Source organism: Carcharhinus amblyrhynchos, chromosome 22 (genome assembly GCF_965287045.1).
Source record: "Carcharhinus amblyrhynchos chromosome 22, sCarAmb.v2.hapA, whole genome shotgun sequence".
Classification (NCBI taxonomy): Eukaryota; Metazoa; Chordata; class Chondrichthyes; order Carcharhiniformes; family Carcharhinidae; genus Carcharhinus; species Carcharhinus amblyrhynchos.
Window position 1 is genome coordinate 38,183,924 of NC_137345.1, and position 137,676 is coordinate 38,321,599.

The window sequence follows — 137,676 nt, forward strand, 5'->3', positions numbered from 1 at the left end:
GCCTGCGTCCAGGTGTCTGGGATGTTTCCATGGCACCCTCTTCATCCCGCTGATCCTGAGATGCCTGGTGCTGGGAGGGGAGGGGGATGAAATCAGAAGGTGTAGCCACAGCCTCAGTCTCCTAGCTGGAGGCCCCAGCATGGGCTCAAGCCCTTACTCCTCCCTGGGGGTTCTTGTGGGCCCTTGGGTCACTCCATGGGACGGAGGTGCACCTGTGATGTCCAAAAGTTCTGGTGTCATCTGGCACTGCCAATTCTGGAGGACCGCATGTATCTTACCCATGGTAGTCGAGTCCTCTGCGATGGCTACTTGAGTCGGGGGCCACACCTGTCATTGGCCACAGCAAGTGCCCTCTGAGACTGGGCCATGCTCAGCAACCCCTTAGCCGTGGCCCTCGGAGACTGGACCATGCTCTGTAACCCCTCAGTCATGACTCTCTGCAACTGGGCCATGTTCTCAAGGACTGTTGCCGTAGCCCACTGGGTCTCAGCGCTGTGCCGCTGGGTCTCCTGCAGGCTGTCGAGCCTCTCAGCCATGGGCTGCAAAATCTTGTGGATCATGTTCGGTCCCTAGCTGTGGCCCACTGTGGCTCGGCTGTGACCCTCTGGGACTCTGCTGTCGCCTGCTGGGGCTCGGCCATCGCTTGGAGCCTGCCACTCATGGTGAGGATCCCCTCCGCCAGGCTTTCCACTGCAGACATCACCTTTGCAGTTTTGGCCTGGGAAGCACACAAGACAGCAATAGCTGATCTGCCTGAAAGATTTGGGGAGGCTCCTCCCAACAGTCTCACAGTTGGTCCAGTGTGGCCGTCAGCCCCTCCCACATTCCCTGGCACTGTGGCTGCATCTCCAGCAGCTGAGGACGAAGTGATCTCAGAGGCCCAGCATGTAGCCTCAGTCCAGCTGAGTCCTCACCTCCAGCAGGCCCCCAGGTTCCAGAGGCCTCAGACATTCCCTCTCCACCCAATGTACATTATCAGATGTGTCATGTTCACCAGAGAGTGACCCAGAAGCCTCACCACTAATTGGACCCAGTGATGTGTCAGTATCTGGGATGGTGAGTTGTGAGGTGGCAGCCGATGTCAAAACAGTGCAACTTTTGGAGGTCCCTTCACCCACATCTCGAGGACTCGTCCCAGTTGTCTGGACCAGGGGGGGCTGGGGCTGCAGTCGGGGCCTGGAGTCCAGAAGGCCCCGGGTGCCCGGATCTGTCCCTGCAACACGGGACACAAGGTTAAGTGCAAGAGAGGGAGTGGAATCTGGGATGCATAATTTCTCCATTGAAGATAGAACAGAGCATCAAGAAAATTACAATCACAGGAACAGGTCCTTTGGCCCTCCAACCTGTAGTGACCAGGCTGCCCATCTGATTTGTAATCCTTCATCCTTCCAGGGACCATATCCCCCTATTCCCATCCCATTCATATCGCTGTAGAGCTGCCCCTTAAAGGTCCTCCCCAGGCAGTGAATTCCAGGCACCTACTACCCATGTAATTAAACATGCCTCGTATATCTCCTTTAAACCTTGCCCCTTGCACCTGAAACCCGCGTCCCCGAGGAGGTGCCTCAAAGTAATTGAAGAAAGGACAGGTGCTCATGTCTGGAAGGACATTCTCTCCTTCTCTGGAGAGTTCTAGTTCTCGCTCCTCGAAGTGTGAGGACCCAGAGGTTTGGCTCACCACCCCCTTGTCTTCGCCCTCTCATGAGTGTTGTGCTCAGTCTTCTCCCGTGGAGACAGAAAGAGCCATGAAAGAAATGATGGCACGACTCTTGCAGAGTATCAGGTGGTGACTCTTAGGTCACCCTTAGAGGGCAAGCACAGTGGGGATTATTAGGGGAGAAAGGAAGGAGGTGCTTGGGTCAGGAGCTGGAAGCATGCAGGGTGCTGGGGATAGAAGGATCTGGGGGAAATATAGGATAAGATGCAAAAAGGGGTTCAGCACTCACCCTTGCTGCATGGATGACATCATTGACTATTTTCCAGTCCTGAAACTGAGATGATTGACCTCCAACCACGACAGCCATCTTCCTTTGTGCCAGGTTTGATTCCAGCTTCCCCCTCATTCCCATTGACTCCAGTTTTGCTGGAGTTCCTTGATGCCAGACTTGGTCAAATGCTGCCTTAATCTCAAGGGCAGCCACCCTCAGCTCACCTCTGACATTCAGCTCTTTTGTTCATGTTTGAATCAAGGTTGGAATGAGTTAAGGAACTGAGTGACTGGTGGAAAATGCTGCAAGTATTCAGCAGGTCTGGCAGCATCTGTGGACGGAGAGAAGCAGAGTTAATGGCAGAATCTTCTGGCTCTGTGACGATGCTGTAAAATGTAAGTTGCCTTCAGGGAAAGTGGAAAATGCCATTGACAGCAGGGGGGCCACAAAATTCCACCCAATATTTCAGGCCAATGAACTATCAGGAGATATTCCAATAGGGAATGAAGCATGTTCATGAAATCTGAGCATCTGGTATAAAAGATCAGAAATTCAGTACGGTGAGTTAGCACAAATACTTTGTATAGTCACCAACTTGGCTACCTGAGCAAAGAAATGTGCAACAGTTCAGTGCTGACTCATGATTTCAGCTTCCAAGCCCAGAGTGACTGAATTTTTCCAATATCTTTAATAAGATAAAAGGCTCTTTGAGCTTCTTACAATTGCTGACTTGTGTGGCTGCAGCAGTGAGGACAAAGAATGTTCACTGTGAGAAACAGGATAATTGGTAATGGCATCATGCTTCCAAATGAACCCTCACCAACACCTTTCACAGCTTCCCATATACAAAATGCCAAGTCTTTTGTCACCAATTGGATGAGGTGCTATAGGTTTATGACGGACTGTTCTGGGTCAGTGCAATCTCCTGGTCTATGAGTTGAACGCATTCAGAAGGTGTTGGTGAGGGTTCATTTGGAAGCATGATGCCATTACCAATTATCCTGTTTCTCACAGTGAACATTCTTTGTCCTCACTGCTGCAGCCACACAAGTCAGCAATTGTAAGAAGCACAAAGAGCCTTTTATCTCATTAAAGATATTGGAAAAATTCAGTCACTCTGGGCTTGGAAGCTGAAATCATGAGTCAGCACTGAACTGTTGCACATTTCTTTGCTCAGGTAGCCAAGTTGGTGACTATACAAAGTATTTGTGCTAACTCACCGTACTGAATTTCTGATCTTTTATACCAGATGCTCAGATTTCATGAACATGCTTCATTCCCTATTGGAATATCTCCTGATAGTTCATTGGCCTGAAATATTGGGTGGAATTTTGTGGCCCCCCTGCTGTCAATGGCATTTTCCACTTTCCCTGAAGGCAACTTACATTTTACAGCATCGTCGCAGAGCCAGAAGATTCTGCCATTAACTCTGCTTCTCTCCGTCCACAGATGCTGCCAGACCTGCTGAATACTTGCAGCATTTTCCACCAGTCACTCAGTTCCTTAATTCATTCCAACCTTGATTCAAACATGAACAAAAGAGCTGAATGTCAGAGGTGAGCTGAGGGTGGCTGCCCTTGAGATTAAGGCAGCATTTGACCAAGTCTGGCATCAAGGAACTCCAGCAAAACTGGAGTCAATGGGAATGAGGGGGAAGCTGGAATCAAACCTGGCACAAAGGAAGATGGCTGTCGTGGTTGGAGGTCAATCATCTCAGTTTCAGGACATTACCACAGGAATTTCTCAGGGTAGTGCCTAGGCCCAAAGATCTTCAGCTGCTTCATCAATGATTTTCATGAGGCTATTTGCTGATGACTGCACGATGTTCAGCACCATTCATCACTCGTCAGATACTGTACCAGTCTGGTTGTGTGGGAAATACACTATAAGAATGCCTCTATCAGTTTACCTAGGTGCTCTTATTTTACAAGGCAGGAGAAGGACAGCAGTTTGAACTTCTCTTTATTCAAAAGAACTTACAAGTTAAAGAAGCAGCTCTTACACTACAAATTAAGTTAATTTTTCCCCAAACTAGGTTGATTGCCTGAAAAACAGACAGTACCCATTCTGATGAAGTCGATTGGGTGTTGGTTTCAATTCACTGAACTCGCATTGACAGATCAACTCAGGGTTTTCTTGGTACAAAGGTGGATCTCGTATGCCATCTGACCCACTCCCCCTCCCTCCCCCACCCCCCCCCCCCCCGAGACCCATCTGACCCACTCCCCCCCCCACCAGAGACCCATCTGACCCACTCCCCCCTCCCCCCACCCCCCCCAGAGACCCATCTGACCCACTCCCCCCCACCAGAGACCCATCTGACCCACTCCCCCCCACCAGAGACCCATCTGACCCACTCCCCCCTCCCTCCCCCCCCCTCCAGAGACCCATCTGACCCACTCCCCCCCCACCCCCCACCCCCCCACCAGAGACCTATCTGACCCACTCCCCCCCCCCAACCAGAGACCCATCTGACCCACTCCCCCCCCACCAGAGACCCATCTGACCCACTGCCCCCCTCCCCCACCCTCCCCAGAGACCCATCTGACCCACTCCCCCCCGACCAGAGAGCTATCTGACCCACTCCCCCCCCACCAGAGAGCCATCTGACCCACTCCCCCCCCACCAGAGACCCATCTGACCCACTCCCCCCTCCCCCCACCCCCCACCAGAGACCCATCTGACCCACTCCCCCCCCCACCAGAGAGCCATCTGACCCGCCTCCCTCACCCCCCCCCACCAGAGAGGCACCTGACCCACCTCCCAGAACCACCGATCTGAGTCAGAGAGCTGCCTGAAGCTCTGAACTTACTTCCTCAGAAGCTGGAGTGCTGAATCTGGGAGGGCAAATGCGCTGGTAAAAGGGGAAATGCCGGTAAAGTTGGTTGTGCAGTCCATTAAGTCAATTTAAATGTACGCAAATATATTTAAATTGAAGTCACGCCCGTTTTGGGCACAGTGCTGATAGTGGCCATTTTAGGCCCTTGGATAAAGAGGAAACAGATGCGGAGGGGGTCACTGATTGCACTACTCGCCTGATGCCCGACTTTACCAAGTTTTCATGCCTGAAAAAGGGCGCAACTTGATGGTGAAATTTGGCTCAAAGTGTACAATTTTATGTCAGGCCTAGTTGCTTCGGCTTTGGCCACCTGGTCACAATCTGGGTAGGATTTAACGGTCTTGCACGTCCTGGAAAGGACTTTCCATGGTCTGCCCCTTGCCACTCCGATTCCCGTGGAAGGGTAAAATTCCATTCTCTGTATCTATAAACAGCAGACCTGGACAATATTCAGGCTTGGATTGACAAGGGGCAAATAACATTCATATCACACAAGTTCCAGACAATGACCATCTCCAACAGGAGAGAATTTTCCCTTGTTATTCAATGGTGATTCCAAAACTGAACACCTCATTATTGTAAGAAGTCTCACAACACCAAGTTAAAGTCCAACAGGTTTATTTGGTTGCAATTGTGCACTTGTGCTACCAAATAAACCTGTTGGACTTTAACTTGGTGTTGTGAGACTTCTTACTGGGCTTACCAACGCTGGGATCTCCACATCACCTTATTATCAACATCCTGGGGATTATCATGAATCAGAATCTGAGCTGGACTAGTCATATAAATACTGTGGCTACAAGAGTGGGCCAGAAATTGGAAATTCTGTGGTGAGTAACTCACCTTTTGATTCCTCTGTCCAGCATCTACAAGGTTCAAGTCAGGTGTATGATGGAAAACTCTTCCTTTGCCCAGATGAGTACACCACACTGGGCAAAGCAGCATATTATCCCATCACTTCCACATTCTCCACCATCGGGCACGGTGGCAGCAGTGTGTACCATCCACCGTGTGTAATCAGATACTGGAAAGGTATGGAAAAGGCAGGATAATTGTGGTGGATGACTTTAACTTCCCCTAAATTGACTAGGATTCCTTTTCAGCCAGGGGCTTGGATGTAGACCAATTTGTTAGATGTGTCCAAGAGGGCTTTTACAGTATGTTAACAATCCAACCAGCGATGGGCTATACTAGAATTTGTACTGGGGAATGAGGCAGGCCAGGTGATTGATGTTTCAATGGGGCAGCACCTTGAGCTTCGCGACCGTAATTCTATAAGATTTCAGGTCGTCATGGATCAGGAACCTTGGGTGAGGGTGCTTAATTGGGCAAGGGCCAAACATGTCCAAATTAGACAGGAATTGGGGAATGTGGATTGGGAGTGGCTAATTGAGGGCAAACCCATGTCTGGCATGTGGGAGGCTTTTAAAAGCCAGTTGATTGAAGTGCAGGACAAGCATGTTCTTGCAAAAATGAAGGATAGTAATGGTAAGATTTAGGAATCATGGATGACAAGAGAAATTGTAAACTTAGTCAAATCTGAGTGCCCCTTTTATGGGTGGCACAGTGGCACAATGGTTAGCACTGCTGGTTCACAGCACCAGGGACCTGGGTTCGATTCCAGCCTTGGGTGACTGTCTGTGTGGAGTTTGTACATTCTCCATGTATCTGCATGGGTTTCCTCCCACAGTCCGAAGATTAAGTTGATTGGCCATGCTAAATTGCCTCTTAATGTCAGGAAGATTAGCAGAGTTAATATGTGGGGTTATGGGGATAGGGCCTGGGTGGGATTGTTGTTGGAACGAGTCAATGGGTTAAATGGCTTCCTCTGCACTGTAGGGATTCTATGATTCTGTGAAAAGGTAAAAGGAAGCATATGATAGGTCTCGGTAACTAAAAACTGACAAAACCCCTGAGGAGTATAGTGAAAGTAGGAACTTAAATTAGGCTTTTTATGCATATATTAGGGGCAAAAGGGTAGCAAGAGAAAGAGTAGGTCCGCCCAAGGACAATGGACGGAGGTTATACATGGAGCCACAGGAAGTGGGTGAGATCCTTAATGAATACTTTGTATTGGTATTAATGAGTACTTTGTATCGAAAGTGTTAGGTCACATAAATTGCATTAAGGTAGACAAGTCCCCAGGCCAGATGGGATCTATCCCAGGTTACTGCGGGAGGCAAGGGAAGAAGTAGCTGGGACCTTAACAGATATCTTCACATCCTCTTTGACCACAGGCGAGGTTCCAGAGGACTGGAGAATAGCCAATGTTGTTCCCTTGCTAAAGAAAGGAAACAGGGATAATCCAGGAAATTATAGACCGCTGAGTCGGACGTCAGTGGTGGGAAGCTTTTGGAGAAGATACTGAGGGACAGGGCATGTGCACATTTGGAAGAAAATGGACCAGTTAATGACAGGCAGCAGGTTTTTTACAGGGAAAATCATGTTTTTTGAAAAGATGGCAAAGATAATTGATGAGTCCACTTTCCTATCTTCTCTCCATAACTTTTAGTTCCCAAACTTTCGATCTCAGCCTCGAAAATGTTCAAGGACTCAGCCTCCACAGCTTCCTGGGGTATTCCAAAGATTCACCACTCTGAGAGAAAAAACTCTTCCTCAAATCGTTCTAAAACGAGTACCTCCTTATTCTGTGACAATGCCCTCTGGTCCTACATTTGCTATGAGTGGAAGGATCCTCCCAACAGTTAACCTGCCTAACCCCTGAAGAATCTTATATGTTTCAGTCACATATCTCCAGGGATCCATCACCCATTACAGACAATAAGGCGTGGCAGACAGAAGGCTGCCTCCACCTCTGTTATGGATCCTGTCAGGGACTAAGATGCAGAGGGAGGTTTAGAAAGGTAAAAAAAGTTTAATTGCACCAAGTGGGCACCAGTGTTGTTAGGTAATTGTAGATAGCGAACACTTATGTTGGGATTGAACTACCTTGGTCAATATTTCAACAGCAAGGGCAGGGGATAGTTTTCTACAGATCCCTTCCCAATATGTAAACACATGATTTGAAAGAGGAACCCCACCACACCCACCACCATTGGAAGGCTCTTTTTATTCATTCGCGGGACACGGGCTGGCCAACACTGATTGTCCACCCCTAGTTACCCTTGAGAAGGTGGTGATGAGGTGCCTTCTTGAAATGTTGCAGTCCACGTGTTGTGAGTTGACCCACAATGCTGTTAGGGAGTGAATTCCAGGATTTTGACCCAGTGATAGTGAAGGAGCAGTGATATATTTCCAAGTCAGGACGGTGAGTGGCTTGGAGGGGAACTTGCAGGTGGTGGTCCCATGTATCTGCTGCCCTTGCCCTTCTAGTTGGAAGTGGTCGTGTGTTTGGAAGGTGCTGTCTAAGGATTTTTGGTAAGTTTCTGTAGCGCATCTTGTAGATGGTACACACTGCTGCTATGAGCGTCTGTGGTGGAGGGAGTGCAGCAGCAGAGGAGATGGCTGAAAGCAAAACCCGTAGGATTTGCCTCGTGGCCTCCTCAGCTGGTGAGTCCTCTGCCCATTTTTGGTTGAATACCAGCTACGTTAGGATGGCGCTTTTAAGTGGCTTTCTTGACCTGGACTTAACCAGAGGGAAGTGGGAAGAGTGGGTTCCTCACCCTGCACCTTCTTGCCCGATCACACTCCATACTACTCCCTACACCCCTCCTCCACTTCCCCATCTCTGAACTAGCCTCCAATGGATTACCATAGATTACTGGTCTGTGCAGTTAGATGGGTTTTTGGGGTACTGTGGAACGGGGCTGATAGAATCATAGAATCATATAGAACAGAAGAGGCCCCTCGGCTATCGAGAATGCAATGACACATTAGAAACATCTGAACTCCCATTTAATCCTATCTGCCAGCATTTGGCCCATTGCCCTGAATGTTATGATGTACCAAGTACGCTCCAAATGCTTCTAAAAGGTGTGAGGCAACCCGCCTCTACCACCCTTCCAGGCAGTGCATTCCAGGCCGTCACACCCTCTGGGTGAAACGGTTTTTCCTCACAAGCCCCTTACATCTCCTGCTCCTCACCTTGAACCTATGACCCTTCGTGACAGACATTTCAAAAAGAGGAACAGCTGCTCCTTATCCACTCTGCCCATGTCCCTCATAATCTTGTACACCTTGATCAGTTTGTCCCCTCAATCTTCTCTGCTCCAACGAAAACAACCCAAGCTATCCAACCTTAACTTAAATGTTCCATCCCAGGCCACATCCTGGTGAACCTCCTCTGCACCCCCTCCACTGCAATCACACCCTTCTGATAATGTGGTGACCAGAACTGCACACAGTCCTCCAGCTCTGGCCTCACTAAAGCTCTGTACAATTCTAAAATAACTTCTCTGCTTTTGTAATTGATGCTTTGACTGATAAAGACAAATGTACCATATGCCTTTTTTATCATCCTACTAACATGCCCTTCGCCTTCAGAGATCTGTGGACAAACATACAAATGTCCCTTTGTTCCTTCCTAATGTCTTACCATTTATTGATTACTGCCTTGTCAAATTACTCCTTCCAAAGTGTATAACCTCATTTTTCAGGATTAAATTCCATCTGCCACTTATCTGCCCATTTGATCATTCCTTCTATATCTTCTTGTGGTCCAAGACACTCCACCTTACTGTTAACCACCCGTCCAATCTTTGTGTCATCCTCAAACTTACTAATCCTATCCCCCATGCAGTCATCGATGTCATTTATATAAGTGATGAATAATAGGGGGCCCAGTGGTACGCCACTTGGGCACGGCTTCCGACCATTAAAGCAGCCTCCTGTCATCACCTCTGTCTCCTACAATTGAGCCAATTTAGAATCAGTGGAGTGAGATCTGTAACTAACATCACCAACTTCAGTAGAAGTGAGGAAGGAATGGGGGCAGGAAACCTCAGACTGCTCGGCAACCATTCATAGGAATCTGTTGTGCGAGGCTGTCAAAGTTCAAAGGACAAATCACCAGTAAGGAACGTGTTGGCCAACAGTAAGTGTAAAGTCCTACACATTTATATTGTGATTCCAGTGCCAAATGTTTACATTAAAAGTTTTGAATTCAGCAAGTCTATAGTTCCGGTCTAAATATAAATACAATTTGTGATGATTAAATGTTGAGTTAGGAGATGATATCAATTGGAGGTAATAATAAATTCATATTAAGTCAGTTGTTTCTTTATGAATAATCCTGATCTGAGGTAAGGTAATTAATTTGTCATTCAATCCGTCAGGTGTGGCACAAAGGTTTTCTTTGAACCATGTTGTGGGAATGGCTTAGAGCTAGTGTGTGGGTTGAGCTGTTTCTCTGCCCCTGGCTCTGACTAGCACATAACTGCTCGTACTCTCTGCTCCTATACCTGTTATAAAGTCCTGATATCATTTTGCAACTTCACTGAAGGCACTGAAAATTTTAACAAAGCTCCTTTATTGGCATTTTTGGATTTTATTCTATCATTCCTGGTAAGAGATGTTTAGAAGGACGTGAGGTTTTGTTTGTGTTGATAATTTTGCTTTGATAATTAATACTTTTGGCAGTTTATTGTTAACCTTTTCTTTTAAAGGACACTTTCTTCACTGAAGTGGTCAACTCCCGCTTTTCTCCTGCTTGGAAATGTTCATCTTTAGCGGCTCTGTGGGTCAGTTCACTGTGTGGGATTATGTGGTGTTCGTGGTCATGCTTCTCATTTCTGCATTCATTGGAATCTATCATGCAATTAAAGCCAGGGGCCAACAATCCAACAGACAGTTTCTTTTGGGGGGAAGGCGGCTGAGGGCAGTGCCCGTGGCCGTATCCCTTTCTGCCAGTTTTATGTCTGCAATCACAGTGATCGGGACTCCAGCGGAGGTTTATCGCTATGGGGCCATCTTCTTGATCTTCTGCTTTACCTATGCTGTAGTGACCATCATCAGCGCAGAAATCTTCCTGCCTATATTCTACAATCTCAACATCACCAGTGCTTACGAGGTAAGAATGAAAGTATCATTTGCAAATCTTTCTGGACAGATTTTGCTTGTCCAACATCTAGATGAGCAAGGGATCCTTCAACTGTATATTAGGAAGACTGAACTCTTTGACCCTCACCATGAATTCCATTCCCTAACCATTGACTCCATCCCTTTCCCTGGTAACTGTATAGGGTTGAATTTGACCATCCATAATTTTGGCATCCTATTTGACCCTGAGTTCACCTCTGATTGCATAATTGTCTATATTTCCAGTTATTACCTCCTCTGTAACATTGTTCATCTCTACTCCCACCTTAACTCATTGGCTGATGAACCCTCATCCAGGCCTTTGGTTATCTCCAGTGATCTCCTTGTCAGTCTCCTATCTTGCATCCTTCATAAACTTGAGGTTTTCCAAAACTCTGTCATCCATATCTTAACTCACACCAAGTCCCATTCACCCATCATTCTCATGCTTGCTGACCTGCATCTGTTCCTGGTACTGCGACTCCTCAATTTCACAAATTGTCAGAATTGTTTTTAAATTCTTCCATGACATCACACTTCCCTATCTCTGGAATACGCTTTAGTATAATAACCAGCCATAGCCTCCGTTCCCTCCAGTTCTGCTTTTTTGTTCATCTTGATTTTGAACAGTTCATTGTTAGTGGCGGTGCTTTCAGCTATTTGGATGCTAATCTTGGATTTTCTCCCTAAACCCAAGTATTCGCTCCTTCTTTATGACAGTGTTTAAATCTACCTGTTTGACCAAGAATTTGGAAACCTGTCCTAATATCACTTTAAACTTGTGCTAAACTCTTGTCTGATTAAACTCCTATGCTGTGCCTTGGTACATCTTGTTACGTTACAGGTGATATATAAACACAAGCAGGAATCCTTATATTTTGAAAGAACAGTCCCCTCCAGGATCTCAGGTTGTTCCAAAGTCCAATTTGCAGCTTGTGTAATACTTTTAAAAGTCATTGTTGTAACATAAACTTGGTAGCCAAATTGCACAAAGTTCCCACAAATAACAGTGGCACAGAAGATCAAATAATTAAAGCTTTGATTGGGTAGTTAGAGAGAAACTATTTGCTTTGGTGGGGGAGTCCAGAACAAAGCAGCAAAAACTATTATTAATACCAGGCTGTTCAGTGGTGATGTCAGAAAGAACAATATCTAGTGGAAATGTGGAACTTTCTCCTCTAAAAGTTAAATATTTCAAAACTAAGATTGATAGACCTTTGTTAGGCATAGGTATTAAGGATAATGGAGCCAAGGTGAGTAGATGGTGTTAAGATACAGATCAGCTATGACCTGGTTGAATGGCAATCCAGGTTAAAGGGATAGTGGGGGCTATTTTCTGATGTCACTTCATCTGGTGCAGATTTCACTGATCCTGTAAAATAGTGTCAGGGCCTCAAAATTGGTTCTGTGCCTGTTGCCAAACAGTTTGCAATCGTCCCAGTCCCTTTCTTATGGCATGAACCGGATCGCACTCAGAAAGGGTTATGAGGCCAATTAGCATATTTAGAATTGCATTTAAATATGCTTAGCCCGTTTGACACCGGCTTCTCCCAGCTTCCGGGATCTTCGAACCTTCAGGTGTAGTGTGAGACAGGCAAGAGTCACTACTGGTCTCCACCAGTGATGGCCACTCTCAGCTAGTCCCGGGTGGTCAGGGGCATGACTGGGCAGTGCCCACATGACAGTGCCCACCTGGCACACTGGCAGTGCCCTCCAGACGCTCTGGCAGTAACCACTGGAATTGCTAGTTGGAAACTGCCAGTGTGCAAGGGGCAGTGTTAAGGGATTGGGGCCTGAGTGGGGTAGGGTCATGAGTGGGGGCTACGTCAGGGAAGGCTATGCAGGAAGAGTATGCAAGGGGTTTGTGCAGGGGAGTCATGCAGGGTTGAAGCATGAAATGGGGCACAATGGTAGGGACATGTTGAGGCTCATGATAGGAGGGGAAAACATCAGAGGGGCCTCGATGCCGCCAGTCCATGTTGTGGAGGGGGTGGGGGACCATGCCACCAACAAGTGGGGTCCCAATGGGGAGAGGGTTCCCCACTGCATTCTGAGATTGGGGGCATCCTTGCAAAACGGTGCCCTGGCCTTCTGCAGCTAGTATGTTTAACACATTCCTCCCCACAACCTCCAGTACTGGTGCACAACTCTCGAAAGTGGCTGAGTGTGGGGGCATTGTGCTCTGCAATATGATCCAACAGGCATTGCTCCAGTTTCTTGCCACTATGTTACTTAGCTTTTTGGGGTGAAAATTCCATCCTGTTGTCTTACTCCTGTTTTAGTGACTATTTTAATAATGTTGGTTAAGGGTTAAATATTGGCTGAAACAGGGGTGAACTCCCCTGATTTACTTCGGAACAGCATACTGGGGTCTTTTGCATTCAGCAGAGAGGACAACTAAGGTTTCAGTTTAACATCTCATTTAATAAACTGTATCTCCAACACTGCAGCGATACCATAGCACTGCACTGAAACATCAATCTAAATATTGTACTCAAGTCTCTAAGGTGGAACATTGTCATGCAGAGGTAAGAAAACATGAAGGAACCATGACACCGCCTGTGGTTTCAAAAGACTGTGAGCCACTGTTTTTTCAACCTGGATCTGTGCTAACTCACTGATCTCAGTGGGGATGTGGTCTGGCTTGTTGCCTCTTACCTGTATGTTGTCTGGCTTAGCTTTGGAATGATTTGGAGATATCAGTATTTAGTTTTTCTTAAAGTATTTATTGACGCTATTTATATTGATTACCTCCCGGTCAGTACATTGTTCTCTGGACAAAGAGCTCTCTGTTTTGCTCCTTTGGAGCCTCTTGGTTATCAAACCTATGCTTACATCATCATCACGTGGAGATGCCAGTGTTGGACTGGGGTAAACACAGTAAGAAGTCTCACAACACCAGGTTAAAGTCCAACAGGTTTATTTGGAAGTAAAAGCCACTTGTTTTTGGAATGCTGCTCCTTTGCCAGTTAAGTGGGAATTCTGTTCACAAACAGGCCATATAAAGACACAAACTCAATTTACAAAATAATGGTTGGAATGCGAATCTTTACAGGTAATCGAGTCTTAAAGATACAGACAATGTGATTGGAGAGAGGGTTAAGCACAGGTTAAAGAGATGTGTATTGTCTCCAGACAAGACAATTAGTTAGATTTTGCAAGCCCAGGCAAGTCGTGGGGGTTACAGATAGTGTGACCTGAACCTAAGATCTCAGTTGAGGCCATTCTCATGTGTGCGGAACTTGGCTATCAGTTTCTGCTCAGCGACTCTGTGTTGTCGTGTGTCGTGAAGGCCGCCTTAGAGAACGCTTACCCAAAGGTCCAAGGCCGAATGCCCATGACTGCTGAAGTGTTTCTCAACAGGAAGAGAACTTCCTTGCCTGGTGATTGTCGAGAAGTGTTCATTCATCCGTTGTCACAGCGTCTGCATGGTCTCCCCAGTGTACCATGCCTCAGGACATCCTTTCTTGCGCTACATCAGGTAGACAGTGTTGGCTGAGTTGCAGGAGCATGTACCATGTACCTGGTGGATGATGTTCTCATGTGAGATAATGGCATCCTTGTCGATGATCCGGCACATCTTGCAGAAGTTGCAGTGGCAGGGTTGTGTGGTGTCATGGTCACTGTTCTCCTGAAGCTGGGTAGTTTGCTGTGGACAATGATCTGTTTGAGGTTGTGCGGTTGTTTGAAGGCAAGAAGTGGGGGCCTCCACTCACATTGTCTGTATCTTTAAGATTTGATTACCTGTAAAGACTCGCATTCCAACCATTATTTTGTAAATTGAGTTTGTGTCTTTATATACCCTGTTTGTGAATAGAACTCCCACTTACCTGATGAAGGAGCAGTGCTCCGAAAGCTGGTAGGTTTTGCTACCAAATAAACCTGTTGGACTTTAACCTGGTGTTGTGAGACTTCTTACTGTACATCATCATCAACATGATTACCTCAGTGCAGGTTAGTGATGAGGCAAAAAGCAAACTACTACAGATGCTGGAATCTGAAACCAAAAGAGAAAATGCTGGAAAATCTCATTAGGTCTGGCAGCATCTGTAAGGAGAGAAAAGAGCTGACATTTCGAGTCAAAGCTTTGACAAAGGTCATCATTTCTTGAAACGTCAGCTCTTTTCTCTCCTTACTGATGCTGCCAGACCTGCTGAGATTTTCCAGCATTTTCTCTTTTGGTTAGTGGTGAGGCTTTTGAGTCACTGTCTGGTGCACACGACACAGTCACTGATGTAAATCGGGTGGAGAGAGGAATGTCTGAGGCCTTGAGCATGCAGAGGTCTGCCAGAGGCAAGAATTCAGCTGGTCCCAAGCCACTGGGATTACATTATCGAAGATGCAGAAGCAGAGCCAAGGAATGCAGGAGGGGGCATCAGCAAGACTGCAGGAGATGTGAGGCTGTGGGGCGGAGTTCCACAGACTGCAAGTGCAGGAGATATTGCTGGCATTGCATGTACCCAGGCCAACACTGCAAGGGTGGCATCCCCAGTGGAAAGTCTGGCTTAAGAAATGGTGGCTATGGGTGGCAGAGTCCAAGGCATGGCCACATCAAGGTGTACCATGGCCGAGACACAGTGAGCCATGGCCGAGGCACAGTGGACCATGGCCGAGGCACAGTGGACCATGGCCGAGACACAGCGAGCCATGGCCGAGACACAGCGAGCCATGGCCGAGACACAGCGAGCCATGGCCGAGACACAGTGGACCATGGCCGAGACACAGTGAGCCATGGCCGAGACACAGCGAGCCATGGCCGAGACACAGTGAGCCATGGCCAAGACACAGTGACACAGTGAGCCATGGCCGAGGCACAGTGGACCATGGCCGAGACACAGTGACCCATGGCCAAGACACAGTGACACAGTGAGCCATGGCCGAGGCACAGTGACCCATGGCCAAGACACAGTGACACAGTGAGCCATGGCCGAGGCACAGTGGACCATGGCCGAGACACAGTGGACCATGGCCGAGACACAGCGAGCCATGGCCGAGACACAGTGAGCCATGGCCGAGACACAGTGACCCATGGCCAAGACACAGTGGACCATGGCCGAGTCACAGCGAGCCATGGCCGAGTCACAGCGAGCCATGGCCGAGACACAGCGAGCCATGGCCGAGACACAGCGGGCCATGGCCGAGACACAGCGGGCCATGGCCGAGACACAGCGAGCCATGGCCGAGACACAGCGAGCCATGGCCGAGACACAGCGGGCCATGGCCGAGACACAGCGAGCCATGGCCGAGACACAGTGGACCATGGCCGAGACACAGCGAGCCATGGCCGAGACACAGCGGACCATGGCCGAGACACAGTGGACCATGGCCGAGACACAGTGAGCCATGGCCGAGACACAGCGAGCCATGGCCAAGACACAGTGAGCCATGGCTGAGACACAGCGAGCCATGGCCGAGACACAGCGAGACATGGCCGAGACACAGCGAGCCATGGCCGAGACACAGCGAGACATGGCCGAGACACAGCGAGCCATGGCCGAGACACAGCGAGCCATGGCCGAGACACAGTGAGCCATGGCCGAGACACAGCGAGCCATGGCCGAGACACAGCGGACCATGGCCGAGACACAGTGAGCCATGGCCGAGACACAGCGAGACATGGCCGAGACACAGCGAGCCATGGCCGAGACACAGCGAGACATGGCCGAGACACAGCGAGACATGGCCGAGACACAGCGAGACATGGCCGAGACACAGTGGACCATGGCCGAGACACAGTGGACCATGGCCGAGACACAGCGGACCATGGCCGAGACACAGTGGACCATGGCCGAGACACAGCGAGCCATGGCCGAGACACAGCGAGCCATGGCCGAGACACAGCGAGCCATGGCCGAGACACAGCGAGACATGGCCGAGACACAGTGGACCATGGCCGGGACACAGTGAGCCATGGCCGAGACACAGTGGACCATGGCCGAGACACAGCGAGACATGGCCGAGACACAGTGAGCCATGGCCGAGACACAGTGAGCCATGGCCGAGACACAGTGGACCATGGCCGAGACACAGCGAGCCATGGCCGAGACACAGTGAGCCATGGCCGAGAAACAGTGAGCCATGGCCGATACACAGTGGACCATGGCCGAGACACAGTGAGCCATGGCCGAGACACAGTGGACCATGGCCGAGACACAGTGAGCCGTGGCCGAGACACAGTGGACCATGGCCGAGACACAGTGGACCATGGCCGAGACACAGCGAGACATGGCCGAGACACAGCGAGCCATGGCCGAGACACAGTGAGCCATGGCTGAGACACAGTGAGCCATGGCCGAGACACAGTGGACCATGGCCGAGACACAGCGAGACATGGCCGAGACACAGCGAGCCATGGCCGAGACACAGCGAGCCATGGCCGAGACACAGTGGACCATGGCCGAGACATAGTGAGCCATGGCTGAGACACAGTGAGCCATGGCCGAGACACAGTGGACCATGGCCGAGACACAGCGAGCCATGGCCGAGACACAGCGAGACATGGCCGAGACACAGTGGACCATGGCCGAGACACAGCGAGACATGGCCGAGACACAGCGAGACATGGCCGAGACACAGCGAGCCATGGCCGAGACACAGTGAGCCATGGCCGAGACACAGCAAGCCATGGCCGAGACACAGCGAGCCATGGCCGAGACACAGCGAGCCATGGCCGAGACACAGCGAGACATGGCCGAGACACAGCGAGCCATGGCCGAGACACAGCGAGCCATGGCCGAGACACAGCGATCCATGGCCGAGACACAGCGAGACATGGCCGAGACATAGTGAGCCATGGCCGAGACACAGTGAGCCATGGCCGAGACATAGTGAGCCATGGCCGAGACACAGTGAGCCATGGCTGAGACACAGTGAGCCATGGCCGAGACACAGTGGACCATGGCCGAGACACAGCGAGCCATGGCCGAGACACAGCGAGACATGGCCGAGACACAGTGGACCATGGCCGAGACACAGCGAGACATGGCCGAGACACAGCGAGACATGGCCGAGACACAGCGAGCCATGGCCGAGACACAGTGGACCATGGCCGAGACACAGTGGACCATGGCCGAGACACAGTGGACCATGGCCGAGACACAGCGAGCCATGGCCAAGACACAGTGGACCATGGCCGAGACACAGCGAGCCATGGCCGAGACACAGCGGACCATGGCCGAGACACAGTGGACCATGGCCGAGACACAGTGGACCATGGCCGAGACACAGTGAGCCATGGCCGAGACACAGTGGACCATGGCCGAGACACAGTGAGCCATGGCCGAGACACAGCGGACCATGGCCGAGACACAGCGAGCCATGGCCAAGACACAGCGAGCCATGGCCAAGACACAGCGAGCCATGGCCAAGACACAGTGGACCATGGCCGAGACACAGTGGACCATGGCCGAGACACAGTGGACCATGGCCGAGACACAGTGGACCATGGCCGAGACACAGCGGACCATGGCCGAGACACAGTGAGCCATGGCCGAGACACAGCGGACCATGGCCGAGACACAGTGGACCATGGCCGAGACACAGTGGACCATGGCCGAGACACAGTGGACCATGGCCGAGACACAGTGAGCCATGGCCGAGACACAGCGGACCATGGCCGAGACACAGTGAGCCATGGCTGAGACACAGTGAGCCATGGCCGAGACACAGTGAGCCATGGCCGAGACACAGTGGACCATGGCCGAGACACAGTGGACCATGGCCGAGACACAGTGGACCATGGCCGAGACACAGTGAGCCATGGCCGAGACACAGTGGACCATGGCCGAGACACAGTGGACCATGGCCGAGACACAGCGAGCCATGGCCAAGACACAGTGGACCATGGCCGAGACACAGCGAGCCATGGCCAAGACACAGTGGACCATGGCCGAGACACAGTGAGCCATGGCCGAGACACAGCGGACCATGGCCGAGACACAGCGAGCCATGGCCGAGACACAGTGGACCATGGCCGAGACACAGTGAGCCATGGCCGAGACACAGCGGACCATGGCCGAGACACAGTGGACCATGGCCGAGACACAGTGGACCATGGCCGAGACACAGTGAGCCATGGCCGAGACACAGCGGACCATGGCCGAGACACAGTGGACCATGGCCGAGACACAGTGGACCATGGCCGAGACACAGTGAGCCATGGCCGAGACACAGTGGACCATGGCCGAGACACAGTGAGCCATGGCCGAGACACAGTGGACCATGGCCGAGACACAGTGGACCATGGCCGAGACACAGTGAGCCATGGCCGGGACACAGTGGACCATGGCCGAGACACAGTGAGCCATGGCCGAGACACAGTGATCCATGGCCGAGACACAGTGGACCATGGCCGAGACACAGTGAGCCATGGCCGAGACACAGTGATCCATGGCCGAGACACAGTGAGCCATGGCTGAGACACAGTGAGCCGTGGCCGAGACACAGCGAGCCATGGCCGAGACATAGTGAGCCATGGCCGAGACACAGTGACACAGCGAGCCATGGCCGAGACACAGTGGACCATGGCCGAGACACAGCGAGCCATGGCCGAGACACAGTGGACCATGGCCGAGACACAGCGAGCCATGGCCGAGACACAGTGAGCCATGGCCGAGACACAGTGAGCCGTGGCCGAGACACAGTGAGCCATGGCCGAGACACAGTGAGCCGTGGCCGAGACACAGCGAGCCATGGCCGAGACATAGTGAGCCATGGCCAAGACACAGCAGGTCATGGCCGTGGGCTTCGAGAGCATGACGCAGTCACAGCGGACCATCGCTGAGGGGCTCTAGAAACTGACCCAGTCTGAGCGACCACTTGCTGTGGGCATCAAGAACTTGACCCTGACTCAGAGGACCATCGCTGAGAGATCGCACACCATCGGGCAAACACAGTTGGGCCTCCAGGACTGGGAGGATTAGGTGACACTAGGCCTCCTGGAGCTCAGTCCAGTTGCTCCAACATTCCATGGAATGACATAGGGGCCCATTGTCACCCCAAGGGAGGAAAGTGGCTGGTGTGTGTGCCTAGGAGACTCCAGCCATTGCTAAGCCTTCCAAATCCCTCCTTCCTGACACAAGTGTATTTCATGGGCAGCAGGATGAATCAGGTGGCTTGGAGACATCAGTGACAAAGAACAAAGAATTACCCAGCACGGGAAACAGGCCCTTCGGCCCAACGAGCCCGCACCGCCATCTTAACAAAACATTTTCCTACACCTACCTTGTCCCGTGTGTATACGAATGGTACCCCTATTGTAACCAGATTCAGGGGAGAATAGTGTAGGGACAATTTGGTACACCAATCAGCCTAAAAACACATCTTTGGGGTGTGGGAGGAAACCGGAGCACCCGGAGGAAACCCATGCAACCACAGGGAGAATGCGCAAACTCCCACAGACACAGGCCCAAATCCATGTATCTGCACAGCCAGCAGTGCTAGTCACTGGGCTGTTGTGGTGCCCACCTGCTGGTCCAGGTTTAAGCACACACAACGACGCAAAGTACTAGGCCACTCTTGAAACACCTAAGAGCAGCCCACGCACGACCCACCGTGTGTATGCCCCTTATTAGACAATAAGGCGGACCAGCAATTCGGATGGGGCCCTCGAGAACCCGGCCTTCGAGAGATGTCCACCAAGGGCATCACAGGCCATGGGGTGCAGAACACAGCTGACCACTTCCATCCCCGATATACATCCTGGAGGCACACATCGATGTAGCAGTAGGCTATGTAGGATTAACAAGCGGTGGAGTCAGCAAGAAGACACGTGAGGGTCTGCACTAGTTAGGTTTAGGACAATAGACACTGTTTATAATTACACACACACATTTTATTGCACTGTTAAGTATCAGCACTTCATGTTATTGCGCTGTTAGTTTCAGCAATAAATATTATTGCACCCTCAGCTAATCTGTCTGTGATTCACCTCCCACAGGGATAATAGCACGCACACGGGCTCTGAGCATCATTCTGCATGGGAGAGACCATTTGGCCCACCAAATATGTGATCCCCATTTCCCAAAACCTGTGCCAGACCCCCGACTGGCGTCGGATCCAAAGTTTTCAGTGGGACCTGTAGGCCCACTGTGCCACACAACCTGGCATGGCATCCCCAGCATCCGCCAGACCCTGGGAATGCCCTCCCCAAACCAGCCCACACCCAGGGCTTTGAACTGGACAGTTGAGGGCCTCACCTGCACTCAGATGTGGGCCCAGGTGCCAGTGTGTGGTCCCAAGGCTGCATCACAATATGTCACACAATGGGCCTGGGTTGGTTGTGTTAACGAGTTACTGGTCCAGGTAAGTCATCGCCACCATCTTGCCTGGGCCAGTTCCTCGCTAACACGACAAACCCAGGTCCATTATCCTGGTGTGATGTCAATGGGACCCACGGCAGTGAGGACAATAAAGGTTGAGGGGGGTTGCAGGGGTCGAGGGGGGGTTGCAGGGGTTGAGGAGGGTTGAAGGGATTGAGGGGACTTGCAGAGGTTGAGGGGGGTTGCAGGTTCCATGGGGTGAGAATAGGAGATTGTGGATCACACATCCCCTAGCCATTGAACCTTGTGGCAATGAGGGGCTCCCTCTCTACCCTGCCAAACCCTTCTGTCACTGACTCCTCCTTGGCCTCCTCCTTCTCTATATCCTCATGGGCACCTTCCCCCTCAGGGGCATCCACCAAGTTGCCCTCCTCCTTGTTCTCCAGGAATCCTCCCTGTCAGACTGTGGAGCACACAGCAGCCTATGGTGATGCAGGAAATCCTGAGGAGACTGTACCGGAGAGATCCAGACAGCGAAACTGCATCTTCAACAGCCTGATGCACTGCTCATATCCATTTTAAATGAGCAATTCCTTATATTTAGAAGTGACTCTTGGATCTAGATTCTGTGGAAGGAGGAACATTCACTTCATATTCACCCTGCCAATAACACTCAGCGCTTAAAAGTTTCACTCGATTCACCTTTTATTTGCGAAACTTTAGTGGATACAAACCTAACCTGTCTAACATTTCCTCAGAAGACAACCCACTCATTCCTGGTATTAGTCTGGTAAACATTCTCTAAACTGTTTCCAATGTACTTACATGTTTCCTTTGATAAGGAGACTGATATTGTACACAATGCTCTAGATCTGATCTCTCTAATGCCCTAAACTACTGAAGTGTAATCAATTCCCTCACAATGTATAAGAACATTATATTAGCTTTCCTAATTACCTGCTGTGCCTGTATATTGGCCTTTTGTGATTCATGGACACCCATATTGCTCTGATCCTCAGAGCTCTGTATTCTCTCACATTTAGATAAGCTTCTCTTTCATTCTTCCTGCCAAAATAGACAATTTCACATTTTTCAACATGATACTCCATTTGCCAGATTTTTGCTCACTTATTTAACCTACCTTGTCCCTTTGTCACCTCCTTATGCCCTCATCACAATTTACTTTCCTACTTACATTTGTCATCAGCAAATTTAGCAACCATTCGCTCATTCCCTTTATCCAAGGCATTTATTTAATTGTATAAGGTTGAGGGCCCAGCACTGATCCCTGTGGCACAACACTTGTTGCATCCAGCCAACCAGAAAAAGACCCATTTATGCCAACTCTGTTTCCTATGTGATGGTACATGTGCAATTAATATACGTATATATATTATTGTTTTTTCCTGTTTAATGGAAATGTTTAAAAATCATTTTTTTCTGCTGGCAATCAGTGTGGCTGGAGAACAATTGGCTCAGATGCTGGAAGAGCAGGATAATTGCTCATTTTAGCCATGTTGTGTTTACATGGGAGAGAGCTAATGGATTTCTGTTTATAAATGGAGATTTTCCTGGGGTTTTGATTCAGGGAATGAAATGGGGGTTTAGGTAGACAGGGTTATGTGAAAATGTGGTTACTTGGAGGTGCTAGGCCTGTAGCAGAGACACAGCTTTTCAGTTCTGGTTGGGATTTGTCTGAAGACAGAGGTTTTCTCCAAGCTGCTCTTTCTCCACAATATCTCACCAAAAGCTTCGAGATTATCAACACTCGTTACAGCAAGTATATTTATTGTTGCTAACTGTGTTTAAAGTGGCTTTTGAGTCTGTAAGAGGAACGTTTCCTATCTGGAACTAAAACAGTATTAACTTGGAAATTAAAGTAGTTTCTTTTCATTTTTAAATATTATTCAATCACTAATAGTTAACTTGCTTCATTTGTTAGAGTTATAGTTACATTATTAAATAAATTCTGTTTTACCACAAAAGATCCCTAATTTGTCAGTGGAATTATTCCTGGAGTAAAAATCCTATCCTTACATTTATGCCAAAATAGAAAAGTTGTTGGAATTAAGACTGGTTCTATAATGTACCTTGGGGTTCAGGTCCAGAATCCTAACACCTGTTAACCAGCCAATCTTTCAATCTGTGCAAAATATGTTACCCACCCCTGACCCCCACTATTACCTGATGTAGCACCTTATCAAGTGTCTTCTGGAAGTCTAAGTACAGTACATCCACCATTTTATCCGCAGAACATGTCACTTCTTCAAAGAACTCCAGTAAACTGGTTAAACATGATTCCCCTTTTACAAAACAGTGTTGAATTGGACTGATTGCCTTGAAATTTTCCAAGTGCCCTGCTATAACATCTTGATGTAACAAGTTCTGATATTTTCCCTTAGACAGATGTTAGAGTAATTGGCTCTAGTTTCCTGCTTTCTGTCTCTCTTCCTTCTTGTATAAAAAGTTATATTTGCTATCTTCTAATCTGATAGGGTCTTCCCAAGATCTGGGAAATTTTGGAAAATTAAAAACATTGCATGAACTATCTCATTGGTTACTTCTTTCAAGATATTTGAATGAAGTCCATCCAGATCTAGGGATCTGTCAGCACACAGAACCAACAATTTGCTTATACCACTTTCCCAGTGACTATAATTTTCCTGATTTCCTGTCTTTCACTTCCTGATTTACAGCTATTTCTGGGATGTTACTTGTGTCCTCCAAAATGAAGATTGATGCAAAATATCAGTTTAGTTTATCTGCCATAGTCCTACTTTCAATTACTAATTCCCCAGACACACTTTCTATAAGACCAATGCTCAATTTGTTAACAATTTTCTTATTTTATCTACAGAATCTCTTACTAACCATCTTTATATAAATAGCTAACTTTCTCTTGTACTCTAGAATTTCCTCTCATCAATCTTTCTGTCATTTTTTGATTTTTTAAATATTTTGCTCAATCTTCTGATCTGCCCACTTAACTTTGCGCAAATGTACGCATTTTCTTTAAGTTTAATATTGTGTTTAACTTTTTTAGTTAACCACGGAGATGGGTCCTTCCCTTTGCATTTTCCTTTTTTACTGGAATATATTTATTTTGTGTGTTCTGAAACATGACTATGAAGATAGATCTTTCCTCTGAAGTCAAACAAATGCATTCCTTGCCTTCTCCAAGACTAGATAGAAAGGCCACAAGGAACTACAAACAGTCGTGAATATAGCCCAATCCATCACGCAAACCAGCCTCCCATCCATTGACTCTGTCTACATTTCCCACTGCTCCGGCAAAGCAGCCAGCATAATTAAACACCCCACACATTCTCTTTTCCATCTTCTTCCATCGGGAAAAAGATACAAAAGTCTGAGGTCATGTATGAACCGACTCAAGAACAGCTTCTTCCCTGCTGCTGTCAGACTTTTGAATGGACTTATGCTGCATTAAGTTGATCTTCCTCTACACCCTAGCTACGACTGTAACACTACATTCTGCACTCTCTCATTTCGTCCTCTATGAACGGAATGATTTGTCTGTATAGCGCACAAGGAATAATACTTTTCACTGTATGTTAATACATGTGACAATAATAAATCAAATCAAATTCAAAATGTGCAATTTAATCCAAAGAGACAAGCAACTCTTTAACCAGGCAAAGGTCTTCTTCTGCTTAACCCTTTAGTACCACTGCTGACCTCTTTACACCAACTCTCTTGAAAGTTTATAGATGACAGTCAGATTTAGTATTAATTTTCTCACCTGCTTGATCATGCTTAAACCACCACCCCTTAACATTCAATGATGTTACCTTCAATGAATCTCCCACTATCAATATCCTTGAGCTTACCATTGACCAGCAACTCAACTTGACTCATCACATAAACACAGTGGCTACAAGAGCAGGCCAAAGCCTCGCAATACTGCAACGTGTAACTCACCTCCTGACTCCCCAAAGCCTGTCCACCATCTACAAGGCACAAGTCAGGAGTGTGATAGAATATTCCCCACTTGCCTGGATGGGTTCAGCTCCAACAACACTCAAGAAGCTTGACATCATCCAGGACAAAACAGCCCGCTTGAATGGCATTCCATCCACAAATATCTACTTCCTCCACCACCGACACTCAATAGCAGCTGTGTGTACTGTCTACAAGATGCATTGCAGCAATTCACCAAAGATCCTTACATCTTCCAAATCCACTACCAGTTCCATCTAGACGGGCAGCAGATATATGGGAACATCGCCAACTGCAAATTCCCCTCCAAGCCACTCACCATCCTGACTCGGAAATATATTGCCATTCCTTCACAGTCACTAGGTCAAAATCCTAGAATTCCCTCCCTAACGGCATTGTGGGTCAATGCCCAGCATTTCAAAGAGGCAGCTCACCACCACCTTTTCTAGGGCAACTAGGGATGGGCAATAAATGCTGGCCAGCCAGTGATGCTCATATCCCATGAATGAATAAAAAAGATCTGTATGTCACCAACAGACTGAAGCTGTGGAAAGTCCTTAATCACTTTGGTCTTTTGAAGACCTATTGTTTTGGTGTATAATTTGATCTAAAAGTTTGATAGTGGCTTTCCCAAACTTGCACTTTGCATTCAGAGTGAAGCCTGTTTGTTCAAGCACTTTTCAAACCTCCCAACCTCTATAATTATTCCCATTTTTGTTACCCATGTGGCAAATAATTCCTTCTTTGCCTTCAAGCATGTAAGGACATAATGCATTGAAGGGTTTCTTGTGCAGAGGATATGCCAAAGTGAAGGTGATTGATGCAAAAGCAACCATTAACAGTGGTAAATATTGTTAACAGCCTTGATTCTTGGTCAAGGAAAATCTGCCAAAAACCCACTATTGGCATCCAGCTTTGTAAAAATAATTCTTTTGAGCAGCTTTGCCAGGCTGTCATCAATGGGAAATGTTTGAAGGATGGGATTCTCTGGCCACACTTGCCTCAAAACTGGAGCAGTCCACCCGAGTCAATGGATCTTTGCATGACATCTATGTCTCAGTATCCACCAAACTCCTCCCCACTCTGTCCCCTCACCTACATACTATAACCCTGGGAACAATTCCCTCAGGTCTTTGGCTGCAGTCTTCTGCTATCAGAAAGGCTCTTCCTCTGCACTGTTCTGTGATAATACATCAGACAGCCGGAACTAATACTTTTTTGATTTAGTTTATTATTGTCACGTGTACTGGGATACAGTAAAAAGTGTTGGTTTCTTGCGCTCTATACAGGCAAAACATACCATTCATAAAGTACACTGGGGAGAAGGAAAAGATAGGGTGCAGAATACAGTGTTGCAGTAGGGTGAAGAGAAGGATCAACTTAATATATGACGGGACTATTCAAAAGTCTGATGGCAGCAGGGAAGAAGCTGTTCTTGAGTCGGTTGATATGTAATCTCAGATTTTTGTATCTTTTTCCCAATAGAAGAAGGTGGAAGAGAGTATGTCTGGGGTGCATGGGGTCCTTGATTATGCTGGCTGCTTTGCCAAGGCAGCGGGAAGTGTAGATAGACTCAATGGATAGGAACTGGTTTAAGTGATGGACTGGGCTACATTCACAAGCTTTTATAGTTTCTTATGGCCTTGGTCAGAGCATATACCAAGCTGTGGTATATCTAGGTAGGATGCTTTCTATGGTGCATCTGTAAAAATTGGTAAGAATCATAGTGGACATGCTGAATTTCCTTAGCTTCTGAGAAAGTAGAGGCTTTGGTAAACTTTCTTTACTATAGCATCAGTGTAAAGGGTCCAGGACAGATTGTTGGTGATCTCAACACCTGGAAAGTTGAAGCTATCGACCATCTTTACTTCATCACTGTTGATGTAGACAGGGGCATATCCTCCAATATGTTTCCTGAAGTCGATGACTGTCTCTTTTATTTTGTTGATATTGAGGGAGAGATTATTGTTGCCGCACCAGTTCATCAGATTCTCTGTCTCATTCCCGTACTCCATCTCACCATTGTTTGAGGTCTAACCCACTACGGTGGTGTTGTCAGCAAACTTGAAAATGGAGTTATCCTACTGAGGGGGAAATAAGAAATTTTGAACAAGAAAGAGAACAATTCAACCTATAATACCTGTCTTCCCCAGTATATTGATGAGTACTTTAGAATAATTCATAGAATTCATAGAATCCCTACAATGCAGAAGGAGGCCATTCAGCCCATCAAGCTTGCACCAACATCAATCCCACCCAGGCCCTAACCCCATAACCCCACCCTTCTAATCCCCCTGACTCTAAGGGACAATATAGCATGACCAATCAACTTAATTCACACATTTTTGGACAGCGGAAGGAAACAGAGCACCTGGAGGAAACCCATGCAGACATGAGGAGAACATACAAACCCCACACAGTCACCTGAGGTCAGAATTGAATCTGGGTCATTAGTTTTGTGATGAGGCAGCAATGCTAACCATGGTCACCATGCCCTGTTTATGTGTATATATATATATATATATATATATTATATATATATACACACAACACAATGACCCTGTTCAAATCCAATCTAACCTTCAGAGCAATAAAACCATCAGGGCAAGTCACTTCATGCAACCCATTGTAATTAATCACCTTCCTGCCCTATCTCCTCACTGAGCAAAATTTAATAAAAACAGGTTAAAGATGAATAGAGATTGGACTAACATAAACTGATAGATGTAGCAATATTGATAATATTTATATGGAACAAAGGGTGAATTATTCAGTATCAACAAAGACTTTGTAGTCAGCGCTTTAAATAGAGAAGTACAACAGTCAGACTAACTGGTCAGCACTTGTTGTTTGTGTACTTGGGTGAGTAATAACCACTTGGATGAGGGACAAATGAGTCTGAGCTCTTGTTTAACTGCATTCCATTGAATGCTACATTTGTCAGTGAGGAAAGGCAAGATTATATGGAAATTGAGAGGGAGGGAATGATGAAACTGAACTCTAATCAACTTAAGCCTCTGTTTATTCATGAATTCCGTCATGCCAATGTGCCAGTAAAGAGCATTAACTCTACACAGATATTAAAATAGACACAATTCACAACTTCATAGAATTCATGACCATGATTTAGCACTTTTTCTATGCAGTAAAAGTTTCAGGGTTTTTCAGTGAGTGTATCAAGCAAAATTGAACACTGAATTTAGGAGGAGCTATAAGGTCAAAGGAACAGGTTTTCACAAGAAAGAGGTGAGAGGTGTAGGGAATTTTTGCCATCCTCCCAACCTTATGCCCCTCTCGGCCCTCCCCATGGACCCACCAACCTTCCCTGAAAGTCTACAACCCAACTCTCTTGCACACACTCTTCTTCTGCCCACTCCCTCACAATTTCCCCCCCATCCCTCATACTCTCCCATTCTCACAATCCCACTCACCTCACTTGCCTGGGGTCTTCCAAGGCAGCCTGCCTCACTCCTTGTGGCTTTCACTTCTCCCCTTCAGTGGAGGTCCTTGGCAGTGAGGATAAGTATCTTCCTTAACAATGGGGAACAGACATGATGGCTTCCCTGGTGGGACCGGAAGCAATAGAAGCCCCTGGGTAGTCAGGAGCTGGGCTGGGCAGTGCCCCTTGGCCAGTGGCAGACTGGCACCTTGGTAATGCCCACTGGGCACAGGGCAGTGTCAAGGGGGCAGGGCTTAAAGAGAGGGAGTGGACCTGAAGGATTGGGGCCTGAAGAGGCAGGCCAATGATGGGGGGTGTAGCTCTGTGGGGGGCACTCTGCATTGGGGGGGGGGGGTGGGGATCGGCCGGGGCGATAACCAGGCAGCGGGGGGGGGGGGGGGGGAGTGGGGGGAGCAAACGGTGGAATCAGATACAGCGATTGGCTGAGGAGGGTGAAATCAAGTGCACTGATTGGTCAGGGCATCAAATAGGTATGTATGAACTCTACCCCTCCTTCTGCTGGCAAGAATCACATTTTGCCTATTTCTTTTCTAAGTGCCGAATGATTGTGCTTAGGATCTCAGTCAAAATATGGGCATAATTCTCTCCCATTTTTAAGCTCGTCCAGCACTTTGAATTTTTTTGGTTAGCTCGCCTCCAGAGCATTGTTACCGATGTGTAAACCAGCATTTCCTCTCCAGGAAAATAGGTTAGTTTTCGCTGGGATCTTATGCACTCTGCCAAACAAAATCAAGTACATCTGGCAGCTACACTTATGCCCCAGGGAAGTCCCCACAACAGGCTCGTGTCTGGACAGTGTCAATTAACGATGGAGGGTCAATATCTGGTTGGGGGGAAGAAGTCAATAACATTTAAATATATTCAAATGAATGTGAAGCAGGTTCCCTCTCATTCCTCCCATCTGTGGTGTGGGTTACAAGAGAAGACTCATCATTAGCATGAGTCTGGATTTTATTGCATTTATCAGAAAAGGGAGGTCTATACACAGGTCAAATTTTCTGATATTACCTCGATGAAAACCAAAAGTGGACAAAAAAAATCATTAAATCAAAAAGCTTACTATTCCTGAATCACATACGTGGTCATTATAAGTCTAAGTTACTGACACTAACTGTTTTTATGTCCCTCCAGTATTTAAATATGAGGTTCAACAAAACAGCTCGTTATGTTGGGACTTCTTTATACATCATTCAAACAGTAAGTAACCTATCAGAGTTTACTCCACAGTTCATAGGCATAGACCCTGGCTCACCTTTCAATCAGTCTGTTAGTGGGTTAGTGAGAGACAAACCAATCAAGGTTCCAAAGGGGAGGTGATGGCCTAGTGGACTATTAATCACTGGACTACTAATCTAGAAACTCAGCTAATGTTCTGGAGACACGGGTTCGAATCCCACCGTGGTGGATGGTGGAATTTGAATTCAATAAAAACTGTCTGGAAAATTTGAAACCATTGTTGATTGTCGGAAAAAGCCATCTGGTTCACTAATGTCCTTTAGGAAAGAAAATCTGCTGTCCTTACCTGGGCTGGCCTACATGTGACTCCAGAGCCACAGTGATGTGGTTGACTCTCAACTGCCCTCAGGCAACTAGGGATGGGCAATAAATGCTGGCCAGCCAGCGATGTCCATGTCCCACAAATGAATAAAAAAAAGCTCGCTATCCCAGTCTAATAACCTGTTGGCATTATCTAAGTTCATTCACAAGGACTGAGATACCAGGAGATGAGTAAGTTGAGTGATCATCTGCCAGAAAGCAGCTGAAGAGAAAAATGAAGGAGTGTAACTATGTCTTCAGGTGCAATCCTCTCATCTGTCCATGATGGGTGGGAGGCGGAGTAGGAAATTTAGTGGGAGCTGAAAAGTCTAAAACCCACTGGCATAAGTTCACATTGCAATTCTCCCATGGCATGTTAATGGTGGATTCTTCCTCCCGCTGGCTGGTGCCATGAATGCCATTTACATTCATTCACATCTCATGAATGCTGATTTAAAACACTGCCCATTGGCATCCCATCAGGCCTTCCACACCAGTGTGAAAATAGAAAAGCCTAAAATCCATTTTCTGAAGAGTGATAAGCACAAGATGGTCCTCAGTTCACAAGAGTCTTCGGGATCATTGCAACGACTATTCTAGTGCTACGCTGATCCTGATGTGCTGGTCATCATTCTGCTGGGAAAGACTTGCTCCTGCTTCCTTCCCCATGCCGAGTTGGTCTTCATGGATAGGACTCTCCTGCTGGGTCTTTGGACCCTCATGTCCTCATCTCGGAACAGTACAGTGCCTGAGCTGGGGAGTACAGGAGCCTCCTTGTCCCCTCAGTACCACATACAAGTATTTATCTGAAAAGGATTCTGCTGTGGGGTTCATGCAGTTATTGCAACAAAGGTCCAAAGTTCAACTGGAGGTGGAGTGCGAGGTGAGGCTGGGGGGTGGGGGAGGGCAAGAACTCATGATGGCAGGCAGAGGGGCAAGGAGGTGGATGAAGGAGATGAACAATGGAAGGTAGAAGGAAGATTGAAGGGAGGGAACATGCACCCTGACAAGACTGCATGAAAAGCTCATAAACAGGGATATCAAAGAGGAGATGCTCAAAGACTCCAGATGTGGGGGAGAGGCAGGAGTAAAGCATGAGCTCAGGGGAGTGTGCTTGAAGTGAGGGGCAGATCTCTTTCAGAGACTGCAGATCTTTTCCATCTGCGTTTCTGACATTTGGAGAACTCTGGTGGGCGGGGGAATAGTCCGAATGATTAGAATTGAAATGTAGCGTCAGCTGACAACTCAGTGCATGTAGGGAGGGGAACCTACCTGGGCTTAATGAATGAGATTCCAAGCTCCAAATCTGGCACAAGATCTCGCCACTCTGGCCAAGTGGAAAGATACTACAGAGCCACCCACCACCGTGCTGTGGGTACAATCTTACAGAAAGAATTGGGAGTGCTGCACAAGTAAGAAAATGAGAATGAATGGCACTGGCCTTACTGCTAATCCATGAGGCACAACCTAATAGCAGTTACTGTAATAAAAGAGCCTCAATGTGATTGTCTCTGGATTGGAGCCGCCTGGCATGTGACCCACACAAAGTGACTGTGCCGTTAACAACAGAGAGTTGCATCAGTGCTAACAATGGGCGCAGGGAACCAGGAAGATGGCACCCAGAAGAACTGCCCTAAGATTCACAGAGCGGGAGATAGACCATCTGATGGATACAATGGAGGAGATGAGGGGCATTTCCTTCACCCAGGCTTGCGCCACCAATGAGACATGGGAGGCGGTGATGGTGACAGTCAATGTCCGTGCACTGGCACAGGGGACCAGCCATCAGTACAGGAAGAAACTAAACAATCTTGTTTGGGCAGAAAGACTGAGTGTCCATCTCGTCCTGCCATCAGTCCTGTCTGCAATGTTAATCCACCCCCTGAAGTCCTGCCACCTCTTAATATCCAGCCCCTGGTGCCTGCCTCAAATCCCTCTGGCAACCCCCATCACAACCTCTGTCCGCTGAGGAAAAGCCTTGACATGTGCCACCCAATTGACTCCACAGCCAACACATCAGTGACCCTGTGCCCTTCTGGCCATCAGGTTTTCAATCCCTCCTTCTATCCCTAGAGAAGAAGCTGGCCCATAACAGGAGGGAGTAGGAGAAAACAGGAGATGGGGTCTCCGACCTGCAAATCTTCACTTCCTTTGAGGAGAGAGCCCTTGCTCTGGTGGGGGAGGAGGGGGACAGGATCTTGAACAAAGCCAGGACGGAGTGTGACCAGGAAGTAAGCATCTGCCAAACTTTCTTTCATATCACAAGTAAGTGACATGCTTCCCAGATACTTGTCCCACCCTTGCCCTGAACTTTGTGTACTTTGTTGGAAGAGCCTGACCTGTACAGTGTTGCTGCCTGTGCTTCTGCTCCTACTGAGAAGCCCCAGAACAGCTTGGAAGTAACGTCAGATGAAGCCCACACAAAAATCTCGGAGGCCAACACCAATCAATCGAAACAGGCTTCCACTATACAATCCATCAGCGCAGGTACTATCACCACGGTGGACCAAGTTAGTGGTCAGGCTTCTGGGTCACTCTCTGGTGACACAGCCTTTGATGTACATCGGGTGGAGATGGGAATGTCCGAGGCCTTGGGCACATGGTGGCCTGCCAGAGGCAGGTGCCTGGCTACTGGGATTAGTTCTTTCTAAACTGCAGCAGCAGAGCCAAGGTGTGCAGGAGGGGCTGACAGGTACAGAAGATATGGCCAGCGTTGTATACTATCCTGGCCAACACTGCAAGGGGGGCATCCACAGTGAAAAGTCAGGCTCAGGAAATGGTTGCCATGGGTTGCAAAGCCCAAGGCATGACTGAGGTGGACAGAGTGGTGAAGAAGGCATTTGGCACGCTTGGCTTCATCGGTCAGAACATTGAATACAGGAATTGGGACGTCTTGTTGAAGTTGTAAGGCCACAGTTGGAATACTGGGCCCGATTTTACCAAACATTCACACACGTTTTTGGGCATGAAGTGGTGGTAAATTTAGGCATCGGACTTTTAACATGATCTGCACCCGAATCTGAGCAGATTGTGGCTTTACTAATCCGGTCCGCGCCCGAATTGGGCGGTCAGACAATTTAAATGTATTAGCACGCATTTAAATTGATTTAATGAACCGTGCGCCCAACTCTCCCACCAAATCCCACTTTACCTTCTTCTGGTCCGTTTCGAATCCGCGCTGTAAGCAGCCTGCAAAATAAAAATCCGAAGCCAATTTTTATTTTGCAGGGGAACCTCCGAAGCTGCTTCAAAGCCTGCAACAGGTCTCTGACCCAGATCATTCTCTGGCGGGGTGGGGGGGAGGTGGGGGAGGTGGAGGGGGAGAGGTGGGTCAGAGCATCCTCTGGAGGGGCGGGGCAGGAGGAGGAGGCGGGTCAGAGCATCCTCTGGAGGGGCGGGGCAGGAGGAGGAGGCGGGTCAGAGCATCCTCTGGAGGGGCGGGGCAGGAGGAGGAGGCGGGTGAGAGCATCCTCTGGAGGGGCGGGGCAGGAGGAGGAGGCGGGTCAGAGCATCCTCTGGAGGGGCGGGGCAGGAGGAGGAGGCGGGTCAGAGCATCCTCTGGAGGGGCGGGGCAGGAGGAGGAGGCGGGTGAGAGCATCCTCTGGAGGGGCGGGGCAGGAGGAGGAGGCGGGTCAGAGCATCCTCTGGAGGGGCGGGGCAGGAGGAGGAGGCGGGTCAGAGCATCCTCTGGAGGGGCGGGGCAGGAGGAGGAGGCGGGTCAGAGCATCCTCTGGAGGGGCGGGGCAGGAGGAGGAGGCGGGTCAGAGCATCCTCTGGAGGGGCGGGGCAGGAGGAGGAGGCGGGTCAGAGCATCCTCTGGAGGGGCGGGGCAGGAGGAGGAGGCGGGTGAGAGCATCCTCTGGAGGGGCGGGGCAGGAGGAGGAGGCGGGTGAGAGCATCCTCTGGAGGGGCGGGGCAGGAGGAGGAGGCGGGTCAGATCATCCTCTGGAGGGGCGGGGCAGGAGGAGGAGGCGGGTCAGAGCATCCTCTGGAGGGGCGGGGCAGGAGGAGGAGGCGGGTCAGAGCATCCTCTGGAGGGGCGGGGCAGGAGGAGGAGGCGGGTCAGAGCATCCTCTGGAGGGGCGGGGCAGGAGGAGGAGGCGGGTCAGGGCATCCTCTGGAGCGGCAGGGCAGGAGGAGGAGGCGGGACAGAGCATCCTCTGGAGGGGCGGGGCAGGAGGAGGAGGCGGGTCAGGGCATCCTCTGGAGGGGCGGGGCAGGAGGAGGAGGCGGGTCAGGGCATCCTCTGGAGCGGCAGGGCAGGAGGAGGAGGCGGGTCAGAGCATCCTCTGGAGGGGCGGGGCAAGAGGAGGAGGCGGGTCAGGGCATCCTCTGGAGGGGTGGGGCAGGAGGAGGAGGCGGGTCAGGGCATCCTCTGGAGGGGCGGGGCAGGAGGAGGAGGCGGGTCAGGGCATCCTCTGGAGGGGTGGGGCAGGAGGAGGAGGTGGGTCTTCCCGACCTGGGCGCACCTTTTCAAATTTCTTTCGAACTGTGCATGCGCGGTTCAGAGCTCCGATCATTCCGGCAGCGCTAAGCCCCGCCCACAGCGCGAATGGGACCGGAGCCAGCTGAAAGCGTATGGGCACGCTCCAAAGAGGCTTCCGGGCTCGGATCTTTGTTACACCCAGATCCAGTCCTTAGACACCAAATGGTAAAATCAGGCCCACTGTGTGCAATTCTGGTCACCCTATTATAGAAAGAATATTATTAAACTAGAAAGAGTGCAGAAGAGATTTACTAAGATGCTACGGGGACTTGACGGTTTGAGTTATAAGGAGGGGCTGGATATATTGGGACTTTTTTCTCTGGAGTGTAGGAGGCTGAGCGGTGATCTTATAGAGGTCTATAAAATATTGAGGGGCACAGATCAGCTAGATAGTTAATATCTTTTCCCAAAGGTAGAGGAGTCTCTCACTAGAGGGCACAGATTTAAGGTGAGAGGGGAGAGATACAATAGTGTTCAGAGGGACAATTTTTTCACACAGAGGATGGGAAGTGTCTGGAACAAGATGCTAGATGTTGTAGTGGAGGTGGGTACAATTTTGAAAAGCATTTAATTAGATAGTTACATGGGTACGATGGGTATAGAGGGGTATGGGTCAAATGTGGGCAATTGGGATTAGCTCAGTGGTTTTTAAAAAAGGGCAGCATGGACAAGTTGGGCTGAAGGGCCTGTTTCCATGCTGTAAACCTCTGTGGCTTTATGAGTCACAGTGGGCCATGGCGGAGACACAGCGAGTCATGGCTGCAGACTTCGAGAGCATGACCCAGTCACAGTGGGCACTTGTTGCAGGCATCAAGATCTTGGTCCAGATTCAGAGGGCTATTGCTGAGGATTCCCATACCATGGGGCAAATGCAGTTGGACCTCCGGGGCTGGCAGGGTCAGGTGATGCCAGGGCTTCTGGAGCTCAGTCCAGCTGCTCCACCGTCCCACGGAGTGACCCAGGGGACAATGGGCACCCTGGAAAGGAAGGGCTGGAAGCTGTGCCGGGGTCTTGTATCCAGGAGATTCCAGCCATCACTACGTCTTGTGACTTGTCGCTAGAGCGGCACGATGGCACAGTGGTTAGCACTGCTGCCTCACAGCACCAGGTGCCTGGTTTCCATTCCTAGATTGGGTCACTGTCTGTGCAGAGTCTGCACGTTCTCCCTGTGGGTTTCCTCTGGGTGCTCCACTTTCCTCCCACAACCTGAAAGACATGCTGGTTAGGTGCTAAATTCTCCCTCAGTGCGTCCGAACAAGCGCCAGACTGTGGCTACTAGATTTTCACAGTAACTTCATTGCCATGTTAATGTGAACCTTCTTGTGACTAATAGAAATAAACTTTACTTTAAACTTTACTTTGAATCACCCCTTCCTGACACTGGTGCTTCTCATGGGCAATGGGTTGAGCAGGGTAGCCCGAGTATGGTTGTGACACAAGAAAGTGAGCCGGGGCCCTCTGGGAGTGATAGGCCCCAGGGTGCGGAATGCAGCCAACCAGCTCTGCCTCCGACGTACATCCTGGGGAAACACCTTGACATATTGGATGTAGCAATAGGCCTCAATAGATTAAGAAGTTGTAGGGTCACCAAAAGGGCACGGATGAAGATCTGCACTAGTGAGGTTAAGGACAAAGTGTACCATTTATAATTACACACACACATGTTTTACTGCATTGTTAAATATCAGCAGTTCATGTTATTGCGCTGTTAGTTTCACTAATAAATGTTTTTGTATGCACGGCTAATCTGTCTGTGATTCGTCCCTCCACAGGGATGATAGCACGCACAGGGGCTCTGACATCATTCTGCATGGGAGAGGCCCTTCGGCCCACTAAGTATGTGATCCCCATTTCCCAACACCTGTGCCAGACCCCTGACTGGCGTCGGACCCAAAGCTTTCATCCCGAACTTTTCCCAGCAGTGGGTGTCCTATAGGCCCACTGTATCACACAGCCTGGCATGGCATCCCCAGCTCCCACCTTACCCTGGGAATGCCGACCCCCACCCGGAACTTTGAACCATATTGTTGAGCCCCCAGTCCTCACCCAAACATGGATCCAGGCGCCAGTGTGCAATCATAGAACGGGTAGGAGTCAGATTTGTGTGGCATCAGGGCAGCATCACCCCCCCCCCCCCCCCCCCCCCCCCGGCCTGGACCAATACCTTGCTAACATGGCCAATTGAAGCCACGACCCTGGAGGAGACCAGTTGCGATTCTCGCTGGCATGAGGTCTGACCAGCAAATGTAAGTATGGGTGAGCCCATAAAGAGCTGTGCCAAATGCATTAACATTAATATGCAAATTGGGCATTTTTGGACATGAAGGCAGTACCCCCTGCAAAACATTGCTGGAGCATTGCAAGCGGCATTAAAATGTGCACGAACTCGACTTTTCACTCTGCCAGCCAGAGAGATCACAGTTTCCAAATGGGGGAATTCCACCTTTATTGCTCATTGCAGCTTTCCCACCCTGCTGCCCTGAGTCTGTGACACAATCAAGTGAGATGAATTTAATCAAATGGGCAAAATTATTGATTTAATATCAGATATGGTTCCAGTTGAGATTATTGATTCATTATATTGGGTTTTTTTTACAGGTGTTATACACTGGGATTGTTATTTATGCCCCCGCTTTAGCACTAAGTCAGGGTAAGTACAAGTTTACTGGTAAAGAATGTCAGCATTCCATAGATATTGATTGATTACTATACAATCAAATGCCACTTTTACTCTATTCATTTACTATTGTTCCTGCCTTTGGAATCAATATCCTGACTGGGGATGAGGAGTATGTCAACACTTGTGACAGCATAACTGCAAACCTCTTCACCCCTGTATAAAATAGTGCAAAACTGGATTCTGTCTGTCCACAGAAACAGGGAAATATTGAATCTACAGTCAGAGTCAAGGCAATCCTCAGCTGATATGGATATAGGGTTATAGCATTATTATCTCAATTCTGCGGCCTGTTCCTCTCTGTTGCTGCCCTCTGCCAGGTCAGAGTTGAAACCAATGGTTGTCCTTCCTCTATATGAAGTCTCGGATACCAGACATTGGTAATTCCTCCCCCAGCACCTCCCATTCTTATATTTAGCATTTCTTTATAATTACACAGGCAATCAACATTTCTTTATACTCTCCCTGATGTGAGAATATTCTGTTACTTCCAAATCTGTGCCTTTCTCTCAAATTGTGTTTTAACTTAGCTCATTATTATGCAATTTCATTTAACAGCAATTACATGATTCCAATTAATAATGGAAACATAGACAATTGGGACTAGCTGGGAGGACACTATGGTTGGCAAGGACCCGTTGGGCCAAAAAGGGCCTCTATTGCTCTATGACTCTAATCTATGGGGAATATTTTCCGTGCCAATTTCAGGAGGTGGGATTGGTGACAGGAGCAGGAAATTCCATGGGTCCCAAAATATGACTTAGATTGGCAGGATTTCCCATTCCATTTGTCCCTAACCCCCACCAACAACGAAACAGGAATGCCAACGTTCAACATTGGGATCCTCATTAGAATACATTTAGATGTAATTATCAGGCCTCTATGCTTGATAGTTCTCCTTCTCCCTGTTAGATTGCCCATTCATGTTAGACTGATATGAATTACGACAGCTCTCCCATGGCATACACCTGGCAGCAGAATCCATCAGAGGGGGGAAATGTCTCCCATAGAACATAGAACATAGAACATTACAGCGCAGAACAGGCCCTTCGGCCCACGATGTTGCGCCGACCAGTTTGCAACATGACGCTGCGACTCCTAAATTCAATCCCCCTACCATGGGAGCAAGGGTTCTGTGGTGGGTGTTCTGCAGTGGGGTGGGGGAACAGTCCTATGGAGGCTGTTCCATGGGGGAGGGAGGGGTCTGCTGTTGGGGGCTGTTCAAGGATGGGGGTGTTTGGAGGGTGGGGGGGCGTTCAGAGAGGAGTGAGCTCAGAGTGTTTTCTATTTCTGGTTTTGTTTTGTGTTATGGCACTTATTAAAAATGGCATCCTGATCTTTTAAAACCCAAGTTTCTGACAGGGCGGGCTCAGAGTGTGGGACCTGCCCTTTGCATTCTTTTCCTAAGCTGCTCACTATATGGCAGAAGAAGCTGCTGTTGGGGTCATGCCGCTGCATTTGGCCAGGACCTGGGCCTTACAGATGAGGGGAGGCTGGCATGGGGGACATTACCACTAAGGGTCTTCCTCCTCCCTCCCAGCTCAAGTGCTCCCTCCTCAAAGGACATGAGGGAGCTGAGCTCTAGCTTGATTCCATAACCTGTGACTGCTCATGTCTGCAATGCTGGAGTTTGTCCTCCAATGAGACAGATGGGGAAACTGTAGGTAGATAGTTCAGATGGTGATAAAAACATAGAACATTCCAGCGCAGTACAGGCCCTTTGGCCCTCGATGTTGCGCCAACCAGTGGAACCAATCTAATGACCCTCTAACCTAAACTATTCCAGTGTTATCCATATACCTATCCACTGACCATTTGAATGCACTTAAAGTTGGCGAGTCCACTACTGCTGCAGGCAGGGCATTCCACACCCTTACTACCCTCTGGGTAAAGAACCTACCTCTTTCATGTCTTTCATGCCATTTTTATCCTCCCTGCTGCCACTCTGTAAAGTAAAATGAGAAAATTCCACCTTATATGTATCTTAAAATAGGAGATAACACTAAGATTAACGACAATCAAATAAGATTCTGTTACATTTTAACTGGAACGACCTTTGCATCATCTGTTATCATAAGATTTGTGAGTACGTAGTTTAAAATAATTCTGCCAACATTTATTTAAACCAAAAACAAAGACAGAATATTAATGTAAAAATCAAATCTTACATACAGGTTCTGAGTGTCACAGGTATATTGTTGTGCTCTTTGTGCACAGCTGGGCATTCAGCTAACTTCATATTCCACTGTACAACTGATAACCAACAATCAAAGATATTATTATCAATCGCTCTGCTCCTTTGTAATCTCTCTGTCTTTTTCAATCCTTCTATATGTTTTCTGCTCTTTTTCTCTCACCACTTCCTGTCTTTGTTATCTTCCTTCCTGCTGTATTTTTCTTTCTCTTTTTATTTCTAGCAGTTTCCACAGATCAATATCCTTTATCCAGAACTCTTGGGGCCGATTACATTTTGGTATTCAGATATTTTTGGTTTTTGAGATTGACCAGAGATACAGTAAGCCTAGGCCAACCATACTCTGTAGATACTCAGTTGTTTTCCCATTTGTCAACTCTCATGCACCCTACTCCTTATCTGTTAGCATATGTTACAGCTGCAATATAATACTACATTAATATACAAGTTAACTGCATAACCTTGCAAAACCATGGGGTGATTTTGACCTGACAATCTGTTTTCTGGAGTGGTGTCAAAACACCATGAGCTGCACTACTCCCCAGGCATATGATTTTCAAAGCCCTTTGCCTGGGGAGCAGAGCAGTTCACGCCCAGGAAGGTCAAGAAGCTGATTTTAATGTATTTGAGCGGCACAGTTGTTAGCACTGCTGCCTCAGAGCACCAGAGACCCAGGGTCAATTCCCAGCTCGGGTCACTCTCTGTATGGAGTGTTGCCTGCTGTACAGTCTGTTTTAACCCTTATACAGTGGACAAATAACTACAAGTAGACGCCTTGTTAGTACAACCAATATTTAGTTAAACCCACTCGACCAACAATAAGTTATCTTACAGAAAATACTAGAATTCAAGTCCAATACAAGACCTTGACTTAACTTTGCGTGACTGACAAGTACTCAAGCAGATATCGGCCTTTGTCTGTGCGCTGGTCTCGGTAGTCGTCTGCGTGGTCTGGTCCTTTGGTCTGGTCTGGCATTCTGGCTGTAGCCTTCCTTCTCAGGTGTGGTGGCTCTCCTCTTGCTGGCGATGTTCACCATTGTTGTAGCTCGTTCATGGGGTCAGACAGCGAGCGATTCCTGGTTGTGCAACATCCTTTATACCCCATTTGGTTTCACGCCCCCTTTTGGCCATTGCCAATCAATCGATCAGGACTTGATCACCCTGATCGATAAGAGTCCAATCAGGTGCTACCACACCGATCTCTGGGTGTGGCCCCAGCAGCCATGCCTGTAGGTGTTGTAGGCACATAAGTCACATACCTTCCTCCTAAATAAGGATTCACGGTGCCCTTACGTCTGGCACACAACCCAGTGTGACCAGAAAGTCTCTTCCATCCTGGAGATGGCCCATATCCTGTTTATTCACTCATCAGGGTTGCAGCCTGTTTGTCTCTGTCTGTCTTTAAACTGCAGCCTGTCGGTTTAGTTTCTTGCCCAATTGTCCCAGAGTGCTTTACAAATCGTTACTTTAGATGGCCTGTTTGGCCACAGGAGTTTGCAAATTCTCCCCGTGTCTGTGTGGGTTTCCTCCAATTTCCTCCCATACTCCAAAGGTCTGTGGGTTAGGTTGATTGGCTAAATTGACCCGAGTGTCAGGGGGGTTAGCAGGGTAAATATCTGGGGTTACAGGAATAGGGCCTGGGCGGGATTATGGTGGGTGCAGACACGATGGGCCAAATGGCCTCCTTCTGCACTGCAGGGATTCTATGATTCAGTGTATCTCATTATCAGGTATTATCATGGGATTTTCACCCCTCACGGAATAATCACAGGATGCTGGAATGACATCACATCAGCGTCATTTACAACAGCTGTATGAAAGTGTACGTCTGGCACTCCTACCTCCGTGGGATTTCAGAGGTCAGCGCTTAGAAGGACGTCACCTTATAAGATCATAAGAACATAAGAAATAGGAGCAGGAGTAGGCCATCTAGCCCTTCGAGCCTGCCCTGCCATTCAATAAGATCACGGCCGATCTGTCGTGGCTCAGTTCCACACTCCCGCTTTCTCCCCATAACCCTTAATTCTCCTGTCTATCAGAAACCTATCTACCCGTGACTTAAATATGTTTAGCGAGGTAGCCTCCACCACTTCAACAGGCAGAGAATTCCAGAGATTCACCACCCTTTGAGTGAAGAAGTTCCTCTTCAACTCCGATCTAAACTGCTCCCCCCCTTATCTTGAGGCTGTGCCCTCTAGTCCTGCTATCCTTTCTAAGCGGGAAGAATCGCTCTACCTCTACCCTATCCATCCCCTTCATTATCTTACACGTCTCTATACGATCCCCCCTCATCTTTCTAAACTCCAACAAGTACAGACCCAGTCTATTTAGTCTCTCTTCATAGTCCAACCCCCTCATCTCCGGTATCAGCCTAGTGAACCTCCTCTGCACTCCCTCCAAGGCCAATATATCCTTTCGCAAATGTGGCGACCAAAACTGCACACAGTACTCCAGCTGCGGCCTCATCAGTGCCCTGTACAGTTGTAGCAAGACCTCCCTACTTTTATATTCTATCCCCCTCGCTATAAAGGCCCACATCCCATTCGCCTTCCTGATCACCTGCTGCACCTGCAGACTGGGTTTTTGCGATTCGTGTACAAGGACCCCCAGGTCCCTCTGCACCGTAGCATGCTGCAGCTTTTCGCCTTTTAAATAATAATCCCTCCTACTATTATTTCTGCCAAAGTGGATAACCTCACATTTGCTAACGTTATACTCCATTTGGGGTGCTCTATAGGGCGCTCAAGGCTCTCGGGGTACCAAAGTGGGCACGGTTGCAGTAAGTATAACTCAGGGCTGGAAAGGATGTCAGTGGAGAGGGAGGGGTGGAGTTAGTCAGAGGGGTGGGGCTCTTGCAGCCCTCACCTTCCACTCACCTTGAAGTATTCCCTGCCTCAATAAGGTATGGTGGCTGGCTTCCACGTCCTCCCTCCTTGGCTGCTTTTCCATTTTAGGCAGAATGAGTGCCCTATGCTTGTGAGAGCTTAAGGTTAGGTCGTGTGAAAGGAATGCAGAAGGTCAGTACTTGTTTCCACTCGGAGCTGCCATGTTGCACTTTGGTGTGAGGGCAGAGTTCTAGGGCAGAGTGTGGGTCTTAGTTCCTGCCACATGAGGTTTGAAGACCCCAGCAGTGCGTTTTGATCCCTAAGCTCAGGCGACAGTGTGATCCCAAAGGTGTTTATTTGCATGGAAGCTCCAATTCACTTCTCAGGGAAGTTTAACGGTCAGGAATAGATCTTGACATGTGTTGCTGTGGCTGATGAAAGGCAGTTCAACTCTACAGCCCTTGTGATCTGGGAGAATGAAGGTGATCTGGAGGAATGTGCTTGACCTAGGCTCCAAGCATTGAGATACAAAGCCCTTACAAGCTTCAGCATTACTCAGATTACACTGATGAAAACTCCTTTTCAAGGTATGATGGTGATATCCACTCATTCTGTTCAATGTCATGGTGGGGGCCATCTTTGAGGCACTCCATCAGGATGGAGACACTGGTCTCATGCATCCACTTGACAGCCCCTTTACGGAATGCCAGGTTTTGGGTCGGGAAGGTGGAGGGGGGAGTCTGGGGATCAGATGCCACAGAGATTCTGGAGGGTTCACATGCTTCATTCTGGTGGAGTTGAGAGGGGCCAATGTGGTGGTGTGGCTATAGTCTCAGAGGGGGGGGTTTGAGTGACAGTGGCGAGGCACTCACTAAATGGGGAACGCTTGGGTGGAAGTTGAGGGATGAGGGCCGGGCCTCTGTCAAAAATCTTGTGGTGTTCTTCTCTTTTCAGTGCATGATTCTAGAGAATCATGGAGCCCGATAAGTTGACTATTTTGTCTGCGATAAAGCAGCAGCAGAGACACCAACATGCCGCTGCATTTGGCCAGGACCTGGGCCTTACAGATGAGGGGAGGCTGGCATGGGGGACATTACCACTAAGGGTCTTCCTCCTCCCTCCCAGCTCAAGTGCTCCCTCCTCAAAGGACATGAGGGAGCTGAGCTCTAGCTTGATTCCATAACCTGTGACTGCTCATGTCTGCAATGCTGGAGTTTGTCCTCCAATGAGACAGATGGGGAAACTGTAGGTAGATAGTTCAGATGGTGATAAAAACATAGAACATTCCAGCGCAGTACAGGCCCTTTGGCCCTCGATGTTGCGCCGACCAGTGGAACCAATCTAATGACCCTCTAACCTAAACTATTCCAGTGTTATCCATATACCTATCCACTGACCATTTGAACGCCCTTAAAGTTGGTGAGTCCACAACTGCTGCAGGCAGGGCATTCCACGCCCTTGCTACCCTCTGAGTAAAGAACCTACCTTTGACATCTGACATAAGGTACAACATGCATGGGACTTGGAGTGGAGTATGAGGAGCATTGCAGCTAATTGGGGGAGCACTGGGATCGGGAGGGGTGGGGGGGAGGAAGGGCCTCATGATAGCTGTTGGCAACCTGTGAGGTGGCCTGGAGATGCGAGGGGTGTGTGAGGGGGTCCAGCGGGAGACTGGACGAGGTAGACTTACACTGACTGTGTGAAAAAGATCATTCATCTTCTTGTTGAACAGCTACCTGGTCCTCCTCTGTAGTGAGCTAGCACTCAGTAAGGCTGCCGCAGCCTCCCAGCTGGGGTGGTCACATGGTCAAATCTGCATGACTGTGGACAGAAGTCATTCTGTCTCTGCTGCACACTATCCAAGAGTTTGGCCATGATTCCCACTGAGAAAGGTGGTCCTGGTTTCCTGGTAGCCATCCCCTCGAATGGATCTGGAACAAGTGTTGGATGAAAGCATTTATATGGAGCTCCCCACTGAGTGCAGTGATTAAGTTGACCCAGGGTGAGTGAATTAGAGGGAGGCTATCATGAGCACAGCATAGCTCAAGACTGCCAATAGGATTCGCACTATTTTTCTCACCGGAACTGACACTGGTGAAATCTCCCCAGTGTTTGGTTTTTGGATGTGTTCACTTTTATATATGGATAAAGGATATTTAAGCTGTTTTATCTTTGCCATCTGTTCTATATCACACTCTATCCTTAACTTTCTATATGCCTCTCCCTCAACACGTCTATATTATTTTGTCTTTTATTGTGTCTTTCACCAATTTTTTCACTTGTCTCCCTCAGTTCCTCTGTCTCCATATCAGTTCTATTTCACTCTGTTTTCCTGTTTTTTCCTATGTTTTACATTTTTGTTTGCCTCCCACTCAATATCAATATCCCCATTTTTCTCTCTGTCACTGGCAATAGGACTAATTCTTGTATTATTTTATAATGATATTTAATTTTATGAGGTAAAATTATTACTGTGCAAAAGAAAATTAATTTTTGGACTAAGTTTGAACAACTCTTATTTTTATCAGTAACTGGACTTGATCTCTGGGGCATTCTTGTTGCTACAGGTCTCGTGTGCACCTTTTACTGTACACTGGTAAGTTTACACTGGTTACATTGATGTATGCTTGTTGTGCATGGGTATTGATGCAGACGGACCATAAAAATACATAGATATATTCTGGTGTCATGTGTGGGCATTTTTGGCTATTTATCTTGATTGAAGCAATTAAGTCCCAGTGTTTGAGACCTTGTAAATGAGTCTCAGTGGCAAGCATATTCTTCCACTCAGTAATGATGACTCCTGGTTCTTTATCATATACAGGGATTCCACTATTTTTTAATCCTTGTATTGCTAAGTGTTGGCCTATTATTTTCAGCATTGTCCATCTTAGGCCTTGCAGTTGGATAGATGATGGCTGTGATGTGATATTTTTAAGCCATTTAACTTCATCAGTTAAGGCTGAAACATCTGCCCCAGTATCTAGCTTGATTTCTGCGGGGTGATTATCAACTCCTTAGTTAATGTTCTGATAATTATTTTCTGTTTTGTTAGCGTCTGCTAAGTAGGTTATTTATTTTCTCTGTGGCTTTTCCATTTCTTGGATTTTACTTGATTTCATTGTTTTCTCCTTCTTCCTGTCAACTACAGGAACTTTGGATCTGCAGATTATTTCAAAATCTCTGACTTCCCACAGTTGTGGGACTCCACACCCCCTGCTGATCATTCTTTCTACTTGTGTACTGGTTTTCCACCACACCAAGAGCATCTTAAGATGGCAGTTGAATGCTTTTTCCTGATTTCACGGGATTTTGCTTTGCTGCACTTTCTCTTTTTTAGTCTGATATATTGAATGGTTTCCCTTATGATTTTTCAAGGGACACAACTTTACCCATGAAAAACTGCACTGTTTTGCTTCAAAAACGCAGTTTGTTGCATTATTTGTATTGCCTTTGTGAGAGTTAAATCTTCACTTTGTTTCAAAAGACGTGATAGAGTTTCACCTAAAATCCCATCCATAATACAATCATTTATTCATTCATCCCTGAGAGCCCCATAGTCACAATTCCCCATAGTCTGCACAGATTAGTTATAAATGAATCCATTGATTCATGTAGCTTTTGTTTCCTTTTATTAAATCTTTTTCACTCAGTGATCACATTTTTCAAGCATTGAAGCATGAATTAAGTGCCCAGAAGACTTCTTCATTGAGCTTGAAGTTTCATCAGTACCATGGTTGCAATAACATTATCTGCTATGACTCCTACTGCAAAGAGAAAGTCCTGACCTGATCATTCTATTCCTCCTTCTCAAACTTGAAGCTATTCTGTATGTCGAAAACCTCTACCTCTAATTGTCCCAGTGTTGAACTTGTTGTGAACCTTCTGTGAGTTCAATCTTTTTTCCAATCTTTTCTCAAGAATTTAGAGGTCTCTCCAGTCTACAGTCCTCTCTAGATTTTCTGTTTCATTCTGGGTTCAGGATCTAGATGGGGTTTCTTTAGGGTTTGCTTGTTATCCTAAGAATGATACCATAAATTGTTATCCATAAAACCCATTTTTGTTTACTTACAGATCCATATACACCTCAGTACTCTACACAAGCTTGCACTTCTGCTTCCAATTGCATCTCAGTCTCTCAATCATGTGACATCACATCACAGTTACATCAGTAGTTACATCAATATCATTTAACCATTTTATCATGTTAACCGTTTACTCAACTTTTCCCCCACAAGTCTTTATCACAACTAGATACAACCTCCTACACCCACAACATCTCTCAATCCCTCCATCTCAAAATTGTCAGACTGCTTATCCAATATCCAATATTGGATGAACAAAAAATTCCTCCATTAGGAATGTAAAAAATTCCTAAATACTGAGAAGACTGAAGCCATTTTATATAGCTCCTGCCACAAATTTTTGCATCCTTGCATCAACTCCATCTCTCCTTGGCAATTGTCAGCCTCATCAGGCTGTTTACAACCTGTGTCATGTTTGAACCCGAGGTGAACTTTCCATCACATATCCATCACTAAAACTGCATATTTCCACTTCCTTTACGTTACCTGATCCTGCCCTAATTCAGCTTATATGTTGCTAAAACACTTGTTCACGCCTTTTTACTTCCAAACTTGACAATACTTATGCACTCCTCGCTGACATCTCCCATTCTACCCTTTGTGAACTTGAGATTTTCTAAAACTCTGCTGCCCATGTATTAACTTGCATTAATTTCCGTTCATCTATCATCCCTGACTTCGCAGATCTTTATTGGCTTGTTTTTAATCAACACTTCAATTGTAAAATTTCCATTTTTGATTTTTAATCCCTCCATATCTCTGTAATCTCCTCCAACCAAATAACTCACCAAGATATCTGCATTCCACTAATCTTACCCTCTTGAAACATTCCTGCAATTAATCAGTCTACAGTTGGCAAGCATGCCATTCCATTGCCGAGATGCTAAACTCTGGAATTCTCTTTCTTTACCTGTCAGCCTCTCTACTTCTCTCTCATCCATCAAGACATTCCTTAAAACATACCTCTTTGACCAAGTTTCTATCATCTGCCTTCATATCCCTTATGTACCTTTGTGTGATTTTTGATATGATGCCTATGTGAAACTCCTTTGTTCTTTTATTTAACTTTCTGATAAAATAGATGTTATGACCACTATTTCTTGTATTTTTAGGGTGGTCTGAAAGCTGTGGTATGGACTGATGTGTTCCAGATGGGTGTCATGATCACTGGGTTTTTGGCAGTTCTGATCCGAGGTGTAGCAATCCAAGGAAGCTTCGAACGGATCTGGAATATTTCATATCATGGAGGAAGACTCAACTTTTGGGAGTAAAACTCTTTGACACTTATCTTTGGGGATACACAAATGAAGTTGGTATGGAGGGGAGGGTAACTTCCTCAGAAGGTTTTGATAATTTTGTAATCAGATTTTCACCTGTGCGGCAGTAAATTAAAAATATTAGACTCATATTTGTGATTTATGGATAGAAACTGCAAATATTGAGTTCAACAAATGGAAAAATGTTAATGTCATATTTACTGCCATTTTCAGGTTTCTAAATAATCACACGTTCGTGCAATATTCTCTTTAGGAAGTTGGCCAAAATTCTCATTGAACCTTGCTTCAATCAGCCATGACATGGAGCCAATGTCCTTCCCTAATTTTGACCTGACCCTAGCGCTGGCAGTGCACTTCTCAAATGCACTCAGTCTGACCTTAGCTGGCACTGGCTGGTCTTCAGATTGGACAACCTCTTTGTGCTGGCTCAATATCTGGCCAAATTCCTGCCTGAAAACTTATTCTCTCACTAGAGTCAAGGCAGAAGGTCAATCAAAAAATGGGCATGGTGCAGCATAGCAGCACAGTGGTTATCACTGCTGCCTCACAGCGTCAGGAACCCGGGTTCAATTCCAGCTTCGGGCCAATGCCTGTGTGGAGTTTGCACATTCTCCCTGTGTCTGCGTGGGTTTCCTCCAAGTCTCCAGTTTCCTCTCACTGTCCAAAGATGTGTGGGTTAGGTTTGATTGGCTGTGCTAAATTAACCCTAGTGTCAGAAGGATATGGCCTCTTTCTGAACTGTAGGGAATCTATGGATTCTATGTACAACAGAATCAGTCACAGTTGTGCACAAAATTAACCAAACCTAGAATCTGTGTGGGTTTCCTCTGGGTGCTTTGGTTTCTTCCCACAGTCCAAAGATGTCTGGATTAGGTTGATTGGCCATGATAAATTGCCCCTTAGTGTCAGGGAGATTAGCAGGGCAAACACGTGGAGTTACAGGTTAAGGACTCAAAGAGGGTGCAGAAATCCTGGGAGGAGTGAGAGATGATGTGGGTATGCAGGCTGGAGTAAACACAGTAAAATGTCTGACGACACCAGGTTTAAGTCCAACCGATTTATTTGATAGTAAACTCACTAGCTTTCGGGGTTAGTCCCTTCGTCAGGTGAATGGAGAGCTCTGGCCTCAGACAGAGCATATAAAGCACAGACAGTTTACAGATTACTGAATTGAATGCGAATCTTTACACCTAACCTGCTGTTCAAGTCTTAAAGTGGCTGACAATGTGAGTGGAAGGAGCACTGATCACAGGTTAAAGAGATGTGTATTGTCTCCAGACAGTACAGTGAGTGAGGTTTTACAAACCCAGGCAAGTCACGGGGATTACAGATAGTGCAACATGAACCCAAGATCCCTGTTGAGACCGTCCTCATGTGTGCGGAACTTGGCTATCAGTCTCTGCTCAGCGACTCTGCGCTGTCGTGTGTCGTGAAGGCCGCCTTGGAGAATGCTTACCCGAAGGTCAGAGGCTGAATGCCAGTGACCACTGAAGTGTTCGCCAACAGGAAGGGAACAGTCTTGCCTGGTGATTGTCGAGCGATGTTCATTCATCCGTTGTCGTAGCGTCTGCATGGTCTCCCCAATGTACCATGCTTCGGGACATCCTTTCTTGCAATGTATCAGGTAGACAACGTTGGCCGAGTTGCAAGAGTATTTACCATGTACCTGGTGGATGGTATTCTCACGTGTGATGATGTCATCCGTGTCGATGATCTGGCATGTCTTGCAGAGGTTGCTGTGGCAGGGTTGTGTGGTGTTGTGGTCACTGTTCTCCTGAAGACTGGGTAGTTTGCTGCGAACAATAGTCTGTTTGAGGTTGTGTGGTTGTCTGAAAGCAAGAAGTGGGGGTGTGGGGATGGCCCTGGCGAGATGTTCGTCTTCATCAATGATATGTTGAAGACTCCGGAGAAGATGTCGTAGCTTCTCCGCTCCAGGGAAGTACTGGACGACGAAGGGTACTCTGTCCACTCATAGATCGACAGTTCCGATGCGCCACAGCGAAAAACCGCACCGATCTCCTCAGAAGGCAAATACGGGACACAGTGGACAGAGTACCCTTCGTCGCCCAGTACTTCCCTGGAGCGGAGAAGCTACAACATCTTCTCCAGGGTCTTCAACATATCATTGATGAAGACGAACATCTCGCCAGGGCCATCCCCACACCCACACCTCTTGCCTTCAGACAACCACACAACCTCAAACAGACCATTGTCCACAGCAAACTACCCAGCCTTCAGGAGAACAGTGACCACAATTCCACACAACCTTGCCACAGCAACCTCTGCAAGACATGCCAGATCATCGACACAGATGACATCATCACACGTGAGAATACCATCCACCAGGTACATGGGAAATACTCTTGCAACTCGGCCAACATTGTCTACCTGATACATTGCAAGAAAGGATGTCCCGAAGCATGGTACATTGGGGAGACCATGCAGACGCTACGACAACGGATGAATGAACATCGCTCGACAATCACCAGACAAGACTGTTCCCTTCCTGTTGGCGAACACTTCAGTGGTCACGGGCATTCAGCCTCTGACCTTCGGGTAAGCATTCTCCAAGGCGGCCTTCACGACACACGACAGCGCAGAGTGGCTGAGCAGAGACTGATAGCCAAGTTCCGCACACATGAGGACGGTCTCAACAGGGATCTTGGGTTCATGTCGCACTATCTGTAACCCCCGTGACTTGCCTGGGTTTGTAAAACCTCACTTACTGTACTGTCTGGAGACAATACACTTCTCTTTAACCTGTGCTCAATGCTCTTTCCACTCACATTGTCAGCCACTTTAAGACTTGAACAGCAGGTTAGGCGTAAAGATTCGCATTCAATTCAGTAATCTCTAAACTGTCTGTGCTTCATATGCTCTGTCTGAGGCCAGAGCTCTCCATTCACCTGACGAAGGGACTAACCCCAAAAGCTAGTGAGTTTACTATCAAATAAATCGGTTGGACTTAAACTTGGTGTCGTCAGACTTTTTACTAGGAGTGAGAGGACATGGGGAGGTTAAAAAAGGCAGGTGAGAGTGACATGGGGAGGTTAAAAAAGGCAGGTGAGAGTGACATGGGGAGGTTAAAAAAGGCAGGTGAGAGGACATGGGGAGGTTAAAAAAGGCAGGTGAGAGGACATGGGGAGGTTAAAAAAGGCAGGTGAGAGGACATGGGGAGGTTAAAAAAGGCAGGTGAGAGGACATGGGGAGGTTAAAAAAGGCAGGTGAGAGGACATGGGGAGGTTAAAAAAGGCAGGTGAGAGGACATGGGGAGGTTAAAAACAAAGTTCCCAAGAAGGGAAAATAAGAGGTATGCCTCAAACTGTTTTCAGAGTATAGAAGTGTGCTATGATATGTACAGGACTGGAACCACTGATGTACAGTCATGATGTGGAGATGCCATCGTTGGATTGGAGTAAGTCTGTGTCAATATAAGCGATCTTTTTGGAGATCCTCTCCCCTTGGAGCTGGCAGTTTGCAGTGTCAATGGTAGTCATGATGTGGAGATGTCGGCGTTGATCTGGGATACTATGGCAATTGACAAGGGACTGCACAGGGGGAACAACAAAGTGCAGAAATGTAAGTGTAATGGTAGATTCCATAGTTAGGGAGACAGACAGCTTTTCTGTAACCATCATCGTGAGTCCCTTAAGATGCCTTTTCAGAGCAAAAGCCATCATGAAGACAGTGCAGAACATCTTGCAGGGAGGAGAGAGTGAAGGATTTATGGTACACATTGGTGTCAAGGAGGATGTCCTTGAAGGGCAAGGACAGAATGCAATGATTAGAATTGGGAAGCAAAAATGCTATTGGTGCTATTCGGATTGGCGGTTGGTGACTAGTGGAGTGCCTCAGGGGCCGGTGCTGGGGCCTCAGCTATTTACCATTTATATAGATGATCTGGAGGAGCGAACCGAGTGTATGGTGTCGAAATTTGCTAATGACACCAAGATTGGGGGAACGGCAAATTGTACGGAGGGTGTGGAGAGTCTGCAGAAGGATCTAGATAGGCTGGGCGAATGGGCCAGGAAATGGCAAATGGAATTTAATGTTGGCAAGTGCAAGGTGGTCCACTTTGGTAGGAATAATGGTAGGAAGGACTATTACTTACGTGGCAAAAAACTGCAGCAGGCGACGGTGCAGAGGGACCTCGGGGTCCTTGTGCATGAGTCGCAAAAACCCAGCCTGCAGGTGCAGCAGGTGGTCAGGAAGGCGAATGGGATGCTGGCCTTCATAGCGAGGGGGATTGAATATAAAAGTAGGGAGGTCTTGCTGCAGCTGTATAGGGCATTGGTGAGGCCGCAGCTGGAGTACTGTGTGCAGTTTTGGTCGCCGTACTTACGCAAGGATATTTTGGCCTTGGAGGGAGTGCAGAGGAGGTTTACTAGGCTGATACTGGAGTTGAGGGGATTGAGCTATGAGGAGAGGCTGAATAAACTAGGCTTGTACTCGTTAGAGTTTAGAAGAATGAGGGGAGATCTCATTGAGACGTATAAGATGATGAATGGGATGGATAGGATAGAGGTGGAGAGGCTCTTCCCGCTCAGAAAGGACAGTAGGACTAGGGGGCACAGCCTCAAGATAAAGGGGAGGCGGTTTAGAACGGAGTTGAGGAAGAACTTCTTCACTCAAAGGGTGGTGAATCTCTGGAATTCTCTGCCCGTTGAAGTGGTGGAGGCTGCCTCGCTAAATATTTTTAAGACGCAGGTTGATGGGTTTTTGATAAGAGAGGGGATTAAGGGTTATGGGGAGAGGGCGGGAATGTGGAACTGAGCCATGACAGATCAGCCATGATTTTATTGAATGGCGGGGCAGGCTTGAAGGGCTAGATGGCCTACTCCTGCTCCTATTTCTTACGTTTCTTATGTTTCTTATGATATGCTATAGGTTTCCAAAGAAAGTGAGAGGTAAAGGAGCAAATCTGTAGCACAATAAGAATGATGTAGTACCAGGGTATCCCAGTACCACCGATGTAGGCAGTACTCCAGAAGTAGTCACACCAGTGTCCTGTACAACTGCAGCATAACCTCTTTAATTATATATTCAATTCCCCTCACAATAAATAATAGCATTCTATTTGTTTTCCTAATTACTTTCTGTAACTACATATTAGCCTTTTGTGATTAATGCACTGGGACACCCAGGTCCCTCTGGCTCTCAGAGCTCTACAATCTCTCACCATTTAGAAAATATGCATTCTTTTCATTCTTACTGCTTGAATGGACAATTTCATATCTTGCTATATTATACTCCATTTGCCAGTTCTTTGCCCATTCACTTAACCTATCAATGTCCAATTGTAGCCTCATGTCCGCTTCACAACTTACTTTCTTACATATCTTTGTACCATTAGTAATTTAGCAAAATAGACCTTTGCTTCCTTCATCCCTGCTTCTACAGCTATTTTGTCAATACCCTCTTCCATAGTAAATATCAATACAAAGTCCTTATTAATATTATAGCGTTGCCCTGTACTCTTAAACCTATATAGCCTTCTACATCCTTAATAGGTTCCACTCACTTCTCACTCCCTAGTTATTATTTATGTGCTGGTGGAGGATTTGTGGATTCTCTTTTATGTTAACTGCAGTTCTATTTTCAGATTCTCTTGTTACTGGTTTTATCTTTCTCTTCCCCTCTCAAGTTCTTGTACTTGGCCTCATTCTCTCTTGAAGAATTCACCTCACATGCATCATATACCCATTTTTTTTTGTTTTATCATACCCTTTATCCCCCTTGCCAACCAAGGATCCTGGCTTTGGTTCCCCTCCCTTATCCTCTTGGGAGAATTTACCTGGACTGTAACTGAAACATCTCATTGTTTAAATCGCACATTGTTCTGTTACAGTTTTCTGTTGTGGATTGTTCCTTTCTGTTTTCCATTACTGATCAATACAATCATCACTGTTACCCTACTGATCCAGTAAGAAGTCTCACAATACCAGGTTAAAGTCCAACCAGTTTATTTGATAGTAATCCCATAACCTTTTGGAAACGCTGTTCCTTCATGAGGTGTGCCTGACACACCTGACTTTAGCCTGGTTTTGTGGACTTCAACCTGGCGTTGTGAGACTGTGTTTACCCCAGTCCAACGCCGGCATTTCCACATCACCCTACCAATCCGCCATAGACATTTGGTCCACTTGGCCTCTCTCATTCCCCAGCACCAGATCCAGCAATCCCTCCTTCCTAGTTGGTCTAAGAATATACAGGTCAAGGAAGTTCTTCTGAACACGTTCCAGAATTGCATCCACCGCCTTTCACTTTACTCTAATGTTATCCCAATGGATATTTCAGTAATTTAAGTCTGCCAGTTTCACCACTCTATTGTTCTTGTACATCATTAATGCACTGTAGATTTGCTCCTTTAACTCTCACTTTCTTTGGAAACCTATTTGGAAACCAGTAGTGTGATCATAGCATTTTTGCTTCCTAATTCTAATCATTGCATTCTGTCCTTGCCCTTCAAGGCCATCCTTCTTGACACTGATGTGTACCATAAATCCTTGTTCACTCCCTTCTCCCTGCAAAATGTTCTTCAGAGTCTTCATGATGGCTTTAACTCTGAAAAGGCACCATAAGGGACTCACGATGATGGTTACAGAAAAGCTATCAGTCTCCCTAACTATGGAATCTCCTGTAACACTTACATTTCTGCACTTTGCTGTTCCCCCTGTGCAGTCCCTTGTCAATTGCCATAGCCTGTATTGCACTCTTTCAAGGTGTCATCACTGCCAGGAATCTCCAATGCTGAGTACCTGTTTGAGAGTAGCATTCATCCTGAAAAGTCCATACTACCTGTCTCTTCTGACTCATTTAATGCCCAACTCATATCCCAACCTGAACGCATTTGCTTCCTGTCCAGCAGGGCATCAAATTTAAAATTTTCATCCTGGTTTTCAATTCACTCCATGGCTTCACCCTTCCTTACCTACGTAACCTCCTCTAACCCTCCAATCCTCTAAAGTCCCTGCCTTATTTTAATTCTGGCTTCTTGCGAGTTCTCACAATTTCACTATTGTGCCTTCAGCTACCTAGATCCTAAGCTAGGGAATTTCCTCCCTAAACCTCTCTGCCTCTCCACCTCTCCCTTCCTTTCAGACCATTTTATAACATACTCCTCATCCCAATATCCCCCTATTTAGTAAGGTGAGGTGTCAGATTTTGATTAAACTTCTGTGAAGTAGATTAGTGCATTTTATTATATTAAGGGTGTTTTCTAAATACAAGTTTTCTAAATACAAGGTGCTGGAAATTCTTGAGGGGCTGAAAATAGATAAGTCCCCTGGTCCGGATGGGATCTACCCTAGGATTCTCTGGGAGGCTAGAGAGGTGATTGCAGAGCCTCTGGCTCAGATCTTCAGGTCGTCATTGGTCTCTGGTGTAGTCCCGGAGGATTGGAGGATAGCGAATGTTGTCCCATTGTTTAAGAAGGGGAACAGAGACTTTGCCGGGAATTATAGACCGGTGAGTCTTACTTCTGTTGTGGGCAAGGTTTTAGAAAAAATTATTAGGGATAGGATTTATAGTTATTTGGAGTGTAACGAATTGATTAGAAATAGTCAGCATGGTTTTGTAGCGGGTAGGTCGTGCCTTACTAACCTTATTGAGTTTTTTGAGAAGGTGACCAAAGAGGTGGATGGGGGCAAGGCGGTTGACGTGGTATACATGGATTTTAGTAAGGCGTTCGATAAGGTTCACCATGGTAGGCTTCTGCAGAAAATGCAGATGTATGGGATTGTGGGTAATCTAGGAAGTTGGATCAGGAATTGGCTATCAGATAGGAGACAGAGGGTGGTGGTGGATGGTAAATATTCATCATGGAGTACAGTTACGAGTGGTGTGCCTCAGGGATCTGTTTTGGGGCCACTGTTGTTTGTAATTTTTATTAATGATCTGGATGAGGGTATAGTTGGGTGGATTAGTAAATTTGCTGATGACACCAAAATTGGAGGTGTGGTAGATTGTGAGGAAGGGTGTCATAGTCTGCAGGGAGACTTAGATAGGTTGCAGAGCTGGGCCGAGAGGTGGCGGATGGAATTTAATGCGGAGAAGTGTGAGGTAATTCACTTTGGTAGGAGCAACAGATGTGTCGAGTATAGGGCTAACGGGAGGACTTTGAATAGTGTGGATGAACAGAGGGATCTAGGTGTGTGTGTACATAGATCCCTGAAAGTTGGGAATCAAGTAGATAAGGTTGTTAAGAAGGCGTACGGTGTCTTGGCGTTTATTGGTAGGGGGATTGAATTTAGGAGTCGCAGTGTAATGTTGCAACTGTACACTACTCTAGTGCGGCCGCACTTGGAGTACTGTGTGCAGTTCTGGTCCCCGCATTACAAGAAGGATGTGGAGGCGTTGGAGAGGGTGCAGAGGAGGTTTACTAGGATGTTGCCTGGTATGGTGGGGAGGTCCTATGAGGAGAGACTGAGGGATTTAGGGTTGTTTTCGTTGGAAAGAAGGCGGCTAAGAGGGGATCTTATTGAAACATATAAGATGATTAGAGGTTTAGATAGGGTGGATAGTGATAGCCTTTTTCCTCGGATGGAGAAAGCTAGCACGAGGGGGCATGGCTTTAAATTAAGGGGGGGTAGCTACAGGACGGATGTCAGGGGTAGGTTCTTTACCCAGCGGGTGGTGAGGGATTGGAATGCCCTGCCTGCTGCAGTTGTAAATGCGTCTAGTTTGGGGGCGTTTAAGAGATCTCTGGATAGGTTTATGGACGAAAAGGGATTGGTATAGGCTAGTGGGTCATTGTTTTTGTAACTGGTCGGCGCAACATCGTGGGCCGAAGGGCCTGTTCTGCGCTGTAATGTTCTATGTTCTATGTTCTATGTTCTATGTTCTAAGTTATTTTTATTGATACTTAGTTTAAAAGGTCCATTGTCTGATACTCACATCCTTCCAAAACTTTGGATGTGGTCAAGAGAATGAACATTTCCCAAGCTATTAACATGGAGCAAGCTCTATAATCCTACCCTCTGGCAGATTTTCACCTACAGAAGGGATAGAAGTTTGAGGCAGCTGCAAGTATCTTAGTATCTGTAGTAGAGACATTTGAGACATGCAAGTTCTGGTTGCTGAAGAAGACAAGGGAGGAATGAAGGAAGCAGAATGACCCTTCCATTTCCACTAGGTATCTGTGTACATCCTATGATCACGATTTATGTATGGGCGGGCTTCCTTCAAACAGCTCATCTTTAACACAATCCCTTACAAAAGGAAACATGAGTTTACCCATTCGTTTCAAAATAGCACGGTGCACCATTGACTATTGTGGCTTCTTGTGAGCAATTTCCTTTTAGCCCAACCAGCCATGATTGTTAACAGGATATCCCTGGGAAGCATTATCTTCACTTACTTGTTCCCCACCATTTTGAGGGAGTTGAAACCCTCCCTAAAGTGTGTGACATTTTTGAGTGTGTGGAGATGGCGCTCACTTCTTTTAACATACTCACTCCACACTGTTTGTACTATAGGGTGTTCTGCTTCTCATAGTGCAGGGTTCCTTTCAGCCCTCACAGCAGAGAAGGTTCTCACAAGGAGAGTGATCTAGTGAAATAAATTGTTTTAAACAGACAGCAATAAATATTCAGAATAATCTGTCATGTCGTGAAACATTTAAGCTCAGTAGGACCATTCCAACATGCATCTGGAATGATTCAACATCTGATCATAAGAAGTTAGGGCATTGAGAAATGATATTGAGCGAGTTAGGTTACTGATAATTGCCCCTCTTTGTAGGCAGTCTAACCTCTGTAAGTCAGCCTTGTCACAATTAAGCACCCATGTTGAACAATATTGAGTCAAACTGGTTTATACTAATGCAGAAACTCATCAATACTGGCCCAATCATTTAGTACTATATTTCATAAATGTGAACTTATGCCCATTTTAAATGTATCAACCCTTTCAGACTCTGAACTACAACATATACACAGAGATTTTCTAAATTCAAATCCTGTGCCCTATGTTACATTAACTAGGACATCCTTCATTTTAATATAAAGGGAAACAATAAAGTGCTTATTTTTGTGAGGCTGTCTTTTCTGAGTTAACATTTCACATGTAACTAGTCTGATCTGCACTGACTGTTGTTATGCTGGCAAATATAAAAGCCATTTTGTACAGATTCACAGAAGAGAGGAAATTATGAATGCTTTTGTGTAATTGTCATAATGTATTCCTGTTCATATTCAACCCTATTTTGTTTGATGGAGATCCACTTCAGACATGTGAGCCCATATTTCAGGTTGACACTTCAGTACAGTGCAGAGTACTGAGATGTTGCCTTTTTAAAACATAAACCTTGTCTGCCCTCTCAGGTGAATGTAAAATATCTCAGGGCACAAATCAAAGAACAGCAGTGGGGTACACTTCAAAAAACTGAATTAACTATAAAGGGCTTGGAATGTCCTGAGATTTTGAGAAGCACTATATAAATACAAGTTATATCCAGTACTGAACTTCCAGAACAGGCAGACAGGGCCACAATCAAGGTGGAAGAACACTTCCTTGAGCAGGTAGCAGTGCCTCAGTATTGTGCTATCCTGCTGAGATCATGTATTTAGACCATGGACTATAATAGGTTTGGCTGATGCAACCATACACGAGTGAGGGTGGTTGGAGGGCTTTGCTTGTTTGTTTCTATTGTCTCATTGTTACTTCAGCAATAAGCCTCAAGCAATTCTAAATGTAGGAACCAATCTCATCACACTGTTCATGCTTCACAGCTTTGATACGAACCCCTTAAGACGGCACACTTTCTGGACGATTGTTGTTGGTGGGAGTTTTATGTGGACAGCAATTTATGGCATCAATCAATCACAGGTCCAACGGTACATCGCTTGTATAAACATATGTGAGGCTAAACTGTAAGTACCAACTCCACAGTTGCCTGGGTCTATTGGACTGCGGGATACAGTTCACTTTTAATTAATGTCACAGGTTCCACAAATAAACAAACATACCTTACATTGCCCAAAATCTATCCATAGGGCCTGATTGCGTCGTGCCCGTTTTTGGGTGCAAAAGCTTGGTAAAATTGGACGTGAGGTGATTAGCATAATCCGTGCCCATGTCCACGCAGATGCCCACTTTACCAAGGCCCGAAAATGGCTGCGATCCGAATCATACCTGAAACGGGCACAATGGCGATTTAAATGCATTTGCCTACATTTAAATTGAATTAATAGGCTGTCCACCCAACTTAACAGCATTTCCCCCTTTACCACCATGCTCACCCATCCAGATTCAGCCTGAAACAGACTCGCTCAGTAAAGCTCTGTTTCATGTGCTCCAGCTTCTGAAGGGGTAAGTTCAGAGCTTCCAATGGCTCTCTGACTCAAATTAGTGGTGGGGATGAGGGGGGAGTGGGGCCAGATCATTCTCTGGTTGGGGAGGATTAGGGGGAGAGGCAGGTCAGATGTACCTCTGGCCGGGGAGCTGGGGGGGGGGGGAAGGGGGGAGACTCACTCTCTGGTTTGGGGGGGGTGGGGAAAGACCCGATTGCTCTCCGGTGTTGTGGGTGGATCTGTGGGGGAGGACGTGGGATGGAGGGGAGGGGGGCCCGATCATTCTCTGGCGAGGGAAGGAGGGAAGCCAGGTGGATCTCTGTTGAGGGAGGTGAGGGGGTGCAGGGGGGTCCGCTGCCACTCTGTTGGGGGATCGGTGGGAGGGAAGGGGAGCAGAGGGTCGCGATGGGTTTGAGTAGTGGAGGGGGTGAGTGGATAAGGGGGTCAGTTACATTGTGGGGATGGGCATTGGCCAGCTCTCCCGGGCTGCTTTATCCGCTTTTTGCAGCCCAGGACTGCTGTGACCAGGGAGCGTTTTTCAATGTTTTTCTCTCTGTGCTCGTGTGGTTGAAGACTCCGATTGGAGCTGCAGCGTTCCAGGCACCCACCCACAGTGCCATTCAGACGGGCAATTCTTTTCCAGGCTGGGTGCGTATGGGGCGGGCGCCCGAGAACAGGTTTCCAAGTCAGTTCCAGATTCAGCACTTAGAATGAAAATGGTAAAATCGGGCCCATATTCTGTCAGCACCCCACCTCCTCTCCCCCACTGCCTGTTCCCCATTTTCCCAAACTCCATTTGTCAGTGCAGGAAACACCAGCTGAGAAATGAATTTAGTTGTACGCTTATAAATTTAGAAATATATTCTTGGATGGTTCAGAATTCAGTGCTGTAATCAATCTACACACAACATATATTGATCAGGACTCACTGATGTGATATTTAGGCACAGCACACCTTAAAATGGTTTTACTATTATTACAAGAATGCGGAGCCTTCCGTTTTCAGGGACTGTTATAAAGGTCTTTTAAAAAAATGCTTTACTTTTCTGCTGGCAGATGGAAGGGTTTGATGTATTAAATTTGATGTATTAAATTTGAACAATCCCCCAGCAAATATGAGACATTCACTTCTTGTCTCTTGAAGTTGCTGATTCTCAGACATTCTCTATTTCAGATCTCTCTACCTCAATATGGTTGGCTTGTGGATAATAGCCATATGTGCCGTCTTCACTGGGCTTACAATGTATTCCATTTATCACCAGTGTGATCCACTGACACTCAAACAAGTCAGAGCACCAGACCAGGTAAGCCCTCAGCTGTGAAGCCATAGAGCCATTGCATATTTGTAGCACAGAGTAGGCCATTTGGCCCATTGAGTCCATGCCAGATCTCTGTAGAGCATCCTACTCAGTCCCATTACCCTGCTCTTTTTCTGTAGCCATGTAAGTTAATCTTCCTGTGGTGCCCATACAATTTCCTTTTGAAATCAATGACTGTTTCTGCTTCCACCATCCCCATAGGACATTATTACTTGCCGCATAAAAAGCTCCCTGTATCTCTTTCCAAAAACCTTAAACATGTCTCCCAGTCTCTGTGCCATCAGTTTTTCTTTAGCTGTCATGATCCTGTACATCTCCAGCAGATCCCCTCAATCTACAGTTTCCTCTCACACCCCAAAAACATGCTCTTAGGCTAATTGGTGTAACAAATTGTCCCTAAATTAGTCTTCTCTTAATCTTCCCCAATAGGTGTAGACAAAGGTCATAGGTAGTGGAGGGCACTCATAATGTTAAAATGGTGGCGTGGACTCGTTGGGCCGAAGGGCCTGTTTCCCATGCTGTATTGCTCTTTGTTCTTTGTTCTAATCTCTTTTACTCCAAAGAGAGCAACGCCACCTTCACCATTCTAAACTTATAGCTAAATTCTCTAATTCCCGAGATCATTCTGATAAATCTCCTCTGCATCTCCAGAAGGATTTTAACATCCTTCCTAAAGTGTGGTGGCCAGTACTGGATGCAATATCCTAATTGTGGCATAACCAGAGCTTTATAAAGATTCAGCATTATTTCCCTACTTTTTAACTCCATACCTCTGTAGAAGGGAAATAAAACGAGTAGAGCCTTGGAGACCGTGTCGAACTTCCAGAAAAAGTTTTATTCCAATGCATGAGGGAGAGATGAACTCTGGCCTGAAATCCCAGGTTGCCTGCGAGTTCTCTGCCCATCGTAGATTCGTAGAGGTTATTATACTTTTTGAGTCACAAAGCATTATATTAGCATATTAATTTCTCGAGTTGGATACAAGATGGATCTTCTAATCTCATTATGCAAACTATATTATTCAGTACATCTCTGTTAGTCAATTCTCTGGGCAGTTCCATTTTCCCAATTATAATGTCAAAACGTTGTATTTGCCCAACCAATTTACAACAATGTGTTAATCGTTCCCCGCCTCTATTAGATGATCATGTTTTACAGAAGACTATTCCATCCCTAGACTGTATGGAGACCGGCTATTTTAATGCTGGTTCTCCCATTGTCGTGATAATTTGGAAAGATTTCCTGCACATTTGAAGTTGATAGAATGCATTAATTGTTATCTGTTGGCAGAGCAGGCCTCGAGCTTTCTGCGTTAATCTTTCTCTTCCCTCTGGTGAGGCCTGGTTCTCTGGGCTTGCCCCACGTAACTCTGCATGTAATTCACTGAAATCAAACAAAATATGAACAGACATATAAATTAAAATATAAAAGACACAATCCCTGATATTGACCTGCAACAATTCCCCCTGATGGCTCATGGTCATACCCAAGAAAACCACTAACAGACATTTATTGGTGTCCGTGTACCCTTTGCATTCTAATCTATATCTTGTGGATATCATTGCCTGTCCTCATGGAAGCTCTCCTGCCTTGGTCAGGACACAGTACCAGATCCCTTGGGTGGCCAGCTCTCCAGATCATGGCGGCACGGTAGCACAGTGGTTAGCACTGCTGCTTCATAGCTCCAGGGTCCTGGGTTCGATTCCTGGCTTGGGTCACTGTCTGTGTGAAGTTTGTACATTCTCCTCATGTCTGTGTGAGTTTCCTCCGGGTACTCTGGTTTCCTCCCACAGTCCAAAGATGTGTAGGTCAGGTTGATTGGCCATGCTAAGAAATTGCCCCTTAGTGTCCAGGGATGCATAGGTTAGAGGGATTAGTGGGTAAAATATATGGGGGTAGGGCCTGGGTAGGATTGTGTTTGGTGCAGACTCAATGGGCCAAAGGGCCTGTTTCTGCACTGTAGGGTTCTATGATTCAATAGCTGTCCCTAAAGGTTCCTTTGGATGGCTTCACCTGTGGGATTGCCATAATAAATTTTATCCCTCACTCTACCTGGTCCATCACCCTGGTCTTGTGACCACCAGCTCGTGCCTGTCCCTGTGTAAGTTAAGGAGATTTACTTCATATAGGGAGGTGAATAGGTGCCATGGGATTGTCCCGAATCTCAAGTCCTCAATGTCAGCCGGGATACTATCAATCGAATCTCTAGTACTGGCTCCCCTCTTTGCTTATGCTTGGGTAATGTTAATTATACCCATAGACACTTTGTCCAATGCCTGCAGGAGCCCCTTTCCTTGTAGGTTTATGGCTGTCAGTGAATACTTGGTCCCATATGCCCCCATATTGTAGTCCTTTTCCTGCATCCGCGGCTACCCAGGAGACATAACTATTTGTCTCAGCTAGCTGCACTGAATTCATGACTGGGTTTGTGCTGCCAAATAACCCCCCAGTGTCTCCTAAAGTGCTCCTTTTACACTGCCTGCGTACCCAAGATTCCAGGGTTAGCCTATAATTAATCTATGGTCTCCTGTAAACTAATTTTTGCTCATTTAATGGCACTGGGCTGATTGTGGCATTTAGAGTGTAAAACTTCCAACAATCCGGAGACGTTATACATTATTTCTAATGATACCATCGTAACATCATGTAGTAGGGTTTTAGGTTACCTTATCTTAACTATCCCGTCCGAGGGGAGGTCACCCAATTGAGGGCATTAGATTGGCTTTTGATATCCACAAGTACGAAGGTTATAACATCTAATCTCCCCACATCCGAGTCTATCTATTACATGGGTACAATATTCCTGACAGTACTGATCATCAAGGCGGGGTTCCCATACAAAGAGAGGAAGATCAACCCGCCCCGCCATTAAATTTAAATATGGACTGAATATCCACATCCACCACGCTGGTCCCATAATATTAGCTGCATAAAAGCCCACATACCAACCCCTTGTCTGCATCACATATCCCCTAAGTGTCCCTTTGAGTCCGTTTCTGTTTTTAGTCCCATTTCAGAAGGGGTGGGGAACAAGGGTCCCTTCATATTTTGTGCATTTCAGAACTCCAAGGCGGGGGATAAGATAATGGTCAAAGTTCTTCCTGAACGAGCAGGTCTGCAACCCCGATGGGTAGGATCCCATGAGGTGATTACTTCAGGGGACAAATGCGCCTTGGTAAATATGAAAGGTTCATTGAGGTGAAAATACTATACGCAATTAAAACTGCTTAAATAACTTAAAAAGACCTAACCTTCCCCCGGACTGGTGAGAATAATCCCCAGATTCCTTCTTTCGTTGGTGAGCCATATAGTGGCTTGGGAGGCACCTGTAGAGTGTCTCACAGCGTCCAATCCCAAGTCCATATTAGCCCATCCGCAGCCCAGGTCTATCTTAATTGGCATTCCAGGTCTCTCGAGGGGTGTACTGAGGGTGCGTTTTAACCATACTGGCATCATCACTTGCGTCCGGTGGCTGGCAGTGGTCACTCGATCCAAAATCCAGATATTCGGTTTCTTGACCCATTCGCCTGTCACCCCCACCCCCACGGAAAGCTAGATGTACTGTCCCAGAATCAGGCAATTGTCCCCCTCCACGTGTACAGTGGGTGTCTCCCAAGCCCCTATTCAGCTCACCAACGAAAGAAGGAATCTGGGGATTATTCCCACCAATCGGGAGGAAGGTTAGGTCTTTTTAAGTTATTTAAGCAGTTTTAATTGCGTATAGTGTTTCCACCTCATCAAACCTTTCATGTCTACCAAGGTGCATTTGTCCCTTGAAGCAATCACCTCGTGGGATCCTACCCAACAGGGTTGCAGACCTGCTCGTTCAGGAAGAACTTTGACCATTATCTTATCCCCCGCCTTGGAGTTCTGGGTTCAGATACTTTCCTTCTCTCGTTCCCAGTCCCTGATTGTCTGTGTATCTACCATCTCCCCCTTTTAAACTGTGTAGCTGTACCTTGCACCACAGACCTCTGCGCTCCTGGTCACTGCATCCTTGGGAAGCACCATGGCTCTCCTGGTCATTAGTTCAAAGGGCATCAGTCCTGTCTCTCTAGCTGGGGTTGCTCGCATTCATTAGTATAACGGGAAGACTGTTACCCAACTCCGTCCTGTCTCCACTACGGCCTTTGTCAGACTGTTTTTAAGAGTCTTGTTCATCCTTTCTATCATCCCTGAACTTTGCGGGTGGTTTGGGACATGGAATCGCTGCTTGATTCCCAGTTGGGCACAAATCTGCTTTATTACTCTCCTGTAAAATGGGTGCTTTGGTCTGAGTCTAATTGAAGTGGGACACCCCACCATGGGATTACTTCCTCTGCTAATATACTAGCCACTGTTCCAGCTGAACAGACCCTGCAGGGGAATGCCTCCAACCATCAGGTGAACTGGTTCATTATCACCAGGCAGTACCTCTTGTTCTGGGATTGTGGAAGCAGTCCGGTGAAGTCTATCTGTAATTGCTCCCACGGCCCCTATGTCTGGGCCAATAAGAACATAAGAAATAGGGGCAGGATTAGGCCATCTAGCCCTTCGAGCCTGCCCCGCCATTCAATAAGATCATGGCTGATCTGAAGTGGATCAGTTCCACTTTCCCGCTTTCTCCCCATAACCCTTAATTCCCTTATCTATCAGAAACCTATCCACCCGTGACTTAAATATATTCAGCGAGGTAGCCTCCACCACTTCAACGGGCAGAGAATTCCAGAGATTCACCACCCTTTGAGTGAAGAAGTTCCTCCTCAACTCCGATCTAAACTGCCCCTCCCTTATCTCGAGGCTATGCCCTCTAGTCCTGCTATCCTTTCTGAGCGGGAAGAATCTCTCTACCTCTACCCTATCTATGCCCTTCATTATCTTATACGTCTCTATAAGATCCCCCCTCAGCCTTCTAAACTCCAAGGAGTACAGACCTAGTCTATTTAGTCTCTCATCATAGGCCAACCCCCTCATCTCCGGTATTAGCCTAGTGAACCTTCTCTGCACTCCCTCCAACAAAACTGCACACAGTACTCCAGCTGCGGCCTCACCAGTACCCTGTACAGTTGCAGCAAGACCTCCCTACTTTTATATTCTATCCCCCTCGCTATAAAGGCCAACATTCCATTCGCCTTCTTGATCACCTGCTGCACCTGCAGACTGGGTTTTTGCGACTTGTGCACAAGGACCCCCAGGTCCCTCTACACCGTAGCATGCTGCAGCTTTTCGCTTTTTAAATGATAATCCCTCCTACTATTATTTCTGCCAACGTGGATAACCTCACACTTGCTAACATTATACTCCATCTGCCAGGTCCTCGCCCACTCGCTCAGCCTATCCATATCCCTCTGCAGACTTTCCACACCCTCTACGCAATTTGCTTTTCCACTCATCTTCGTGTCGTCAGCAAATTTCATCACCCTACACTCAGCCCCCTCCTCCAGATCATCTATATAAATGGTAAATAGCTGAGGCCCCAGCACCAACCCCTGCGACACTCCACTAGTCACCAACCGCCGACCAGAATAGCACCCATTGATACCAACTCTCTGCTTCCTATTAGACAGCCAATCCTCTATCCACGCTAACACCTTACCCCCAACTCCGTGCACCCTAACATTCTGCAGCAACCTTTTGTGAGGCACCTTATCAAACGCCTTCGATAATGCCTCAGCCTTATCTTCAGGCCTTCTCAGGCTCGCACTGGGCACAGAGTACACATCGTTAGCAGTGTCTGCTTATCTCTCTCCCCATGCCCTTCCACCATTAACATCTGCTCACTTGCTTAATCATTTTATCTCTCCTGATGTGTGCTAGTCCACGGTAAACTTTCAGTAAGGTTTGCCTTATACATTGCAGTGCCATCGTCTTTCCTTCAGATGTTATCTGAATCTTTTACAGCCCCCTCTCTCTCCCAATCGTCTGCTTCTTCATCTTCTGCTGCTGCTGAACACACTTTCCCTACGCTATCTGAATCTTGCTTGTATGCAGCAGCTGGTTTTATTTCTTCCCCCCTGCACTCTCTGAATCTGTGCTCTGAGGACTTTCACTGCCCTGTCTGCGACACCACTGTCCTGCTGCTGTGGAGTCTGCATCTTTTTGTGTGCACATATCTTAATTACTGCAGCTTCCTTTACCAACTCCCCCACACAATTCTCATGTGTACCTGTCCCCCTGAGGAAGTTATGTATTCCCATCGAGTCCAAGCTACCACATAGTTGTGAATTACCCTGAATGCATAATGGCTATTGGTGTAGATATTAGCCCTCTTTTCCTCAGCTAGTCGCAATGCCTCTGTTAGGGCTATCAGTTCTGCCACTTGAGCTGATTCAGTCCCTGGGATCTGGCTTCCCTTTAGTTCAGTGCCTGTTCTATCCAGTAAAACTCATACCTGTACGTGGGACTCCCTCATGATACTTCCTAGATCTATCTATATATAATTCCATTACATCTTTTCCTTCTAAAGGCTCTTCTGCTATTCTGCCGCTTTTGCCTTCATCAACTCCCTCTAAACAACTATGATCTGTATCTTCACTAACTAACATGGATGTGGGATTGAGGCCAGAGCCCTTTACTATTTATACACGTTTATCTGCTGGGAATAACACACTCTCCCACTTTGCTTGGTGGCTGTCGGAAACTATCCTTAACTTTCCTGCTTCTAGTACCTGCAGTACGGAGTGAGAGCAGTGCAGTATAACTGATTCCAGAAGCATTACCAGTTCTGATGTCTGTATTGCCCACATGGCCCAGTCCAATGCCTGCGCACAGTGGTGTAATCATGCTACTACGGGACTCCTTTATTGCTGAATAATATGCTACTGGCCACATCCTGTCCCCATGTTTCTGGCCCATTACTGTCGTGTAGTGTCCTCCCCTCATTGTGGAAGGGTTTGGTCAGGTCTGGTAACCCCAGGCTGGGTCCACTGTGTGGACATGCTTTATCTTTTCAAAGGCAGTGTCCTGTTTGGATCCCCACTCTACTTGTTCCCGAGACTGCTTATCCCCACTCTGGTCAATTCTAGCAAGGGTTCAGTGAGTTCTGAGTAGCTCTCTACAAAATTTCTGCAGTAGATAAATAACTCCAGTGCTTGCCTGATCCCCCTGATGGTTTGCGGTTTTGGCATCTCTAGAATGGCTTTCTTTCTTTCTGCTGGGATTCTCTTCTTCCCCTGTGTGATGTGGTAGCCTAAATATACCACCTTGTCCCACCTCAGCTACACCTTCCTAGGTTTCACATTAAGGCCAGCTCGCTGTATGGTTGCTAAAGTCCGGGTGTGGGCAATTATGTAGTTTTTCTCCTTCTTGACCCTATCAGGAGGTTGTCGACATACTGGAGCACTGTGCTCTGTGTCTTGCTAAGGTCAGTCTGGGCTACTATCTGGGTCATGTGTCTGTGGCATAGGGCCGGGCTGTTGTGAAACCTTGGGGCGATCTTGTCCACGTGTATTGGTCCTCCCCTACTGTAAATGCTAATTTATCCTGATGTTCCTTGCATACCTGGATAGACAAGAATGCATTGGCAATGTCTAATACCAAAAACACATTCTGCTGCGGGCGAAGGTTATTCCATATCGTGGTTGGGTTTGCTATGATGGGATACTCCCTTACTGCGTGTTTGTTGAGACTGGTGTAGTCTATTGTGAGTCGGTAACAGATGACTGGTCTCACTGGTGCAAGTTGGTGGATGAGTGGGTTCTTTTCCTTCCTCCTCTGATTCCTGCACTAAGACCCTTGCTGCGTCTATTGGCTTCCTTTTTAATTGGGTACTGCGATGAGGTGGATTTGGATGTGGCCCTCATAGTAATGGGGGGTCACCTCCAACTTCCCACAGTCTTGCTTGCCTTGTGCCCACACTGCTGGGTATGCCTGTGCAATTATTCCCCACATTCCCTGGTACTCCCATTCTGTAGTAACCAAAGCGATATTTCGGATACAGTGTCGGATTTTCCTTCCATATCGGTTCACTGAGTAAGACCTCCGCCACTCGGTGCAATGGGTTTTTGTGTCTATTACTGTCCCTAGTTGTTCCAGCCAGTCTATCCCTAATATAGCCCTCTCAGTGGTCTTACATACCCAAATTTGGACTTTTGCCATGAAACCCTTAATTTCTAAGAGAGTGGACTCCTCAATGTTGCTACACAAACTCGACCTCCTACTTACTCCCTGTATCAGGGTTGCTATATGGGTTAGGGATAGATCTATATTGGTTATGGGTGTTGAGGCTCCTGTATCTATTAACACTGTACACTGCTGGCCCCATAACAGTGCATCAAGAAATATTCAGGGATCCTTCTCTCCTTTAAGGGCTGAGAATTGCCATTGTTTTATCATACCGAACATCTTTGCCAGATCCTCCGCTGAAACCTATATCACTGACCCAAGGGCTCCTGACCCCCTGCTATTCTATACGGTACTGGGTCTCTGACCTTTCTGCACCCCCCCCCGCCACCCCCACTATTGGCCCACCAATCCTTCTGATCATGTCCTGACTTTCGGCAATTCCGGTATCTCGGCAGTCCCTGCCCCTGCCCTTTCTTAGCCCTGCATTCTCTTGCAAAATGCCTTTCTTTCCCACAGTTGTAGCACTGCCTTTGTCTGAGTATGCTTTCCAGGGGCTCACCTTGTGCCCCCTCCCAGAATTAACCTCCTTCATTGCCCAGGTGAGGACTTGATTACAGGTATTCCTTATTGGTATGCCCACCTCCACAACCTTTAAGAAGATTTTGTTGTCTCGATGTAGGACGACTACCCCCAAGTGGTGTTTATATGCCTCGAACTTCCTCTTTGCATTGTCCTCTACCCTTTCCTTTGGTCTATGCTTAATCAGGATGATCAGTGTCCAATTTGGACTGTCCTGTCCCAGGGCAATTTTTGCCGCTCATTTGAAAGCTGCAAAGTGGATGCCTTTGCTTCCCCCTCCCCTCTGGGTGATCCACGTACAATCTCTGAAGGCTGTGGCATGCCTGCCCAAACCAGTGTGGGGACCTTTGCCCTCAACAATAAATGAATGTTGTCATTAGTCAACTCATGGGCCTCCCAAAATTCATCTCATTTATCCCAGAAAGGGCCGTTGTAATTCTGTCCTTTCATGGGGGGGTAGTTTGTTTAGAACCATCTGCTTTTCCCCTGCTCTAAAGGGACATTTGAATCTGTTGCTCAGTGGTCTGTCCGTCCACGGTCTTCCTTACAACTCGTAAAGGGGCTACGGGCTGTGGCTCACATTCCTCCTTGTGAGGAGGAGGAAACGGGTACTCATACCCATAATGTCCACCCCAGTATATCCCTTCCTCTAAACTGTCCCATTCGGCCTGGTCGTCATTGTCCTCAACTAAGTCTGGCACTGTTGGTACCACAGCCCCCATCAATCATCCATGTGGGACGTCTCACAGCTGCTACTCTCGCTTCATGATGCTCTCTGATTCCTTGGCTTTTCAATACGGCTGTTACAACTATTACCCTCTTCTCACACTTGTTTTTAGTTTGTCCCCTCCACCAGGCCTTCTGTTCAGTCACAGAGGCACCCAGATTAAATCCTTCTCCCCTCATTTGCATAATCAATTTTATATTATGATCAACTATAGTTTGTATGATTGATCTCTTGGGTTCCCATTGTAAATCTTTGAACAGGCATCAGTTTTATTACAAACGGCCATTTCAGCCACTTTTGCACTCTCTTTCCTTTCATGGGCATTTTCCCTCCGCGGCACTATCCTCTCGCAGAATCCTCCTTTACAATTACTCCTCCTTGCTGTAAATAATCCTTTTTCCATGTTTTTCTCCAGCTTGGGTTTTATATGCAAACTTTTGCTAAAACTTCTTACTTAAGTTTTCTTATCAATTCTATGCCCACGGTATTACCCTTCTATTTTCTTCAAGCTCATGCTCACACAGTCAGGCTCTTACTCTGTGTAGTTCTTTTAGTACCACAACTTACAGCTGGCCAATGACAAGTGTGGAATCATCCTCCGAACTATGTGTGATAAAATAAACATACTCATCCGACTTTAAGCCATGTAATCACTGGCCGTGCGGTATGGTACCCTGCTCGCAGCGCCAGTTGTAGGAGGGAAATAAAATCAGTTGAGCCTTGGAGACTGTGTCAAACTTCAAGAAAAGTTTTATTCCACATGCATGAGGGAGAGATGCACTCTGGCCTGAAATCTTAGGCTGCCTGCGAGTTCTCTCTGCCCATCGTAGATTCATAGAGGTTATTATACCTTTTGAGTCACAAAGGTTTATATTAGGATATTAATTCCTTGAGTTGGATACAAGATGGCTCTTCTAATTTCATTATGCAAACTACATTGTTCAGTACATCTCTGTTAATCATTTCTCTGGACAGTTCCATTTACCCAATTATAATGTCAAAGCATTGTAATTGCCCAATCATTTATAATGATGTGTTAATCATTCCCCGCCTCTACTAAGTGATCATGTTTTACGGAAGTCTATTCCCTCCCTCGACCGTATGGAGTCTGGCTGTCTTGATGCCGGTTCTCCCACTGTTGTGATAATTCGGCAAGATCTTCTGCACATTCAAAGTTGATAGCGTGCATTAATCGTATTATGTCAGCAGAGCAGGCTTCTGCTGTCTGCATTAATCTTTTTCTTCCCTCTGGTGAGGCCTGGCTCTCTGGGCTTGCCCTATGTAGCCCTGCATGTATTCACTGAAATCAAAAACATAAAATATAAAAGACACAATCCCTGATATTGCCCTATAGCAATCTCTGTTCAAGAAGTCCAAGATCCCATGTGCTTTGCTAACTACTCTTTCAGTATATCCTGCCACTATTAAATATCTGTGGAAATAAGCCCCTAGGTCCCTTTGTCCCTGCTCACTTTTTTGTGTCATTAAGTAAACACAGCTTCACCTTATCCTTTCTGACAAAATGTATCAAATTATACTTCTCTCTATTAAGTTCCAACTGCCACTTGTCTGCCCATTTTGTTAGTCTATCCATGTCCTTTTGCGGTCAATTGATATTATCCACAGTGTCTGCCATTACTCCGGGTATGGGTTTTTTTTGTTTTTATTCCAATTCAATCAAATCAAGTCCAATTCAGAGTCTCAACAAGTTGAGACATTCCTGATCCAAGCTCTCACCTTGGGCTTGATGTACATAACCCAAGCTGATTGGAGCAGGCATTGCTCCTCCTCCAAGGCTTGATCTCATTTGCATCTTAGCCAAAAGGCCGAGATGCCGTTTTTAAAAATTTCAAATGAAGCTAAAATATAACTTAATGACTTCGACCGTGTTGATACTACACTTGATCTTAGCCATAAGGCCGAGATTCGTTAACTAGCGCTGATCTTTGGGAAACACCATTCTCTAGTCTGAAAAATAACCATTTACAGCAATTTGCTGTTTTCTGTCCTTGAGCCAGTTTTAAAAAAAATCTGAATTGACACAGACTCTTCAGTTCCACAAGCCTCAATTCTGTCAACCAGCTTTGAATAAAGAAAGGCCAAAAATTAGTACAGCACAGGAACAGGCCCTTCGGCCCACCAAGCCTGTGCTGACAATGTGCCTTTCTAAAGACATTTTGCCTCTACACAGTTCCATATCCCTCTATTCCCTGCCTATTCATTTATTGTCAGGATGCCTTTCAAAAGTTGCCATTGTATCTGCTTCTATCACTGCTTCTCACAGGGCAGCCCAGGTACTTTCCACTCTCTGTGTAAAAGCCTTGCCTCTCACATCTCCTTTAAATTTTCTCCCTTATATCTTAAACTATGTCACCTTGTAATTGACATTTCTATCCTGGGAAAAAGACTTTGAATATCCATTCCATCCATGCCTCCCATAAATTTGTAAACTTCTATCAGATCACCCCTCAGCCTCTGACATTCAAGTCAAAACAAACTAAGTTTGTCCAATCTCTCCTCATGGGTGATATTCTCCAAACCAGGCAACATTCTCGTAAACACTCTCCAAAGTCTCTACGTCCTTCTGGTAGTACAAAGAACAAAGAACAAAAACAGCCCGGGAAACAGGCCCTTCGCCCCAACGAGCCCGTGCTGCCATCCCAACACCACCAGCCCCCCTCTCCACCCATGATCCTTGTCTAATGTTTTATGGCCATCCACATTGAGGGAAGCTAATTTAGGGACAATTTATTACTGCCAATCAGCCTAACAGCACATCTTTGGAGTGTGGGGGGAAACCGGAGCACCCGGAGAAAACCCACGCAAGCACGGGGAGAATGCGCAAACTCCCACTGACACTGGCCCAAATCCATGTGTCTGCACAGCAATCAGTGATCGTCACTGAACTGTCATCTTGCCCAGTATCTGGTCCAGTTTAGGCACACACTAACGACATGAAGCACTAGACCAATCTCGAACAACCAAGAGCAGCCCAAGTACGACCCATCGCGTGTATGCCCTCATTGGACACAAGGCGGACCGACTTAAAACCTGTGAATGAAAAGAAAAAAAAACATTATTATTGTACCATATCCATTTACCTTACCAGGGACGCTCCAATGCTAATGACCCTTATTTAAAACAATCTCCTATATCCACCCATCTCCAACCCACTCATGTGCCTACCTAAGTTACTCTTAAATGACTCTAGCGTGTTTGCCTCCACCACCTTACTTGGCAGAGCATTCCATACCCCACTACCTTCTGTGTGAAAAACCTCCCTCTAATATCTGTGTTATACCTCTCCCCCCTCATCTTAAGTCCATGGCCCGTTGTCCTATGTGTCTCTATCATAGGAAATAGCTTACCTCTGTTTACTCTATCTATACCCTTCATAATCTTATATACCTCTATTAGATCCCCCCTCAGTCGGCGTCTTTCAAGGGAAAAGAGCCCCAATTTCTTCAATTTTTCCTCATACCCCAGTCCTTCCATACCAGGCAACATCCTGGTAAACCTCCTCTGCATTCTCTCCAGAGTCTCCACATCCTTCCAGTAGTAAGGCGACCAGAACTGGATGCAGTACTCTAAATGCGGCCTAACCAACGTTCTGTACAACTGCAACACTAGACTCCAGCTCTTTTATTCTATACCCCTTCCTATAAAGGCTAACATACCATAGGCTTTCTTCACAACCTTCTCCACTTGTACTGCCACCTTCAAAGACTTGTGCACTTGCACCCCCAGGTCCCGCTGCGTTTCTATACTCTTTATAGGCTTAACCTTTATCATATAACTCCCCCCTACGTTATTCCGGCCAAAATGCATCACCTCACATTTATCCGGATTAAATTCCATTTGCCATGTATCTGCCCAATCAACCAGCCTATCAATATCCCGTTGTATTGCCAGACACTGCTCCTCACTGCCCACCAATCCAGCCATCTTGGTGTCATCAGCAAATTTGCTGATCGCACCACCTACTCCCTCTTCCAAATCATTTATACACACTACAAAGAGAAGAGGTCCCAGTACTGAGCCCTGCGGCACACCACTAGTGTTACGACCAGAACTATACACAATATTCCAAATGTAGCCTTACTAAAGTTCTATATCAGCTGCAACATGACTGGCCAAGTTTTATACTCTATGTCCCACTATTGAAAGCAAGAATGCCATATACCTTCTTGACCACTTTATCCACTTGTGTTGTCACTTTCAGAGAATTGTGGACCTGTACGTCTAGATCCCTCTGTGTGTTAATGCTTCTAAGGGTTCTGCTATTTACTGTATACTTCCCTCCTGCATTAGATCTTGCAAAATGCTTCACTTTTCATTTGTCCATCTGCCATTTCTCTGCCCAAGTCTTTAGCCTATCTATATCCTGCTGTATCCTCTAGCAATCCTCCTTACTATCCACAGCTCCCTCATTCTTTCCACTGTGTACAATCTTAATAATCAGGTACTTTGTGAATACTTTGTAATATTTTGTGAATGATGGGCCAGATTTTACCAATTGGAGACTAAGGGCTGGGTCCAGATGTAAAACGGATCTGAGCCCGGAATCCTCATTCCAGTGTGTCCATACACTTTTTGCCGGCTCCAGTCTGGTCTACGCTGTGGGCTGGGCTTAGTGCTGCCGGAACAATTGGAGCTCTGAACAGTTTGAAAACAAACTGAAATAGCGCGCCCAGGCGCGAAAGACAAAACAGAGATGGTGGGGGGGATGATGAACCGCGATTGGACCCCCCCCCCCACCACTGGCAGACACCCCTGATCAAATCCCCCCTGGGAGGCAGCACCCCCCCACCGCCCCCACCCCCCCGATTAGAACCCCCCCAGGAGGCAGGCTCCCCCTCAGCAGAGCACACCCCCAACCTACCTCTATTGTTGCTCTCCCTCCATCATCCTTCTGACCTACACACATTGGTGTGGAGATGCCAGCGTTGGACTGGGGTAAACTCAGTAAGAAATCTCACAACAGCAGGTTAAAGTCCTGTTGGAGTCCTGTTGGAGTTTAACCTGGTGTTGTGAAACTTCTTACTGCACTCGTTGGACAGCCTGCAGCACCTTCCTGGCCTTCTGCTGGCGTCTGCCGGAGTGGGGGAGCGGGCTCAGATGGATTTCTGGTTAGGGGGTGCTGGGGGAGGAGATTCTCCCAAGTCCATCTTCCCCCCATCCTCCACCACCCCCTCCCCCCCAACCAGAGATCCATCTGAGCCTGCTCCCCTCCTCCAGCAGACGCCAGCGGAAGGTCATAGGCTAGTCAAACACAAACTGTTTTGACAAATCCATGCTGGCTTTCCTTAATTAAGTCAGAACTTTCCAAAGTATCTGCAGATTTTGTTTCACTGATTATTATTTCTACAACCTTACTGATCACTGATGTTAAACTGACCAGGCTGCAGTTACAAGAAATGTCCATATACACTTGCTCAACAAAGGGTGTTACATTTGTTACTTTTCATTCACTGCTACCTTGTATTTAGGGATATTAGGTGATTGTGACAAGCTGACCACTATCTCCACACTTACTTCTCTTAGCAGCTTAGAATAGAAGCTATTCAGGACAGGTGACTTATCTACTTTAAGAATCCAAATTTAAACAATCTTTCCAGCAAATCCAACTCTGAATTTTCCCCCCACCCTCTACCATCTCTGCTTCCACCAATATTTTGTCACTGGCCTCTTCCTTACTAAACACCAATACAATGTACTTACCAAGTATTCTGGCTTTTCTTTGTGGCTCTAAGCATACATCACCTTCTTTGTCTTTAATAACCCATTTCTTATTACCCAGGTACTGTTTACATGCCAGTAGAAGATTTTTGAGTTCAATCAACTTCTATTCGATTCTTATCTTCCCTCTTTGTCAGTCTTATTTTCCTCTTCACTTCTGCACTCAACTTATCATATTTGGCCTGTGTCTCATTTGAATTCAACTGACATGCATCATACATCTTTCTTTTTTTGCTGTATCACATTCTTCATTTCCCCCATCATTCAAGAGGCCCTGCCTTTCCCCTCCCAGTCCTTCCCTCTTATTGAAATATACCAAGCCTGTAACTGAAACAACTCCTTAACGAACAACCATTACAGGTTTCCCTGTCAATCTATAACACTTGCTAAATCCCTTCACATCCTATTGAATTGAACCCTCTTCCAATATGACCAGGTGAGACCAAGTCATCCCCATTAGCCTTTGCAATTGGTGGTGGGGTCTGGAAGCGTGTGGAGAGAAATTGAACCTCATTGTGCCTGTTTTTCAGTGAAAGAGACTGGGTGGTGAACATTTTGATGTCTAGTCTATCGTGCCTGATCTGTCTCTGTAGTGAATTAGATGCAAACTCAGAACTGGTCATTTTCACATGTGTACGGTCTCCAGGATACCTGCTGTTAAGTGCTTTGTATGTGTAAATTGAGGTCCTAATATCTGAATTGATGAATCCAAAATCATTCTGCACTTGGTGGGGATTAACCTTTATATTCTTCCCAGTTAACCTGTGTCTTCAATGATTCTTAAAGAGATTGCTAGAGGAAAAAACGTTCAAATAGATGTGTTTTTGTGGGGTAAGGAGGTATAGGGATGTTCCTCCTGGCCCAACAAAAGTACTGTTGTAGCCGAGGCTTGTTCCCAAATCAATTCCCACCCTCTCAGTTTAACCTCAGTTTTACACCTTTTCCCAATATACCTGTGAGTGTACTTAGTTCTAGAGCCACCTGAAATTCCTAAGCTCTGAAGAGTGAGCTATCCAGTAAAGTCCTTCACGGACAGATGTGAGAGACAATATTCCCCAGAAACCAAGTACGAGTTGGGATTTATCAGGGATATCCCATATATACATATAGGCTAAGATGAACGGCATTCCCAGGGATCACAGTTAAACGGCTGAAAAGGATAATATTCACAGGAAAATTCCTTGACAAACAGGATCAGAGGGCCCTATTTTACCATTTTGATTCTAAGTGCTGGACGGACTTGAAACTTAGATCCGTTCTCAGACATCAGTAATTTAAATCAGTAATCCCTAAACTGTCTGTGCTTTATATGCTCTGTCTGAGGCCAGAACTCTCCATTCACCTGACGAAGGGGCTAACCCCGAAAGCTTGTGAGTCTATTATCAAATAAATCGGTTGGACTAAAACCTGGTGTTGTCAGACTTTTTAGTGTGTTTACGCCAGTCCAACGCCGGCATACCCACATCATGTCCCCTGGCATCCACAGACACTGCCCCAAAACCCAAAATTACTCACCCCTCCTTATCAACTCCAGCCCCTCTGCCACCCAGACTAATTGTGGGCCCCTCTCCCCCTTCCCTCCACTGATCTCGGGCAGATGGCAGCGGACCCCTCCTTCCTCCCCACTGATCTCAGGCAGAGCGGCAGCAGACCTCACCTTCCCCCTCACTGATCACATGCAGAGTGGCAACGGACCCCTGCCTTCCTCCTCACTGATCTCAGGCAGAGGGCAGTGGACCCCCCCCTTCCCCCTCACTGATCATAGGCAGAGTGGCAGCAGACCCCCCACACCCCTCACTGATCACATGCAGAGTTGCAGCGGACCCCCCTTCCCTTCCCCACCAATCTCAAGCAGATGATAGGATGCGGCTCCCCTGCCACATCCTTCCCAGATGCTTGGCACTGACCTCCTCAGTAGCTGGAGCACCCAAATCAGACTTTTGTGCAGTATGTCTGTTTCATGCCGATTCTGGATGGTGAACATGGTGGTAAAGAGGGAAGTGCCAGTAAGGTCAAGCATCCAGCCCATTAAATTAACTTAAATGCTCCAAATGCATTTAAATGGCTGTTGTTCCTGTTTCGGGTGCAGTCCCAAACGCAGCCACTTTCAGCCTTGGTAAAGGGGGAACTGGCATGGAGGCGAGCGCAGATTGCACTACTCACCTCATGCCTGACTTCACCAAGTTTTCACATCCAAAAACAGGCACAAATCGATGGTAAGTTCAGGCCCAAACAGTTTCTCCAAAGAATGTCCCCTTAAAGGCTGGGATGGACACCATTTCCCGCAGGTGTTGCTTGAGCAAACTGGGAAGGGCAATCCTCACCAGTGATATTGCTTGAGTCATTTGAAGTATGCACAGTGTTTAACAGGGACCCGGGTCTGATTCCCGGCTTGAGTCACTATCTGTGGAGTTTGCATATTCTCCCCGTGTCTGCGTGGGTTTCCTCCAGATGTTCCACGTGCTGGTTGTGTGCATTGACCTGAACAGGAGCCGAAGTGTGACGATAGGGGAATTTCAAAGCAATGTCGTTGCAAGTTAATGTAAACTTTACTTGTGACTAATAAATAAACTCTATTTCCCAGAAATTAACCATGGTGTGTGTGAGGGCTGAGTTCCCAGTAAATCTGCCTCAGAGTGCTGTCTCTGCCTTTTCATGTTCTTGTGTTTTAGTTGCTCCCACACCTGGTAATGGATATTCTGAGGGATTATCCTGGTGTTCCTGGAATCTTTGTTGCAGCTGCATACAGTGGAACTCTGAGGTATGTCTGAATTCATCGATTTTAATGTCCTGACTTCTTTCCATTGATCCAAATCTAGTACTGTCTCCTTCAGTGTCAATGCCCTGATACTTTCATTTGATCTGTCTCTAGTACCGTTTCCTCCAGTATCAATGCATTGGCTGCTGTCACAATGGAAGACTTCATCAAACCTCATGTCAATTTATCAGAGAAGAAACTTTCTTTGATCACAATGGGACTTAGTAAGTGAAATTCCATGCCTATAAATGACCAGATACACGTCAAATCAAATTGATTACTTATAAATGGGTGAATAAGTATTAGAACAGCACCTTACTGTTCTAAATTTCCTCATTCACCAAATTTCTGAGCTCCCTACTCTGTCAAATCTGTGCTCCATCAAGCTGGTCATAAGAACATAAGAACATAAGAAATAGGAGCAGGAGTAGGCCATCTAGCCCTTCGAGCCTGCCCCGCCTTTCAATAAGATCATGGCTGATCTGTCGTGGCTCAGTTCCACATTCCCGCCCTCTCCCCATAACCCTTAATCCCCTCGCTTATCAAAAACCCATCAACCTGTGTCTTAAAAATATTTAGCGAGGCAGCCTCCACCACTTCAACGGGCAGAGAATTCCAGAGATTCACCACCCTTTGAGTGAAGAAGTTCCTCCTCAACTCCGTTCTAAACCGCCCCCCCTTTATCTTGAGGCTGTGCCCCCTAGTCCTAATGTCCTTTCTGAGCAGGAACAGCCTCTCCACCTCTATCCTATCCATCCCATTCATCATCTTATATGTCTCAATGAGATCTCCCCTCATTCTTCTAAACTCTAATGAGTACAAGCCTAGTTTATTCAGCCTCTCCTCATAGCTCAACCCCCTCAACTCCAGTATCAGCCTAGTAAACCTCCTCTGCACTCCCTCCAAGGCCAAAATATCCTTGCGTAAGTGCGGCGACCAAAACTGCACACAGTACTCCAACTGCGGCCTCACCAGTGCCCTATACACACTACTTATCCTTTACTACCAGTATAGGGGTGATTCTCCCAACCCGCTATGCTATGCATGTCGACTGACTTGTGGGATTTCCGCAGGCATTCACACTGCATTTGTGTCTCCCAGGCTCGGATTTCCGGCTGTGTCTGCACGTTGCCAGAAATCGGCAGGAAGATGTGGCTAGCATTTAAATAATATTTTACATACAATTTCAATGCTATTAGCAGGCCCTGGACTGAATTCTCCAGGCCCACTGGCATCTCCCAGCCCGCCAAAGTGTTTCACTCTACGTGGGGATTACAATGGGTCCCCACTTTCAGGGATCAAGTGGCCTGACCCGCATGAGTGAAGCAGTGGCAATAGGGGCCCCTCAGGGGGTCAGGTGGCGGAGGGGGGGGGGTGTACCCCCTGGGTTTGGCCACCCTGGTAGTGCCCAAGGGACAAAGTGCCTATGTCCAGTGGACTCCTTGGCACTGCCCACTGGGCATGGGGCAGTGTGAAGAGGGCAGGACCTACGCAGGTGAGGCGTAGGGGGAAATCGGTAGGGGTAGGAGGTTCTGCTGCCACCCTGCATGGGGATTGATGGGGGCAGGAGGTAGGCTGCGGTCGGGGCGGGGGAAAGACTGGCCCATGAATGGATAGGGGGCCACGATTGGGCCACAGGGAGGCTGGGGGGTGGGGGGAGCAGTGCGGGGGTCCCTGGCTGGCCAGCGATTGAGCTGACTCTCAAACCAGAGGCTGACAGTTCGGGGCCACTGCTGGTTTCAGCCTCCAGGGTAGGGATACGCTCTGCCCCTGAAACGTAATGATATTCACACTGATGACCTCCGCATTGTATATAGTGTGGGAGGTTCTTGTGTGAACTCCCACTGAAAAGAACAGCATGTATTACTCCAAATTTTCCGCGAATTCAACACTTAGAATATCTTTGAGAAAATTGCCCCTATGTTTTGTCATGGGGAGGTTGCATTTATTAGAAATATCCTTTTTCAGTATCAGTTATTTGTGTGTGTTCACAGGCTTAATTTATGGAATCATCTGCATTGGAATGGCTGCAGTATCTTCTCTCTTGGGAGGCGTACTTCAGGTAGGGTTCACCTGTGTTAGTGATAGTGAAGGAGATTTCACTCTGCTGAATTCTAGTCTTCAACAACATGAGCAATGCTTGGTCTGAGTGAATGCAACAGTTTCACAGTTTAAGCAACCAGTGGAAGGGATGACCCATTCTAGTGAGTAATCACAATCACTCTACTCTCCAACAATACACCCTACCCACTCCCCTCAACAGTACCTACTGCACTACAGTGCCATTTCCACTTCCCATGCCAGCCATATTGTTGTCAAATTTCCAGAGACTGTCAGTTTTAGGGTTATTGGCTTATTGTAGCACAGGAAAGCTTTATACCTGGAGACATAAAGGAAATGATTCTCCCCCCCAAAAAACACGGTGCCCAACAGGCGGGAAAAGGGGAGAATTTCCCACCCGTTTTTTGGGGTGAGATCAGTGGAGGGGGGGGGGGGGGGGGTGGGGGGGGGGTGGGGGGGAAGGGGGTGGGGAGAGAAGGTAGACCACAGAAGGAGGGTGTCCCAGAGCTCCAATGTCCCAGAGCGAAAGATATCCCAATTTTGAGGGGCCCTTCCCTTTCTCACCTGAGATGGAGAAAAGTTTAAATGTTACTTCCCCAGGATACCTGCACCTGCTCTTACCAGCCTAAAAATTGAAGCTGGGAGGATTAAAACTTTTAGGTGACCACATGAAGGCCTTAGTAAGTAAAAGGGTGGGTTTTCCACCCAAGGCCCTTCCCACCCAGTGGTGAAATTGTGTCTGAGTTTGGATGGATGGGTTCCTGGGGGAAATCCCATCAATTCAATTTTACACTCCCCTCACCTCAGAACCCAACTTAGGGGGAGCATTAAATTCTGTCCATAGATACAGTCCCATCCAAAAAAGCTCAGGAGACATTTGCTGCACAACAGCAGATATATGTTCACAAAGACTTGTAGTGACCGTATTCCTGGTGATCCATCAAAAATGCTGAATTCAATAAATATTTTTGGTTTTATTAACATACATGCAGAGGATGGCTACATCCCAGCAACATCATCCACACAGTGAGTGCTGCAGAATTATTATAATGGTAATTAAGTGTGGATCTTTTTCCTGGTAAGATTCATCTGCAATTTTGGTCTTCAAATAAATTATCAAATTTTATCCTCTGCAAAGAACATGGCGAAGTTCCATTAAATTGACACTTTTGCCAGTTTTAAAGACTTAACTGAAGTGTAACAGCATATCTGTTTTACAATGAACAACAGCCTGGACGGGAATATCAAGGAAATTATTTCACCAAGTGGATAATATTGATAACAGAATGAAACCTGAACATTTATCCCCATTATCTGAAGTCTGATTAGATTGGAAGCCTCAGAGCTAATCCTTCGTACTCTTCATTGGTGAGTATTGAGCAGGGTTTTCCCTATGGGCTTCCCTACTGTCAGCCTCAAATGGAGCTCATAAGCCTGCACTACATGGAAGACAGTCAGTGATTTTCCTTAAGTTGGCCATTTATTAGCTGGAGAGTGAACCTGCCATCCAATTAAGGATTGTGGACAGGTTTGGGGGTCAACAGGAAGCCTTGCAGCTTGAAAACAGCAGCAGGATAGCATGGTGTAGATAAGAGAGTGGGAACCCCAAAATGGAGGCACCCACTCTCCAATATTTGCACATTTAAAATATTAAATAGCCTCCAGGCCTGCTGGGAGTGCAGCAACTGCTGCTTCAGGCAGTCCAGGGGGCATTTAGGCCTGCCTAAGCTCTAGCCCTTTGGTCTGCTGTTGGAAGGCCACCCCATGCAGCTAAATTTTGCCCCACCACCTGTGGGCACCTGGAGACAGATTAGAAAATCTCAGTCATTTGTAAACAGGTCTTGATAAGTTTCTGAGTAGCTCAGTAGATTACTCACTACTTATGGATAAATAGCCTCCATTATCCCACTTCCTGCAAAATAGCCTGTAGACAGAATGGAGCTTGGGAACTGGTGTAACTGCTGGTGACAAGAAATTCCATGTCCATCTCCAATCTTGACACCAGCAGGAGCTAAAAGCCTGGTCCATTCAATTCTGTCTCAATTTGCACTGGGCTTAACTAAATTGATAAAGATATTACCTCAATAGTACATATGTATCAAGAAAAGCTTTCTAATTCAAACATTTCAAATCAATACATATTCTGGATTATTAGTGACGATCACATCAGAAGAACAAAGTTTAGTTAATGGTGAACTGGAAATTTCAATAAAATATTTCAACCCCAGAGCATGCAATTTACCAAAGAGTTAATGGTGACTAATTATCCTGGTGATACTAGGCCTGACGGTTAATAGCAGTGTTAAACAAGTGAGCAGAGAAACATAAAATAAATCTGTTGATTGTTTTCAACAATTCCTCATTTTAAAACTGCTTCACAGTTCATTGTCAATCATGTAATACAAATATAACAGTTCTCTATTTTTCTTTCTTTGTTTTGCAGGCTGCCCTCACTATTTTTGGAGTTGTTGGTGGTCCACTGCTAGGAGTCTTTCTGTTAGGCATGATATTTCCTTGGGCTAATTCAACTGTAAGTACCTCACAGGCACTGGGAGTTGGTGGAAGGTTGGAATGGGTGTTAAAAGAGTTGTTGAACCAAAAGAGAAAACTCAGAGTGTTTTCTACATGGGAGAAGGCTAGAAACACCGGAGGTCCAAAGAGACTTGGGTGTCAATGTACATCAGTAATAACAATATCACAATCAGGTATACAAAAAAATTAGAATACTTATATATATATTTTTTGTATACATATATCTAAAGGATGCAAGTTAAAGATGGTGTGCCCATGTTCTTCTTAATTTGGTCTTCTCTGCTCATACAAGAACTGCAACTGGAAGTAGATATTAGCCCAGATACTAATACTGATGCATGTGCATCTTAATGGATAGCATAGAGGAGAGGGATCTAACCCTTTTGCATTGCAGCGGAGGTAGGAGCAAGAATAGCACAGGTGCCAGCTTCCTGGAAGGCAAGGTTACACAAATCCTGTTGCAGAGAACTCAAATGATGTTTCTCAGGCTACAGAAGAAGGTTGATGGATGAATGCAACAAAATACTTGGTGATTTGGGAAGGCCCCTGACAGAAAATTGGTATTCAATGTCAAGAAGCATGTAGGGGTCCATCACACGTTGAGAATACCAACAGAGGGTTTTGTGCTAACCTTGAAACAAATCCTTTCTAGCATGAAACTGGGGGCTAGCTCCATCATCAAGCTTCTGGATCCCACCATGATGCAGTATCTGATCTGCTACATCCCAGGGAATTCAGATATCCAGAAATCCTGCATCACATCCCAGTGAAATCACACACCCAGGAATCACTGAATCACATCCCAGTGAATTCACACACCCAGGAATCACTGTATCACATCCCAGTGAATTCATACACCCAGGAATTGCTGTGTCACATTCCAGTGAATTCACACACCCAGGAATTGCTGTGTCACATTCCAGTGAATTCACACACCCAGGAATTGCTGTGTCACATTCCAGTGAATTCAAATACCCAGAAATCCCTGCATCACATCCCAGTGAATTCATACACCCGGGAATCGCTGTGTCACATCCCAGTGAATTCACACACCCAGGAGTCGCTGTGTCACATCCCAGTGAATTCAGATACCCAGAAATCCCTGCATCATATCCCAGTGAATTCACACACCCAGAAGTCATTGTATCACACCCCAGTGGATAGACACATCCAGATAGCCATGTGCTTTCTGGGTGTCTGTATTCTCTGGGATGTGATACACACATCCAGAAATAACTTTAACTTATCCAGGAGAATATGCACACCCATAGATCACTATATCACATCCAGAGATTTCACATATCCAGAAATAACAGTATCACATGCCAGACAATATGGACATCCCAGCAATCACATCCTAGTGATCCCTGTATCACATCCTAGTGAACACAAGCCCACTTATCACTGTATCACGTCGAGGTCATTACACACACCCAGAAATCATTGCATCAATCCCATTGAATTCATACATCCAGAAATCACTGCATAACATCCCAGTGAATTCATACATCCACAAATCACGATGTAACATCACAGTTAGTTTAGACATCCAGAAATCACTGTAGAACATCACAAGAATACACACAGCAGAAATACTGTATCAAATCCCAATAAACACACCCAGCTATCACTACAAAATATCCTAATGAATTCACACATCCAGAAATCACTGAATCACATCCCAGAGAATACGCACACTCAGGAATCACTGTATAACATCCCAGTGAATTTAAACATCCAAAAATCACTGTGTAATTTCCCAGTGAATACACAATCTGAGAAATCACTGTATAACATAGTGCATTCAAATGCTCAGAAATCACTATATTGCATTCCAGTTAACACAACCCAGAAATCACCATCATATCCCAGTGAATTCAGATATCCAGAAATCACTGTATCGCATCCCATTGAATACACATATCCATATATCTCCATCTCAAACCCTAGTGAATAAATACCGAGATATGACTGTACCATATCCCAGTGAACTCACAAATTTAAAAATCACTTTATCTCAATCCAGTGAATAAACACACCCAGGAATCACTGCATAACAGCATGACGAATTCAAACATCCAGAAATCACTGTATCACATCCCAGAGGAAAGGGCGGGAACTCAGTCAAGCAGCCCTGCTGGCACCTGCAGTTGGAGCCTGATGATGGTCAAGGAGCAGGAGTCCTAGAATTCCCTGGGCGCAGTGACATACCAGGAGAGGAGACGATCCAGAAAGCATGATGTGCTGTGGCATACAACCTTCCCATAGATATTGGGAGAGATAGCAACTCAAATGGCTGAGCCCATCCAGAGAGACAATGACAGCTCTGTGCAACATACAGTGGAGGCTGATTCTAATTGTGCAGTTGTGCATCCAATGGCAGTGTCTCCCAAGCTCATTGTCACCCTAAGTTTTGGATGTCATGTGGTTGTGACAGGTACTATATAAATGTCAGTCTTTCTTTTTCTCATATTCTTATATAATATGCTCATGATTGTAGTGAAAGACCTTCCTAATCATAAAGCCAAACCTACTGGTGACACATATGTGCAGGTTTGATAAAATTTTTCCGTGCAGATTCATGTTGAAGATGAAGTTTTCACTTTTGGGCTTTCTTTGGTTGAAGTTAAATTTGAAATTCATTTCGAGAATCTGGAGTTAAATCATGCAGCAGCCAAAGTGACTGGGGCTCTTGGCTGGGTAGAGATGAGATGAAACCAGTTTTATTGTTTTACAGTGTTGGTGTTCAGTATTACTCATTGATCTGATCATTGTTGTTCTATTTGATCACAGGGTGCAATGTCTAGTCTTTTCATCAGTTTCCTACTGACGCTGTGGATAGGAATCGGTTCACAGGTCTATCGTCCATTGCCATATCTAACACGACCATTACTCCTCAGCGTAGCAGGTTGTTTCTACAACACTACTGAGCCTCCAGAGCCAGTGACAGGAAACCCCTGGACAACAAAAAGCCCAGTTACAAAGCTGAACTCCAGGTAAAGTTAGAAAAACTGATGCCTTGCACAAGGAAATAATTCACATTTCCTAGAGTGTTGTAGATTGATTCTGCAGTTGAAATTGTATCATTTCATAGAATCATAGAAACCCTAGAGTACAGAAAGTACATTCAGCCCACTGAGTCTGCACCGATCACAATCCCACCCATGCCTTACCCCCATATCCCTATATGTTTTACCCACTAATCCCTCTAACCTAAGCATCACGGGACACTAAGGGGCAATTTTAGCATGGTCAATCTTTGGACTGTAGGAGGAAACCAGAGCACCCGGAGAAAACCCATGCAGACATGAGGACAATGAGCAAACTCCACACAGACAGTGACCCAAGCCAGGAATGGAACCCAGGTCCCTGGAGCTGTGAAGCAGCAGTGCTAACCACTGTGCCGCCCCACAATCGAACCCAGGTCCCTGGAGCTGTGACCCTAGAGCCTATTCTCCCTGGTGAAGCTGGCTGCTGAACTCTAGAGTCACACTGTACATGTGTCCCAATCTCCCAGTGTACAGTGCTCAGACAGTGTGTACAGTGCACTGGGAGATCTCCTGTCACTAAACTCTACCTTCCCCACGGACATCATGTCGTAGGCCAATTGCTCCCAGTGCCCCCCACTCCCCGAGTCCCCCAGACATTGCAGTTCCCCCGGCAACCATTGCCCGAGACATCACCCTCCCCCACTACCAATCACCGCCTTGGACATCGCCCTCACCCCCCATTACCACCCCAGCAGATCAGCCCCTACCCATCTCCCCAATTGTCACAAGCTGATCAATGTCGTCCCTGCAGAGTTCCCCCCTTCTTTCTTCCCCCCTACAGAAGTTCCATCCCACCTTCCCACATCATAGCTTGCCCCCTTCAACCCCTGTCCCCCACCCCCAGGATTCATCCCCCTCACACCTCATCCCCTCAGTGGGCAGTTCCAAGATGCCTAGTGTGCAGTGCCATGGTGCCAAATGGGCACTGCCAGGGTGAGGCTGGCACTACCCAAGGGGCACTGCCTGGCCCTGCCCTCGACTGCCTGGGGGATTTCAATCGCTTCCATTCCCACTAGTGAGGCCATTATGTCTGGTCCTTGTTGGTGGGGACCATGTATGATCCTTGTCAGTAAGGACCTCCACCGGTAAGAGCAAGTGAGGGCAGAAGATACTGTGCAGGACTCACTAATTTAGTTTTAAATGAATAATTTATAGGTGTGAAGCCAATTTCATCAGCAAACAGAGCTGGTAAGATCACAAAAGGTGGAAAATCAGGAGCAAACCCAATTTTTTGCCTCTCACTGGATCTTATTGGCTTGACTCACTAATCGCTCAGTGGGATGAGCCAGTAAGATGGCACACCATGGCATTTTAAAAATTTATTCATTTGATGTGAGAATCACTGGCAAAAAAGGCATTTACTATCAATTGTTATTTGCCCTTGAGAAGTTGGTGGTGAGTTGCCTTCTTGAATGGCTGCATTCCTTGTGCTGTTTTTGCTCTTAATAAATTCTCCAAGTTAAATTTAAAACCGAAGGTAATTGGGACAGAAAGAGGCTATTCTACCCATGGGGCCAATCTTACAAGCTCGGCCAGCTGATCAATTGGCATGGTGAGCCGGTAAGATCAGGCAAGAGGTGAAAACTTGGGTTTGTGCCTGTTTTTTTTTGCCTCTCACAATCTTACTGGCTGTGTTTTGTATTCTCTTGCTTTGTTTGCCCTCCCAAAACTCATTACCTCACTTTTCTCGGATTGAATTCCATTTGCAATTTTTCCACCCATTCAACCAAACCACTGATATCATTCTGGACCCTCAGGTATCCTCTTCACTATCAATTACACAACTAATTTTTATATCACTTACAAATTTCCGAATCATGTGTCCCATATTTAAGTCTAAATTATAATATATACAACAAGAGCCCCATGACTGAGCCCTGTGGAAACCATTCTCCATTTGCAGCAACATTCATCAACCATTAACTTTGTTTCCTGTTGCTGAGTATCCAACTCATGACCTTCCCCTGTATCCAATGGGATTTCACTTTTCTGACCAGTTTCCTATGTGGGCCTTGTCAAAAGATTTACTATAATCCATGAAGACAACAACCACTATACTACCCTTGTCAATCCTCCTTGTTACTGCCTCAAAATATCTAATTAAGTTAGTAAAACACAATCTTCTCCAAACAAAATCATGCTAATTATCCCTGATGCATCCATGCTTTTCAAACTGACAGTTTATACTGTCTTTCAGAATTGTTACCAGTAATTTGTTCTAGGCTCATCAGACTAGAGTTTTGTGGTTATTTTTGCACCCTTTTAAAATAATGATGCAACATTTATAGACCTCCAATCCTCTGCAACCTTACCTATATGTGGCGAGGATTGGAAAATTATCCTCACAGCATTGCTATTTGCTCCCTGGCTTCCTCCAAGAGCCTGGGACACAATCCATTTGTCCCTGGTGATTTAACAACCTTCAAAGATGCCAGTCCCTCCTTATTGCATCCTTTTTAACTAGAATGTCTCATCATCACTCTCCTTAGTGAAGACAAAGTCCTGACTGAGAACCCTGCCCTCATCATCTGCATCAGTGCAGATGCGACTACATACTTTCTGATAGACCTTTTCTGAGTTGCCTGGATAGGATTGTTGTCAGTGCAGGCTTGATGGGCTGAATGGTCTTCTTTAGCACTGTAGGGATTCTATGATTCTACTTCTTTAGGCAGGAGTCCTCCCCCTGTTCCACAGGCACTTTCACGTGCCTCCAACATTCTGCCTCCAATTGGACACCCCACTGGGACAATTACTTACCCTTGATCTCTTCATGGGAACTGTTGACGGGACATTGGCCATCTCAATTTTTCTGTCCCCCTCACCCATTCCAACCTCTCTCCTTCTGAACTTTTCACTCTTCGCTCCCTCAGGTCCAACCCTGACATTGTCATCAAACCTGCCGACAAAGAGGGTGCTGTTGTCATCTGGAGTACTGACCTCTAACTCGCAGAGGTTGAGCCCCAACTCTCAGATACTTCCTCTTAACTCCCCCTGAATCATGACCACACCACCGAACATCAAGCCATCATCTCCAACACTGTCACCAATCTCATTTCCTCCAGATGCCTTCCCCCCACAGCTTCCAACCTCAGTCTCCCAACCCCAGACAGCCCACTTCTATCTACTTCCCAAAATCCACAAAAAGGACTGCCCTGGTAGGCCCATTGTGTCAGCATGCTCCTGTCCCACTGAACTTATTTCCTCTTACCTTGACTCCATCCTCACTCCCCGGTCCATTCCTCCCCACCTACATCTGGGATTCCTCTAATGCCCTGCAGCATGTTGACAGCTTCCAGTTCACAGGCCCTAACCGCCTCCTATTCACCATGGATGTGCAATCTCTCTACATCTCCAGCCAACACCAGGACAGACTGAGAGCTCTTCGCTTCTTTCTTGAGAAGAGGCCTGAACAATTCCCATCCACCATCATTCTCCTCTGCTTGGTTGAACTCGTTCTATCTCTCAACAACTTCTCCTTTAACTCATCCCACTTTCTCCAAATCAAAGGAGTAGCAATGTGTACCTGCTTGGGTCCTAGCTACGCTTGTCTTTTTATGGGGTATGTGGAACATTCCTTGTCCCAGGCCTACCCAGGTCCCCTCCCACAACTCCTCTGCCGGTACGTCGATGACTATTTTGGTGCTACTTCTTGCTCTCATCCAGACCTCGAAAAATTCATCAACTTCGCTTCCAGTTTCCACCCCTCCATTGCCTTCATCTGGTCCATCTCAGACACTTCCCTTCCCTTCCTTGAGCTTTCTGTCTCTATTTCCGGCAATAGACTATCTACCAATATCCATTACAAACCCACTGACTCTCACAGCTATCTGGACTACAGCTCTTCTCACCCCACATCCTGTAAGGACTCCATCCCTTTCTCTCAGATCCTTCGCCTCCGTTGCATTTGTTCCGATGATGCCACTTTCCAAAGCGATGCTTCTAATATGTGCTCCTTTTCCCTCAGCCATGGATTCCTATTTATAGTTGTTGACAGGGCCCTCAACAGTATGCAGTCCATCTCCCATGCCATGACCCTCACGCCCTCCCTCCCAGAACAAGGATAGAGTCCCCTTGTTCTCATATTTTACCACGCCATCCTCCACATGCAAAGCATAATCTTCCGCCATTTTCACCAACTCCAGCATGATGCCACCATTAAACACATCTTCCCTTCACTCCCTCTGTCAGCATTCTGCAGAGACCGTTCCCTCCGGGATAAATGAGTCCGCTCCTCCACTAAACCCAACACTTTTCCGTCACACATGGTACCTTCCCATATAATCACAAAAGGTGTAATACCTGCCCCTTTACCTCTTTTATGCTAACCAACCAAGATCCAAAACATTCATTCCATGTTAAGCAGCTTTCCACTTGCACCTCTTTCAATTTGGTCTATTGCATTCACTGCTCCAAATGTGGTGTCCTCGATATTGGAAGGACCAAATCATAGACTGGGTGATCGCTTCACTGATCACCTTCGGTCTGTGCACAATCAGGACTCTGACCTTCCCATTGCTTGCCATTTTAACACAGGATCCTGCTCCCATGCCCACATGCCTGTCCTTGGCTTGCTGCAATGTTCCAGGAAAGCTCAATGCAAACTGGAAGTACAGCATCTCATTTTCCGACTAGGTACTTTACAGCCTACCAATCTCAACATCAAATTCAACAACTTCAGATGATTTGCCCATCTCTACCCCATCTCCACAACTTTGTTTTTGTTCTATTTTATTAATTTTTTACTGCTCTGTATCTGTTTTTTATGGCCTTTCTTCATTTTTCTACCCCCCCTCCATTCTTTCCTTCCCCCAACTTCATCCCCCTTCCCTTACCTTTTCTCCCCCCCAGCTTACCCTTTTCTATATTCTACCTCTGTCCCATTCCGCGCCCCCTTCCCCAACATTCCATCTATCACAGTTTACAGCTTCTCTGCTGTTTGGCCATTCACACCCTTTATTCTCTCTGCGGACTGCCATTAGCAGCCTTTTCCCGTGGTTTCTGTGGCTATGACTTATCTTTCATTCCCTCTTCCTGCAGTATAAACGTCTCCTATTTTCTATGCCTTTTAGCTAAGACGAAGTGTCATCTGGACTCGAAACATCAGTTCTTTTCTTTTCTACAGATGCTGCCAGATCTACTGAGATTTTCCAGCATTTTCTCTGTAGGTTCTACGATTCTATTCTACGAATACAAATCAAGAACTTTGTGAGCACTGTGCTCTTACACTGTGTGTAACCCAATTGATATTCAGATAGCTGAAATCCCCACTGATTACTGTCCTATTGATTTGCACTCAGAAATGTGTTTCATATTTATTCTTTTAACACCATCCACTGTCTAGGCATCTGTAGTACACTCCTAACAATTTGGCTGTTCCTTTTTTTATTTCTGATCAATCCATATGGTCTAATTTGATGCTTCATTTCATACATCATCCCTCTTCACAGCTGTATTTGACTCTTTAACCAGCAATGCTCCAACCCCCTCATTCTTATCCCCTTCTTTATCCTGCCTGAAAATTCTACTTCCAGGGATGTTGAGATGCCATTTTTGTCTCCCTTTAACCTCGGTTTGCATATAGTGATTATATCATATTGCCACATGTCCATCATACTGCCCTCAGCTCATCAGCTTTATTTGCTCTACTCCTCACACATACATATATACATACCCCTTAACACTGTCAAATCCCTGTGCTGTATGCTTTTTAACCTGTGCCTCTTCTGCCTTTCAGAGTCACTCACTAATTTTCTATTTCCTGGTCCCTGTTCCAAATTTGCCTTCAGGTTCCCTTGCCAATCTAGTTTAAACTCTCCCCACTAGCAAATCTCCCTGCAAAGACATCATCCCACTCCACTGGACCATTATAATTGTTCAGCTCCAACCCTCCCCAAGAAGAATGCACTGCAGCCGTTCATTGACATCCTTGACCTTGGCACCTTTCCTGAATACTTTGGAAATCTGATGCCCTCCCTCCTATACCAGCTTTCCAGCGACATGTTTAATTGTTCAGTTCTCTTATTTCAATGCTAACACATGGGACAGGGAGTAATCCTGAGATTACTGCTTTATAGGTCCTGATTTTCAATTTCCTTCCTATCGTAGAATCCTACAATGCAGAAAGGATACCATTCAGCCGATCAAGTCTGCACTGACCACAATCCCACCCAGGCTCTATCCTCATAACCCCATGTGTTTACCTTGTTAGTCCCCCAGACACTAATTGGCAATTTAGCATGGCCAATCAACCTAACCCACACATCTTTGGAGTGTCTTCCCAGTTCAATCAAATCTGCTTTCAGAACCTCATTACCTTACCTACCTAAGTTGTTGCGACCAATGCAGGCCATGAGCTCTGGTTCATCACCCTTCCCTAGAAGAATGTACTGCAGCTGTTCCTTGACATCCTTGACCCTGGCACCAGGGAGACAACATACCATACTAGAGCCACATCTGTGGCCACAAAAATGCCTATATGTTCCTCTAACTAATTAAACCCCTATCACTACTGCTTTTCCCCTTTGTGTTCCTCCACTCCTGTACAACTGAACTGCCCGAGGTGCCATAAACTTGGCTCTGATTGCATTCCTCTGAGGATCTAATGCCCTCACCAACATCCAAAACAGAAAACTAATAAGTGAGCAGGACGTCAGGGACTCCTACACTACTTCCCTAATTCTCTTAGAGTGTCTGGCAGTCACCCATTCTCTTTCTGCCTCCATGCTCTTAGCCTGCAGTGTGACCATCCTTCTGAATGTGTTAACCATGTAGTTCTCAGCTTTGTGGCTGTGTGCAGTGATTCCAGCAGCTGCTCATGCTCCAAAACACAAAACTCAAATTTCTGAAGCTGATGACACTTCATTCACATCTGGTTGTCTAGGACAACAGCAACATCCACAGCTTCCCACATACTACAGGACATGCATTCTGTATAACCAAGTTGCCTACCATGTCTTTACTACACTTCACTGACATATTTTATTTTACTTTGTTTCACTTGTATTAACTTTATTTGTCCTAACTTAATAAGAACATAAAAACATAAGAAATAGGAGCAGGAGTAGGCCATCTAGCCCTTCGAGCCTGCCCCGTCATTCAACAAGATCATGGCTGATCTGAAGTGGCTCAGTTCCACTTTCCCGCTTTCTCCCCATAACCCTTAATCCCCTTGCCTACCAAAAACTTATCTACCCGCGTCTTAAATAAACTATTGGTAAGCTTTACCAGTAGTCAGGAGCTTCTTCCAAGGTTGGAAGAGTGAATTACTAGGGAGCATAAGTTTAAGGTGCAAGGGCAATGTTTAAAGGAGATGTACGAGGCAAGTTTTTTTTACACAGAAGGTGGTGGGTTCCTGGGACTCACTGCCGGGGGAGGTAGTGGAAGCAGATACGATACTGAATTTAGATAAATACATGAACAGGATGGAATAAAGGGATATAATCCCCGAAAGGGTAGGGAGTTTCAGTTCAGATGGGCAGCATGGTCGATGCAGGCTTGGAGGGCTGAAGGGTCTGTTCCTGTGTTATTCATGTGCTAAAATGATTTTCTTTGTTCTTTCTTTGTTCTACTGGTAAATCCAACTAACACTCTATGAATTGCAATAAGTCTTACTTAAAACACCTTTCCCTGTGCACCAAATTTCCATATGAACTTAATTTGTTATTCATTTGGTCTCCATCTCACTGCTCATGCACATACTCATAACTACCACATTTTCTGACCACATGTCAACACCACCACAAAGTCCACCCACTTTAAACTTCACAACCTCACCTCAAATTTGCCTCTGTTTCTGCCGCTGAAAACTTACAGACTTGCCTGTTCCAACATACCCCAGGTAGTCCCCCATTCCAGTGCCATTAATTGATGTCATCCAAAACTCAGCTGTCCATGTCTTAACTCACACCAAGTCCCATCCCCTCCCCATCCCCCCATCCCTGTGTTCACTGACCTACACTGGCTTTTTTTTGATTTGAAAATTCTCATCTTCATATTCATATTCCTCCATAGCCTCACCCCTCCACATCTTTTCAATATCCTCCAGTTCCTGAACCTGTCAAGATGTCTGCAATTTAATATTTAATTCTGGCCTTTTGAGCATCTCTGATTTTAATTATTTCACCCTTGGTAGCAGCACCTTCAGTTTCCTAAGCCCTAAACTCTGAGGCCACAATTCTCACCAATTGGGTCTAAGTGCCCACACCGGTGAGAAAATGGGTGTTGAACAGCATCTGTCAGGTAACATTTATATGCTAATAAGCTCATTTGGAGGAACCCATTGTTCCGTGGGAGCACTGAAGAGAGGCAGTGATTTGCGAGTGGAGAGCTTGTGGGTGAGTACAGCGATTTTTTTAAAACTAACTTTGTACTTGTTTTTTTTTTCTTTAAATTTTGCACCGGAAGCAGTTACTAGGGCACTCGGGTAGAGTTTTTTTTTACCTTACTATAAATTAGAGAGGTGAGGAATCCCGATACTCTACATAGGTAGAGTATCCCAGCCCTCCCCCCTCCTCTAACCTAAAAAAGAGAGAGAGAGAGTGTGAGGGGCTCTGACTGAGAGCAGGTAAGTTTGTTTTTGTTTTTGAGTGTGCTGTAAGGGCTTTGGCTCACAGGGCCAAAGAGACAAGGGTGAGGCAAGGTAAGTTATAAGTTTTTTTTTTACTTTTTCCTCTGGGTTACTAAAAAGGGGCAAGTATGGGTGTGAGGCCAGTATGTTGTTGCCAGTGCAACATGTGGGAGGTCTTGGAGGCTCCTGGTCTACCAGATGTCCACACCTGTGCTCGGTGTGTGGAGCTGCAGTCCCTACGGAACTAGGTTAAGGAGCTGCAAATGCAGCTCGAGGACCTTCGCCTCATTAGAGAGAGTGAGGAGATAATTGACAGGAGCTATCAGCAAGTAGTCACACCAGGGCAACGGGAAGAAGGCACGTGGGTAACTATTAGGAAGGGGAAACCTCAGGTGATGGAGAGCACGCTGGTGGATGTCCCCCTTCAAAATAAGTACTCCTGCCTGAGTACTACTGGGGGGGACAGCTCATCTGAGGGAGGCAGCAGTAGCCAGGTCTCTGGAGCTGAGCCAGTATGTCAAAAAATTAAAAAAGAGAGCAGAAAGGTAGTATTAATAGGGGACTCCACAGTGAGGGGGGCGGACAGGCGTTTTTGTGGACGTAGACGTGAGTCGCGGATGGTGGTTTATCTCCCTGGAGCTGGGATCCGGGATGTCTCTGGGCTGTCCCAGACATCCTGAAGGGGGAGAGTGAGGAACCGGAGGTTGTAGTGCATATAGGTACTACTGACGTAGGCAAGAAGAGGGAGGCAGTCGTGAAAAGGGATTATAGGGAACTGGGTAGGCAGCTGAGGAAGAGAAAAGCGAAGGTAGTAATCTCAGGATTGCTGCCTGTGCCATGGTAGAATGAGGGCAGGAATGGAATGAGGTGGAGGCTGAATGCGTGGCTGAGGGACTGGAGCAGAGGGCAGGGATTTCGGTTCCTAGATCATTGGGACCTCTTTAGGGGCAGGTGTGACCTGTACAGACGGGTGGCACTTGAATCCCAGGGGGACTAAAATCTTGGTGGGAAGACTGGCTAAGGCTACTGGGGGGACTTTAAACTAGAAAGGATGGGGGGAGGGAATTGTGATGGGGAGACTGGGACCGAGGAGGTTAGCTCCCAGGTAGGGAAGGACTGCAGGCGGTATGAGAGGGAGGTTAGACAAGGGGTGGAGAAGGGAAATGCCCAGACTGAGGGGCTGAAGTGTATCTATTTTAACGCCAGGAGTGTAGTGAATAAGGTAGATGAGCTTAGGGCGTGGATTGCTGCTTGGGGATGTGATGTGGTGGCCATTACGGAGACTTGGATGTCTCAGGGACAGGACTGGGTACTTCAGGTGCTAGGATTCAGATGCTTCAGGAAGGACAGGGAGGGAGGCAAAAGAGGTGGTGGAGTGGCACTGTTGATCAGGGACAGTGTCATGGCTGCAGAGAAGGAGGATGCCGTGGAGGGACTATCTACAGAGTCTCTGTGGGTGGAAGTTAGGAACAGCAAAGGGTCGAAAACTTTGCTGGGTGTATTCTACAGGCCGCCCAATAGTGACAGGGAAGTTGAGGTGCAGATAGGGAAACAGATTCTAGAGAGATGTAGTAATAACAGAGTTGTCATGATGGGAGACTTCAATTTCCCAAACATCGATTGGAATATCCCAAGGGTAAGGGGTTTGGATGGGGAGGAGTTTGTTAGGTATGTTCAGGAAGGTTTCCTGACACAGTACGTGGATAAGCCTACAAGAGGAGAGGCTGTACTTGACCTGGTACTGGCGAATGAACCAGGACAGGTGACGGATCTCTCGGTAGGAGAGCATCTTGGGAATGGTGATCATAATTCTATCTCCTTCACAATTGCAATGGAACGAGATAGGATCAGGCAGGCTAGGAAGGTGTTTGTCTGGAGTAAGGGGAAATACGAAGACATCAGGAAGTTAATTGGACAAATAAACTGGAAGGAGGCGTTCTTAGGGAAAAGTACCGAAGGAAGGTGGCGGATATTCAAGGAATGTTTGTCTGGAGCTCTGCACGACAACGTTCCGATGAGACAAGGAGGTTTTAGTAGGTCGCGGGAACTGTGGTGCACGAAGGCTGTGGTGAACCTAGTCAGGAGGAAAAGGAAGGTGTACGAAAGAATCAGGGAGCTAGGAGACGTTAAGGATCTTGAGGAGTATAAGGATTGTAGAAAGGAGCTTAAAAGGGAAATTGGGAGAGCCAGAAGGGGTCATGAGAAGGCCTTAGCGGGTAAGATTAAGGAGAATCCCAAGGCCTTCTATAAATATGTGAAAAGTAAAAGGATGAGAAGAGAAGGGATAGGACCTATAAAAGGTGAAGGGGGAAAGGTCTGTGTGGAACCAGAAGAAATGGCAGAGGTGCTTAATGAGTACTTTGCCTCAGTATTCACGGTGGAAACTGATCTGGGAGATTTTGCTGCAGATTTGCAGCAGATGGAAAAGATTGAGTATGTGGATATTAAGGAAGAGGATGTGTTAGAACTTTTGAATTCTATCAAGATAGATAAGTCGCCGGGACCAGATGGGATGTACCCCAGGTTACTGTGGAAGGTGAGGGAGGTGATTGCAGAGCCCCTGGCAATGATCTTTGCGTCGTCAATGGAGACGGGAGAGGTTCCCGAAGATTGGAGGATTGCGGATGTGGTTCCTATTTTCAAGAAAGGGAACAGAGATAGCCCAGGAAATTACCGACCGGTGAGTCTGACCTCAGTGGTTGGTAAGCTGATGGAGAGGCTTCTGAGGGACAAGATTTACGAGCATTTGGAGAGGTTTGGCTTGATCAGAAATAGTCAGCATGGTTTTGTCAAGGGCAGGTCGTGCCTTACGAGCCTAGTTGAGTTCTTCGAAAATGTGACTGAACACATTGACGAAGGAAGTGCAGTGGACGTGGTGTACTTGGACTTCAGCAAGGTGTTTGATAAGATCCCCCATGCAAGACTTCTTGAGAAGGCGAGAGGGCATGGGATCCAAGGGGCATTGGCCTTGTGGATCCAGAACTGGCTTGCCTGCACAAGGCAGAGAGTGGTTGTGGATGGGTCTTTTTCTGCATGGAGGTCAGTCACCAGTGGAGTGCCCCAGGGATCTGTTCTAGGACCCTTGCTGTTAAGTCATTTTCATAAATGACCTAGATGAGGAAGTGGAGGGATGGGTTAGTAAGTTGGCCGATGACACGAAGGTCGGTGGTGTTGTGGATGGTCTGGAAGGATGGCAGAAGTTGCAGCAGGACATAAATAGGATGCAGGACTGGGCGGAGAAGTGGCAGGTGGACTTCAACACGGATAAATGTGTAGTCGTCCATTTTGGCAAGACCAACAGGATGAACGAATACACTATCAAGGGCAGGAGTCTTAGTAGTGTTGAAGAGCAGAAGGATCTTGGGGTCTGGGTCCACAGGACTCTTAAATCGGCCTCGCAGGTGGAGGATGTGGTCAAGGAGGCGTATGGTGTACTGGCCTTCATTAATCGAGGGATTGAGTTTAGGAGTCGGGAGGTAATGCTGCAACTTTATAAGACCCTTGTCAGGCCTCACGTGGAGTACTGTGCACAGTTCTGGTCGCCTCACTATAGGAAGGACGTAGAAGAGTCGCAAAAACCCAGCTTGCAGGTGCAGCAGGTGGTCAGGAAGGCGAATGGGATGCTGGCCTTCATAGCAAGGGGGATTGAATATAAAAGTAGGGAGGTCTTGCTGCAGCTGTATAGGGCATTGGTGAGGCTGCAGCTGGAATGCAGTTTTGGGCGCCGCACCTGCGCAAAGATATTTTGGCCTTGGAGGGAGTGCAGAGGAGGTTTAGTAGGCTGATACCGGAGTTGAGGGGGTTGAGCTATGAGGAGAGGCTGAATAAACTGGGCTTGTACTCGTTAGAGTTTAGAAGAATGAGGGGAGATCTCATTGAGACGTATAAGATGATGAATGGGATGGATAGGATAGAGGTGGAGAGACTCTTCCCGCTCAAAAAAGACAGTAGGACTAGGGGGCACAGCCTCAAGATAAAAGGGGGGCGGTTTAGAATGGAGTTGAGGAGGAACTTCTTCACTCAAAGGGTGGTGAATCTCTGGAATTCTCTGCCCGTTGAAGTGGTGGAGGCTGCCTCGCTAAATATTTTTAAGACGCGGGTTGATGGGTTTTTGATAAGAGAGGGGATTAAGGGTTATGGGGAGAGGGCGGGAAAGTGGAACTGAGCAGCAACAGATCAGCCATGATCTTATTGAATGGCGGGGCAGGCTCGAAGGGCTAGATGGCCTACTCCTGCTCCTATTTCTTATGTTCTTATGTTCTTATGAAAGGGTACAGAGGAGATTTACAAGGATGTTGCCTGGATTGGGAGGCATGCCTTATGAAGATAGGTTGAGGGAGCTGGGACTCTTCTCCCTGGAGAGACGAAGGTTGAGAGGCGACCTGATAGAGGTTTATAAAATGTTGAGAGGAATAGATAGGGTGGATTCTCAGAGGGTATTTCCCCGGATTGAAATGGTCGCTACGAGAAGACACAGATTTAAGGTGCGGGGAGGCAAGTACAGAAGTGATGTTAGGGGTAAGTTTTTCACTCAGAGGGTGGTGAGTGAATGGAATCAGCTGCCGTCAGTGGTGGTGGAGGCGAACTCGCTGGGGTGTTTTAAAAGACTTCTGGATGAGTATATGGGGTTTTATGGGATTGGGGGTTATAGATAGGTCTATGGATTGGTAGGTGTTGATGTGATTGGCGCAACTCGTGGGCCGAAGGGCCTGTTTGTGCTGTAGTGTTCTATGTTCTATGCTCTATGAACCCGTTGGCCAGCCCTGCTGTTCTTTCTGAGACCGGCCGCCAATTTTAAAGATCTCCTTGCCTGGAGACAGGCATCCCCCCCCCACCCCCACCCCCGCCCCCCATAAAAGAAAATGGTGCCCCTTCCCCACTAACCAGGGGAACACTACCAACAACTCACCAAAGAGAGGCATCCTCTCCTCCACACACAAATAATGAGTCACATCCCTCCCCCAAACCATGCGGGCATCAGTGCGACCTGACTCAACTCCTCTTCTCAGACCCTCTTCCCCCTCAAACCTCTCATTCAGTGCCCTTTTCCCATCGCATCACCCACTTAATTATCAATCAGGTTTAGGCTCTGTCAACATTGCTGCTAGGAACAATGGGGTACTTGAGGTGCATTCAACCACAAAGGGAAATAAAACAAACACAAGTGGCTGGAGGATGCTAGAAATGGATTGAGTTGGCAGTTGACTCTTTTACAAGGCACTACTACGTGATGAATTTGTTACAGAACAAAGACTTCAAATGAAATGGAGAGAGTATCAAAGATACCAAAGTTTCTTAGGCTAGGATGCCTAAGAAACATCAAATCATTGGGGCTGAGTGCATAGCTGTGCAGAAAGGAATCCACCTCCTCATCAGGTGAAATTGAAACCTCCTCTCTGGCAGAGAACTTCAAAGGGGTCTACTCACACCTTCTGACAGGGAGAAAGGAAAATCTCTGCTACAGAATAGAGCGCTGCAATGTTTTAAAATCCTGCCAGGTGTCAGGGGGGCATGGAGATTAATGTGACATGGCCACTTTGAATGCAACCATTGATCACAGGGCTGCATGAAATCACCATGCCAGGAGTGACCTTCATGTCCACCAGGGCTAGAAGGGGTTGTCAGCGATGACACCCCCATTCCATCAGAGAGTGATGAGGTCAACACTTTAGCCCCAGTCTGACCTCACCCAGCCACCAGGACCCTTGAAGGATCCATCTTCTGCAGCCTAGCAGCAACAGGGGGGCAAATGGCCATGGAATCTACCTCCTCAAGCCCCCTTGGGGCCTAAGGTGCCCAACCAAGGGGGCAGTGCCAGGGTGTCAGTGCACTGTTGGCACTGTCAAGGTGCGTGACGTGAAGGGAGGCTGATTGAGGGGCCTGAGGGGGAAGTGGGGGGGCTGTGTAGAGATGGCTGAAGGGAAAGGAAAGGTGTGCGGGGAGTTCAAGGGGAAAGAGGGCTGTGTGTTGGGGTCTGAGTGAGGGGGATGGGTCTGATAAACATAATACCTGCATAGTCTGTGGGCTGTGGGCGTGGGGGTGGGGGGGGTGAGGGTGGTGATGGGAATGGTTTATCTCATTTCTGAGGGGTGGTGCTTCCTCAACCCTTTAGGTCCAACATGCCAAGCCTTCACTTGCGTAGACCTGCACAAAAGCTCATGCACTGTAGCTCGTGCTGGGTAGGCTGGTGAATAACAGGAGGTGTTTGAATAGGGCTTCAAGCCCACTCATTATAGCTAATGAAGTTAATTTGAATTGCGGGTGGCAGGATAGGCTGGGAGCATCGTGATGGGGGTGCCAAACCCAATTTTTTTGCCCACACACATTTCTCTGGCCATCATGATACTCACTGAGAGTTAGTGGATCTGGAGAATCCCCTCCCCCCTAAAATCCCCCCCTCCTTACACCCCACCAACATCTTGGCTCAGATTTTTGTCCCTTGGTTGGGTTTGAAGAGAGAGGAGATTTCCTAGTTCAGGGAATTGAACATTTAAAAACGCCTGCCCTCATTCAGTTAGACAGTGGCTGGAACAGGCTGGAACAAGAGACAGAACGGACAATCCTGGGACAAATGTGCAAGCTGTAGGGCGCAAAGGTGGGCTGGGCTAAAGCTTGCCACTATATCCCACATCGAGAGTAGCCTAGTACTTCACGTCATTAGCGTACACTTAAACTGGACCAGATCTGGGTAACATGACAGCTCAGTGATTATCACCGTTTGCTGTGCAGATACATGGATTTGGGCCGGTGTCTGTGGGAGTTTGCGCATTCTCCCTGTGCTTGCGTGGGTTTTCTCTGGGTGCTCCGGTTTCCTCCCACACCCCAAAGATGTGCTATTAGGCTGATTGGTGTAACAAATTGTCCCTAAATTAGTCTTCCCTCAATGTGGAATGCCATAAGCATAGACAAGGGTCATGGGTGGAGAGGGGACTCATAATGTTAAAATGGCGGCACGGGCTCATTGGGCCGAAGGGCCTGTTTCCCGGGCTGTTTTGTTCTTTGTTCTTTGTATCCCAGCATTATACTTAAATGCATAAAAAATAAAACAAAAAACATTTTCCATCCCTCTCCCCTCATCACTCCCTATGCCCAATCTATTCCAACATGTTCCAACCCATGCTCTGCACCAAACCAGCATGGCTCCCTGTATGCCAAGTCATTGCCCCCCAGCCCAACCCCCATAGCCTCAATCATGTCCTCCCTTAGCCTTCTCTGCCCTAAAGTAACCAACCCCAGCCTATTCAGTATCTCTTCATAGCTCAAAAGTTCCATCCCAGGCAACATCCCAATGAATCGACTCCACAATCTTCCCAGTGCAATCACATCCTCCCTGTAGTGAGTTGACCAGGACTGCACACAGTTGTCCAACTTTGGCCTAACCAAAGTTTTGTACAGCTCCAACATAACATCTCTACTCTTACAATCTATGCCGCAACTGATAAAGGCAAGTGTCCCATATTCCTTCTTAAATACCTATTAATCTGTCCTGCCACCCTCAGGGATCTGTGGACAAGTACCTTCAAGTTCCTCTGAGCTTCCGAGTGTCCTGCCATTCACTGAGTATCCCCTGGTCTTGTTACTCCTTCTAAAGTGCATCACCTCACACTTTTCAGGGTTAAATTGCATGTGCCCCGATCTGCCCATCTGACCAACCCATTTATATATTCCTGCAGCCTGAGAACTTCTTCCCCACTATTAACCATCTGCCAATCTTCTTGTCATCCGCATACTTAATTCTCATCTCCCCCACATTCTCATCAATATCGTTCATATATACAATAAACCTGTGTTATGCCATTGGACACCAACACCCAGTCACACAAGCAGCCTTCTACCACCGCCCTTTGTCTCCTACCACTAAGCCAGTTTTGGTTCCAACTTGTCAAGTTACCCTGGATCCAATGTGCTTTTACCTTCTACATCAGTTTCCCATGTTGGACTTTGTCAAAGGCTTTGCTGTGATTTAAATAGCCAGCTGTATCCATGAATTAGCATGCACAAACCCCACCTTGACTCCTGTTCTGGTCTCTGGAAAATGGGAAATGGCAGGTTCAGGGACAGAATTTAGAATTATAAGCCATTTCCTGGATTTTTCACGTGACTGAAAGCCTCACCATATGCTAAAACTCCAGGCCCAATGTTGTCAGTATAGGTACATTCACCATGCTGCCAGGAAGAGAGTACCCAGGATTTTGATCCAATGACAGTAAAGGAACAGCATTATAGTTCTAAGTCAGGATGGTATGTGGTTTGGAGGGAAAATTTCATATGGTGGTGTTCCCATGCTGGCCTTGCCCTTCTAGATGATGGCAGTCTTGATTTTGTAAGGTGCTGTCTAAGGCGTCCTGATGAGTGGACGCAGTGCACCTTGTAGATGGTACATACTGCTGCCACTACGCATCAGTGGTGGAAGGAGTGAACGTTGAAGATGGTGGATGGGGTGGCAATCAAGCAGGCTGCTTCATCCTGGATGGTGTTGGCGTCTTGAGTACTGTCGGAGTTGCACTCATCTTGGCTAGTGAAAAGTGTTCCATTTCACTCCTAACCTTTGCCTTGTGGACCAGTTTTGTAGAATCAGAAAGTGAGTTACTCTGTCTAAACTGGTGGATTCAGATCCCTGATCTCCACCTTCACAACAGAACTTTTCACTTTACTAAGAAAATTTCCATTTCTCCAAATTATTATTTCGATTGAGGTGAGCAATTTAGTCATGGACAATGTTTATAGTGTGAAATTGTCCAAATGTAGGACACTTTCAGGCAGCAGAAAGCTTGGTGTCCATCCCTTTCATCCAGTTTCAACATTTGGAAGAGCTGTAAAGAGACCAATTACTCCCTTCAATTAATGTATTTCTTCATTAATAAGGCAGTGTACTTCACAGTACAATATCCTGTAGTCATTGCCATACTTCAATCCTTAACTTCAAACTTCTTCTCTTCTTCAATTTCAGGCCAGCAATTGCAAACACATTGTATTCAATCTCATATCTTTACCTGAGCCCAGTAGGAACCTTGACTGTCTTGATTTTTGGGCTCATAATCAGTTTGCTGACAGGTTGGTGCTTCCTCTATTATATATATGAATTATACCAGATTAACTGGTAATGCTTTATTTTAAAGATGCAGACAGAAACATTGGTTTTTCATTTCAGTGCGATAAAGAACCGACTAAATGGAATGAAGAGAAGTTGTCTTCGGCAGCCCTGTCCAACTATGAACTGCTACTCAACCTGAATAATAAGGGACAAATTTGGAGCTCCAAACTTTACACTAGATCCCTCTGAAAATGACACTGGCATTCCATATTTGGAGTTGAGCCATCCATGGACCCAATGTACAAAACCTAGCAGGAGTTAAAGTTTCAGAAGAGTTCAGTTTGCTCAGTCTGAACAGCTGGGCGAGTGATTTACTTGCAGGCTTATTTCTGATCTGTGACCTTTGGACCTGATATGGTAACTCTGTTTCTCTCTCAACAGATGATGCCATTTCCAGAATTTTGCCAGGATGCTCCCCAAAAAAAAGTGCCCAACAGGCAGGAAAGTGGGAGAATTTCCCACCTGTTTTTTGGGTATACTTACCTGAATGAATCTCTAACATTCTGTGCATCGCAGAGTGCCATAGAGAGATTCACGCTGGTAAGAAGGGAGCAGGGCCTCATCCTGCTGAAGAAGCCAGCAGCCTGGTGCCTGACAGGGAGTGCCAGGGATCCTCGTGGGCAATGCCAGGGTGCCAGGCTGGCACTGCCCCAGGGGTACCGCTCCCCCCCCCCGCCCCAGGCTGATTCCTCAGCTCTCTTGTGATTTTACCAGCTTGCCCCACCCATTAGTTGGGGTGTGCAATGGTAAGATCACCCCAAAATGTTTGTGAAATTTTTATTGTGGTACTTCTTTTAAAGGCTGTCACAGGCGATTTATGAAGATGTTCTGATAGTCTGATGGAATTATTCAGCCAGTTTTTCTCACCAGACAAATATTTGACTCCTGTTGCTGATGTGGCTGTGATCGGCTGTTTGTTCTGTGCAAAATCAGTCATGGAGCTATGTCAGACTTCTTCATTCTCCGTGAGCTTTTGGAGCTGATGTTCCTGTCATGGGATTGATGTTGACCTTGTTTTTGATTCTTACAGGAGGGAGGAAGAATAAAGTGGACAAGAAACTTCTAATCACAACGAGGAGTCTGTGGTGCTTCAACTTTGTCAAGAACCGTGTTCAATCAGAGGTACTTGACAAGGACAAAAGGCAGACTGAATTGTGCTTTCCACTTTCAGGAGTGTTACGACTACACTAGATATTCTCTCGTTTCAGTGTCACTGGTCTCACATAAATAATAATGTCCCTTGTGATCTGAAGTTGACCTTTACTCCAATCAGATGATAGTGTAGCCTGGAGGGGAAGGGATGAGAGGGAAAGGATTAAGATCTGGGATGGGTTAGTTTGTCACTAATTTTTCGTGCAATAGATGAACAGACTAATGAGGAGAGTGGATTACTAATAATTTTGCAGTACTCTTTATAACAGACAAAAGATACACCATACTATTGGTGTTAGTGGGGTAAATCAAGTCTGCATTCTGATTGAACCCAGTCTTTCATTCTCTAAGGTTGACTTTCTCAGCAATCACCCAAAATGGGCAAGTGTCAGTTCTTTCTTAGCTAACAGGAAGGCAGAAAAAATTCTGTCTGGGGACTGAGCTACGGAACAGTGGACATAGGTTTTTCCATTGGGCACCAGTGTCCAGAATTCAGAGATTGGCTGAAAGGTTTCCCCAGGGGCCTTTACTAGATTTCAATCTGGTCATCAGAAAAACCAAAAACCCAAATTGGTGTCCTCCACTGTGATATCAACTCCTCGGCCAAGCATCCACTTTCCATCTACCCAAGCCAGAGTTCTCAGAGTGAGACTTGAGACAATTTAGAAAACAGTTACAAGACTGGAGAATTTTTTTTATCCTAGAAATGACTCAGAAGGATTCTTAACATGAAATGCATCAAATAATAGGCAGTTAAAAATGGTACAATCAAAACACAGCTCCAAATAAAATCATGACAGAAAGACAAGGGGAAATCAGCTCAAAATAGTAAAAGATAAATTTAGAATCCTTTATTGGGAATTTCTTTTTCCTATGAAGAGTGCACATGTGAAATAAACTTTTCACAGGTTTGTTGGCACGAGACACCTGGAATCTGAAAAGGCTGAAATTGATGATGAAGAACTGTAGCGTGTTTGAGTTAGTAGGCTGACTGGATTGACACATGCAGATTGGGTCAAGGGGGTTCCTTAACTGAACCTATCCTGTGTTCTGACTACAGATTTGATACCTACAGCAACTTTTTCTCATAATTTTTGTAACTTCAGACTTGTGAGGCCAATATGATGATAAGCATTGAAAATACACAGTATCATGTCTGGCACATAATCTCAAAGCTTGCGAGACTCATAAGTTCCCCACAACTCCCCATTCTGGCCAGTAAACACAAAGGGCACTGGGAGGCCTTCACACATACCGTTTGGAACAGGCACCATAGATGGACCCTAAGGTCTTGAAGGAAAACTCCACTGCTTGGCCTCCCCCATACCTGTGTTCCCGCAGGAAATTCTGCTGGCACCCAATAGACAGCAGTAGTTCTGGAACCTTTGTGCCTTGTCACTATGCATTTAGTTGAAATGAATTGATGCCACAGTACTTGGCAAGTCTGCCCACTTGAGGGCAGCAAAGGCAGACTGCTCCAGAATGAATGTGATAGGACTATCATATACCCAATGGAGGTGTTGCTGAGCACACCAATGACTGTTTTCTGGTGCTTCTACACCATTTCAAGACACTTAGCAGTACTGCAGATTTTTCTCCAAACTGAAATATATGCTGAAACTTCCTTGGCATTTCTCCAAACTGGTCACCCTGAACTTTGCTGGAAGATCAGTGGAAACCCCAGGTATACCATGTGACTCACATTTACACTAAAATAGCTGTTGACCAATTTAGGAAGAGAACCTGAGGACATTCCTGGCGATATAAATGAGTAGGGCAGATTCCAAATTATATGAATAGGTTGAATTTGTGTTTCTCAAATGTAGTGGGTTGAAACTATTGTATTGACTCTCTGTTAGCCTCTGATTTTGCTCCATTTCCTCTTTGTGCCCACAGTCTGAGATCACCAAGGAGACATTAGATGGAATAGCTGACACAGGAAAGGACAACGCCACCTTCAACGACCAAGAACTCAACTCCAGCGATCAGGAACTCAAGAATCACACTCCATCCACGACATCTTTATAGAGAGCACACAGACCTTTCCTGATAAGAGTATAGTGAACCAGTCACCAGGCCTGGGGGATTTTATTTCCCCTACTGTGTGCATTGGGTAATACTGTGTAAAATTGCTTTTTGCACTGTATTTAGGGTCAGTGGTTTGAAAATTCCACAGAGCTCTTCCCATCCTTCCCATTACTCTTATCTGTAGTGTAAATGAAATTTACTGCACTTACTGTCCATTCCCACCAGCAAAAGCAGCTTTACTCACCAATCAACATCTTTCCTGTGTTCAAATTGGATATACTTTCAGCAGGAATCTTTCCAAAAAATAGCAATGTTGTTTCTGGCAAGAAAGCCAGCACGTTTCTCTCCAGGAAAATACGTCAGTTTTCTTTCCACATCTTACAAAACTCTGCCAAAAAAATCAAGGGGGTGCATTTCACACAGTGATGCAGGGAGCAGGGCTTCAATAGACCAGCAAAACCCGGCTGACAGGGATTGGGGTGCCATCTTTAAAGGGAGGTCCAATCACAACCTGAGTAAACCTCCCCACCCCCACAGCCATAGGAGTCACAAGGCTCCCTTCTCCACCCCCAATTGGAGTCAACATTTCTCTTCCCTGCCCCTCCCCCCTCACAATTATTGGCCCCTTTTCCTCCCCTACAAAATTGGAGCTGGCACCCACCCTCCTCCTACCCCAGCATCCTATCACCAGCATCCCCCAGCCCACATCAAATCTGAATGAACCCTCACCCCTCCCCCATGAGGCTCACACTTGGGCCTACTCCTTGACACAGGTTGGCACCTGTAAATGGTATGACATCATGCTGGCATCTGCTGAATATTTGGTGGGGTAGGGGCAGGGTGGTGGAGTCCCAGACAGAGAGCTTCCTGAGGTCTTGTGGCATGTTTCATGCCACTCCTCCTGCAAGGGGGAGACAAGCTCAGAACTTGGAAATTCACCGGCGTGAATTGCGCTCTCCGGATTTTGAACATGTGCCGCCGTTCCTGTCGACGGAGAGTGTGGCCTCAAAATCGCTCCCTACATTTCCCCACACAAAAATCCATCTTCTACAGCTTTGACCACTCATTAATAATGACCCCGTGCAAATTTCTGTTTACACCAATTTTCAGTACTTCCCAATCTATTATCACCAAAATACAGCCCTCTACCCCTTTAACAATGAAAAGCTAAGTTCCCAGTAAAAAAAAACCCCTGAGGGACACCATTATTTGTATTCTAATAATTGAAGCACAAAGCCATTTTTCCCTATTTCGCCATCTCCGAACAAATTCTGCACCCACTTCAATACGTTGACTTCAGTTCCACGCACTTCATCTTTTCTAATACTCTGTTGAATGTAATCTTACTGAATGCCTTCTAAAAGCCCACATAAACAACATCCACAGATATTGTCTTCTCAACAGGGATAAGAGTGGCTGAAGACAAAAGAAATGTGAATTTTCTTTGTGACAAGGAATCTTAGCATTTTATATGATCAATAGTGAAATGCAAATGTTTGTGGGGCACATTAAATAATTGGAATATTAGACTTCAAGTGGATAGTAACATCAATTTTCATTTTGTTTACCTTCTATTACTGCTCAGACTGGACCAACTGAATTGTATCGAACTACCAAAGTGACCTCTGTATTTCAGCATTTAATGCATGTAATATAGGATGAAGTTCATACTAACAATGGAACATGATTAAATTGAATTATGTAAACGTAAGGAGAAGCAAAAGTCCATGGCATTGCTTCACAAATTGTTTTCTAATGTGACCCATTTAATTCACCAACACCTCCTCAAGGGCAATTAGGAATGGGCATTAGACATTGGTTTTGCTCGCAATGGCCACATCCCAGCAGTCCCCTTTCGAACCCCTGCTCCCTCCCCCTCCCCAACTCATTCATTCACTCGGCAGCTAGGCATTTCCAACAGCTTTACACCGGCAATGAGCTGCTCATTATCGTGCCCGATAGAAAATACACAAATTATTGTTTACACGATTAGATAATTCAATCAAACAACCTTCAATCAATCCCCATCTATACTACTTTTACAACTAATAAATAAAGCAATTGAAAAATAAAAACAATCCTCTACCATGCCATTACAATTTCTCTCCTGGCTTTGCTTGCAGCAATGTCCTGGAGATATACTTTCATTCCTGGAGACTGAGGGCAATTCTAGTGAATACACAGTAGGGAAAACTACAGCTTTTGTAGACCTTCCCTTGCCATACATCAAGTATCTGTTAATACTCTCTCCGATTCCTTTGCTCCTTGATCCTATCCTTCACTAAGTCTTCACCATTCAAAAGGACTTCTCAATAAAATGATATGTGTTCTTTGAAACAGAGTCTACTATTGAAATACTTGAAGTGAATGTTTGTCATCAGAGCTGACCCTGTTATGCGAACAATCCAACCCCCAATTGGGTCTTGATTTCTAACATAAAATCTTTGCCAATGGCATCAGCTTTAGGTTTAAGTCCAACCGATTTATTTGATAGTAAACTGACAAGCTTTCGAGGTTTCCCTCTTTGTCAGGTGAACGGAGAATTCTGGCCTCAGACAGAGCATATCGATCTGTAAACTGTCTGTGCTGTTATATGCTCTGTCTGAGGCCAGAACTCTCCATCCACCTGACAAAGAGGGAAACTTCGAAAGCTTGTGAGTTTACTATCAAATGAATCAGTTGGACTTAAACCTGGTGTTGTCAGACTTCTTATTGTGTTTACCCCAGTCCAACACCGGCATCTCCACATCATCAGCTTTAGGATCAGGTTTCAGTGTCCCATTGAAGCTTCAGGGTTGATTCCTATTTGTTGAATTGAGTATCAAACAGAAGGCAACAGATATTTTGATTAAAAAAAAGCATAAATTTATGAAGCCAAGCCACCATGACTGAAAACTGACGTCAGTTTCAACTGTTCCACTGTTCCCTCGTCACTACCACCACACACCACCCGGCCCTCATCCCTGGCCTGTTTAACGCCATGTTTCACCAAGTGGCCAGCAGCAGAACTTACCCTCCTGCTGTGGTCTTGTTAACGACAGAGATTACTCCCCAGCTGTGGCCACGTTGAAGGTCAGGAAAAAAATTAAAGGATGGAATTGCATTACTCAAAATTCAAAATTCTGCCAAATGGTTGAAATTTCTCATCCCTGTATCTATCACATTTGTTACTTTCTCAAAACTTAAATTAACTTAATTAGCCATGATGTACTTCATATAAATCTACAATGGCTCTCTGATCAGCTCATGTTTGTCCATGTGCTCAATGACTTTGCCTCTATGGCAGTAAGATGAGGAACTGATGGCTTCTCATTCTTTGGGTCAACACTTAATTTTTTCTGAGGAAAGCCTTTGGAAACATAAAGAGGAACAAAAATAACAGCAATCCTCGCCTAGCAACCAGCTGGCTCAGGGGTAGGTGTCTGTTACAGATATTACCATTCCATGAGAAACAGCAATATTCTTCAAGCTCCATTTCACTGCTAAACTTCCTCAAATAGGATTAAATGGTTTCCCGAATGGTGCTAATGGTTACCTCATCTGCCAAATGGCGTTGATTTGCCGGAGGACTTCTCAGGAAGCAGGGGCAGTTGGCTGCCTTCCAAACTTACACTTTTCAAACTATATTGGCACTTTTAATTCTGTTTTGGATGTCTTATCCTGCATCCTCCTAGCACACAAAGCAATCTGTGTTTGGGGAATATTTATTTAAATGAGCAAACTATCAAAATCTACTAGATTTATTTCTGATACACAATTGTGCTCTCACATAACATGATTACACTACCATTGCAACAGTGGTCTTTACATTCCAAATGATCTGTTCAATTATTGACTGCACTTCTGGAAAGCTGGAGACCAGAATACTTAATCAAACCAGCTGCTTTGTCAGAATGGTTCAAGCTATTTCTCTCCAAAGTTTTACATCTGCAAAGTTTACACTTCCCCCAACATTCAGGCAAACATTGTGTTAATCTGCAAGATTCCTTACCCTTAGAAAAAACAACCTGAACAAGTCTGAACCGGCACCTAGCAACACACAACCTTGTTGGATTCCAATGCATCACCAACTGCCAGAGACCTGTCCCACCATGTTCACCAGCACATCGAGTACACTGTTCCATTAACCTTATGTGAAACCAGATTCCTTCTCGTGATACTGCAACCTCAATCCTGACTTTACAGCTCTCCTGAATAATTTATTTTAGTGAACATGTGTGAATTGCTTTCCATCCCATTCCTACTGCTTGGTTCAGCAAAATGGACTTAGATTTGCCCCAGTACCCACCACCTTGGCCTGTATTTACCCAAACTCAACTCTTGCTCCTACAAGGACTACAGGCCTGGTTTCATCCAGATAGATAGATTAATGACACAAACAGAGAAAATGAGTTTGATCTAATGATCATGAGAGAGATGAGAAGTTGCATGAGGATAGAGATGAAAAGGATTCAATCTGGAAAGGCAGGAAGTAAATTCAGTGTGTGTGAATATAAAAAATACCAAGAGACAGGAAATGTTTTAATGTGTCTCCATGCTTCAATGATGTTACCATATTTTGATCAGGTTTGCTTATTCTACAAATTTCCTAGCTCTCTGTTATAAATTCTTCCATTTCAGACTTTAAAGCAACTACCATTGTTTTCATTAATCTTTTTCTTTTTACACATTTGTAGAAGCTATTACAATCTGTTTTTATGCTACATGCAAGTTTACTCTCATACTCTATTGTTTCCCTCTTAACCAATCTCTTGGTCCTCTTTGCCTGAATTCTGAACTGCTCCTGGTCCTCAGACTTCCACTTTTTCTAACAACTTTATATGATTCCTCTTTGGATCCAATACTATCTTTAAATTTCTTTTGTTAGCATGGTTGGGCTGCTTTTGTGTTGTGTTTTTGCACCAGAAAGGAATGTATAACTGTAAAAATACATACCTTTTTTCCTTAATATTAGCCATTGCCTACCCATTGCCTTTTAATGAAGTTTGCCAATCAATCTTAACCAACTCATGTATCATAACTTCATAGTTTCTTTGTTTAGATTTAGGACCTTAGTTTCAGATTTGACTTCTTCACTTACCATCCTAATGAAGGATTTGACCATGTTATGCCCACTGTTCTCTACAAAAGATTATTAATTGACTCTTTCTCATTGCATAATAGCAAATCAAGGATAGCATGTTCCCCAGTTGGTTCCTCAAAATACTGGTCTAAAAAAAATCTTATACACGCACCAGAGGTTCATCTGCCACGGCATTATCACTAATTTGGTTTGCCAGTTTACATGTAAGTTAAAGTCACCCATGATTACATAAGAACATAAGAAATAGGAGCAGGAGTAGGCCAACTAGCCCTTCGAGCCTGCCCCGCCATTCAATAAGATCATGGCTGATCTGTCGTGGCTCAGTTCCACATTCCCGCCCTCTCCCCATAACCCTTAATCCCCTCTCTCATCAAAAACCCATCATCCCGCGTCTTAAAAATATTTAGCGAGGCAGCCTCCACCACTTCAACGGGCAGAGATTTCCAGAGATTCACCACCCTTTGAGTGAAGAAGTTCCTCCTCAACTCTGTTCTAAACCACCCCCCCTTTATCTTGAGGCTATGCCCCCTAGTCCTATTATCCTTTCTGAGCGGGAAGTGTCTCTCCACCTCTATCCTATCCATCCCATTCATCATCTTATACGTCTCAATGAGATCTCCCCTCATTCTTCTAAACTCTAATGAGTACAAGCCTAATCTATTTAGCCTCTCCTCATAGCTCAACCCCCTCAACTCCGGCAACAGCCTAGTAAACCTCCTCTGCACTCCCTCCAAGGCCAAAATATCCTTGCGTAAGTACGGCGCCCAAAACTGCACACAGTACTCCAGCTGCGGCCTCACCAATGCCCTATACAGCCGCAGCAAGACCTCCCTACTTTTATATTCAATCCCCCTCGCGATGAAGGCCAGCATCCCATTCGCCTTCCTGACCACCTGCTGCACCTGCAAGCTGGGTTTTTGCACTCATGCACAAGGACCCCGAGGTTCCTCTGCACCACCGCCTGCTGCAGTTTTTCTCCACGTAAGTAATAATCCTTCCTACCATTATTCCTACCAAAGTGGACCACCTCGCACTTGCCAACATTAAATTCCATTTGCCATTTCCTGGCCCATTCGCCCAGCCTATCTAGATCCTTCTGTAGACTCTCCCCACCCTCCGCACAATTTGCCTTTCCACCAATTTTGGTGCCATCAGCAAATTTCGACACCCTACACTCGGTTCCCTCCTCCAGATCATCTATATAAATGGTAAATAGCTGAGGCCCCAGCACCGACCCCTGGGGCACTCCACTAGTCACCATCCGCCAATCCGAATAGCACCCATTGACCCCCACTCTCTGCCTCCTATTTGACAACCAGTCCTCTATCCACGCTAACACCCTACCGCCAACTCCATGCCCCCTGACCTTCTGTAATAACCTCTTGTGAGGTACCTTGTCAAACGCCTTCTGAAAATCCAGAAAGACCACATCCACCGGCTCTCCTCTATCCACCGCCCTAGACACATCCTCATAGAACTCCAGTAAATTTGTCAGACACGACTTCCCTTTAACGAAACCGTGCTGCGTCTGCTCTATCAAGCAGTTCCCCTCAAGATGCCTCGCTATTTCCTCCTTGATGACGGATTCTAGCATTTTACCTACAACAGACGTTAAACTAACAGGCCTATAATTCCCCGCTTTTTACCTGGCACCCTTCTTAAACAACGGCGTAACATTAGCCGTTTTCCAATCTTCCGGCACTTCCCCAGAATCCAGCGACGTCTGGAAAATAACCACCAAGGCATCCACTATCACCTCCGCCATTTCTTTCAGGACCCTCGGATGCATTCCATCCGGTCCTGGGGACTTGTCCACAATCAGCCCCTCCAGTCTGTCGAGCACCACCTCTCTAGTAACAGTAATGTCATCGAGACCCTCCAGTCCTACCACCTTTCCATCTCTAACATCCGGCAAATTATTCACGTCCTCCTCCGTGAAGACCGAAACAAAAAAGTTATTCAAGACCTCCGCCATATCCCCATCCCCTACCACTAAGTCCCCCTTCTCATCCTCTAAGGGACCAACGTTCACCCTAGCCAGCCTCTTTCTTTTTATATATTTATAAAAACTCTTGCTATCCTTTTTTATATTAAGCGCTAGCCCAGCTTCATAGTTTCTCCTACCCTCCTTTATCAACTTCTTTGTCAATCTTTGTTGACATTTAAACCTCTCCCAATCCTCTTCTGGCCCACTACTCTTAGCTACTCTAAACGCCTCCGCTTTTAATTTAACACTTTCCTTCACCTCCTTTGTTATCCACGGCTTATTACCTCTCCTCCTACAGTCCTTTTTGACCATCGGAATAAATTTCCGCTAAGCACCAAGAAAGATCTCCTTAAAGATCCTCCACTGCTCCTCAGCAGACCTACCTTCCAACGCGCTCCCCCAGTCCACATTCGCCAATTCTTCTCTCATCCTACCGTACTCCCCTCTGTTCAAACAAAGGACGCATGTCCGGGAACCCACTTTCTCCTCCTCCATCTGCACCAGAAACTCCACCATACAATGATCACTCTCCCCAAGAGGATCCTTCACCGCAAGTTCCCTAATTCTACCCGCCTCATTACATAGCACCAGATCCAAGATAGCTCGCTCCCTCGTCGGCTCCAACACACACTGTTCCAGGAAACTATCCCGGCAGCATTCCAAGAACTCCTCCTCGAGCCCACCGCGTCCAACATGGGTCGACCAATCAATATGCAGATTGAAATCCCCCATAACTACAGCTGTCCCATTCCTGCACGCCGCCCTTATTTGCGCGTTAACAGCCCGCCCCACCTCCAGATCATTATTGGGGGGCCTATCGACGACACCCACCAGCGTCTTCCTCCCTTTGCTGTTCCTAATCTCTACCCACAACGATTCCACCTTCTGCTCCTTGGCTCCAATATCATCCCTCGCTACCACCCTGATGCTATCCTTAATCAGCAGAGCTACGCCCCCCCCTTTTCCCTCCTGCCTATCCTTCCTAAACACTTGATACCCCTGGGCATTCAGCTCCCAGTTCCTGTCACCTTGCAGCCACATATCTGTAATGGCCACCAGATCATATCCATTTGTGTCGATCTGCGCCACCAACTCATCCACTTTGTTGGATTCAATTCTAATTTTCTATTGAATACTATCTCCTACCTTTCCACTGCACTTCAAAGGCCTATAGACAACTTCCACTGATATTTTTCACCCCTTACTGCTTACTAATTCCACCCAGACTGATTCTACAGCTAGATTTTCTAAGCCAATATCCCCTTTACTAGGAAGAATTCATCCTTAATTAACTGTCCTTCCTAAATATTGAGTACCCTTGGATATTCAGTTCCTAGCCTTGGTCTCTTGCTGCCATGTCACTTTAATCGCAGTCATATTGTAGCTGCATACACTAATTTGCACTGTTAATTCATCTTTGTTGTTGTGAAATGGTCCATACATTCAGATAAAGTGCTTATAGACTTGTCTTTTTACATTTTTAGATGCCAATTTTTGTACAGTGGCCCTATTTGTTGCTTGTCCTTTCTCTTCCTTCCACGTATGCTTTCTATTTTTCTGTCTTTCATTTCTACCCGTTTCCTTCTCTTGTGTTTCCTTCAAGTTCCCGTCATTTGCTTCTCTATTTTAAACCCTCCCCAACAGCAAGAGTAAATATCTCTGCAAGGATATTGGTCCTGCTGGGGTGCAATCCATTCAGCTTGTACAAGTCCCATTTTCCCCAGAATTGGTCTCAATGCCTCAGGAATCCAAATCCCTGCTCTATCTCTCCAGCCAAGCATTCATCTGGTCCTATCACCTATTCCTGCTCTCACTAGGGTGTGGCACTGGGAGTAATCATGAAATTATTACTTTTGAGGTCCTGCTTGTTAATTTATTTCCTCGCTCACTATATTCTGCTTTCAGGACCTCACCTCTTTTCCTACCTATACTGGTACCAATATAGATCACAACCTCCAGCTGCTCACTCTCCCCCTTCAGAATGTCCAGCAGCTGCTCTGTCACCCTGGCACCAGGGAGGCAACATACTGTCCTGGTGTCATGTCTGCAGCCACAGATATCTTTATATGTTCCCCTTATGATGGAATCCTCTATCACTATTCCCCTTACAGTAAAATCACTATCACTACTCCCCTTACAATAGAATCCTCTATCACTATTCCCTCTTACAATAGAACCCCCTATCACTATTCCCCTTACAATAGAATCACCATCACTATTCCCCTTACACTCGAATCCTCTATCACGATTACTCCCCCATTCTTTTTTATCTCCCCTCCCTGTACAGATGAGCCGTTCTGCCATGGACTTGGCTGTTGCTGCGTTCCCCTGACAAACCCTGTCCCCAACAGTATCCAAAATTGAAAACCTGTTAGAGGGAGAGATGGACTCAGGGGACTCTGGCAGTATCTGCCAAGTGCTTTTGCTCTGTCTAGCAGTCAAACATTCCCTTTCTGCTTGTGCACTCTTTAGCTGAAGTGTGATTACCTCACTGTAGTTGCTGTCCACAAAGATCTCATCCTTGTGAATGTTCCACAGTGACTCCAATCACAGCTCCACCTCTGAAACACAGATTTTGAATGGCTGCAGCTGGAGACACTTCCTGTACATGTGGTCACCCCGAACACTGGAAGTATCCCTGACTTCCCACATCACAAAAGATGGCCAATCCACATTTCACTTGGCCGAGCTGCTGAGTCACGACTTACCTTAAATGAATCCCTTTACTCTTACTCCCTCTAGGTTAGCATATATTAAGGACTGGAGGAATACTCACCAGGTCCTACTTACCAAGGCTGCCACTCTTCTTTCTGAGGAAGGGTACAAAAAGAAAAGGTCACCTCACTCCCTCCTCACCGAACCCCAAATTCGAAACCATCCAGGACAAAGCAGCCCATTTGATTGCTACCTCTCCTACAAAACATTCAATCTCCCCATCACTGACACACAGTATTGTGTATCATCTACAAGGTGTACTGCAGGAACTCACAAAGGTTCCTTAGGCAGTATCTTCCAAACCCATCTCCATTACTATCTAGAAGGACAAGGGCAGCAGATATTTGGAATCACCACCACCTGGGGTTCCCCTCCAAAACACTCACTATTCTGACTTGGAAATATATCACCATTCTTTTACTCTCACTGGCTCAAAATCCTGGAACTCCCTCCCTCATAGCACTGTGAGTGAACCTAAACCTCAGGGTGTAGGTGAACCGCAGTGATTCAAGAAGGTAGCTCATCACCACCCTCTGAAAGGCAGTAGGGATGGTCAATAAACGCTGTCTCAACCAGTGACGCCATAAATGAGTTAAACAAGAAACAAACATTCATGCTAATCTGCTGACCTCCGGAACACACTGTTCTCATTCAACAGGAAGGATATAATGCTGATTGGGGATGATTATTGGGAATTGTGGCTGGAGGCATTTCCTCTTGTTTGTCTGTACATTTACCTCTAGGTTTAGCAAGGTCAGAGTTGCAAGTTATCACCAGCCAGCAGGAGTTTCCTCCAATGTGCAGTTTAATGGAAACACTAATGGATACATGCAGCATTCGCCACTGCTGCGTAAACAACTAGAACAGGAATTATTGCTGACAGGTAGTGAATGCTGCTGACAGGGGGGAGAAACCTGGAAAATTCAGGAACATAGAGGGCCCATTGAATTTATCAATCAGATCTCAGTCATTCTTTGTTCCTCTCCCAGTAGAAAGCTGTCCTTCCAGCCTGCCCCAATTACTGGCCTCCCCTCCAGCCCACCCCAATTACTGGCCTCCCCTCCAGCCCCAACCGGATCCCAATGCAGAGTGGCAGCGGGGACCCCCACCCCCCACCAATCGCCTCCTAGGCCTCATCCCAGCTGACCCTGCCCCTAGGCCTCACGACTAGGCCCCATCTCCTTGGGAGCATATGCCAGGGGCATAGCCTGGCACTGGCAGGGTGCCCATGCCCAGGGGCACTGCACCCTGCTGCCCAACCCCCTGTGGGGTCCCCACTTGCCCCCACTTCAGTCCAGCATGATATCCCACTGTTTCCTCGAAAATGAGTGAACCCTGCTGGACTGAATTTGTACTGGTGGGGTGGGAGATGCTATTGGGCCTGGAGAATTCAGCCCTGGGCCTGATAATGACATTCAAATAACATTAACAATAGATTAAAATGACTTATCTGGTCTTCCAGCCAGTGTCCTGCATGACCTCGACTGCACAGATTTCCAGCGGCGGGAGTCACACATGTGGGAATCCCGTGAATTGGCCTACAAGCACTTCTCCTGACCCGACCCACCAAAAAATTAGCGGGTTGGAATGGGAGAATCGTCCCCTACATCTTTTGTCTAAACCAAGGGAGAAAGTGGTAGTTATGCAATGTGGCCCCCCCAAGATGCTTGAACCTGCAATATTACCTTCTTGTCTTGTGAAGCTAGAGGAGGCTGCCTTCCATTTTTCATCAACCAAACAGCAGTCAAATCAGAACAATGTCCAGTTTAAATTGCTCGGCCCTCATCTACATTCTTTCTGTGAGACTTCTGAACTTCTGTACCTGTGCCTACTACAAGACTAGTTCATCTCTACATGCTTCTCATATGAACATGGGAATCACTATTATTGAAAAATTAGATAAGCCTACATCAGTTTCAGCTGGCTAATCTCTGTGAAGGAATATACATTGGACGTTTAATTCCAGAATCTGGACACATGTGAAACAGTAATTCTTGTTTCGTCTCTGGTCTTTGCCTTGCACTTCTTTTCCCTTCCCTCACTTTTATTATGTGAATATATTGGGGTTTACATAGTGAAATCCCCTCCTGATATTTGAATGGTGTACAAAATAAACTATTTGATTTCATTTTATCTTGAGTTTGCTGTGGGGTTATTAATAGAGGATTGGGCCATTCCAAAACTAAGTTTGGAAAATACACCACCATTTATAAGGGAGAAATCAAAAAAACAAAATCATCTTTCTGTTTACAGATGGCTGGTGAGGGAAAAAATTAAGACTTTTAAATTAAACCCTTTCCTGTTGTAACAAGACCAAAATTGTACACAGTAGTCCGGATGTGATCTCACCTACACACTGCACAACTGAAGCAAAACATCTCTATCTTAATATTCCGTTACCCTTGCAATAAATGGCAACATTCATTTTGCTTTCCTAATCACTTGCTCTATCTGCTGCCAACATTTTATGATTCATGTACCAGGACACCCAGATCTCTTTGGGTGAAATATTTCATTCTAGAGACGAATTGAGTTGGCGAATGGAAAAGATGGTATGATTCCTGCTGGATAGTGGGATGGCTGAACATGTGTGATCTTCCACTTTTCAGCTCATTAATTATGCATCAGTGATGTGTTCCACAAATGTTGTGATGGGGTGGGTAAGCATCCCGTCATTACCTCAAGTTCAAAGATCCTGACACCATATTTAAACAGACTTTCAGTATGGGGAGGGGACTATGGAAAGGTCCATTGATCTCGGGCAGCATTTTCCGGTTTCAGGGCGAAGGTGGCCAGGAAATCCCACTCTCACTCACTGCAGGCTAGTGTTGTGGTGAAGAGGAAAACAACGTCGTCAAAGAGAAACAAAACCTCTGCACCACGTTTCAGGGAAGCCTCCCCAGGTCATCTAGAAAAGAGCTTCTTGCCGAAGAATGGGAGCAGGTGTCCTTCTACCTGACCACACCAATGTGGGAAAAGGCCATCGGAGAGGTTAGTGCCCAAAGCACACAGAAGAACTGGCCTGCATTATCGAAAATGGATGAATGATCTGCTCTGTTCTGCTCAGATAAGTGAAACTTCTGCTCCCTGTAAAATTACAGTTTCATAAAGACATCAGGCAGTCTAAGGGTTAGCATCCACAGGGATGTCACACATGAACAGCAGATGTAATATCAGCACTGAATGTGTTACAGCCACTTTAAGTTCACCAGCTTGTGTAAACAGTGTCTTAATCTGAGGACAGCAGGCCTGCATGCTTTTCAACCAATAACAGTCAATCCATCTGTCTTTACATGGAACAATATTTCACATAACAAAAGAGAGAGAGCCAAGAGTGCCGACAGACCCTTAGAGTTACCCTGTCAAGGTTTGAAGATTTGGCCACTGAGCTGGCTGGTGAGGCAATGGGTCATTCCTGTACGGAAGGTGAGATCAGCCTCCCCCAGGAAGCCAGTACATCTTTTCAAACAATATGCAGACAATGACCATGATTGATTTTAATGTATCAACCTCTTACGTCAATCAGTAATTCTTTCTTCTCTTTGTTACAGCTACCAGCAAGGAAGGGAAGAGGACTTCCTTGAGGAAAAGACTGAGACCCTGCAGCCTGGCCACCTCCAAGGAGGAAGAAAACATCTTCAGAGGTCGAACCATTGCTGTGTTAACCTGTACCTTCCATCAGCGCAAATACACACACCTCAGTGTGACCTAGTTCTAAATTAGGCTTGGGTTCACAATCTGGTGATCAACTCACTGAAATGTAAGTGAAAGCATTGACAAGCAAGATCTCTGGAGCATAGAGATTTGCTGGAGACCAGATCTCTGCTAAGACCAAGTCTGATGTACCTCAGGAATTGGCCTTAAGAAAAATATTGAAGATGCAGTGGCAGGTAGGAGAACATCAAGCAGAGTTGTCAGACGCCATCTGTAGTCTAGAATGAAAGATGAAGGATTCTGTCTACATTCTGCCTGATGTCATGACACTATCATGCAAGCCCATCAAAGTCTCCATGGAAAAGATGGCAGTCACCTTGGAGACCAAGGTCCAGTAGTTTCTGCTGGATTTGCGCTCAGCCTTGCACACCATCACACCAGTCATTCCAAAACTCCTAGATAAAGGGGATGGGGCACATCACTATTTCTCCAATTGCCCCTTCATCTCAGAGGGGCCAGCAGGCACCCTAAGAGATAAGGAGCGCCAGACTGGCATCCTGGGGTCTTACCAGTGAAATTCCCCTTTGCCAATGAACTTCATTGTCTCCAGAATGTCAGGCTGAGGAAGGTGCACCTACAGTGGAGCCAAAGAAATTTAGCTGGCCGGGGGCTCAAAGCCACAGGCCACTGGAGGATACCCACCAAAGTTATTTCAGCCAAAATAACTTAATAGTTAGCAGACTGCTTCTACTTCTGTTGCAGATGTTGGGACTAGCCTAGAAGTAGTGGTCGTGTAAGAAAAATTAAGAAGTTTTAATGAATGTTGGTGGATTAATTGGCTAGAATTTTCTGCTCCTGTTTGCACCAGGCGGGTATAGAGATGAGGGCAAAAAATGTAATGAGAAGGCCAAAGTCGCATTTCATATTAACATAAAAGCAGGAAGTGAACATCCCTTGCCCTGTCAGTGGCTGACTCCATTTCCCGCTGCTCAATGTCAGGAACCTCACGGTAATAGATTGGTACATTACTATCGAACCAATATACAAGAATCATACCCCTATGTCAAGAAATGCATCCATGGCAGCATGATGTCAAAACGGCATGATGCATGACTCTCTTTGAAGGCATGCACTTGGTGAGCAGAACTCCAGGGAGTTTGGAGGTAAATGCAGCACTCAGAGGGTGAGAGGATCGTGCCATGGTAACGTGAGTGCATTGTCTGCACCATTAAGGCTTGATTAGCTGTAAAGACTCGCATTCTAATCAGTATTCTATAAACTGTGTGTGCCTTTATATGCTCTGTTTGTGATCAGAACTCCCACTCACATGACGAAGGGGCAAACCCCAAAAGCTAGTGGTGTTTACTACCAAATAAACCTGTTGGACCTGGTGTTGTGAGACTTCTTACAATGTGAGTGCATGTCAGGGAGTGTCAGAATAATGTCAGTTTGTTGTTTTGACAATGAACTTCTCTCTGGATCGTTATTTGCATTAATTCTCACATAATCTCACCACAGTGAGTAGTTTTTCGTGGAATCATAGAATCCCTACAGTGCAGAAGAGGCCATTCGGCCCATCAAGTCCACAGCGACTCTCTGACCCAGTCCCTCTCCTCTGCCCTTCCCTATAATCTTACACATTTTCTATGGCTAATCCATTTAAGCTACATATCTTGGGACGCTAATGGGCAACTTAACGTGGCCAATCAACCTAACCTGCACAGCTTTGGACTGTGGGGGGAAACCAGAGCACCCAGAGGAAACCCACTCAGACTATTACCCAAAGCTAGACCAAACCAAGGTCCATGGAGTTCTGAGGTAGCTATGCCAACCACTATGCCACTGTGCCCCCATCATCCTGTCCGTGTTATGCTGTTATAACAGTGAGTGCTGCTCATCTTACTTTTATCATCTACACAAAAGCGAGTTCATTATCTAGATAATCTTTCAAAATCCATTCTTACGCAGAGATTACGAAAGAACGGCATGTTCTCTCTAGGGCGGCACGGTGGCATAGCTCCAGGGATCAAGGTTCGATTCTGGCTTGGGTCACTATCTGTGTGGAGTTTGCACATTCTCCCTGTGTCTGCATGGGTTTCCTCCAGTTTCCTCCCACAGTCCAAAGATGTGCAGGTTAGGTTGGATTAGTCATGCTAAATTGCCCCATATTGTCCCAGGATGCATAGGTTAGAGGGATTAGCAGGGTAAATGTGTGGGGTTACAGGGATAGGTCCTGAATGAAATTATTGTTGGCGCAGACTCGATGGGCCAAGTGGCTTCCTTCTGTACTGCAGGGATTCTATGAACCTCAAGTGTCCATAAACATTTGCTACTGTTATGCCAAATAACTACCACTCACAGAAGCTAACAAATAGGGACAGGAATGGTTGTTGCAGGTTCCAGGGTTTAGATGTTACAGTAAGAGCAGGGAAGGTGGTAAAGGACAGTATTACGGTGGCAGAAAGGACGTTTGATGAGGACTCATCTACTGAGGTAGTATGGGCTGAGATTAGGAACAGGAAGAGAGAGGTCACCCTGCTGGGAGTTTTTTATAGGCCTCTGAAAAGTTCCAGAGATGTAGAGGAAAGGATTGCAAAGATGATCCTGGATAGGAGCGAAAGTAACAGGGTAGTTGTTATGGGGGACTTTAACTTTACAAATATTGACTGGAAAAGCTATAGTTTGAGTATGTTAGGGGGTTCAGTTTTTGTCCAATGCGTGCAAGAAGGTTTCCTAACACAGTATGTAGATAGGCCAACAAGAGGCGAGGCCACATTGGATTTGGTATTGGGTGATGAACCAGGCCAGGTGTAAGACTTGGGTGTAGGTGAGCACTTTGGTGATAGTGACCACAATTCGGTTACGTTTACCTCAGCGATGGAAAGGGATAGGTATATACCGAAGGACAAAAGTTATAGCTGGGGGAAGGAAATTATGAGGCGATTAGGCGAGATTTAGGATGCATAGGTTGAAGAAGGAAACTGCAGGGGATGGGCACAATTGAAATGTGGAGCTTGTTCAAGGAACAGCTATTGCGTGTCCTTGATAAACATGTACCTGTCAGGCAGGGAGGAAGTGGTCGAGCAAGGGAACCGTGGTTTACTAAGGAAGTTGAATCCCTTGTGAAGAGGAAGAAAGAGACTTATGTAAAGGTGAGACATGAAGGCTCAGTTAGGGCACTGGAGAGTTACAAGTTAGCTAGGAAGGAGCTAAAGAGTGAGTTCAGAAGAGCCAGAAGAGGACATGAGAAGTCTTTAGCAGGTAGGATCAAGAAAAACCCTAAAGCTTTCTATAGGCATGTCAGGAATAAAAGAATGATTAGGGCAAGATTAGGGCCAGTCACAGACAGTAGTGGGAAGTTGAGCGTGGAGCCTGAAGAGATAGGAGAGGCACTAAATGAATATTTTTTGTCAGTATTCACACAGTAAAAAGTCAATGTAGTCAAGGAGAATACTGAGATACAGGCCTTTGGACTAGATGGGATTGAGGTTCATAAGGAGGAGGTGTTAGCAATTCTAGGAAGTGTGAAAATAGTCCCCTGAGCTGGATGGGATTTATCCTAGGATTCTCTGGGAGGCTAGGGAGGAGATTGCAGAGCCTTTGGCTTTGATCTTTATGTCATCATTGTCTACAGGTATAGTATCAGAAGACTGGAGGATAGCAAATGTTGTCCCCTTGTTCAAGGAGGGGAGTAGAGACAACCCTGGTCATTATAAACCAATGAGCCTTTCTTCTATTATGGGCAAAGTTTTGGAAAGGATTATAAGAGATAGGATTTATAATCATCTAGAGAGAAAGAATTTGATTAGGGATAGTCAACACGGTTTTGTGAAGGGTAGGTCGTGCCTCACAAACCTTATTGAGTTCTTTGAGAAGGTGACCAAAATATAGGACAGATGTCAGAGGTAGGTTTTTTACTCAGAGGGTAGTAAGGGCATGGAATGCCCTGCCTGCAGCAGTTGTAGACTCGCCAACTTTAAGGGCATTCAAATGGTCATTGGATAGACATATGGATAATATTGGAATAGTTTAGGTTAGAGGGTCATTAGATTGGTTCCACTGGTCGGCGCAACATCGAAGGCCGAAGGGCCTGTACTGCGCTGTAATGTTCAAAGCTCTATGTTCTAAACCGAGCAATGCAAATAGAAACACATTGATCTGTAACACACACGTTACAAATTGCTGTCATCTCTCAGTCGGTGTTAGAAATGTCTATTACTTCCATATCAGCAAGAACAGGAAATGCGTATTGTCTGTGACACTGATGACTGATTAGTACACCTGTCTGCCTTACTTCTCAGACAAACATGCTTTGGGTTTTGGAGAAATGCCTATCAAGGTTAGTGATTGTTCTACTGCAGTTGCACTGATGTTTGTTGTTTGTCAATAGCACAAGACATGTCATGATTAATGTTGTAAGAAGTCTCTTACTGTGACTTCTTACTATGTTTACCCCAGTCCAATGCCGGCATCTCCACATCATGATTAATGTTATTATTGTTTTGCCAATAGGTAGTTTGCAATGGCATTTAGTATATGAGAGTGAGTTAATGAAAAAGATAGTCACAAACAATGAACAGGCTTCCCTGCAAGTAGATCTCATTTTTGTGTTCTCACTTTCCCCAAGCAACTAGGGAATTAAAGATCAAGTTGGAAACTTACAGATGTCTGCAAGGGTGGTATCAGTTTGTGATGTCAGAGGTGCATGCTCATCTCGAAGAAGCCACCTTCTTATCTGTGAGGATCTTCCATTGCTTCAGGATGGCAACTTAGTGATTCTTTACATGCTCCTCCTATAAAGTTACACAACTTGTAACTCAATCTGAAATTCATTACAAGATGGTGCTCTCATTGACTTATGTACTTATGATTGGCCTTTGTGAGCTGGATAATGTTGAGGATTGCAATGCTCTGAAAATGATGCATTTGCAAATCCCCACAGTCCTCAGCAGCATCATTTCCAGTAACCTGGATGATAACTAGTGATACTTGTGTCATGACTGTAAGTTTGGTACCTTGTGAACCATGATCAATACATTGGGAATATTGAGGCTTGTAATGTTCCTTTAGTAGCCATGGGCCTTGATTGTTTCATTCTCCTTCCCTTTTCACACAGTTTTGTGACTGCCAATGACTCCAATTCCATTGCAGCACCAAATAGATACTCATCTGAATGAGCACATTACGAAAGGGGCAAAACTTGTTCATTGTGCATTAGGCTCTTGAATTGAATGCTATTCTCTATGGTTTGAGCAGGAACTTAATGAAGGTCCCTCTTCAATCATCCCAAAATAATTGTGCTGAACTCCTCTCTGCACATCTTGAGACCCTCCTATCTATATTTTTTAAGCTTTTTTTTCTAACTGTGTCATCGATCACTGAAGGTGAACGTTGCAACCAGCTTCCAATCTCCACTCTCACCCAATAAATTTCTCCCATCCTCCACCACAGTCATTGCCTCCTAATTCCCATGCCTCTGGAAACTATTCGGCCTCTCCCATTACCTTTGACCTCATTATTGTACATATCAATATTCATGTTCTCCCCATTGATCCTTTCAATGTTGATGTCATCATGCCCTTTGCTGTTCTGACCCTTCCCCTTCTCGAGGTTACATGCACCCTTACTTTTCAAGACTGCCCCACATGAGGCCATCTAATATTCTGACATGACTTTTCAGACACTGATAAACAGAATCCAGATGCCACCCCTGAATGTTACTGTGCTGATTTGTACTTAGAGCAGAGGCGAGGTCCTTGGCACAAGAATCTGTGAGAGTGTTACAATACAGACTGGAGATCAGGGACAGAAAAATAACAGGAGTCAGGGTAAGTGCCCAGTGTTTTTCAGAATATCATTATTAACAATAATAATGTATAGTATGGGACATTCAAGAAACACAAGCTTGTCAGCTTTGACAAAGGGTCATCTGGACTTGAAACCGTCAGCTCTTTTCTCTCCTTACAGAGGCTGCCAGACCTGCTGAGATTTTCCAGCATTTTCTCTTTTGGAGTCACATTCATTATTTCCAATCTGATGGGATCTTCCCACAATCGAGGGAAATTTGGAACATACTATTTCAGCTGTTATTAATTGAAGACTCGAAGATGAAATTCACCAGGACCTGGGGACTTGTCAGCTTTTAATTCTAATTTTTTTTCAGTTACCTTTCCTAGCGGTTACAACTGTTTTAAGTTCCTCCCTCCAATTTTTTCACACTGGTTCTGTTATTTCTGGGATGTTATTTATATGCACCAAATCGAAGACAAATTCAAAATATCTGTTCAATTTATCCATCATTTCCTTACTTACCATTATTAATTCCCCAGACTCTCACTCTAGAGGACCAACAGTCACTTTACTTAGCCAGCGTGCAGCTATGGAAGCTTTCTTTATAACATTTCTATAATATTTAATAAATTTGTTAAGTTTCTATAAGATATTTCTTACACACTGAATCTTTTTTACTATCTTTAGAATTGTCCCTCGACCCGAATCCCTTCTTCTCACCTCTAACCTTTTCTTGATCTTATCATCGAGTATTGTCAGTGTGACAGTGGCCATCTCAATTTCTCTGCTCCCTACACTCATTCTCATCTGTATTTTTTTGAACTTCCAGTACTTGTTCCCTCAGGTCCAAATGTAACATTGTCATCAAATCTTTTGACAAGGGCAGTGCTGTTGTTTGGCAAACCAATTTCTACCCAGTAGATGCTGAATGCAACACTCTGTCACTCCTTCTACCTCCTGCAGGACCATGACTACATGGCCAAACATGAAACCTTTTTTCCCTGAACTGTCACTGAACTCATCTCATCTACAGAGGGCTCCTCATATCATCTAACCTCATTGTACTAGCCATGAACAACCACTTCTCAAGATACACAGATTGGATCTTTCTTGAAAGATGGTCTTTCTTGGCCTACTGAATTTTTACTCAATTTTACAACTTTTACTCCAACTCATGGAATAGTAGAATCCTACCGTGCAGAAGGGGGCCATTCAGCCCGTCGAATCTGCACCAACTCTCTGACAGAGCATCTTATCCAGGCCTGATCCTTGTAACCCCATGTATTTACCCCACTAATACCCCTACACATATTAAACAAAGAACGAAGAAAATTACAGCTGCTGGTGGGAACACATGAACAGAAGACCAGCAGAATTAGGGACTAGAATAGATCGTTCGGCCCATTGAGCCTGCTCTGTCATTCAATAAAATCATGTCTGGTCTGATCGGGGCCTCAACATCACTTTCCTGTCTGCCCCACATAATCTTGACTCCAACGAATATCAAAAATCTGTCTAACTCAGCGTGGAATATATTCAATGATATAGCCTCCAATGCTCTCTGTGGAAGATAATTCCGACAGACTAAAGACCGTTTGAGAGAAAAATTCTCAACTCAGTTCAGCCCTCCAAGCCTGCACCGACCATGCTTCCCGACTTAATTAAAATCACCTACTCTTCTGGGGACCATATCCCTCTATTCCTATCCTATTCATGTATTTGTCAAGATGCCCCTTAAAAGTCACGACCGTATCTGCTTCCATTACCTCCCCTGGCAACAAGTTCCAGGCACCCACTACTCTCTGTGCAAAGAAGTTGCCTCATACATCTCCTTTAAACCTTGCCCCTTGCACCTTAAACCTGTACCCCTAATTAAGACATTAATGGGCAATAATAGCATGGCCAATCAACGTAGCCTGCACATCCTTTGACTGTGGGAGGAAACCAGAACACGTGGAGAAAACCCACACAGACACCGGGAGAACGTGCAGACTCCAGACAGACAGTCACCTGGGCCTGGAATCGAACCCAGTCCTTGGCACTGTGAGGCAGCAGTGCTAACCACTTTGCCACCATCTGTTCTGTCTCTTCCCAGATTTCTCCGTGGCTTTTCCGATGCTCTACATCACTTCAACAGCTTTCAATTTCCTGGCCCTAATTGTCTTCTTTTCATCATCGGGATTCAAATCTTTACTTCAGACCCCACCAGGATGCTCTGAGGCCTCATCATTTCTTCCTTCAGTGAAGACCCAACAGCCCATACCCATCAGCACTGTCATCTACCTAGCTAAACATGTTCTCACAATGAACAATACCTCCTTCAACTCCCCACACTATTTGCAAATCAAAGGTATTGCCATTGAAAATGAGCTGTATCTGCCTTTTTGGGAGATATGTGTAGCATCTTCCGTCCTGGAATCTAAGTCTGGTGGCCGGTGTAAAAGTCTGTCTGATTCCCACTGGGCAGTGGGATGATTGAACATGTGCTGACATTGCCACATGAAGTCAAAGGTCTTGATGCTATATTTGAACAGCACCCAGACAGCCATTCATTCACTGCAAGCCAGGGGTTCCACATTACTCCTCCAGAGTCCTTGCTGCCTCAGCTTCTCCTAGAAAAACTGACAGATGTGATCAATCACATCCTGAAACATATAAGGGCACAATTGGCAATGCCTTTTGTTCATTTCTAGATAAGAGCACCCATGTAATAAACCCATGGTCAGGCCAATGCTCACCATTGCAACTGATCCTGTACACCAGCCTCTTTATCTTACTGAGGCCCCACTGTCTCTTGTTGCTCAGGGTCTTGATCCCCCTGGTCCTGAACCAACCTACAATGCTTCCCGCCTTCTCCTCACCTGGATAAGAGCCAGTACCAAGGTAGGGTTCCATGTAGCCTGCATCATCACCAATACCTCAATAAATCTGTGAATGAATAGAAGTGATAAATTTAGTGAACACATCTTTACAGGTTTGCTTCCATCTCAGAGCCATGAAGCTAGTGCTCAGCCCTTTGTCTGGCCTCCAGTTAGACATGGCAACCCCACTTCACCCCTTCCAAGTGAAAAATATCCAAGAGGACCAGAGATGGGTGTTCCTCTCATTCATACATGGCTGCACATTAAGACAGTGCTCTTTAACCCAGGTGATAAGAGCCATGTGTGAAAACCTTCTCTTTGAAATGATTCAGCTTGCCTTCATTTTCTTCAAGACTCGAAAGAGAGACCAATACTTTAGCAGCATAGAAAAATTAAATTCATGAGCCTTTGCCAGCATTTACCCTGCTGCCCTTGTCCTTCTAGATGGAAGTGGTTGTGGGTTTGGAAGGTGCTGTCTAAAACTCTTTGGTGAAATGCTGCAGTGCATCTTGTGGAACGTACACACTGTTACTACTGAGCGTCAGTGATGGAGGAAGTGGCTGTTTGTAAGTGTGGTGCCAATCAAGCGGGCTGCTTTGTCCTGGATGGTGTTGAGCTTCTTGAGTGTTGTTGGAGCTGCACCCATCCAGGCAAGTGGGGAGAATTCCATTACACTCCTGACTTATGCCTTGTAGATGGTGGACAGGCTTTGGGGAGTCAGAAGTGAGCTACTTGTCACAGTATTCCTAGCCTCTAATCTACCCTTGTAGCCACAGTGTTTATGTGGTGAGCCCAGTGAGTTTCTGGTCAATGGTAACCACAAGGGTGTTAACAGTGGGGGATTCAGTGATGGTAACACCATTGAATGTCAAGGGGCGGTGGTTAGAGTGTCTCTTATTGGTGATGGTCATTGCCTGGCATTTTGTGGTGTGAATGTTACTTGCCACTTGTCAGCCCAAACCTATTGTCCAGATCTTGTTGCATTGCAGCATGGACTTCTTCAATATCTGAGGAGTCACAAACAGTGCTGAACATTGTACAATCATCGGGGAACATCCCCACTTCTGACCTTATGATGGAGGGAATGTCATTGGTGAAGCAGCTGAAGATTGTTGGGCCTAGGACACTACCCTGAAGAATTCCTGCAGAGATGACCTGGGGGTAAGATGACTAACCCTCCATAACCACAACTATCTTCCTATGTACCAGATATGACTCCAGCCAGCATAGAGATTTCCCCCCGATATACATTCATTCCAGTTTTGTTAGGACTCCTTGATGCCACACTCTGGTCGAATGTGGCCTTGATGTCAAGGGCTGTCACTTTTACCTCACCTCTAGAATTCAGTTCTTTCATCCAAATTTGGACCAAGGCTGTGATGAGGTCAGGAGCTGAGTGACTGTGGTGAAATCCAAACTGGGCATCACTGAGCAAGTTATTGCTGAGCAAGTGCTGCTTGATAGCACTGTTGATGACCCTTTCCATCACTTTACTGATGATCGAAAGTAGACTGATTGGGTGGTAATTGTCTGTGTTGGATTTGTCCTATTTCTTGTGTACAGGACATACTTGGGCAATTTTCCACATTGTTGGGTAGATGCCAGTGTTGCAATTGTACTGGAAGAGCTTAGCTGGGGGAGGGGCAAGTTCTGGAACACAAGTCTTCAGGACTATTGCCAGAAGGTTATCAGGGCCCATTGTCTTTGCAGTATCCAGTACCTTCACTAAATCTTGATGTCATGTGGAGTGAATTGAATTGGGCTGGATAGATCTACTGAGCACTACTGCTGTGGAGGATGAATACCTGGAATTTCTGAGATGTTAATTTTCAGAACAGTTGAGGAATGAACAAAGGAATGGTCTACTTTAGATCTAATGTTATGCAATGAGAGGGCTAATTAATTATCTTATTGTAAAAGAAACATTAGGGAAGAATGACCATAACATGACAAAATTTTCCATTAAGTTTGAAAACAATGCAGTTCAAGTTAAAGCTAGGGTCTTAAATCTAAACAAAGTAAACTATGAAGGGTGAGGGATAAGTGGCTGTGGTGGATTAGAAAAACACATCAAATGGTATTTCAGGAATGACAATGGCAATGGCTAATATTTAAGAAACTAAATACATGGTTTATAAAAACAGATATTCTTTTGAGGCACACAAACCCAACAGATAAATTGAGTCAACTGTGGCTAATGAAGATAAACAGTGTTTTAGATTAAAGGAAGAGGTGTGAAAGTGGCAGTTGTTTATGGAGATAATTCTTCACAACTAAAATATATCCCAGCGAGGTAGGAAGATGGTAAAGTGGGGAGGGAGGGGGGATGTAAAAAAAATTCATGGCTAAACAAGGAGGTCAAGGACAATATAAAGACAAAAACTGAAGTATACCATGTTGCAAAAGCCAGTGACAGGCTAGAAGATTGGGAAATTTACAAACATAAGTAAAGGGATACTAAAAAAGTAATAAAAAGACTTGAGGTAAATGATGAAAGAAAACTATCACAAAATATCAAAAAAGAAAGCAAAACCTTCTGTAAGTATATAAAAGGGAAGAGAGTCGATAAGGTGAATGTTGGTCCCTTGGAAGATGAAACCGGAGAATTAATAATGGGGAATGCTGAAATGGCACAGATACTAAATCAATAGGGTGGCATGGTGGCACACTGGTTAGCACTGCTGCCTCACAGCGCCAGGGGCTCGGGTTCAATTCTGGCCTCAGGTCACTGTCTGAGTGGAGTTTGCACATTCTCCCCATGTCTGCATGGGTTCCCTCCAGGTGCTCCAGTTTCCTCCCATAATCCAAAGATGTGTGGGTTAGGTTGATTAGCCATGATAAATTGACCTTAGTGTCAGGGGGATTAGGAGCGCAAATATATGGGGCTACAGGAATAGGGTATGGGTGGGATTATGGTTAGTGCAGACTCAATGGGACAAATGGCTCCTTTTGCACTGAAACTCCATGGATTTCTATGGATTCTAATACTTTGCCTCAGTTTTCACAGTGGAGGACACTAACACCATTCCCATGGGAAGGGGCAAGTCAGTGGTAATAGAAAGGGTAGAACTTAGAACAATCACCATCAATAGGGAAAAGGTACTCAGCAAACTATTGGGATTGAGGACAAGCAAGTCTCCTGAGCCTGCATCATAGGATATTAAAGGAAGTGGCAGCAGAGATAGTGAATCCATTGGTTATAATATTCCAAAATTCCCTGGACATGCAAAAGGGTCCAGTGGTTAGGAAAAATTCAAAAAGGGAGGGAGGCAAAGTGTGGGAAATTACAGGTCAATTAGTTTAATATCTGCTGGTGGGAAAGTGTTAGAATCAATTATCAAGGAAGCAATAACAGGACATTTGGAAAGTCAAAACACTATCCACTAGAGTCAGCATGGATTTATGAAGGATAAATCATATTTGACTAATTTGTTAGAGTCCTTCAAAGATGTAACAAGCAAAGTGGATAATGGGGATCTTGTAGATGTAGCACACCTGGACTTCTGGAAGATGTTTGATAAGATGCCGCACAAAAGGTTAATTCACAAGGCTAGATCACATGGGATTAGGGGTAACCTATTAACTTGGATAGATGGATAGAAGACAATCAGGTTAAATCTTTTTTCTCTCTAGATGGCAGGAAGTGACTGGTGTGGTGCCACAAGGTTTGGTCCCTGGGCCCCAGCTATTTACGATCTACATTGACAACTTGGATACAGGGATAGGAGGCTCTATAGCCAAACTTGAAGGTGACACAAAAATAGGCACGGCACAAGGTGGCACGGTAGCACTGTGGGGGGCGGCACAGTAGCACAGTGGTTAGCACTGCTGCTTCACAGCTCCAGGATCCTGGGTTTGATTTTCGGGTTGGGTCGCTGTCTGTGTGGAGTTTGCACATTCTCCTCGTGTCTGCGTGGGTTTCCTCCGGGTACTCCGGTTTCCTCCCACAGTCCAAAGATGTGCAGGTTAGGTTGATTGGCCATGCTAAGAAATTACCCCTTAGTATCTAGGGATGCGTAGGTTAGAGGGATTAGTGGGTTTAATATGTAGGGATATGGGGGTAGGGCCTGGGTGGGATTGTGTTCGGTGCAGACTCGATGGGCCGAAGGACCTCTTTCTGCACTGGAGGTTCTATGTTCTATGTAGGCAGGACAGTAAATTGCATTAAGAAAATAAGAACCTTACAAATGGATATCGATAGGTTAGAAGAGTGGGTCAAAATGTGGCAGATGGAGTTTTATGTGGATAAGTGTGAGGTCACGCATTTTGAGCAGAAAAACGGGAAGGCGATTTATTATCTAAGTGAGGAAAGACTTTGGGGTGCTCCAGTGCAGAGAAATCTGGGTGTCCTCATTTATGAGTCACAGAAAACTAGCCTGCAGGAACAACAGATAGTAAAGAAAGTGAATGGAATGTTGGCATTCATAGCTAAAGGAATAGAACATAAAGATAAGGAAGTATTGTTGCAACCATACAGGGCATTGATGAGATCATACCTGGAGTATTGTGCACAGTTTTGTTCCCCTTATTTGAGGAAAGCTGTAGTGGCATTGGATGCAGTTCAGAAGAGGTTCACTAAATTGATTCCAGAGATAAGGGGCTTGTCGTATGAAGAGAGATTGCACAGCTTAGGCCTACTCTCTTAAATTTAGAAGAATGAGGGGAAATCAATTTGAGGTATTCAAGATGATAAAAGTTATGGATAAAGTAGACATGGAGCAGATGCTTCCTCTTGTGGGGCATTCTAGGATGAGAAATCATAGTCTTAGCATAAGTGGTAACAAATTTAAAACAGAGTTGAGGAGAAACTACTTCTCCCAAAGGGTTGTGAATTGTGGAATTCACTACCCCAGAGTGCAGGTAGAGAATGCTGGGACGGTGAGTAAATTTAAGGGGGAGTTCGACAGATTTTTAATTGGTAATGGGTTGAAGGGTTATGGGGAGAAGGCAGGAAAATGGGGATGAAGAGCATATCAGCCAAGATGGACTGGTGGAGCAGACTCAATGGGCTGAATGGCCTACTTCTGCTTCTCTATCTTATGAGCTTATGAACTAAGTTGCTAAAAAATAGTAAACCTAAGGATAGGGAGTATTTTAGAATTCAGCAAAGGAGGACAAGGAAGAATAGAATATAAATGTAAATCAGCATGGAACATAAAAATGTTGGTATTTCAAGAGGAAAAGATCAGCAAAGACAAGTATGGATCCATATCATCCAGAGAAAGGTGAATTTAAAATGGAGAATATGGAAATGGCAGAGAAACTTTGGGCCTGATTTTACCATCAAGTTGCACCCATTTTCAGGCGCAAAACATTGATAAAATCGGGAGTGAGGCGAGTAGCACGATCCATGTCCACATCCGTGCTGGTTCCCCCTTTACCAAGGCCTGAAAATGGACGCATTTGGGAGGATGCCTCAATCAGGCATGAAGGCAATTTAAATACATTTGAATCCATTTAAATTGAATTAATTGGCTGGACGCCCAACTTTACCAGCACTCCCCCCTTTACCATCACGTTCACCAATCCCGAATTGGCGCGAAACAGACATGCTTCATAAAAGTCTGATTTGGGTGCTCCATCAGTGAGAAGGTAAGTGCATTGCATCAACAGCTCCCTGCTACTCACAGGTGTCCTTTCGTTGTGGCCATTTTCTGTCTCGGGCCAGTGTTGTCTCTGTGAGTGTGTGGGAGGGTGTGAAGGCTGTTGCTCTGCAGGGTCACCGATGTGCAGCACAGACCCAGGTCTCAGCACTGAACTCGGGTCTTGTGGTGCTACTGAGTCCAAATGGACTCAGCACACTTGCAGCTGAAGGATGTGCACAAAGCCCTTGAAAATTACACTGCTGCAGCCTCCAAACTTTTCAAGGAGCTGTGATTTTGGGAAGCGTGTGGCTGGGGGAATTGGGGCGGCTTTGATTGTGGGGAGCATGTGGCTAGGGAATTGGGGGGGCTGTGATTTTGGGGAGCATGTGGCTGGGGGAATTGGGGGGGCTGTGATTTTGGGAAGCATGTGGCTGGGGAGATTGGGGAATTTGGACAATGAATTGTTGATGTGCTAGGGGCAAGTAGCATTCCTTAACCTCTACATGTGTTCCCCCCCTCCCCCCACCGTCAGAGTGACAAGATAGCACTTACCATGCAACCAATCGATCTTGCTGTTCTTTTGGTTGCTGCTGGAGCTGAGGAGGAAGAATTGCAGGCACAGGAAGCCCGGGTCTTGCCACTTGCAGAAGTAGAGGGAGATGACCACCAGAGGCAGGAGGCGTCCACCATTCACCAAGAGGGGAGGGGGGGGCAGGAGAAAGAGGGAGCAGAGATCCCAGCAGTTCTGTGTAGGAGTGTCTTTCGACCAGATGTCGGATACCTCTGTGCCGCCAACATCTCCACCTCTGAAAGGAGATCGTGCAACACCTGTGCAACATGTTGCAGACCTGGCACCTAGAGGCAGAGGGGGCACCACTCTCAGTAGCTGTCAAATTGATGGCCGCTCTGAACTTTTATGCAACTGGCTCCTTCCAGACCCCTAGTAGAGATGTCTGTGCCATTTCTCAGTCAGCTGTGCACACCTGTGTCAAGCAAGTCACAGAAGCCCTGTATACCTTGGCAGGCAGTACATCAAATTTAACCTAGACCAAACCCATCAGGAAGCCCGGGCTGCAGGGTTCATGGCCATTGTGGGGATGCCTAATGTACAGGGGGCCATCAGCTGCAAACACATTGCCCTCAAGGCCCACCTACCGAATCTGCAGAGATTCTTCGTCAGAAAGCGGTTCCACTCCCTGAATGTCCAACTAGTGTATGACCATAACATGAACATTATGCACGTCTGCGCAAGACATCCTGGCAGTGTGCACGACAGCTCCATTCTCAGGATCTCGGACATCTCGGAAGCATTTGAGAAGGAGCCCAGGCTGCAGGTGTGACTCATGGGATGGTTACCTGCTCCGGACATGGCTGATGACACCTGTGTAGAGGCCTGCAACTGAGGCAGAGACCCACTATAATGAGGTCCACGTAGCCACCCGTGCAATAATGGAAAGGTGCATTGGGCTCCCCAAGATGTGATTCCAGTGCCTGGATCGATCTAGTGGGGCTCTCCAATACAACCCAGTGATCTCCCCCAGATGGTGGTTGTGTGCTGTGCCTTGCACAATCTGGCTCTACATAGAGGTGACATCTTGGAGGAGAAGGACATGGAAGCTGACCAGCCAGGCGTCACTGGGGAGGATGGCCAGCAAGAGCATATAGAACATAGAATATTACAGTGCAGTACAGGCTCTATGACCCTCGATGTTCTGCCGACCTATGAAACCAATCTAAAGCCCACCCAGCCTACACTATTCCAATATCCTCCAGGAGGAAGCGGAGGATGAGAAAGAAGAGGAAGTGCCCAAAGAGGAACACCACCCAGGTGCTGGAGGTCTGGCACCTCAAATGAGGCATGTGAGGGCAGCAAGGGAGGCCCCAATCACCAGGCGATTAAGTCGCTTGGGGTACATGTCTATAGGTTCCATAATGCAGCCCGCTCCCCGCCCCTGCCAAATTCCTTCTATCCCCTGCAACATTGTCATACCAGAGTGGTGGTTCTGGGTACTATTCCACAGGTGGAGGTCCACCTCGTGTCAAGCGAGGGGCATGCACACGGTGGGTCGTGCGTGGGCTGCTCTTGGAAGTCCAGGAGTGGCCTAGTACTTCATGTCGGTGTGTGTGCTTGATCCTGGACCGGTAGACGGGCGCCGCAACAGCTCAATGACTAGCACTGCTAGCTGTGCAGATACATGGATTTGGGCCTGTGTCTGTGGGAGTTTGCACATTCTCCCTGTGGTTGCGTGGGTTTCCTCCGGGCGCTCCGGTTTCCTCCCACACCCCAAAGATGTGCTCTTAGGCTAATCGGTTTTTACCAAATTGACACTATTTCTTCCCTGAATCTGACTGAGTAGGGTCCCATTCGTAGACATGCAGGGTAGAATAGGTGTAGGGTGATGCGGCGGCGCGGGCTCGTTGGGCCGAAGGGCCTGTTTCCCGTGCTGGGTTGTTCTTTGTTCTTTGTTTTTACTCTGTGTTAGCGAGTTTTTTTGCAGCACGGGGGTGATGCTGACTTGCTAAGCACCATTATGATGATGCCCTGGTGCAAACTAATCTGACTCCTACCTGAGTTTCGCATGCACACTGGCAGCTGAGCCCACGTCTGTGCAGTGGATAAGGGATCTGAAACCTGCATACAGGGCCCTGGGGCAGCTGGGGTGAGAAATGGGAGGGAACCAATGGCTTCCTTTTCTCAGTGATACAGCACTGAGGGGCCCCCCCAGCTGACATCAACATGATGCATTCCTCCAGTGATCATCAATGGAAGAGGATTCCGATTCGAGACAAATCTCAGATAAATTAGTCATGGGTGGGTGATGAAAAAGCATTTAATTGCAATAAAGCTGTTTAACTCAGACATTCTAACATAAAAACTTGTGAACAGAAAATGTTATGGTGCTTAAATATTTTTCTAATTAGTGTAGCCCTTCACCCATGCCATCTCAGTGCAACAACAACTTCTTAACTTTACATAGCCTACCACTATGTCTCAATGGCTCTCCAAAATATACATCAGAGGTGGAGGGGGCAGCTGCCTACCTTGCCGTGTTGCCTGTGATGCGTGTGGCGGACGTCCTGTGGAGGCCCTGGACCTTGAGGCCTTACAGATGTCTGGGATGTTTCCATGACACCCTCTTCATCCCACTGCCCCTGAGATGTCCCAGTGTCAGGAAGGAGGGAGTCAGAAGGTGTAGCCACAGCCACAGTCTCCTGGCTGGAAGGCCCTGACATGGGCTCGAGCCCTTCCTCCTCCCTTGCGGTTCCTGGGTCACTCCATGGACGGCGGTGCAGCTGCGGTGATCACCAGAAGCCCTGGCGCCATCTGGCACTGCCAGACCTGGAGGACCACCTACGTCCTACCCATGGTGGTTGAGCTCTCTGCGATGGCCACCTGTCAACGGCAACAGCAAGGGCCCTCTGAAACTGGACCACACTCAGCAACACCTCAGCCATGGCCCTCTGAGACTCGGACATGCTTTGCAAACCTTCAGCCACAACCCTCTGTGATGGGCCCACGTTCTCAAGGGCTGTTGCCATAGCCCACTGTGTCTCAGTGCTGT

At 46.2% G+C, this 137,676-nt stretch overlaps 1 protein-coding gene and 1 pseudogene across 1 annotated transcript; one reads left to right on the forward strand and one right to left on the reverse strand.

Moving 5' to 3' along the window:
* The first annotated feature begins 10,381 nt into the window (after positions 1–10,381).
* On the forward strand, positions 10,382–106,438 carry slc5a8l (solute carrier family 5 member 8, like). Its single transcript, XM_080209650.1, has 15 exons — positions 10,382–10,735; positions 29,551–29,616; positions 37,040–37,091; positions 44,666–44,733; positions 47,335–47,489; positions 58,230–58,370; positions 59,965–60,094; positions 77,870–77,958; positions 78,070–78,179; positions 79,950–80,017; positions 82,460–82,546; positions 85,342–85,544; positions 103,115–103,218; positions 104,289–104,380; positions 106,307–106,438. Exons 1-15 carry the CDS (start codon positions 10,382–10,384, stop codon positions 106,436–106,438), a joined length of 1,851 nt encoding a protein of 616 aa, XP_080065776.1.
* On the reverse strand, positions 71,260–71,389 carry LOC145357185 (U2 spliceosomal RNA; annotated as a pseudogene).
* Positions 106,439–137,676: the final 31,238 nt, after the last annotated feature.

Bases quoted from the DNA above. Each gene is read 5' to 3' on its own strand.
- slc5a8l (XM_080209650.1), top strand. From the start codon at position 10,382: ATGTTCATCTTTAGCGGCTCTGTGGGTCAGTTCACTGTGTGGGATTAT. The intron at 29,617-37,039 runs GTAAGTAACCTA...TTTTTTTTACAG, and splicing joins CTTTATACATCATTCAAACA to GTGTTATACACTGGGATTGT. The intron at 60,095-77,869 runs GTAAGCCCTCAG...CTTGTGTTTTAG, and splicing joins AAGTCAGAGCACCAGACCAG to TTGCTCCCACACCTGGTAAT.